At 42.6% G+C, this 139473-nt stretch overlaps 2 protein-coding genes, 1 long non-coding RNA gene and 55 other non-coding genes across 58 annotated transcripts; 57 read left to right on the plus strand and 1 right to left on the minus strand.

Moving 5' to 3' along the window:
- The first annotated feature begins 17425 nt into the window (after window positions 1–17425).
- On the plus strand, window positions 17426–17496 carry trnag-gcc (transfer RNA glycine (anticodon GCC)). Its single transcript has one exon. It is a non-coding gene; the product is annotated as a tRNA-Gly (tRNA).
- A 284-nt stretch (window positions 17497–17780) lies between these two features.
- trnag-gcc (transfer RNA glycine (anticodon GCC)) lies at window positions 17781–17851 on the plus strand. The gene has a single exon. It is a non-coding gene; the product is annotated as a tRNA-Gly (tRNA).
- Window positions 17852–18135: 284 nt separating this feature from the next.
- On the plus strand, window positions 18136–18206 carry trnag-gcc (transfer RNA glycine (anticodon GCC)). The gene has a single exon. It is a non-coding gene; the product is annotated as a tRNA-Gly (tRNA).
- A 1193-nt stretch (window positions 18207–19399) lies between these two features.
- LOC130099799 (uncharacterized) lies at window positions 19400–22493 on the minus strand. The gene is made up of 3 exons (XM_056265605.1): window positions 22346–22493; window positions 20581–21701; window positions 19400–20479 (listed from the first exon to the last, which is right to left on the minus strand). Exons 1-3 carry the CDS (start codon window positions 22483–22485, stop codon window positions 19422–19424), a joined length of 2319 nt encoding a protein of 772 aa, XP_056121580.1. The 5' UTR covers window positions 22486–22493; the 3' UTR covers window positions 19400–19421.
- A 5429-nt stretch (window positions 22494–27922) lies between these two features.
- On the plus strand, window positions 27923–27993 carry trnag-gcc (transfer RNA glycine (anticodon GCC)). The gene has a single exon. It is a non-coding gene; the product is annotated as a tRNA-Gly (tRNA).
- Window positions 27994–29088: 1095 nt separating this feature from the next.
- On the plus strand, window positions 29089–29159 carry trnag-gcc (transfer RNA glycine (anticodon GCC)). Its single transcript has one exon. It is a non-coding gene; the product is annotated as a tRNA-Gly (tRNA).
- Window positions 29160–29787: 628 nt separating this feature from the next.
- On the plus strand, window positions 29788–29858 carry trnag-gcc (transfer RNA glycine (anticodon GCC)). The gene has a single exon. It is a non-coding gene; the product is annotated as a tRNA-Gly (tRNA).
- A 1095-nt stretch (window positions 29859–30953) lies between these two features.
- Window positions 30954–31024, plus strand: trnag-gcc (transfer RNA glycine (anticodon GCC)). The gene has a single exon. It is a non-coding gene; the product is annotated as a tRNA-Gly (tRNA).
- A 284-nt stretch (window positions 31025–31308) lies between these two features.
- trnag-gcc (transfer RNA glycine (anticodon GCC)) lies at window positions 31309–31379 on the plus strand. The gene has a single exon. It is a non-coding gene; the product is annotated as a tRNA-Gly (tRNA).
- Window positions 31380–32317: 938 nt separating this feature from the next.
- On the plus strand, window positions 32318–32388 carry trnag-gcc (transfer RNA glycine (anticodon GCC)). The gene has a single exon. It is a non-coding gene; the product is annotated as a tRNA-Gly (tRNA).
- Window positions 32389–33027: 639 nt separating this feature from the next.
- On the plus strand, window positions 33028–33098 carry trnag-gcc (transfer RNA glycine (anticodon GCC)). Its single transcript has one exon. It is a non-coding gene; the product is annotated as a tRNA-Gly (tRNA).
- Window positions 33099–33382: 284 nt separating this feature from the next.
- trnag-gcc (transfer RNA glycine (anticodon GCC)) lies at window positions 33383–33453 on the plus strand. Its single transcript has one exon. It is a non-coding gene; the product is annotated as a tRNA-Gly (tRNA).
- Window positions 33454–34092: 639 nt separating this feature from the next.
- trnag-gcc (transfer RNA glycine (anticodon GCC)) lies at window positions 34093–34163 on the plus strand. Its single transcript has one exon. It is a non-coding gene; the product is annotated as a tRNA-Gly (tRNA).
- A 284-nt stretch (window positions 34164–34447) lies between these two features.
- Window positions 34448–34518, plus strand: trnag-gcc (transfer RNA glycine (anticodon GCC)). The gene has a single exon. It is a non-coding gene; the product is annotated as a tRNA-Gly (tRNA).
- A 998-nt stretch (window positions 34519–35516) lies between these two features.
- trnag-gcc (transfer RNA glycine (anticodon GCC)) lies at window positions 35517–35587 on the plus strand. Its single transcript has one exon. It is a non-coding gene; the product is annotated as a tRNA-Gly (tRNA).
- A 740-nt stretch (window positions 35588–36327) lies between these two features.
- Window positions 36328–36398, plus strand: trnag-gcc (transfer RNA glycine (anticodon GCC)). The gene has a single exon. It is a non-coding gene; the product is annotated as a tRNA-Gly (tRNA).
- A 284-nt stretch (window positions 36399–36682) lies between these two features.
- trnag-gcc (transfer RNA glycine (anticodon GCC)) lies at window positions 36683–36753 on the plus strand. The gene has a single exon. It is a non-coding gene; the product is annotated as a tRNA-Gly (tRNA).
- Window positions 36754–37691: 938 nt separating this feature from the next.
- trnag-gcc (transfer RNA glycine (anticodon GCC)) lies at window positions 37692–37762 on the plus strand. Its single transcript has one exon. It is a non-coding gene; the product is annotated as a tRNA-Gly (tRNA).
- Window positions 37763–38401: 639 nt separating this feature from the next.
- trnag-gcc (transfer RNA glycine (anticodon GCC)) lies at window positions 38402–38472 on the plus strand. The gene has a single exon. It is a non-coding gene; the product is annotated as a tRNA-Gly (tRNA).
- A 284-nt stretch (window positions 38473–38756) lies between these two features.
- On the plus strand, window positions 38757–38827 carry trnag-gcc (transfer RNA glycine (anticodon GCC)). Its single transcript has one exon. It is a non-coding gene; the product is annotated as a tRNA-Gly (tRNA).
- A 998-nt stretch (window positions 38828–39825) lies between these two features.
- trnag-gcc (transfer RNA glycine (anticodon GCC)) lies at window positions 39826–39896 on the plus strand. The gene has a single exon. It is a non-coding gene; the product is annotated as a tRNA-Gly (tRNA).
- A 740-nt stretch (window positions 39897–40636) lies between these two features.
- On the plus strand, window positions 40637–40707 carry trnag-gcc (transfer RNA glycine (anticodon GCC)). The gene has a single exon. It is a non-coding gene; the product is annotated as a tRNA-Gly (tRNA).
- A 284-nt stretch (window positions 40708–40991) lies between these two features.
- Window positions 40992–41062, plus strand: trnag-gcc (transfer RNA glycine (anticodon GCC)). Its single transcript has one exon. It is a non-coding gene; the product is annotated as a tRNA-Gly (tRNA).
- A 938-nt stretch (window positions 41063–42000) lies between these two features.
- On the plus strand, window positions 42001–42071 carry trnag-gcc (transfer RNA glycine (anticodon GCC)). The gene has a single exon. It is a non-coding gene; the product is annotated as a tRNA-Gly (tRNA).
- Window positions 42072–42355: 284 nt separating this feature from the next.
- trnag-gcc (transfer RNA glycine (anticodon GCC)) lies at window positions 42356–42426 on the plus strand. Its single transcript has one exon. It is a non-coding gene; the product is annotated as a tRNA-Gly (tRNA).
- Window positions 42427–43774: 1348 nt separating this feature from the next.
- On the plus strand, window positions 43775–43845 carry trnag-gcc (transfer RNA glycine (anticodon GCC)). Its single transcript has one exon. It is a non-coding gene; the product is annotated as a tRNA-Gly (tRNA).
- A 1095-nt stretch (window positions 43846–44940) lies between these two features.
- Window positions 44941–45011, plus strand: trnag-gcc (transfer RNA glycine (anticodon GCC)). The gene has a single exon. It is a non-coding gene; the product is annotated as a tRNA-Gly (tRNA).
- A 243-nt stretch (window positions 45012–45254) lies between these two features.
- Window positions 45255–45325, plus strand: trnag-ccc (transfer RNA glycine (anticodon CCC)). Its single transcript has one exon. It is a non-coding gene; the product is annotated as a tRNA-Gly (tRNA).
- Window positions 45326–45594: 269 nt separating this feature from the next.
- Window positions 45595–45665, plus strand: trnag-gcc (transfer RNA glycine (anticodon GCC)). The gene has a single exon. It is a non-coding gene; the product is annotated as a tRNA-Gly (tRNA).
- A 994-nt stretch (window positions 45666–46659) lies between these two features.
- On the plus strand, window positions 46660–46730 carry trnag-gcc (transfer RNA glycine (anticodon GCC)). Its single transcript has one exon. It is a non-coding gene; the product is annotated as a tRNA-Gly (tRNA).
- Window positions 46731–47712: 982 nt separating this feature from the next.
- On the plus strand, window positions 47713–47783 carry trnag-gcc (transfer RNA glycine (anticodon GCC)). Its single transcript has one exon. It is a non-coding gene; the product is annotated as a tRNA-Gly (tRNA).
- A 288-nt stretch (window positions 47784–48071) lies between these two features.
- On the plus strand, window positions 48072–48142 carry trnag-gcc (transfer RNA glycine (anticodon GCC)). The gene has a single exon. It is a non-coding gene; the product is annotated as a tRNA-Gly (tRNA).
- A 288-nt stretch (window positions 48143–48430) lies between these two features.
- trnag-gcc (transfer RNA glycine (anticodon GCC)) lies at window positions 48431–48501 on the plus strand. Its single transcript has one exon. It is a non-coding gene; the product is annotated as a tRNA-Gly (tRNA).
- Window positions 48502–48882: 381 nt separating this feature from the next.
- trnag-gcc (transfer RNA glycine (anticodon GCC)) lies at window positions 48883–48953 on the plus strand. The gene has a single exon. It is a non-coding gene; the product is annotated as a tRNA-Gly (tRNA).
- Window positions 48954–49237: 284 nt separating this feature from the next.
- Window positions 49238–49308, plus strand: trnag-gcc (transfer RNA glycine (anticodon GCC)). Its single transcript has one exon. It is a non-coding gene; the product is annotated as a tRNA-Gly (tRNA).
- Window positions 49309–50641: 1333 nt separating this feature from the next.
- trnag-gcc (transfer RNA glycine (anticodon GCC)) lies at window positions 50642–50712 on the plus strand. Its single transcript has one exon. It is a non-coding gene; the product is annotated as a tRNA-Gly (tRNA).
- A 285-nt stretch (window positions 50713–50997) lies between these two features.
- trnag-gcc (transfer RNA glycine (anticodon GCC)) lies at window positions 50998–51068 on the plus strand. Its single transcript has one exon. It is a non-coding gene; the product is annotated as a tRNA-Gly (tRNA).
- Window positions 51069–51666: 598 nt separating this feature from the next.
- On the plus strand, window positions 51667–51737 carry trnag-gcc (transfer RNA glycine (anticodon GCC)). Its single transcript has one exon. It is a non-coding gene; the product is annotated as a tRNA-Gly (tRNA).
- A 288-nt stretch (window positions 51738–52025) lies between these two features.
- Window positions 52026–52096, plus strand: trnag-gcc (transfer RNA glycine (anticodon GCC)). Its single transcript has one exon. It is a non-coding gene; the product is annotated as a tRNA-Gly (tRNA).
- A 284-nt stretch (window positions 52097–52380) lies between these two features.
- Window positions 52381–52451, plus strand: trnag-gcc (transfer RNA glycine (anticodon GCC)). The gene has a single exon. It is a non-coding gene; the product is annotated as a tRNA-Gly (tRNA).
- Window positions 52452–54127: 1676 nt separating this feature from the next.
- trnag-gcc (transfer RNA glycine (anticodon GCC)) lies at window positions 54128–54198 on the plus strand. The gene has a single exon. It is a non-coding gene; the product is annotated as a tRNA-Gly (tRNA).
- A 285-nt stretch (window positions 54199–54483) lies between these two features.
- On the plus strand, window positions 54484–54554 carry trnag-gcc (transfer RNA glycine (anticodon GCC)). Its single transcript has one exon. It is a non-coding gene; the product is annotated as a tRNA-Gly (tRNA).
- Window positions 54555–55152: 598 nt separating this feature from the next.
- On the plus strand, window positions 55153–55223 carry trnag-gcc (transfer RNA glycine (anticodon GCC)). Its single transcript has one exon. It is a non-coding gene; the product is annotated as a tRNA-Gly (tRNA).
- A 288-nt stretch (window positions 55224–55511) lies between these two features.
- On the plus strand, window positions 55512–55582 carry trnag-gcc (transfer RNA glycine (anticodon GCC)). The gene has a single exon. It is a non-coding gene; the product is annotated as a tRNA-Gly (tRNA).
- A 288-nt stretch (window positions 55583–55870) lies between these two features.
- On the plus strand, window positions 55871–55941 carry trnag-gcc (transfer RNA glycine (anticodon GCC)). Its single transcript has one exon. It is a non-coding gene; the product is annotated as a tRNA-Gly (tRNA).
- Window positions 55942–56322: 381 nt separating this feature from the next.
- Window positions 56323–56393, plus strand: trnag-gcc (transfer RNA glycine (anticodon GCC)). The gene has a single exon. It is a non-coding gene; the product is annotated as a tRNA-Gly (tRNA).
- Window positions 56394–56677: 284 nt separating this feature from the next.
- Window positions 56678–56748, plus strand: trnag-gcc (transfer RNA glycine (anticodon GCC)). The gene has a single exon. It is a non-coding gene; the product is annotated as a tRNA-Gly (tRNA).
- A 284-nt stretch (window positions 56749–57032) lies between these two features.
- On the plus strand, window positions 57033–57103 carry trnag-gcc (transfer RNA glycine (anticodon GCC)). Its single transcript has one exon. It is a non-coding gene; the product is annotated as a tRNA-Gly (tRNA).
- Window positions 57104–57729: 626 nt separating this feature from the next.
- On the plus strand, window positions 57730–57800 carry trnag-gcc (transfer RNA glycine (anticodon GCC)). The gene has a single exon. It is a non-coding gene; the product is annotated as a tRNA-Gly (tRNA).
- A 599-nt stretch (window positions 57801–58399) lies between these two features.
- Window positions 58400–58470, plus strand: trnag-ccc (transfer RNA glycine (anticodon CCC)). The gene has a single exon. It is a non-coding gene; the product is annotated as a tRNA-Gly (tRNA).
- Window positions 58471–58754: 284 nt separating this feature from the next.
- Window positions 58755–58825, plus strand: trnag-gcc (transfer RNA glycine (anticodon GCC)). Its single transcript has one exon. It is a non-coding gene; the product is annotated as a tRNA-Gly (tRNA).
- A 285-nt stretch (window positions 58826–59110) lies between these two features.
- Window positions 59111–59181, plus strand: trnag-gcc (transfer RNA glycine (anticodon GCC)). The gene has a single exon. It is a non-coding gene; the product is annotated as a tRNA-Gly (tRNA).
- A 598-nt stretch (window positions 59182–59779) lies between these two features.
- On the plus strand, window positions 59780–59850 carry trnag-gcc (transfer RNA glycine (anticodon GCC)). The gene has a single exon. It is a non-coding gene; the product is annotated as a tRNA-Gly (tRNA).
- A 599-nt stretch (window positions 59851–60449) lies between these two features.
- trnag-gcc (transfer RNA glycine (anticodon GCC)) lies at window positions 60450–60520 on the plus strand. Its single transcript has one exon. It is a non-coding gene; the product is annotated as a tRNA-Gly (tRNA).
- A 598-nt stretch (window positions 60521–61118) lies between these two features.
- Window positions 61119–61189, plus strand: trnag-gcc (transfer RNA glycine (anticodon GCC)). The gene has a single exon. It is a non-coding gene; the product is annotated as a tRNA-Gly (tRNA).
- A 28960-nt stretch (window positions 61190–90149) lies between these two features.
- On the plus strand, window positions 90150–90220 carry trnag-gcc (transfer RNA glycine (anticodon GCC)). Its single transcript has one exon. It is a non-coding gene; the product is annotated as a tRNA-Gly (tRNA).
- Window positions 90221–96791: 6571 nt separating this feature from the next.
- Window positions 96792–97589, plus strand: LOC130099803 (uncharacterized). The gene is made up of 3 exons (XR_008808460.1): window positions 96792–96827; window positions 97067–97301; window positions 97403–97589. It is a non-coding gene; the product is annotated as an uncharacterized LOC130099803 (long non-coding RNA).
- Window positions 97590–97598: 9 nt separating this feature from the next.
- LOC130099800 (uncharacterized) lies at window positions 97599–99911 on the plus strand. The gene is made up of 8 exons (XM_056265606.1): window positions 97599–97650; window positions 97776–97953; window positions 98054–98130; window positions 98220–98400; window positions 98637–98885; window positions 99011–99182; window positions 99276–99424; window positions 99556–99911. The coding sequence occupies exons 2-8, from the start codon at window positions 97788–97790 to the stop codon at window positions 99723–99725; spliced, it is 1164 nt and encodes a 387-aa protein (XP_056121581.1). The 5' UTR covers window positions 97599–97650; window positions 97776–97787; the 3' UTR covers window positions 99726–99911.
- Window positions 99912–139473: the final 39562 nt, after the last annotated feature.

Below are 139473 nucleotides of genomic sequence, written 5' to 3' on the forward strand. Positions count from 1 at the left end.
ACAAATTCCCATGATCGATCGTTGTTTAAATTAATGATCAATTAATCGATTACTCATTAGCCTTAATAGTGAAATATGCCTCTGCTATGCTGTTAGCATCCACGCTCTCTGCAAACCGTACTGTTTTCGTACTTCGTGTACTTGTCTTGCGTGCTCTTGAAAAGATGTCACATTATTTAACTGAGAGGGGCTTACATATAATCGAGACCTAGTTGAAAGATCAGGTTTGTAAAAGTTTGGGGGTCATTTATGTGTGAAGTTGTGGAGAGCTCTCACACTACGCAGCCATCTTCGTCCTCTGACATAATTTTTATTAACATTTCTACACACCTATTACAACATCTAAAAAGACTGTAATTTAAATTGAAATTTACATAAACAGCCAGTAAAAGTAATAGGCTTATGCCGTTAAATGAACCAGGCAGGGCATCCATCAAGGTCACATTGTTACCTTCATACTCGCAATCACAACTCATTTACAATTCACTGCGGCTGATTAAACAAACATGGTTTTATAGATTCATAATAAAAGACCTTATCCAATGATAACGAAGTGCAATTTGTAATAAAAGCAGACAAGAGAGTTTCTGATAGCTGCATGAAACCACTTTACGCACGCAACCCAGTCGAAAAAAAACCTTAACATTAATAATCAGTTAACTTTATTAAAACTATAGGAATGGAGGTACTTGTAACACATGAAGAGCAAGGTAAAGTTGAAAGCTCCCAGCAGTCTCTGTTGATCAGTAAATAATCAGAAATATCTAATATACGGAGATACTTACTTTTATTTACTACACAAACCTTGAAGTTTCAGACAATATCAGGGCCAACACGTGGCATAGGCAGATGCCTAGGGTGCAAAGTGACAGTGGGCGCCACACAAGAGGCAGGTCCCGTTCTAGATAGTGCCTAAGCACCCTCAAACAAAAGCAAGAGCACCCTCAGGTTAATACTATGTTATTATGCTATTGGAGAAACTGATTTAAAAACGCTCCAGTGTGTATATGTGTGTGTATTTGCTCTGGAGAGCATAAAAGTGTGTTTTTGCTGCATTGAGCAAAGAAGCGGGAGACATTCTGAGATTTCAGTGGCCAATAAGAGGTGTAAGATGCCAGAGTTTGTGTCCAGTGCTGTGTTCTGCACACGCGCGACTCCTCCAATTATAACAAAGCGTAGTTACGATGTAACAAAATATTAATCATGTAGTGTCAACAGCTTTATTGATTAAAATTTAACAACATTCTTTAAGCCTACTCTAGATTACAATATGTTTACGATAATAAAGTTGACATCAACAAAAAACATAATAGATGACAATTCTACGTTGAACTCATTTAAATACATTTAATACATCACCATAACATGTTATTTATGCATGACAGTGCAGTTACCATAGGTTTTATTTTTTGCCATTGGCATTCACCACGTGAAAAAAATGAGTGAAATCATAAGTTTAATGGCACACATTGATATTTGTGTACAATTCTGAAATAACTTTTTTAGAACCTCTTTACTGGCAACACTAACACTGTGGGCCGTTTTAGCTTGTTTTAAACTGCAAGTAAAGTGCAATGTATTTTCTTTAAAATAAATGTAGACTTTTTTTTATAATACGTTATATTGCTACTCGCTTTTACTTGACCGAAACCGCCGAAGTGTCTTCTTTTAAAAGAAACCATGGCTTGGACCCTGTCCCATTTCTCCCCCCTTAAAACTTTCATTTGGTTTTGAGTGCCCTCGACAGTAAAGTCCCCTCGACAAGGGAAGTGTGGGTGAAGATCTTTCCCTATGAAATGGGACACCACTATATGCAAATTACCGTAGCGAACATGCTCACCTACTATTTTCATTCAGGAAAATGCTAGTTATGATCAGGATATTAGTATCCACAATAATATGCTAGAAATCTAATAAAGTAATCAAATGTAAAATAACACAGCATAGTTTATTATAGATAGATTAATAGCTTTTTAAAGCTAAAGTTATTCATTCAAGAGCTGCGAGTAATTTTCTCTTTGCCTTCAGTTGTTTTATTCACATTAATGGTGCAATCATCAGCAGGTTTATTAGACGTTGATACTTTAAGACCGAATGCAGATCTAAATAAAATAAAAACTTTTAACGAAATAAAATTGCACTGTACTTAAAATATTGAGTACAAAAAACTACTGTACTTAATAAAAAAATTTAACACAGGCTGTGTATTAATATTTAACCTATTTACACGTACAATTAAAATATTCTGGCTGACCCCCGTGGGTTTTTCAAGGTGACCGTTATTAAGAACTTATCCCTTTATTGTTTCCATGGTGACGCGTCATTGCTTGACACGTGATACCGCAGCCACAATTGCGCTGAATGACTGACGATCTGCTTTTATTTCCTTTTTATTCTAAATATATAAATTTGTTAGCTATTGTATGAAATATCTGATATTCCGATTGTCAAATATGTGTGGATGTGTTTTGTTTTTTAAACACCTTTATAACGATCGCGTTAAGGCCAATTTATACTTCTGTAGGTGCGGCGTAGCATACGCACATACGTGTACCATACGCCATACCCTGACATGCACCTTCTCAAAAATGTAACTACACGTCGCGACGACGCGGACAGCAAGATCTGTGATTGGTCGGCTTGGTAGCATCTCGTTTCCTCCTACGCATTTCCAGCGTGTTCTTCTGCACCGCCCGTCATTTTTTAAATTCAGAGAAAATTCAGTGAAGAAACATGGAAATGACCAAGTGACCGAGTGATAAGCTCCAACTCCAACATAATCCGCTCTCTTTCAGTCGCCATTGCTTGTAGTAGCCTAAAATCAAAACAGCCGCAACGAATCTAAACACAGTGGAACGTTAAAACCCTCCCCCGCCAACTAGCATTTCAGCCCTGTAACCGCAGAGCAACACAGACATAACGCAGAAGTATAAATCCTCACAACGGCGTCGCCTACGTGCGTAGAATATGATGTACACTCGACGCAGAAGTAGAAATTGGCCATTAGTTGAGATATGCGCCGCCATGTTAGTTTGTGCCAATTTTGTTTGTTTTTGTTTGTGCGATTCAGAGAATCGGATCTGTTGGATTTACAACATGTGAATTCATCCACTTCTCCCGAAATACATTAAAGTAAGTAGCCGGTGAACTGGTAGAAGAATAGAGTGTGTATCTGATATGAATAAAACGTGTTGTCTAATTATAATGGAAATGGTTATTATTGCCGCTTCCATAGACATCAGTGTGTATTTTACAAATTGTAAATGTATTGTTTTTTTTAGTACTTATGTGTATTTAAATGTCTGAAACCTAAAATAAATATTATGTGGTTGAAAACACGGAATAGTTGTGATATATGACAGCTCTGAGCGCGTCCGTCTCTGGCTCAGCGCCAGTCAACTGCGAAAGCACATTTGAATTTAGAAGTTCATCACGTGATGCACTGACCAATCTACTCACACCGGTTTGATCGTACGTGCGAAATTCAGTGATTCCTACTAGTACCACTAGAGGTGTACCACACTTTGAAAACCACTGGTCTAGTTTACTGCACTTTTTTGTCGATTTGTATTTTGTTTCATTCTTGTGTGATTCTTTTTATCCAGATTTGTGTTAGCTGTTGTTTATTATCACCATTTATTTACTTCATACTTAACGCTGAGCACTATTCATATTATAAGCAGGGCCTAAAACTAACGTTTTGCTACACCTGCCAATGGCCGGCGACTTAAGAAAATTTACAGAGCAAAAATTCCTTTTTTTAACAGCCAAGACACAAAAACAGGCCAATCAACATGACACCAACATTTTAGATAGTTGTGTAAATTCACAATCCTCTATTCCGATTCCAATACCACAGCTAAAACTACTAGATTAACTAATATACATATAATAGCCTACATTTTTAAAGACAAGTAAACAGTCAGTAATAAAATAAGAACAAACAATCAAATTACAAGCAAAAGCACCAATAAATAATTGATATAAATGAAATGAAAAAAATAAATAAAGATATTAATGAAATAAACAGCGCTCTTCAGGCAGGTCTAATATTTTTCAAGCACCAAAAAAAAAAAAAAAAGCTAAAAAAAAAAAGAAGCTAAAAACCCCCAAACAAACTAAAGTTGGTTAGTCAAATAAATAACACAGCATAGTATTCTTTTTCAAATTCAAGAGCAGTGTTTTTCTTTTTTTACTGGCCCTTGACAATTTTTTCTTTCTTTTTTTTTCTTTATTTTACCAGGTGATGTCCCATTGAGATATTCAAATCTCTTTTACAAGAGAGCCCTGAGGGCAACAATTAGACAAGTTACACAGAAACAAACAGAACAAAGCAGATTTACAATACATGTAAAACAATTTAAGAATGACATAAAGGGGTCATTGAAAACATGTGCATACTTACAATACTTTATAGTGACGATTATTAAGTCATAAACCTACAGCAAGTGTTTGACAAAACAGGATTATTATTCTTTTTCAGTCTTATAAAACAATAAGATTAATGTATTCAATCATTCAATCAATACATTAGTATTGATGATAAAACAGTGAAATTGGAGCATAACTAATATGGCATGACATTTATTTTTTTTATCTTTTTTCCCCTTGCATACATCATTAATGTTTTTAAAACTTGTGGCTGGTTTGTTTGTTCTGTCTAAATCTGTAAATGTGGTCTTTTGAAAGAAAAAAAAAATCCTGAAAATCAGACCTCTCTCTAAACATTGACTGGAATAAATAACATGTACATAATGTTGATATATTATGCCATTTACGGCAATCTTATATAAAAATCCGTTGTTAATGACCTTCAAACTTTATTGATCATAACATCAATGTGTTTATGCTGCATTATCTGACTAAGCAAAGATAACAAATCTGTCTGCTTTCTTCTTGTTTTATTATATCTGTTATGCAGGTGTGTTGGCAAGGCTTTAATAAAACTCCCCGCAGAGGTCAACTAAAGTTACCTGTAATAAATAAATAAATCATAAGTGATCTGTGAAATAAATGACAATTAAAAAGCACTTATGCAATGCTGACTTGCTATACTTTCCCTTACAAGTTAGATGTTGAATAATTGTATTCATGTTGAGAAAACGACAGAGTTCGTTTGATTTAAATGACTGCAATGTAATTAAAAAGAAATTTTAATTCCAGAAATTCAGCAAAAAGGAGATGATAAAGTGTATTAAAGACAACAAATGTTGCTGGAAATGTGGACCGTCACAATCTCTGCAAACTCCTGAAAGAGTATTGTCCTATCTGTGGTCTTTGTGTGAATGAGAGTAATTTGACTGTAACCTTATGTACTAGATGGTTTAAACCTTTAGTTTATTTTTAGTTTAACCCTTAACTTTTCTTTGTTTTTCTAACCCATTCTAGCAGCCAGCATCAAGTGCCATATATAATTTTAAACAGGAGAACCTAAGGTTTCCATCTAGCTCATCTAAAGTCCCATTTTTACATTTATTTTGTGTTTATTTAATTGATGAAATTAACAGAATTTTAAGAACAAGGGCAGCAAAAAAATGTGTTTTCAGTGTGAACTCAAACAGGACTTGCTGAAGTTTAGATTTTTTTTCTTTAGAAAGTTAGACTTGGTTGTTTTAGACTTCCAGATGAAATTTTGTCTGTATGTAACTGTGACACTGAGGCAGTGTTACGGTCCTTAGGCCGTGCGTGTGTGTGTGTCTGTCCAGGTGTACTGCTGCTTGTTTGGTTTGTCTTCTGCAGGTCCTGTGTGCACCTGCCTCCAGTTGGCAATTAGCTAGTGTGCACACCTGTCCCCAGTTGGTAATCAGCGGGAGCTGGTACAAAGAGCAGAGAACGGGCAGACTGTTGAAGTGGATTCTCTCAGTGCAGACGCGTCTGGAGAAGCAGGCGGAAGTCCGGAAGACACGGCGGTGGCGGTTTGTTTGTATCTCCAAGAGATATTTTCTTTGTTTTTTTCTTTTGTTGTTTGTTTTGGTTTGTTTTGTTTATTTTTATTTGGCGGTTTGGCATAATCTGATTTGTGACTGGGTCTGGATAGTATAATGGAGGAAGATGATGAGAGTGGGGATTGGTTAAAAGGTCAAGAAGATTGGAAAAATCAAGGTTATGTAATCGGTAGAGGGAGAGGAGGAAATTATACTAGGTCTAATGGGGCTGAGGGAATGGGGAAAGGACCATCGAAGAGGAGTATTGAAGATGTATCTGATGAAGTAGGTAGAGATGTGAGAAGGAAGGTAAGTCAGGAAGATGATTTGAAAGTAATCGTTAAATTTAAAGAGGGGCATGATATAAACGAAATTGGTTTGTTTACATTGACGAGTGGATTGAAAAAGGTAGTAGGAGACATAGAAATGGCAAAAGTGTTACGAGATGGCAGATTACTAATTAAATGCAGGAACATTGAGCAAAGAGAGAAGGCTGAGAGATTACAGTCGGTGTGTAAGAAAGAAGTGAGTGAAGTACGAAGGTTTGTAGGTATAAGAACAAAGGGAGTGATCACAGGTATACCGATTGGGGAAAAATTAGACGATCTTAAAAAGAACATTTAAGGGAGGAACTGTAGTGGACATAAAAAGACTTAAAGCAAACCGTAATGGAGAGAAAGTAGATAGCACTACAGTACTTTTGGAGTTCAAGGAGCAAGTGTTGCCAGATAAAGTGATGGTGGGCTATTTGAGTTTCAGGGTGCGGGAGTACATCCCTCCACCAACTCGATGCTATAAATGCCAAAGGTTTGGCCATATAGCAAATGTATGCAAAGGGAAATTAAGATGTGGGAAGTGCGGAGGAGAGCATGAATATGGGAAATGTGGAGAGGGGGTTGAGAGGAGATGTTGTAACTGTGGTGGGGATCATACGGCTGCGTATGGGGGATGTCCTGTAAGCAAAAGGGCAGTGGTGGTACAACAGATACGGACAACAAAAAAAATTACATATGCTGAGGCGGTAAAGGTCGTCAATATGGAAAGGAAAGAGACACAGGAGATAAATGCAACACAAGGTGGTGCTGAATGCAGAAGGCCAAAGGAGGATGTGTTAAGCTCAGAGAAATTGATACTGTTCATTGCGTACGTGGTTAATTGTTCTGATCAAGCTAAAACGAGAACTGAGAAAATAAAAATAATTGTTAAAGCTGCTGCAAAGTTCTTGAATGTGGATAATTTATCGTGGGAAAAAATACAAGCTGATCTTATGCAGGGTGAAACAAATGATCCATCATTAACACCTCTAAGAACTTATTGATTTTACAGTGGAATGCAAGAAGTCTTATAGCAAATGGGCAGGAGTTAAAAGGTTTTATTAATAATTTAGAGGTTAAGCCAGATGTAATTTGCATTCAGGAGACATGGCTTAAACAGTCATTAGATTTTGTTATAAAGGGGTACATAAGTATAAGAAGGGATAGAGTGGAGAAAAGTGGTGGAGGGTGTGCAACATTTGTTAAAAGAGGGATGCAGTTTAGAGAGGTTAAGAAGGGTGTGGATTTAGAATATATTGTAATAGAAATATGGACAGATAGTGGTAGTATGGGTATCATTAATTTTTACAATCCATGCAGACAACTAGAAGATGAGAATCTGGATGAAATGTGGGATAACTTAAATGGTAAAGGTATTTGGTGTGGTGATTTTAATGCGCATAGTACTCTTTGGGGGGATAGGGATGATTCTAATGGAAAAGTTATTGAGGAATATTTGGGTGAGAAGGGGCTAGTATGCTTGAATGATGGATCAGGTACGAGAATAGATATAGCTAGGGGATATGAATCTGCAATAGATCTGACTTTGGTTACAAAGACAGTAGCTGATAAATGTAGCTGGGAAGTATTGAGGGAAAGTAATATAGGCAGTGATCATTTTTTAATTACAATTAAGGTAGGAGTGGAGGTGATAAGAGAGAGTGTAATGAGGGAAGGTAGGTGGATGTTAGAAAGAGCTGATTGGGACACATTTAGAGAGTTGAGTGAATACAGATTGGTAGGTGTAAATAAGGATCAAAGTGTTGAGAATTTATGTAGGGAAATCAGCAGCAGTGTAATAGAAGCAGCAGAAGTAGCTGTACCTAAAACAAAGAATAAAAATGTCATCAAAATTGTTCCTTGGTGGACTAAGGATTGCAGTGAGAGTATAAAGCATAGAAATAGAGCCTTTAGAATTTTGAAAAGATCACACAACTTTCAGAAAATGATTGAATATAAAAGATTGCAAGCAATAGTGAGACAGACAATAAGGAAGGCAAAAAAAATATACTGGGAAAAGTTTTGTGAATCTATTGGTAGAACTACACCAATACAACAAGTGTGGGGTATGATAAAGAAAATGAGGGGTAATGGGAGAGAATATGAATATCCAATAATGTTAGATGATAATAGGATTATTACTAATAGCAGGGACAAGGCTGAAGTTATAGCAAAGACATTAGTAAAGGTACATAGTGAAGCAAATTTAGATCAGATAGAAAGGGAAGGAAGAGAAGCTACTAAACTAAGATATAGTGCTGAGTTGGGTAATGATAAGGAGGAAGGTGGTGTGATGGAGGTTCTATTTACAATGAAGGAACTGAATTGTGCTTTGAAGAAGGTGGGGAAATCTACACCAGGGAATGACAAGGTTTGCTATGCAATGATAGGAAATCTAACTGATAAAAGTAAGGAAGTAATATTGGCTCTTTTTAATAAAATATGGGTAGAAGGGGTAATCCCTTGCACTTGGAAGGAGTCAATTATTATTCCTATTAGGAAACCTGGTAAAGACGCTAAATTGCCTAGTAGTTATAGGCCTATTGCACTGACATCTCAGTTGGGTAAGACCATGGAACGAATGGTAAATGATAGATTAGCATTCTATTTAGAAACTAAAAATGCATTGAGGAATTACCAGAGTGGTTTTAGGAAAGGTAGGGGGACTATGGACCCAACTGTGTTACTTGAAGATGACATCAGAAAAGCTCAGGTAAACAAAGAAACAGTTTTAGCTTTATTTTTTGATATAGAGAAAGCATACGACATGATGTGGAAGGAGGGGCTTCTTATCAAATTATATCAGTTGGGAGTAAAGGGGAGAGTGTTAGTGTGGGTAAAATCCTTTTTATCTGGGAGGAAAATTAGAGTTAAAGTAAATGGGGTTTTGAGTGAAGTGTATGAGGTAGACAATGGTACTCCTCAAGGGAGTATTATTAGCCCATTATTTTTTTCAGTAATGATAAATGAGATATTTATAAATGTAGAAAGGTCTATTGGTGTAGCTTTATTTGCAGATGATGGAGCAATGTGGAAAAGGGGAAGAAATATCAATCACATTGTAAATAAGATACAACAAGCAGTGGATACAGTACACACATGGACAATTGAATGGGGATTTAGGATATCTGTGGAAAAAACTAAGGTCATTTTCTTCACAAGGAAGAAAATAAGTCAGGAGTTTCAGATTCAAATATCAGGTAAGGAATTGGAAAGAGTAGAGAGCTTTAAATATCTAGGTATATGGTTTGACAAAAGATTAACATGGGCAGTTCATATTCAGAAGATGGTAGAAAAGTGTAAAAAGGTATTGAATGTAATGAGGTGTTTGCATGGGGTGGAATGGGGTGCAACTAGGAGTGCTATGCATACAATATATACTGGACTGATTAGATCAGTTTTTGATTATGGGTGTGTTGTATATGGGTCTGCTGCTAAGACAGCTTTAAATAAACTAGACAGAGTGCAGAGTCGAGGTTTAAGATTATGTTGTGGAGCCATGAAGACAACTCCAGTGGCAGCCATCCAAGTAGAGATGGGGGAGTTGCCTTTAGATCTCAGAAGAGACCAGCTTAGCCTGGTTTTTTGGGCAAACCTTAACCTCTTAACCGTCTCCAGAGCGTCGGCGCACTGAAGCGTTTTTTTTTTTTATTTAGTTCAAATATACTATCAGATTTAATGTTATACCTTGACAAACTATACATCATTAAAAAGATATAAGACTCAAGATTCAGTATTTGACCACTATTGTATTCTGAGAAACTTATAGTGACAGTTATGTCTTAATTTGTGTCAGGAGTTATGAAATTAAAAAATGAGTCGTTACCTTTAATATGAATTATGAGCGTCAGCCGGTCTCATTCAGAAAAAAACTCCCGTGCGATCGTCATGACAGCGCTTGACAAAACAACGTCCCTCAGGGCTTTTAGCTCAAACATGTGCAGATTTGGAGAAATATTGATAGATTCTCATAGCTTTACATCAGACTTCTATAGACAGGAATAATATTTATTGAATTTATACCCAAATGCGTCGATGTAATCATTTTGAGCGCTGTTGTATACTCTGTACTGTGTTATCAATTCATCCTGAAAGTGAGGGCGCTGTTTGCACAGTAAAGTCCATATATGGATCACATGAAGAAGAGCCATAATCATGTGACATTCAGGAAGTCCTGCCACAACAAAGCTATCCGAGATCGCTGTAAAGTGCAGATAAAGATGTTTTGAAGACAATAAACATGATTGCAATGATATTTGATTTACCTTTGTTCTTCGAGTCATGTCAGGTATTTTCATAATAATTGATTATATGTATAACGTAATGCTAATCGAGATAGACTTTCAAATTGTGCAGAATACAATAAAATAATATATTTTCTATCTGATTTTTTTATCTGAAGCCAAATCAGATTACAGAAAGTTATTTAAAACACTCGACTTGCGCTATAAAGTAAGTTTGGAGAACAAACATAGTTTTATTCTCATAAATTGTCGTGTATTGATGGTGTGCTAAGCTAACATGCTAGCTAGTACTGAGCACCTGCTACCTTACTTCGGTGTAATTTTTATGATTTTTTTCTAAATAAGAATGCTTACTGAAATGTTTCGTTTTTCAAAAAGGGCATTTGATACAGTTTCACTGTGAAGTGAGAACTTTTATAAAATAAATGAGGGATTGAAACAGTGTGAATTGCTAGTCGTTAGTGATTATAATGCAGACAAAAGAAAAGCATATTTAGAGCAATAAACAGGCTGGAGAGGTGTGAATATGTGCAGGGGAGACTGAGACTGAATGGGGCTCGTTTTTGCAACACAAAACAATAGAGGCAATAGACTGAATAGATGCTTATAAGAAAACAATAAACACCAGTCTAATCAAAATAAAGTCATATGACATGATCTTGAAAAACATTGAACTAAATACAGAGTTTTAGACTTATCATCTTCAGATTTTAAATATAACATGGTTAGACATGTGGCTTTAGCTGCAGTGCATTTCTAGATTGCTACAATGCCAACTTCAATTTTATTTTCATGAAGATGTTTCATAAAAATAAATGTATAATAACTTTACAAAACTTTGAAGCTATTTATAACTATTTTTTTTTCATTATGACAATAATTAATTCTACATTTACAATAAACTTCCAGGTGTCAGCTTTCAAATGAGATCTTACTTGTGCTTTTAGTACAAAGGGTTCATGAACTGTATCTGTTTCAGTTTGGGAATGCCATATCTGGGGATTTTTCAAAAATGGGCTTGAAGCTTAACAGGTTAAAGGTCATAGGGAAGACCATTTGAGTCAATCTACATTGGTAGAGTGTCAAGAGAGACAGAATGGTAGAAAAAGTAGTTTTGGGTGGACTATTGGACAGAAAATAAATGAGATGGAAATAGCCTTGTTGGATATAAGTCCCACAGTAGTATTTTCAAGAGTTCCTTTATGGACTCTTGAAGATCTTTCAGTTGATCTCAGTCTTTTGGAGGAAACTAAGAATGGGGATATAGATAGTAATATGGTGCAGGGGTATTTAGTTGAAAGATATGGGGATAGGATTATAATGTACACAGATGGGTCCAAAAGGGATGGGAGAGTGGGGGTGGCTTTTGTTATTCCAAAATTAAAAGTAGCAACACAAAAAAGAATTAATGATAATTTAGCAGTCTATACAGCAGAACTAATTGCTATTTTAATGGCACTCTCTTGGGCTGTGAGTAACAGGCCAAGAAGTTTAGTAATTGCTTCAGACTCAGCGTCAGCTCTGATGAGTATTCAGAACATAAATTCACAATCTAGACAAGACATTGTTGTAGAAATTGTCCAAATGGCTAGTACATTAATTAAAACTGGAGTCAATGTTGGACTTGTATGGGTTCCTGCCCACAAAGGAGTAATAGGGAATGAGTTGGCTGATAAGTATGCAAAAAAGGCAACAGAAATGGAGTATATAAGTTTAAGCATTAAGTATAGTAAAGAAGAGGTGAAATCAATCATTAAAAGAAAGATAAAGGAGAAGTGGCAAGTGTTGTGGGATAATGGTCAGACTGGTAGGAGACTATATAATATCCAAAAAAGAGTGGGGGTGAGTAGAAGTACTTGCAGAAATACACAGGAGGAGAACATCATTTCAAGAATGAGACTTGGGCATACAGGCTTAAACAGTACATTATTTTTAATGGAAAAACATGCTGATGGGAGGTGTAGTGTATGTAACATACAGGATACCATAGAACATGCTATTGAAGAATGTACTAGATATAGTAATGAGAGACAACAGTTAATCCAGCAGCTAGAAGATGAAGAGATACCTTTGAAAGTAAGAGATATTTTGCTAAGGAATTCGGGAGATTTTTGTTTTGGGTTTTTATTTTTCTTTTTTAGAAGAACAGGTTTAATAAAGATAATTTAAGTGTAGGGAAATAATTTATCCAGACCTACACTCCATTTCAGAAGGTGGCGGTAATGCAACCAGACGTTATTTGCCAACCGCCATAAAAACAAGAAGAAGAAGAAGAAGAAGAAGACTGTTGAAGTGAGAGCGTGGAGAGCGGATGTATCAAGACAGACGGCTTACCAGAGCTGGGTGATACTGTAGTGGCAGTCGTGGAGTCCCTGCAGTAGCGTGTATCAAGCCTCGTGCTGGGGCTTACTCTCTCAGTGGAGGGAGGGTGGTAAATTGTATGGTATTATTTATCCCTTGGTGATTTTGTTCCTGTTATCCTTTTAAGTTGTTGGTGTGATTATCATCAGTTACCTCAACTGGGCGCTTTCCCTTTGTTTTGGCAAGTTGTTTTTTTGTTGTATCTTTGTTAAGACTAACTTGGTTAATTACTATCGTAAATAAACTACTTGCTGATAAACCTGTCTCCTTTGTTCCTTCAACCTGAAATGGTATTATTGTTATTATTATTGTCACCAACCTCCTCCCCTGGACTTTACACTGGAGGTTCGTAACAATTTGGGGGCTCGTCCGGGATTTGAACCCGGGATCTCTCGCACCCCAAGCGAGAATCATACCCCTAGACTGTGCCATCCCAGACCACTGTACTGCGCCACGATATCGACATTGGGGCAGCTGTCCCTATAAAGCAGCATGCATATCGTTGTCCGCTGGCTAAGAGAGAGATGATGAAAGAGGAAGTCGACTACTTGGTGCGAAATGGGTTAGCCAGGCCCAGCTGTAGCCCATGGAGTTCCCCATGTTTACTTACTCCTAAGTCAGATGGTACGCTACGTTTCTGCACAGACTTTCGGAAGGTAAACGCAGTGACAGTCGCAGACTCATTCCCTTTGCCCAGAATGGAGGACTGCATTGATAGTATTGGTCCCGCGGAGTACATCACTAAGTTAGACCTGCTGAAGGGGTACTGGCAGGTGCCATTAACCCCTCGTGCATCGGATATCTCTGCGTTTGTGATAATCACACCAACAACTTAAAAGGATAACAGGAGACAGTCGAATCCATTTGCAGATATTTATTAACAGAGAAGACAAACTGAGAAGAGACAAACACTCAAATCTTGTAAAGGGCAATCCAGAATTGTAGTCAAACAGGCAGTGGTAAGAGGCAGGCAGCAGAGGTTCACAAACGAGTCCAAAATCCAAGTTCAAAAACACGAGAACAAATCAAAGTACTGAGCAACAAGAGAAACAAACTGTGACAGAGGTTTGGTAAAAAAAAAAAAAAGCAAGACTTCACAAAGAACAAAGAGCAGAGCAGTCCAAATAAAGGGGAGCTGAGGGTACACAGGTGATCCTAATGCAATGATGATGAGATAATAAGCAGGGGTGGAAGAAGGGAAGGGAAGTCCTAGGGTGCTTCTCAATATCCCTCCTCGTCTCCTCGCTCCTCCGTCCTCCATCCTATGACCCGGAGACCAATCGAGCTCAGCCATCTTGAAGGACATCTCAATTCTCTAATTGCACCGGGAGGAGGCGAGGACCGAGGAGTGAGGAGGCTTCCAGAGGAGCTATGAGCGAGGATACACAGGTGTACCCTTTGCGGAAGAGTTTTATCGACTAAACATGACGCACGTATCAATTCTCCTCCCCCTTCACATCTGTCACAATCATTTGAATTTATACTTTACTTTTGTAGTTTACATAAACCACACAACTCACATATTTCAACAAGGTATCTTGCTTTATTATTATTTATTATGAATTTCTTAAACAAATTTTAACAACATAAGGGCAGATCCTTTGAGCACTGCTGATGACGCAGTGAAGTGACGCTCGAGTGATCAAGTATTCCAATGTATAAAAAAAGCTTTCATTCAATTCCTCCGTTCTCGTTTTTTTCCCTTGCAGCCTTTCCTCGCGTCCTGCAGGGGGTGGAGCTGAGACGTGAGGAAAGGAAGCGAGGAAAGGAAACGAGGATGCACAAATAAGAAATGAGAAGCACCCCTAGTATGCAGGAGGGAGGGACCTAGTGAACCCTGTTGTGCGTTCCGTGACAGTAACAATCCCTCAGCAAGTTATAGCCATTTATTATAATATTATATCTAGGTGTTTTTGAGTAAAAACAGGTGTATTTCATTTACTGACAGTGTAGATGTGTCCAAATAAGTTCAGGGAGTAAAGTAAATAGAAAGATTGTTATATAACAACAGAACACTGAAGCAAACATTTTTCTTCAGAAAAATATATTATAATTTGAACATTAACAACAAATGCAAACAATGTATCAAGTCTTGTGCAATATAAATACTAACCATACAATACAATATACATACAGAGTGTAAATGAACAAACGGTGCAAACAATCTTCACAAACTACATACAAATAGAGAAATATACTGTGTAAATTAACAAATGGTTAAAAATAAGTAATTCTTTGGGTGTAAATCCCATCGTGGCGTAGTCTGCTAATTGTCTGGGCTTAACCCCTGTTATTTGTATCCCACCTGCCACACCTCTATAGAAGTTACACAGGTGAAGAATGATAATGTTCCTATTTTTATAATGGAAAATCCCCTGAAAGTCCTAATAGATAGCAGCAGAGGAGCACTTATTAGCTCATTGTGCTCAACTTTATAAAATCCTTATAATAACATTACAAATCACATTTTTCAAGGTTAACCACTTTTGTTGTTGTTCATTTTAGGCATGGTTTTGCAATAATATTACATGTTTACAATGAAAACTGAAAATTATGTTTTAAAGGGAAAAGCTTTTTTTAACCTATTTTACCTTAATGTTTGTTAGCACGTTTATTAGAGTTAATATGAAAATGTGCCATTTAAATATAAGTAAATGGAATAAAACCAAAAGTCATCGAAAACCAACATTTATTTAAAATTTTAATGACAGAATAATCTGCAAATAAGGAACTCCCGCACACTATCAATACTTGCAAGTTAATATTAAAAAACTTTTATTAGCAACGTTTCGGTCTCACGAAAAATATCCAATAGATGTAAATAAATATATTTATTCATTTATTCATACAATGTCAGTTGTTTGCATGTATAAAAGTAGCAAAGTCTTTGTGTTAATATATTTTCAAAACTAAATCGCATATTAAATAAGTGTGAATAAAAATGTGAAATTACAGAATATAAAAATGTATTTAAAAAAAACTCAAAATATGAAAAAATAAATCGTTCCTTTTGAATGCATTGAAAAAAAAAAACATTTTAAAAACCAAAAAGAACATATTCAATAAAAACGCATTGTTGTTAAGTAGTACATTAAAGGACAAGTTCGGTAATTTACACTTGAAGCCCTGTTTTAAGATCGTTTCTGATGAAATAGAACGGTTAAGATTGAAATTTGGACACATGTTGCTGTCCCGAGAATTTTCGGTTCCCTTTCGTATGGGAACTCCTACGTCTCGTCGGAGGAGTTTCCAACGAATTGGGATCACGCTAGGGAGACCAATTGCCTTCGAGTGAATTAAAACGAGCCAATAAATATTGGCATGCGGGATTTGCATTCCGCGTCCCGCCTATCAATGCGGGTATAAAAGCGGAAGCGAACGCACATACCATTGCTTTTAGCTTCGGAGCCGAACTAAGTGTCCTCTGAGTGATGAGCTTCAAGATTACATTTTTCTTCACGCTCAACGAGTCTGCTGTTTCCTTGAAGACCTCTCTGTGTTGGTGTGACGGCGCTTCAGCGATCTTCGTGATCTCCCGGTTGCCAGCTGTTGCTGCACGCGATCTGCCTTTTTCAAAAGAGCTGTTGTCACAGCTGGTAATCGGTTGAGTGCACGCAGCGGGCTTGCAGTTTCCCTGCTGTGTTACCGCGTTTGATCCCTGTGTGCTTCAGCACAATAAAGAGAGCGTTTTTCTTTGAAAGAGCAACACGAGTGAAGTTCGCGTCCTTTTCAGGATGACGTTTCACCCGTGTGTTTCTGGATGCGGTCAACTTCTGCCTCCGGCTGATGGTCACGATCGCTGTCTCACGTGCTTGGGCCATGCTGAGGCAGCGCTCATGGATGAGTCATATTCTCACTGCGGGAACATGACCGTCGCGGTGTTGAGACTAAGACTCCGATCTCTCACTAAGACTGCGATTTTTTTTTTTGAGGCAGCGCTCGTGGATGAGTCATGTTCTCACTGCGGGAACATGACCGTCGCGGTGTTGAGACTAAGACTGCGATCCCTCACCAGACGGGGAGTCCCTTTGGAGATTCCCCGATCTAGTTCTTCTTCTGGTTCACTCCAGAAGAAGGCTACTTCGGCTAATCCCACTGGTGGTCTGAGGGTTACAGTGCGGAATGATCTACCGGGTGAAAGACCCCCTCGGACATCCCACTCCTCTTCAGCCGTACCACTGGGGTCTTCGGAGGAGCGCGCTGGGTGATCACGTGTGGCTCCGGTCGTTTCCTTCGGGGCCCCTCCGGAGGACCAGATGTCGATCGCGGCATTGGAGGGAGATGAGTCGGGCTCTGGGAATGACGACTCGGCTGCGTTGCCCCCTTCGGGTGTGGTAACGTTGTCCGAGCCGGACCCGGAGATGACGCTTATGCTCGCCCGGGCGGCCCATCTATTTCGCGACCCATGAAGCATATGAATCTTGTCGTCAATGTGCCGCCTCAAATGATGTGCCTCTCGTTAAAGATGTTTTAACCCAAGATCAATAAGTCTTCCTCATCTTCCATCTATTTCGCGACCCATGAAGCATAACCTGCCTGAATGTACCGATCACACAGTGACGTGTCTTTTGGAAGGTGTAGGGCATTGGTGGTTCAGTGGTAGAATTCTCGCCTGCCACGCGGGAGACCCGGGTCCGATTCCCGGCCAATGCAAAAAGTTCCTTATGGTGTGCCTGAGGTCATGGTCTTCAAAAAAGCTTTGTTATGTAACTTCTGCTAATCCACATTACTGACAGCAATTGCCAGCTCAAGGGCAATAATTTGCCCTCATGAATCTTGTCGTCAATGTGCCGCCTCAAATGATGTGCCTCTCGTTAAAGATGTTTTAACCCAAGATCAATAAATCTTCCTCATCTTCCATCTATTTCGCGACCCATGAAGCATAACCTGCCTGAATGTACCGATCACACAGTGACGTGTCGTTTGGAAGATGTAGAGCATTGGTGGTTCAGTGGTAGAATTCTCGCCTGCCACGCGGGAGACCAGGGTCCGATTCCCGGCCAATGCAAAAAGTTCCTTATGGTGTGCCTGAGGTCATGGTCTTCAAAAAAGCTTTGTTATGTAACTTCTGCTAATCCACATTACTGACAGCAATTGACAGCTCAAGGGCAATAATTTGCCCTCATGAATCTTGTCGGCAATGTGCCGCCTCAAATGATGTGCCTCTCGTTAAAGATGTTTTAACCCAAGATCAATAAATCTTCCTCATCTTCCATCTATTTCGCGACTCATGAAGCATAACCTGCCTGAATGTACCGATCACACAGTGACGTGTCGTTTGGAAGATGTAGAGCATTGGTGGTTCAGTGGTAGAGTTCTTGCCTGCCACGCGGGAGACCCGGGTCCGATTCCCGGCCAATGCAAGAAGTATCTTGTGGTGTGCCTGAGGTCATGGTCTTCAAAAAAGCTTTGTTATGTAACTTCTGCTAATCCACATTACTGACAGCGATTGCCAGCTCAAGGGCAATAATTTGCCCTCATGAATCTTGTCGTCAATGTGCCGGCTCAAATGATGTGCCTCTCGTTAAAGATGTTTTAACCCAAGATCAATAAGTCTTCCTCATCTTTCATCTATTTCGCGACCCATGAAGCATAACCTCCTTCCCTGATTGTACCAATCACACGAGGACGTTCCGTTATGAGGCTGGAGAGCATTGGTGGTTCAGTGGTAGAATTCTCGGTTCCCAAGCGGGGGCCAGCCGCGGATAGTTGTAATACACTGACAGCCAATCATATTGTAGCATTTTGATCCCGCTGTCCATGGTACTGAATTGTATTTTCTTGTCCATGGTACTGAAATGCTTCACTAGTTATTAAGAATTTCAAATGAAAGGCAGGTTAAAATCTACATCCGTTCAGTTTGAAATGTGTATATTAGAGGAAGGCCCAAATTCTAGTATGTAATATCAGTATCATATGTAAAATTATACAGCAAAAATAATTCATAACTCAAGACTGATCCTCTGTTAAATTCAGTACCAAGGACAGTGGGCTAAAATGCTGCAATCTGATTGTGAGTGAATTACAAATAACCTATTTGACCTTTAAAATAATCTGACTAGTGTTATAAGATGAAATCAAGCGAAACAAGTTTTTTACTTAAAATCAATGTTTTATTAAACATATTTAAAACATTCTGTTGAAATTGTTAAAACAACCAAGTATAACTAAGGAATGTATAGCTGCAGCAAAGCAATGGGATGGGGCTAACAATAGGGACTGAAAACAAGCGAGTATATAGGCCTATATAAAAAAAAGTTTATAATGAGTAATAACTATACAGATCCTACCCAAGAAAAAAGAACAAGATTAATTAGATTTATTTACACAAGGAAATAACAACAAAATCAATCACATTAATCAGTACACAATTTACAAATAGTTACAATTTACCAGAATATGATCCGTTTAGATCTCCTGAGGTAGGATGGATGTCATGTTAAGGACAGGACGTGAAGAACAAAAACAATGACAGATTAAAATGTGTATGTATTTGAAAGGAACAGATGGAGCAACAGAATGGTGCAACATGAAAACAACGGATGATTAAAATATGAAATGCATCAAGTTCAGAATTTCTATTTCTTTCTCTCTGCTGCCCATCTCTCCTTTTCCATGACATAGAATGATGAGGCTTGAAATTCCCTCCATGTCATTTCCTGTGCCATGCCTCTGTCTTTATATAAGGCGAGGACTTTAGGTGGGCAGTAAATGTATTTTCCTGCCACTCCTGGAAACCCTGTGTGAATATGTTTGCTGTTTGGGCCCTGCTTTAGCTCTGTGCGACAGAAACGGCACAACCTTCCCTGAGGTTGAGGGTCCGGGAGTTTCCTCTTCTTTTCAGCTTTGTCTTCCACTCTGCGCTTTGTTAATTGCAGTTCACGCTGAAAGAAGTCAGTCTGTGCAAACTCTTCAAAGGCCATTCTAGGATTTGTCAGTCCCTCCATAGAATAGGCTTTAAACACCTTTGTGGAGCAGTAGTGATATCTAACAGGCCCTTGTTGATAAAAGTGATGAATTGATGATCCGTCACTTTGGTAGCGGGATTTTGGCTGCCCACACGCAAGACATTTTTTCGTCTGTCTGGGTTTTTGTTGCTGCTGCTGCTGTTGCTGCTCCTGCTGATGTAGCAATATGTCCTGTACTATTTTCTGTACATTCTCCTGTGTTAGTTGCTTCTCAGATGCTGGCTGTGAGATCGGATCTGCTGGATTCACAATGGCTGGTGGCAGTTCTACAACTGGGACATGGACTGTCTCACTTCCCTCAGTTAAACTTTGCCACAGTTTTTGTGTCTCCAAAAGTTTTTCTGGACTCGTGTTCAGTGATGAACTTGTGTTTAACTGTTTAGCCAGGTGTTTTATGTACTGTGTTATATGGTATTTAGTTGTGGGATGAAGCAGACTGTTTGGATCTGTGGCAGACCGATGGACCATAGCTGCATAGTCTTGATCCACAAGCTTCAACATGTCTTTCTGTCCATGGTAATTGTCTAGGAGGCCGTCTATAGCCTCCTTCATTGATGATGTCCAGCGTTTGTGGTCCAAGACGAACACTCGTCCACCAGTCTTGATTGGTCCAGTGCGGGCACTCCTTGGTGAGGACTGCAAAGGCAGGGGTGGGGTACTAGAGGTTTCTGGAACAAAGAAAAAGTGAATTGTTATTTTACTCATTTTCTGAGATGATGATTTTCAATTCTATTTAAAATGTTGGTCCTGGAAATTAGTATTAACTTACCCATTTTAACTGGAGGTTCCATGCTTCCTTGGGACAACATCTGTACCTTATGGATTGCAGCAGGTTTAATTTGGGGGGACTGGGACACAGGCACAGTAGTGGGTGGTGTTGGGTCAGGGGGGAGAGACACAAGAACAGAAGTATCTTTCTTTTGCACCCTATGTTTGTTCCAATCAAGTTGAACTGGACGGCACTCTGGCTCTCTGTATTCAAGGCCAAACTTCTCTCCCGTGTCCCTGTCAGAGAGGTGCAGTACAGGGTACTTCTCTTTCCCAGTCACTCTCTTTGAAGCAGAGTTTAGCTCAGTTATCAGTACTGGATCAAACACAGGTGGGAGGATTACATCTGGCTGCTTAAGGTCCAGAAGCCTCTTGTAGTTCCACCGTGCCACCCCTGTCATTCCCTGGGCCTGGAACAATTCGCAGGACACATGAGTTCCAGTAATCCACTGGGCCTGGTGGAAATGATACCCCTCCTGTTGTGAGGTCCCTCTGACTGGAATCCATATGGGGACTTTTGCACCTTCACCAGGGACATGATTAAGCTGCAGAGTTCCCCCATACCTGTACAGGATTCCCTCTGTGACCTCAGGGTCACTGAGGCACCCACGGAGAATGTGCACCCTCTGGATACGCCATGTCTTCAGCATCGAAGGTTTGAAGAGAGGTAAGTTGTTTGGGTCTGTGGTTAGGTGGAAATGCAGAAGAACTTTCTCCACTCTGTCGATCAGTTCTGTTGGCTGTGGAATTCTGGTCCTACAGTGCTCTCTGATGTGCTGTTTTGTAGGATTTGATGGCTGAATTCCACAGAACTGATAAGCATCCCTGAGCTTCTGCAGGTCCTCCTGATCCACGACAGAAAAGGCAGCAGAGAGGAGCTGACAAAAGGTGCTGTAGAGGGGATGATGCTCTGAAGTGCACTCCCGTGTGAAACGCCTCATACAGTGAAACAAATCCAACTTGACCACAATGTTGGGGTTGTATTGTGTACGGGATGCACAGGTGTTCTCCAAAGGCCCAGCAGTGGCCTCAGTGATGATAGATTGTGTGGTACTCCAGGCATCCCAGTTGAGGTGCTCTCCGTGGTGAAGGTCAGGGATTTTGAATGGTGCGCAGCAATCCCTGAACACAAGTAGACGGAAATGATTAGAATTACAAAAATTACTCTTTGATAGGGATGTAACGATTCATTTACAATCGGTTGAAAATCGATAAAAATATGTGATGATTTATGTCGGTTGAGATGTTAAACAAATCCTGATACACATTTTAAACAGCAGGGATGTTTACTCTATTTTAATATAATTTGTTGATTTCTATGGCATATTTTTCTAAATGTTTTCTTCTTTTTTTTTAAATCTTGCTAGTGTAATGATACAAATTACACTCACCGGCCACTTTATTAGGTACACCTGTCCAACTGCTCGTTAACACTTAATTTCTAAGCAGCCAATCACATGGCGGCAACTCAGTGCATTTAGGCATGTAGACATGGTCAAGACAATCTCCTGCAGTTCAAACCGAGCATCAGTATGGGGAAGAAAGGTGATTTGAGTGACTTTGAACGTGGCATGATTGTTGGTGCCAGAAGGGCTGGTCTGAGTATTTCAGAAACTGCTAATCTACTGGGATTTTCACGCACAACCATCTCTAGGGTTTACAGAGATTCGTATCGCATCGTGAGTTGAGTGAATCGTTACATCCATACTTTTTAAGAGTCACAAATATCATGTATGTTAGTGATAGTGGAAGGAGATATTTCTCACCTGTCTACCCAGTGGTAATTGGCCTTCTCCACCCCTGCACCATTGTACCTCCTTGCTAACCCCTGGTACATGGGTTCAAGGGACTTCTCTCTCTCAGACTGCACCATCACCCAGGAGGCAATCATCCAATTCTCATTCATAACTGCATAGCTTGACATGGTACCAGATGACAAGGTCACTTTTCGTGACACCTTCCTGGTGTGGTCAGACCGCAAGACCTGTCCAAAAGTGCCCTGCAGGAGCTTAGTGATAGCCGGCTGTTGGCGCCGGTACTCATCAATGAGGCAGTCAGTCAGGTAGTGAGCAGAGACAGAGACTCCACACCACCCATCTGCATCATCGTAGGCTCCAAAAGACTGTGGCATGTTATCCTTCCTCACAAGGTGACCAAGAGTCGTCTGCCCGTAAACCCCAGCCTCAGCATCCCAGACGTTCTGTATGCTGTGAAGATATGCCAGGTGAGCTTGTTCATATTTAAGGTGCATCAGCTCATTCACCTGGTTTGCCATGTCTGAAGGTGACTTGCCAGTGCGCCTCAGCTCGTGAAGCACAGACTTACAAATGGCCTTTTTGTAAGTTAGGAAGGCTGGCAGAATGTTTGTGAACCGTTTTGGCAGTTTCTCCGTCCACTGAGGACTGTCAGCAAACCAGATCCTCTTGCACATCCTGCAGCGGAGACGTGAAGCAAAGATGTAGTATTGTCCACTGGTGCCAACAATCACTCGAGGCCTGCCCACACCGGCTGAGACTATATCTGGCTTTGGACAACCATGAAGACATGGGAGAATACAATTATTTCTCAGTCTCACCATGATGTCACTTTCTGGTTTCCAAATAAAAAATGGATGGAGCTGAAAGAAATTGCGGGATGGGAGCACTGACACAGTGTCAATGAGTTCTGGCTGTGGCGGGAGACGCAATAATGAAAGGGCGTTTCCTGGCTTGAGCAAATGGTGAGACCCAGGCCACAGTCCCAGAGATTGGAGCTCTGTCTTCATCCACATTTTCTGATGATAAGAACAGGTCCAATGGCTTATATCCTGATCTGGTCTCTGTGCCGGTGGGGCAACAAAAGCAGAAGGCCCTGCTGTGGGAACAAGGAAAAACAAAAACATAATTAGTGACTTGTTTTCCATTTATTCCAAACATCTAATAACAAACATGTATTCATTACTTAAATTAGCTTTTTGTTTCTGCCTTACATTAATACATTATTAGCTAACTGTCATTTTTATATGTCAATTTCTGAAACGCATAACCGATAACATCACTTTGAATTGTAAAGAACTAGACGCATGCATTTTCTGTAAAGCTGCTTTGAAACGACATGTATTGTGAAAAGTGCTATGCAAATAAATTTTAATTTAAATTGAACTTAGTATTTTTCACACATTGTATTATCACAGATTGCATAATAAATGAAAACATATTTTGGCCATAGTAACATCTTCAGAGTAGTTGTGAGATAAAAACATCTTACTGTGTGGTGTCTCAGATGTACGAGGGGCTGGTCTGAGTGTCGATGGGGGAACACCAACAGAAGGAACACCTGAGAGAACAAGAATAAAATAGAAAAAGTAGATTAGTGCAATGCCATCAGGGATGGGCAGTATTTCAGATACATGTATTTAAAATACGTATTTGAAATATAAAATACTATTTTGCATTTGAATGTCTTTGAAAAAAGAAATAAAATATATTTTGTATTTAAATACATGTAGGTGTATTATTTTAGTATTTTCAAAATACTGTATTTGTATTTAAATACATTTTCTCCACACAGTATTTGAGATTTTATTTTTATCCATTTCAACTGAGGTATTTTGTGTTTTTATTTTAAATACATTTTTTCATGTATTTATGCCCATCTGTGGATGTCATAACATTTACACTTTTTATTCTTCTCATTATAGACTCCACAATAAAGGACACAGTTGGGCCCAGTAACACTTGAGAAAGGAGTTATGAAAACATCTTACTGTGTGGTGGCTCAGGTGTATGAGGGGAAGAGGAGTTCTCAGAAGGTGGGAGGGTTCCTGAAAAGATCAATGTATGGTTAAGTTAAAACCAATAAACCTGATTGCTTTATATTGCATAATTTATTTATTAACCTAATTACCCTATTTGTTACCACTGCTGTATAGCCTTGAAGAAACTTATAACACCCATATGGGCCAAATAAAATAACACCAAATAAAACTGAATATAAAAAAACACACCTGGTGCTGAGACATTCACCAGAAACTGCAGTTCAGAAGGAAGGGGCACAGGTCTCTTCACTGTAGGCATGGCCGGACCACAAGGAAGGAAAGACAAGCGGATAACAAAACCATTAACCCAGTAAATTATTGAAGTATAACTGATATTACCAAAGTGGATAAGACAATTGATTTATTGGATTAATATGAAAGATGGAGAAACAAATTACACTGCAATTACCATCTACTAGTGACTCGTGCGGTTTCCTTTGAGTGTCAGCAGGTGGCCTGGACAGTGAAGCAGCTGGTTCTAAAATAGACATTATTATGTCAGTTAGAAACATGAAACGATCAGTCTTGGTAAAGACACAGACCACTAAAATCTTACTTCACCTGCTAAGTCTTATAAATTCAAGGGGTACTTCATTCTGATATATTTGAATGGTAATACACTTTATTCTTACACACATTTTTGTATGGATTGATGCTCAATTATAATAATATAAGCCTTTATAAGTCTAAGCAGGGGAAGCAATATGATTTTTCCTACCCTAAATAACATGCTTAAGGAAAAAAATTACTTTGTTACTTACCCTCACCATTGAGGAAATCAATTCATGAACCATATTGGTTGCTATAGGAACATCAGCATGCAAACATAACATTAGTGGAACATGAACATGGCCAGAACATGACCAGAACACACAAAACACACAAAAGAACGGTTAAATTCATGGTTGCGTTTTGAAGAGCAATTCATTGTGGCTCGATCCAACATGTGTGAACTTTTATGAAACCTATTTCAATTCCTGTGGCTTGTCCCGGTACAGCAAATGATGATGATGATGATGATGATGATGATGATGAAGCAGCATCATCTGGCAACACACAAAAAGATTCAATGGTATAGCAGACTCGCATTTAATGACACTGTTTGAGCCAAACTCAATTTTGAATGTTCACTCAGTAGAACGTCTGTACTTACAACACTGAACCAGTTCCTTGGTGGGCGATATACTCAGCATTGCTTTCTCCAGGTCCTCATCATCATCCATCCCTGTGACACAGACAGAAACAATACATTGTAGTGCAATTATTTTGGTTAAAAGCATGTGTTCCATGACTGAGTTGTATTTTGATGTAAATGAATAGGTACAAAAAAAACTAATACATTTTTTGCATACTGAATAAAAAAAACCTACTCATGGGTTCATCAGGTGCACTTGAGGCAAGAACTGGTGGAGAGGGGACAGAGGCTGACTCCTTGTTTCTCAGGTACTGTTGCAGTCTGTACATCTGAGTCCCCGAAAAACACTTAGTCCTCATGATGAAGGCTGCATAGCCATCAGCCCTGCTGTCCCACACCTCCCGCCAGGTGCTCTTGGCACGAGAGCCAAAGCCAACAAGCTGGTCGTCCTCTGAGACTGCTCGAGTTGTGGGCTTTTCCGACTCATAACATAGAAGAGATTTGATTTCTTCAAAGCTCCGGGCATAGCCCACAAAGCTAAACAAGCTGGCCTTACTGTGCCCCTCGTTCATAAACACTCCAGCAGCCTCTTCTTTCTCTGTGTGCTTTATGAGGTAGATTGTGTAGCCTACATCATTTTCCAAAAGCCACCGGAAGGATTTCCCCTTATATTTACCAAACTGCAAGATGTATTCCCCCAGCACCTCTGCCCTGTCTGAGGCATCCCCTCCTCTCTGACGGACCACAGTCAGGGCATTTTGTTTGACTATATCCTCCCTCAGAGGTGCAGACTTGTCCTGCAGAGACGGGTTGTCTTTGAGCAGCTTAGCTGCATCAGTTGGATCCTGACGGAGGTATCCTCGAGGTCCCTTGCGGAAAACAACTTTCATCCTCCCTGGAAAGAAACTGAATTTTTTTTGCATGCTGGCCTGTGACATATGAGGGGAAAAAAAACTATTAGATGTATATATTCAATTTACGTCTTTCATTTTTTTAAAATATTTTTTGTATCGCTGCTTTAGATTTTAGTATACAGAAGCTGCTCTGGGTTAAATTTGACTTATTTAAAGGTCTCCAGAGGGGGTCATATCAAGAAAGGAATCGAAACGTGGAAAGAGTACCTATTAAGGTGCTCTGAACTCTATGCACCCCTCCATTTTAATGGCTTTTTGCATTACTGACATTTGTTTACACTGCCATTTGCACAGCTCTTTTACAAATAGATCAGAATCATTCAGATCTATAAATTTGTAAATATGTTCATATTCTTGTGTTTTATCTGTATTCATTTAATGCCATGTATGTCCTATGTAGGCTACTATGTTCATGCGCAACAGTGGGAAATATATGGATATTGAGATTTTACTACAAAAGAATCTACTAATAATGTAATAGTATGTACTGTACTATTTTTATTGGTAAGAATAGTCATTTTAGTGGTAAAACCATGGATAATTCTCATACGTTCTCACAGGGACAGCGAGTGAACATTTTAACATCTCGTTTTTGAACTATTTAATATATGCAATCTCATAAATATTACAAAAGTTGAAAATAATGGTCAAGCCAACAGATGACTTGTTAAAGATGACAAACAGTTAAGTTAGCAAGCTCATGGAGCATTATATCACGGGGAAAACCAATCTGATACAAATATAACATTTAATTTAACATTTTATCCAAGACTAAACGAAACCATTACACACACAAAAAACGAAACAGAAAAACGAAAATGCAAGGTAGCCTACTAGCATTTGTGTGAATTCGTCATATGAGAAAAGAAAACCAGGCAGGGCATGCTGACGTTTTTGCATAAAGTTTTAACATTACTAGTAAAAGATGAGATAAAATAAAGTATCGTACCTTAGTCAGATGTGTTGAAATATGATGAATGCGGTGAGGTTTCTCTCTCTTCGAGTCGCGATGAAAATGGCTACTTTAAATTTTCCCGGGGCTGCCAAAACACGGAAGAGCGCCAAGAGAGCGTTAGTGGCCGAAATAATATTGCATCCGTAGTGGTTTAGCACTACCATTGAAAATGAATGGGAAACGGTTTAGGGCCGTTTAGCTGAACAATCCACGGCCGCCGCGCGGGAGACCCGGGTCCGATTCCCGGCCAATGCAAGAAGTTCCTTATGGTGTGCCTGAGGTCATGGTCATCAAAAAAGCTTTGTTATGTAACTTCTGCTAATCCACATTACTGACACCGATTGCCACCTCAAGGGCAATAATTTGCCCTCATGAATCTTGTCGTTAATGTGCCGCCTCAAATGATGTGCCTCTCGTTAAAGATGTTTTAACCCAAGATCAATAAGTCTTCCTCATCTTCCATCTATTTCGCGACCCATGAAGCATAACCTCCTTCCCTGAATGTACCAATCACACAAGGACGTGTCGTCATGTGACTATAGAGCATTGGTGGTTCAGTGGTAGAATTCTCGCCTGCCACGTGGGAGACCTGGGTCCGATTCCCGGCCAAGGCAAGAAGTTCCTTATGGTGTGCCTGAGGTCATGGTCTTCAAAAAAGCTTTGTTATGTAACTTCTGCTAATCCACATTACTGACAGCGATTGCCAGCTCAAGGGCAATAATTTGCCCTCATGAATCTTGTCATCAATGTGCCGCCTCAAATGATGTGCCTCTCGTTAAAGATGTTTTAACCCAAGATGAATAAGTCTTCATCATCTTCCATCTATTTCGCGACCCATGAAGCATAAACTCCTTCCCTGAATGTACCAATCACACAAGGACGTGTCGTCATGTGACTGTAGAGCATTGGTGGTTCAGTGGTAGAATTCTTGCCTGCCACGCGGGAGACACGGGTCTGATTCCCGGCCAATGCAAGTAGTTAATTTTGGTGTGCCTGAGGTCATGGTCTTCAAAAAAGCTTTGTTATGTAACTTCTGCTAATCCACATTACTGACAGCGATTGCCAGCTCAAGGGAAATAATTTGCCCTCATGAATCTTGTCGTCAATGTGCCGCCTCAAATGATGTGCCTGACAGTAATGACATTACTGACAGCGATTGCCAGCTCAAGGGCAATAATTTGCCCTCATGAATCTTGTCGTCAATGTGCCGCCTCAAATGATGTGCCTCTCGTTAAAGATGTTTTAACCCAAGATCAATAAATCTTCCTCATTTTCCATCTATTTTTCAACCCATGAAGCATAACCTGCCTGAATGTACCGATCACACAGTGACGTGTCTTTTGGAAGATGTCGAGCATTGATGGTTTAGTGGTAGAATTCTCCCCTGCCACGCAGGAGTCCCGGGTTCGATTCCCGGCCAATGTAAAATGTTCCTTGTGGTGAGCCTGAGGTAATGGTCTTCAAAAAAGCTTTGTTATGTAACTTCTGCTAAGCCACATTACTGACAGCGATTGCCAGCTCAAGGGCAATAATTTGCCCTCATGAATCTTGTCGTCAATGTGCCGCCTCAAATGATGTGCCTCTCATTAAAGATGTTTTAACCCAAGATCAATAAATCTTCCTCATCTTCCATCTATTTCGCGACCCATGAAGCATAACCTACCTGAATGTACCGATCACACAGTGAAGTGTCTTTTGGAAGATGTAGAGCATTGGTGGTTCAGTGGTAGAATTCTCGCCTGCCACGCGGGAGACCCGGGTTCGATTCCCTGCCAATGTAAAATGTTCCTTATGGTGAGCCTGAGGTCATGGTCTTCAAAAATGCTTTGTTATGTAACTTCTGCTAATCCACATTACTGACAGCAATTGCCAGCTCAAGGGCAATAATTTGCCCTCATGAATCTTGTCGTCAATGTGCCGCCTCAAATGATGTGCCTCTCGTTAAAGATGTTTTAACCCAAGATCAATAAGTCTTCCTCATCTTTCATCTATTTCGCGACCCATGAAGCATAACCTCCTTCCCTGATTGTACCAATCACACGAGGACGTGCCGTTATGAGGCTGGAGAGCATTGGTGGTTCAGTGGTACAATTCTCGCTTCCCAAGCGGGAGACCCGGGTCAGATTCCCGGGCAATGCAGGAAGTTAATTATAATGTGCCAGAGGTCATGGTCTTCAAAAAAGCTTTGTTATGTAACTTCTGCTAATCCACATTACTGACAGCGATTGCCAGCTCAAGGCCAATAATTTGCCCTCAATGTGCTGCATCAAATGATGTGCCTCTCGTTAAAGATGTTTTAACTCAAGATCAATAAGTCTTCCTCATCTTTCATCTATTTCGCTACCCATGAAGCATGACCTGCCTGAATGTACCGATCACACAGTGACGTGTCTTTTGGAAGATGTAGAGCATTGGTGGTTCAGTGGTAGAATTCTCGCCTGCCACGCGGGAGACACGGGTCCGATTCCCGGCCAATGCAAAAAGTTCCTTATGGTGTGCCTGAGGTCATGGTCTTCAAAAAAGCTTTGTTATGTAACTTCTGCTAATCCACATTACTGACAGCGATTGCCAGCTCAAGGGCAATAATTTGCCCTCATGAATCTTGTCGTCAATGTGCCGCCTCAAATGATGTGCCTCTCGTTAGAGATGTTTTAACCCAAGATCAATAAGTCTTCCTTATCTTTCATCTATTTCACGACCCATGAAGCAACCTCCTTCCCTGAATGTACCAATCACACGAGGACGTGTCGTTATGAGGCTGTAGAGCATTGATGGTTCAGTGGTAGAATTCTCGCTTCCCAAGCGGGAGACCTGGGTCAGATTCCCGGCCTATGCAGAAAGTTAATAATGATGTGCCAGAGGTCATGGTTTTCAAAAAAGCTTTGTTATGTAACTTCTGCTAATCCACATTACTGACAGCGATTGCCAGCTCAAGGGCAATAATTTGCCCTCATGAATCTTGTCGTCAATGTGCCGCCTCAAATGACGTGCCTCTCGTTAAAGATGTTTTAACCCAAGATCAATGTCTTCCTCATCTTCCATCTATTTCACGACCCATGAAGCATAACCTCCTTCCCTGAATGTACCAATCAAACAAGGAAGTGTCGTCATGTGACTGTAGAGCATTGGTGGTTCAGTGGTAGAATTCTTGCCTGCCACGCGGGAGACCCGGGTCTGATTCCCGGCCATTGCAAGTAGTTAATTTTGGTGTGCCTGAGGTCATGGTCTTCAAAAAAGCTTTGTTATGTAACTTCTGCTAATCCACATTACTGACAGCGATTGCCAGCTCAAGGGCAATAATTTGCCCTCATGAATCTTGTCGTCAATGTGCCGCCTCAAATGATGTGCCTGACAGTAATGACATTACTGACAGCGATTGCCAGCTCAAGGGCAATAATTTGCCCTCATGAATCTTGTCGTCAATGTGCCGCCTCAAATTATGTGCCTCTCGTTAAAGATGTTTTAACCCAAGATCAATAAATCTTCCTCATTTTCCATCTATTTTTCAACCCATGAAGCATAACCTGCCTGAATGTACCGATCACACAGTGACGTGTCTTTTGGAAGATGTAGAGCATTGGTGGTTCAGTGGTAGAATTCTCGCCTGCCACGCAGGAGACCCGGGTTCGATTCCCGGCCAATGTAAAATGTTCCTTATGGTGAGCCTGAGGTAATGGTCTTCAAAAAAGCTTTGTTATGTAACTTCTGCTAAGCCACATTACTGACATCGATTGCCAGCTCAAGGGCAATCATTTGCCCTCATGAATCTTGTCGTCAATGTGCCGCCTCAAATGATGTGCCTCTCATTAAAGATGTTTTAACCCAAGATCAATAAATCTTCCTCATCTTCCATCTATTTCGCGACCCATGAAGCATAACCTGCCTGAATGGACCGATCACACAGTGAAGTGTCTTTTGGAAGATGTAGAGCATTGGTGGTTCAGTGGTAGAATTCTCGCCTGCCACGCGGGAGACCCCGGTCCGATTCCCGGCCAATGCAAAAAGTTCCTTATGGTGTGCCTGAGGTCATGGTCTTCAAAAAAGTTTTGTTATGTAACTTCTGCTAATCCACATTACTGACAGCGATTGCCAGCTCAAGGGCAATAATTTACACTCATGAATCTTGTCGTCAATGTGCCGCCTCAAATGATGTGCCTCTCGTTAAAGATGTTTTAACCCAAGATCAATAAGTCTTCCTCATCTTCCATCTATTTCGGGACCCATGAAGCATAACCTGCCTGAATGTACCGATCACACAGTGAAGTGTCTTTTGGAAGATGTAGAGCATTGGTGGTTCAGTGGTAGAATTCTTGTCTGGCAGGCGGGAGACCGGGGTCCGATTCCCGGCCAATGCAAATAGTTCCTTATGGTGTGCCAGAGGTCATGGTCTTCAAAAAAGCTTTGTTATGTAACTTCTGCCAATCCACATTACTGACAGCGATTGCCAGCTCAAGGGCAATAATTTACCCTCATGAATCTTGTCGTCAATGTGATCAATAAGTCTTCCTTATCTTTCATCTATGTCGCGACCCATGAAGCATAAACTCCTTCCCTGATTGTACCAATCACACGAGGACGTGCCGTTATGAGGCTGGAGAGCATTGGTGGTTCAGTGGTAGAATTCTCGCTTCCCAAGCCGGAGACCCGGGTCCGATTCCCGGCCAAAGCAGGAAGTTAATTATGATGTGCCAGAGGTCATGGTCTTCAAAAAAGCTTTGTTATGTAACTTCTGCTAATCCACATTACTGACAGCGATTGGCAGCTCAAGGGCAATAATTTCCCCTCAATGTGCTGCATCAAATGATGTGCCTCTCGTTAAAGATGTTTTAACTCAAGATCAAAAAGTCTTCCTCATCTTTCATCTATTTCGCTACCCATGAAGCATAACCTCCCTGAATCTACAGATCACACAGTGACGTGTTTTTTTGAAGATGTAGAGCATTGGTGGTTCAGTGGTAGAATTCTCGCCTGCCACGCGGGAGACCCGGGTCCGATTCCCGGCCAATGCAAAAAGTTCCTTATGGTGTGCCTGAGGTCATGGTCTTCAAAAAAGCTTTGTTATGTAACTTCTGCTAATCCACATTACTGACAGCGATTGCCAGCTCAAGGGCAATAATTTGCCCTCATGAATCTTGTCGTCAATGTTCCGCCTCAAATGATGTGCCTCTCGTTAGAGATGTTTTAACCCAAGATCAATAAGTCTTCCTTATCTTTCATCTATTTCACGACCCATGAAGCAACCTCCTTCCCTGAATGTACCAATCACACGAGGACGTGTCGTTTTGAGGCTGTAGAGCATTGATGGTTCAGTGGTAGAATTCTCGCTTCCCAAGCGGGAGACCTGGGTCAGATTCCCGGCCTATGCAGAAAGTTAATAATGATGTGCCAGAGGTCATGGTTTTCAAAAAAGCTTTGTTATGTAACTTCTGCTAATCCACATTACTGACAGCGATTGCCAGCTCAAGGGCAATAATTTGCCCTCATGAATCTTGTCGTCAATGTGCCGCCTCAAATGACGTGCCTCTCGTTAAAGATGTTTTAACCCAAGATCAATGTCTTCCTCATCTTCCATCTATTTCACGACCCATGAACCATAACCTGCCTGAATGTACCGATCACACAGTGACGTGTCGTTTGGAAGATATAGAGCATTTGTGGTTCAGTGGTAGAACTCTCGCCTGCCACTCGGGAGACCCGGGTCCGATTCCCGGCCAATGCAAGAAGTTCCTTATGGTGTGCCTGAGGTCATGGTCATCAAAAAAGCTTTGTTCTGTAACTTCTGCTAATCCACATTACTGACACCGATTGCCACCTCAAGGGCAATAATTTGCCCTCATGAATCTTGTCGTTAATGTGCCGCCTCAAATGATGTGCCTCTCGTTAAAGATGTTTTAACCCAAGATCAATAAATCTTCCTCATCTTCCATCTATTTCACGACCCATGAAGCATAACCTCCCTGAATCTACCGATCACACAGTGACGTGTCTTTTGGAAGATGTAGAGCATTGGTGGTTCAGTGGTAGAATTCTCGCCTGCCACGCGGGAGACCCGGGTCCGATTCCCGGCCAATGCAAGAAGTTCCTTATGGTGTGCTTGAGGTCATGGTCTTCAAAAAAGCTTTGTTATGTAACTTCTGCTAATCCACATTACTGACAGCGATTGCCGGCTCAAGGGCAATAATTTGCCCTCATGAATCTTGTCGTCAATGTTCCGCCTCAAATGATGTGCCTCTCGTTAGAGATGTTTTAACCCAAGATCAAGAAGTCTTCCTTATCTTTCATCTATTTCACGACCTATGAAGCAACCTCCTTCCCTGAATGTACCAATCACACGAGGACGTGTCGTTATGAGGCTGTAGAGCATTGATGGTTCAGTGGTAGAATTCTCGCTTCCCAAGCGGGAGACCTGGGTCAGATTCCCGGCCTATGCAGAAAGTTAATAATGATGTGCCAGAGGTCATGGTTTTCAAAAAAGCTTTGTTATGTAACTTCTGCTAATCCACATTACTGACAGCGATTGCCAGCTCAAGGGCAATAATTTGCCCTCATGAATCTTGTCGTCAATGTGCCGCCTCAAATGACGTGCCTCTCGTTAAAGATGTTTTAACCCAAGATCAATGTCTTCCTCATCTTCCATCTATTTCACGACCAATGAAGCATAACCTGCCTGAATGTACCGATCACACAGTGATGTGTCGTTTGGAAGATGTAGAGCATTTGTGGTTCAGTGGTAGAACTCTCGCCTGCCACTCGGGAGACCCGGGTCCGATTCCCGGCCAATGCAAGAAGTTCCTTATGGTGTGCCTGAGGTCATGGTCATCAAAAAAGCTTTGTTCTGTAACTTCTGCTAATCCACATTACTGACACCGATTGCCACCTCAAGGGCAATAATTTGCCCTCATGAATCTTGTCGTTAATGTGCCGCCTCAAATGATGTGCCTCTCGTTAAAGATGTTTTAACCCAAGATCAATAAATCTTCCTCATCTTCCATCTATTTCACGACCCATGAAGCATAACCTCCCTGAATCTACCGATCACACAGTGACGTGTCTTTTGGAAGATGTAGAGCATTGGTGGTTCAGTGGTAGAATTCTCGCCTGCCACGCGGGAGACCCGGGTCCGATTCCCGGCCAATGCAAGAAGTTCCTTATGGTGTGCTTGAGGTCATGGTCTTCAAAAAAGCTTTGTTATGTAACTTCTGCTAATCCACATTACTGACAGCGATTGCCGGCTCAAGGGCAATAATTTGCCCTCATGAATCTTGTCGTCAATGTTCCGCCTCAAATGATGTGCCTCTCGTTAGAGATGTTTTAACCCAAGATCAAGAAGTCTTCCTTATCTTTCATCTATTTCACGACCTATGAAGCAACCTCCTTCCCTGAATGTACCAATCACACGAGGACGTGTCGTTATGAGGCTGTAGAGCATTGATGGTTCAGTGGTAGAATTCTCGCTTCCCAAGCGGGAGACCTGGGTCAGATTCCCGGCCTATGCAGAAAGTTAATAATGATGTGCCAGAGGTCATGGTTTTCAAAAAAGCTTTGTTATGTAACTTCTGCTAATCCACATTACTGACAGCGATTGCCAGCTCAAGGGCAATAATTTGCCCTCATGAATCTTGTCGTCAATGTGCCGCCTCAAATGACGTGCCTCTCGTTAAAGATGTTTTAACCCAAGATCAATGTCTTCCTCATCTTCCATCTATTTCACGACCAATGAAGCATAACCTGCCTGAATGTACCGATCACACAGTGATGTGTCGTTTGGAAGATGTAGAGCATTTGTGGTTCAGTGGTAGAATTCTCGCCTGCCACTCGGGAGACCCGGGTCCGATTCCCGGCCAATGCAAGAAGTTCCTTATGGTGTGCCTGAGGTCATGGTCATCAAAAAAGCTTTGTTATGTAACTTCTGCTAATCCACATTACTGACACCGATTGCCACCTCAAGGGCAATAATTTGCCCTCATGAATCTTGTCGTTAATGTGCCGCCTCAAATGATGTGCCTCTCGTTAAAGATGTTTTAACCCAAGATCAATAAGTCTTCCTCATCTTCCATCTATTTCGCGACCCATGAAGCATAACCTCCTTCCCTGAATGTACCAATCACACAAGGACGTGTCGTCATGTGACTGTAGAGCATTGGTGGTTCAGTGGTAGAATTCTCGCCTGCCACGTGGGAGACCTGGGTCCGATTCCCGGCCAAGGCAAGAAGTTCCTTATGGTGTGCCTGAGGTCATGGTCTTCAAAAAAGCTTTGTTATGTAACTTCTGCTAATCCACATTACTGACAGCGATTGCCAGCTCAAGGGCAATAATTTGCCCTCATGAATCTTTTCGTCAATGTGCCGCCTCAAATGATGTGCCTCTCGTTAAAGATGTTTTAACCCAAGATGAATAAGTCTTCATCATCTTCCATCTATTTCGCGACCCATGAAGCATAAACTCCTTCCCTGAATGTACCAATCACACAAGGACGTGTCGTCATGTGACTGTAGAGCATTGGTGGTTCATTGGTAGAATTCTTGCCTGCCACGCGGGAGACACGGGTCTGATTCCCGGCCATTGCAAGTAGTTAATTTTGGTGTGCCTGAGGTCATGGTCTTCAAAAAAGCTTTGTTATGTAACTTCTGCTAATCCACATTACTGACAGCGATTGCCAGCTCAAGGGCAATAATTTGCCCTCATGAATCTTGTCGTAAATGTGCCGCCTCAAATGATGTGCCTGACAGTAATGACATTACTGACAGCGATTGCCAGCTCAAGGGCAATAATTTGCCCTCATGAATCTTGTCGTCAATGTGCCGCCTCAAATGATGTGCCTCTCGTTAAAGATGTTTTAACCCAAGATCAATAAATCTTCCTCATTTTCCATCTATTTTTCAACCCATGAAGCATAACCTGCCTGAATGTACCGATCACACAGTGACGTGTCTTTTGGAAGATGTCGAGCATTGATGGTTCAGTGGTAGAATTCTCGCCTGCCACGCAGGAGACCCGGGTTCGATTCCCGGCCAATGTAAAATGTTCCTTATGGTGAGCCTGAGGTAATGGTCTTCAAAAAAGCTTTGTTATGTAACTTCTGCTAAGCCACATTACTGACAGCGATTGCCAGCTCAAGGGCAATAATTTGCCCTCATGAATCTTGTCGTCAATGTGCCGCCTCAAATGATGTGCCTCTCATTAAAGATGTTTTAACCCAAGATCAATAAATCTTCCTCATCTTCCATCTATTTCGCGACCCATGAAGCATAACCTGCCTGAATGGACCGATCACACAGTGAAGTGTCTTTTGGAAGATGTAGAGCATTGGTGGTTCAGTGGTAGAATTCTCGCCTGCCACGCGGGAGACCCCGGTCCGATTCCCGGCCAATGCAAAAAGTTCCTTATGGTGTGCCTGAGGTCATGGTCTTCAAAAAAGTTTTGTTATGTAACTTCTGCTAATCCACATTACTGACAGCGATTGCCAGCTCAAGGGCAATAATTTACACTCATGAATCTTGTCGTCAATGTGCCGCCTCAAATGATGTGCCTCTCGTTAAAGATGTTTTAACCCAAGATCAATAAGTCTTCCTCATCTTCCATCTATTTCGGGACCCATGAAGCATAACCTGCCTGAATGTACCGATCACACAGTGAAGTGTCTTTTGGAAGATGTAGAGCATTGGTGGTTCAGTGGTAGAATTCTTGTCTGGCAGGCGGGAGACCGGGGTCCGATTCCCGGCCAATGCAAAAAGTTCCTTATGGTGTGCCAGAGGTCATGGTCTTCAAAAAAGCTTTGTTATGTAACTTCTGCCAATCCACATTACTGACAGCGATTGCCAGCTCAAGGGCAATAATTTACCCTCATGAATCTTGTCGTCAATGTGATCAATAAGTCTTCCTTATCTTTCATCTATGTCGCGACCCATGAAGCATAAACTCCTTCCCTGATTGTACCAATCACACGAGGACGTGCCGTTATGAGGCTGGAGAGCATTGGTGGTTCAGTGGTAGAATTCTCGCTTCCCAAGCCGGAGACCCGGGTCCGATTCCCGGCCAAAGCAGGAAGTTAATTATGATGTGCCAGAGGTCATGGTCTTCAAAAAAGCTTTGTTATGTAACTTCTGCTAATCCACATTACTGACAGCGATTGGCAGCTCAAGGGCAATAATTTCCCCTCAATGTGCTGCATCAAATGATGTGCCTCTCGTTAAAGATGTTTTAACTCAAGATCAATAAGTCTTCCTCATCTTTCATCTATTTCGCTACCCATGAAGCATAACCTCCCTGAATCTACAGATCACACAGTGACGTGTTTTTTTGAAGATGTAGAGCATTGGTGGTTCAGTGGTAGAATTCTCGCCTGCCACGCGGGAGACCCGGGTCCGATTCCCGGCCAATGCAAAAAGTTCCTTATGGTGTGCCTGAGGTCATGGTCTTCAAAAAAGCTTTGTTATGTAACTTCTGCTAATCCACATTACTGACAGCGATTGCCAGCTCAAGGGCAATAATTTGCCCTCATGAATCTTGTCGTCAATGTTCCGCCTCAAATGATGTGCCTCTCGTTAGAGATGTTTTAACCCAAGATCAATAAGTCTTCCTTATCTTTCATCTATTTCACGACCCATGAAGCAACCTCCTTCCCTGAATGTACCAATCACACGAGGACGTGTCGTTTTGAGGCTGTAGAGCATTGATGGTTCAGTGGTAGAATTCTCGCTTCCCAAGCGGGAGACCTGGGTCAGATTCCCGGCCTATGCAGAAAGTTAATAATGATGTGCCAGAGGTCATGGTTTTCAAAAAAGCTTTGTTATGTAACTTCTGCTAATCCACATTACTGACAGCGATTGCCAGCTCAAGGGCAATAATTTGCCCTCATGAATCTTGTCGTCAATGTGCCGCCTCAAATGACGTGCCTCTCGTTAAAGATGTTTTAACCCAAGATCAATGTCTTCCTCATCTTCCATCTATTTCACGACCCATGAACCATAACCTGCCTGAATGTACCGATCACACAGTGACGTGTCGTTTGGAAGATATAGAGCATTTGTGGTTCAGTGGTAGAACTCTCGCCTGCCACTCGGGAGACCCGGGTCCGATTCCCGGCCAATGCAAGAAGTTCCTTATGGTGTGCCTGAGGTCATGGTCATCAAAAAAGCTTTGTTCTGTAACTTCTGCTAATCCACATTACTGACACCGATTGCCACCTCAAGGGCAATAATTTGCCCTCATGAATCTTGTCGTTAATGTGCCGCCTCAAATGATGTGCCTCTCGTTAAAGATGTTTTAACCCAAGATCAATAAATCTTCCTCATCTTCCATCTATTTCACGACCCATGAAGCATAACCTCCCTGAATCTACCGATCACACAGTGACGTGTCTTTTGGAAGATGTAGAGCATTGGTGGTTCAGTGGTAGAATTCTCGCCTGCCACGCGGGAGACCCGGGTCCGATTCCCGGCCAATGCAAGAAGTTCCTTATGGTGTGCTTGAGGTCATGGTCTTCAAAAAAGCTTTGTTATGTAACTTCTGCTAATCCACATTACTGACAGCGATTGCCGGCTCAAGGGCAATAATTTGCCCTCATGAATCTTGTCGTCAATGTTCCGCCTCAAATGATGTGCCTCTCGTTAGAGATGTTTTAACCCAAGATCAAGAAGTCTTCCTTATCTTTCATCTATTTCACGACCTATGAAGCAACCTCCTTCCCTGAATGTACCAATCACACGAGGACGTGTCGTTATGAGGCTGTAGAGCATTGATGGTTCAGTGGTAGAATTCTCGCTTCCCAAGCGGGAGACCTGGGTCAGATTCCCGGCCTATGCAGAAAGTTAATAATGATGTGCCAGAGGTCATGGTTTTCAAAAAAGCTTTGTTATGTAACTTCTGCTAATCCACATTACTGACAGCGATTGCCAGCTCAAGGGCAATAATTTGCCCTCATGAATCTTGTCGTCAATGTGCCGCCTCAAATGACGTGCCTCTCGTTAAAGATGTTTTAACCCAAGATCAATGTCTTCCTCATCTTCCATCTATTTCACGACCAATGAAGCATAACCTGCCTGAATGTACCGATCACACAGTGATGTGTCGTTTGGAAGATGTAGAGCATTTGTGGTTCAGTGGTAGAATTCTCGCCTGCCACTCGGGAGACCCGGGTCCGATTCCCGGCCAATGCAAGAAGTTCCTTATGGTGTGCCTGAGGTCATGGTCATCAAAAAAGCTTTGTTATGTAACTTCTGCTAATCCACATTACTGACACCGATTGCCACCTCAAGGGCAATAATTTGCCCTCATGAATCTTGTCGTTAATGTGCCGCCTCAAATGATGTGCCTCTCGTTAAAGATGTTTTAACCCAAGATCAATAAGTCTTCCTCATCTTCCATCTATTTCGCGACCCATGAAGCATAACCTCCTTCCCTGAATGTACCAATCACACAAGGACGTGTCGTCATGTGACTGTAGAGCATTGGTGGTTCAGTGGTAGAATTCTCGCCTGCCACGTGGGAGACCTGGGTCCGATTCCCGGCCAAGGCAAGAAGTTCCTTATGGTGTGCCTGAGGTCATGGTCTTCAAAAAAGCTTTGTTATGTAACTTCTGCTAATCCACATTACTGACAGCGATTGCCAGCTCAAGGGCAATAATTTGCCCTCATGAATCTTTTCGTCAATGTGCCGCCTCAAATGATGTGCCTCTCGTTAAAGATGTTTTAACCCAAGATGAATAAGTCTTCATCATCTTCCATCTATTTCGCGACCCATGAAGCATAAACTCCTTCCCTGAATGTACCAATCACACAAGGACGTGTCGTCATGTGACTGTAGAGCATTGGTGGTTCATTGGTAGAATTCTTGCCTGCCACGCGGGAGACACGGGTCTGATTCCCGGCCATTGCAAGTAGTTAATTTTGGTGTGCCTGAGGTCATGGTCTTCAAAAAAGCTTTGTTATGTAACTTCTGCTAATCCACATTACTGACAGCGATTGCCAGCTCAAGGGCAATAATTTGCCCTCATGAATCTTGTCGTAAATGTGCCGCCTCAAATGATGTGCCTGACAGTAATGACATTACTGACAGCGATTGCCAGCTCAAGGGCAATAATTTGCCCTCATGAATCTTGTCGTCAATGTGCCGCCTCAAATGATGTGCCTCTCGTTAAAGATGTTTTAACCCAAGATCAATAAATCTTCCTCATTTTCCATCTATTTTTCAACCCATGAAGCATAACCTGCCTGAATGTACCGATCACACAGTGACGTGTCTTTTGGAAGATGTCGAGCATTGATGGTTCAGTGGTAGAATTCTCGCCTGCCACGCAGGAGACCCGGGTTCGATTCCCGGCCAATGTAAAATGTTCCTTATGGTGAGCCTGAGGTAATGGTCTTCAAAAAAGCTTTGTTATGTAACTTCTGCTAAGCCACATTACTGACAGCGATTGCCAGCTCAAGGGCAATAATTTGCCCTCATGAATCTTGTCGTCAATGTGCCGCCTCAAATGATGTGCCTCTCATTAAAGATGTTTTAACCCAAGATCAATAAATCTTCCTCATCTTCCATCTATTTCGCGACCCATGAAGCATAACCTGCCTGAATGGACCGATCACACAGTGAAGTGTCTTTTGGAAGATGTAGAGCATTGGTGGTTCAGTGGTAGAATTCTCGCCTGCCACGCGGGAGACCCGAGTCCGATTCCCGGCCAATGCAAAGAGTTCCTTATGGTGTGCCTGAGGTCATGGTCTTCAAAAAAGCTTTGTTATGTAACTTCTGCTAATCCACATTACTGACAGCGATTGCCAGCTCAAGGGCAATAATTTACCCTCATGAATCTTGTCGTCAATGTGCCGCCTCAAATGATGTGCCTCTCGTTAAAGATGTTTTAACCCAAGATCAATAAGTCTTCCTCATCTTCCATCTATTTCGGGGCCCATGAAGCATAACCTGCCTGAATGTACCGATCACACAGTGAAGTGTCTTTTGGAAGATGTAGAGCATTGGTGGTTCAGTGGTAGAATTCTTGCCTGCCACGCGGGAGACCGGGGTCTGATTCCCGGCCAATGCAAAAAATTTCTTATGGTGTGCCTGAGGTCATGGTCTTCAAAAAAGCTTTATTATGTAACTTCTGCCAATCCACATTACTGACAGCGAGTGCCAGCTCAAGGACAATAATTTACCCTCATGAATCTTGTCGTCAATGTGATCAATAAGTCTTCCTTATCTTTCATCTATTTCGCGACCCATGAAGCATAAACTCCTTCCCTGATTGTACCAATCACACGAGGACGTGCCGTTATGAGGCTGGAGAGCATTGGTGGTTCAGTGGTAGAATTCTCGCTTCCCAAGCCGGAGACCCGGGTCCGATTACCGGCCAATGCAGGAAGTTAATTATGATGTGCCAGAGGTCATGGTCTTCAAAAAAGCTTTGTTATGTAACTTCTGCTAATCCACATTACTGACAGCGATTGCCAGCTCAAGGGCAATCATTTCCCCTCAATGTGCCGCATCAAATGATGTGCCTCTCGTTAAAGATGTTTTAACTCAAGATCAATAAGTCTTCCTCATCTTCCATCTATTTCGCGACCCATGAAGCATAACCTGCCTGAATGTACCGATCACACAGTGACGTGTCTTTTGGAAGATGTAGAGCATTGATGGTTCAGTGGTAGAATTCTCGCCTGCCACGCGGGAGACCCAGGTCCGATTCCCGGCCAATGCAAAAAGTTCCTTATGGTGTGCCTAAGGTCATGGTCTTCAAAAAAGCTTTGTTATGTAACTTCTGCTAAGCCACATTACTGACAGCGATTGCCAGCTCAAGGGCAATAATTTGCCCTCATGAATCTTGTCGTCAATGTGCCGCCCCAAATAATGTGCCTCTCGTTAAAGATGTTTTAACCCAAGATCAATAAATCTTCCTCATCTTCCATCTATTTCACGACCCATGAAGCATAACCTCCCTGAATCTACCGATCACACAGTGACGTGTCTTTTGGAAGATGTAGAGCATTGGTGGTTCAGTGGTAGAATTCTCGCCTGCCACGCAGGAGACCCGGGTCCGATTCCCGGCCAATGCAAAAAGTTCCTTATGGTGTGCCTGAGGTCATGGTCTTCAAAAAAGCTTTGTTATGTAACTTTTGCCAATCCACATTACTGACAGCGATTGCCAGCTCAAGGGCAATAATTTGCCCTCATGAATCTTGTCGTCAATGTTCCGCCTCAAATCATGTGCCTCTCGTTAGAGATGTTTTAACCCAAGATCAATAAGTCTTCCTTATCTTTCATCTATTTCACGACCCATGAAGCAACCTCCTTCCCTGAATGTACCAATCACACGAGGATGTGTCGTTATGAGGCTGTAGAGCATTGATGGTTCAGTGGTAGAATTCTCGCTTCCCAAGCGGGAGACCTGGGTCAGATTCCCGGCCTATGCAGAAAGTTAATAATGATGTGCCATAGGTCATGGTTTTCAAAAAAGCTTTGTTATGTAACTTCTGCTAATCCACATTACTGACAGCGATTGCCAGCTCAAGGGCAATAATTTGCCCTCATGAATCTTGTCGTCAATGTGCCGCCTCAAATGACGTGCCTCTCGTTAAAGATGTTTTAACCCAAGATCAATGTCTTCCTCATCTTCCATCTATTTCACGACCCATGAAGCATAACCTGCCTGAATGTACCGATCACACAGTGACGTGTCGTTTGGAAGATGTAGAGCATTTGTGGTTCAGTGGTAGAATTCTCGCATGCCACCCGGGTCCGATTCCCGGCCAATGCAAGAAGTTCCTTATGGTGTGCCTGAGGTCATGGTCATCAAAAAAGCTTTGTTATGTAACTTCTGCTAATCCACATTACTGACACCGATTGCCACCTCAAGGGCAATAATTTGCCCTCATGAATCTTGTCGTTAATGTGCCGCCTCAAATGATGTGCCTCTCGTTAAAGATGTTTTAACCCAAGATCAATAAGTCTTCCTCATCTTCCATCTATTTCGCGACCCATGAAGCATAACCTCCTTCCCTGAATGTACCAATCACACAAGGAAGTGTCGTCATGTGACTGTAGAGCATTGGTGGTTCAGTGGTAGAAATCTCGCCTGCCACGTGGGAGACCTGGGTCCGATTCCCGGCCAAGGCAAGAAGTTCCTTATGGTGTGCCTGAGGTCATGGTCTTCAAAAAAGCTTTGTTATGTAACTTCTGCTAATCCACATTACTGACACCGATTGCCACCTCAAGGGCAATAATTTGCCCTCATGAATCTTGTCGTTAATGTGCCGCCTCAAATTATGTGCCTCTCGTTAAAGATGTTTTAACCCAAGATCAATAAGTCTTCCTCATCTTCCATCTATTTCGCGACCCATGAAGCATAACCTCCTTCCCTGAATGTACCAATCACACAAGGACGTGTCGTCATGTGACTGTAGAGCATTGGTGGTTCAGTGGTAGAATTCTCGCCTGCCACGTGGGAGACCTGGGTCCGATTCCCGGCCAAGGCAAGAAGTTCCTTATGGTGTGCCTGAGGTCATGGTCTTCAAAAAAGCTTTGTTATGTAACTTCTGCTAATCCACATTACTGACAGCGATTGCCAGCTCAAGGGCAATAATTTGCCCTCATGAATCTTGTCGTCAATGTGCCGCCTCAAATGATGTGCCTCTCGTTAAAGATGTTTTAACCCAAGATGAATAAGTCTTCATCATCTTCCATCTATTTCGCGACCCATGAAGCATAAACTCCTTCCCTGAATGTACCAATCACACAAGGACGTGTCGTCATGTGACTGTAGAGCATTGGTGGTTCATTGGTAGAATTCTTGCCTGCCACGCGGGAGACACGGGTCTGATTCCCGGCCATTGCAAGTAGTTAATTTTGGTGTGCCTGAGGTCATGGTCTTCAAAAAAGCTTTGTTATGTAACTTCTGCTAATCCACATTACTGACAGCGATTGCCAGCTCAAGGGCAATAATTTGCCCTCATGAATCTTGTCGTAAATGTGCCGCCTCAAATGATGTGCCTGACAGTAATGACATTACTGACAGCGATTGCCAGCTCAAGGGCAATAATTTGCCCTCATGAATCTTGTCGTCAATGTGCCGCCTCAAATGATGTGCCTCTCGTTAAAGATGTTTTAACCCAAGATCAATAAATCTTCCTCATTTTCCATCTATTTTTCAACCCATGAAGCATAACCTGCCTGAATGTACCGATCACACAGTGACGTGTCTTTTGGAAGATGTCGAGCATTGATGGTTCAGTGGTAGAATTCTCGCCTGCCACTCAGGAGACCCGGGTTCGATTCCCGGCCAATGTAAAATGTTCCTTATGGTGAGCCTGAGGTAATGGTCTTCAAAAAAGCTTTGTTATGTAACTTCTGCTAAGCCACATTACTGACAGCGATTGCCAGCTCAAGGGCAATAATTTGCCCTCATGAATCTTGTCGTCAATGTGCCGCCTCAAATGATGTGCCTCTCATTAAAGATGTTTTAACCCAAGATCAATAAATCTTCCTCATCTTCCATCTATTTCGCGACCCATGAAGCATAACCTGCCTGAATGGACCGATCACACAGTGAAGTGTCTTTTGGAAGATGTAGAGCATTGGTGGTTCAGTGGTAGAATTCTCGCCTGCCACGCGGGAGACCCGAGTCCGATTCCCGGCCAATGCAAAAAGTTCCTTATGGTGTGCCTGAGGTCATGGTCTTCAAAAAAGCTTTGTTATGTAACTTCTGCTAATCCACATTACTGACAGCGATTGCCAGCTCAAGGGCAATAATTTACCCTCATGAATCTTGTCGTCAATGTGATCAATAAGTCTTCCTTATCTTTCATCTATTTCGCGACCCATGAAGCATAAACTCCTTCCCTGATTGTACCAATCACACGAGGACGTGCCGTTATGAGGCTGGAGAGCATTGGTGGTTCAGTGGTAGAATTCTCGCTTCCCAAGCCGGAGACCCGGGTCCGATTCCCGGCCAATGCAGGAAGTTAATTATGATGTGCCAGAGGTCATGGTCTTCAAAAAAGCTTTGTTATGTATCTTCTGCTAATCCACATTACTGACAGCGATTGCCAGCTCAAGGGCAATAATTTCCCCTCAATGTGCCGCATCAAATGATGTGCCTGTCGTTAAAGATGTTTTAACTCAAGATCAATAAGTCTTCCTCATCTTTCATCTATTTCGCTACCCATGAAGCATAACCTCCCTGAATCTACAGATCACACAGTGACGTGTTTTTTTGAAGATGTAGAGCATTGGTGGTTCAGTGGTAGAATTCTCGCCTGCCACGCGGGAGACCCGGGTCCGATTCCTGGCCAATGCAAAAAGTTCCTTATGGTGTGCCTGAGGTCATGGTCTTCAAAAAAGCTTTGTTATGTAACTTCTGCTAATCCACATTACTGACAGCGATTGCCAGCTCAAGGGCAATAATTTGCCCTCATGAATCTTGTCGTCAATGTTCCGCCTCAAATGATGTGCCTCTCGTTAGAGATGTTTTAACCCAAGATCAATAAGTCTTCCTTATCTTTCATCTATTTCACGACCCATGAAGCAACCTCCTTCCCTGAATGTACCAATCACACGAGGACGTGTCGTTATGAGGCTGTAGAGCATTGATGGTTTAGTGGTAGAATTCTCGCTTCCCAAGCGGGAAACCTGGGTCAGATTCCCGGCCTATGCAGAAAGTTAATAATGATGTGCCAGAGGTCATGGTTTTCAAAAAAGCTTTGTCATGTAACTTCTGCTAATCCACATTACTGACAGCGATTGCCAGCTCAAGGGCAATAATTTGCCCTCATGAATCTTGTCGTCAATGTGCGGCCTCAAATGACGTGCCTCTCGTTAAAGATGTTTTAACCCAAGATCAATGTCCTCCTCATCTTCCATCTATTTCACGACCCATGAAGCATAACCTGCCTGAATGTACCGATCACACAGTGACGTGTCGTTTGGAAGATGTAGAGCATTTGTGGTTCAGTGGTAGAATTCTCGCCTGCCACTTGGGAGACCCGGGTCCGATTCCCGGCCAATGCAAGAAGTTCCTTATGGTGTGCCTGAGGTCATGGTCATCAAAAAAGCTTTGTTATGTAACTTCTGCTAATCCACATTACTGACACCGATTGCCACCTCAAGGGCAATAATTTGCCCTCATGAATCTTGTCGTTAATGTGCCGCCTCAAATGATGTGCCTCTCGTTAAAGATGTTTTAACCCAAGATCAATAAATCTTCCTCATCTTCCATCTATTTCACGACCCATGAAGCATAACCTCCCTGAATCTACCGATCACACAGTGACGTGTCTTTTGGAAGATGTAGAGCATTGGTGGTTCAGTGGTAGAATTCTCGCCTGCCACGCGGGAGACCCGGGTCCGATTCCCGGCCAATGCAAGAAGTTCTTTATGGTGTGCCTGAGGTCATGGTCTTCAAAAAAGCTTTGTTATGTAACTTCTGCTAATCCACATTACTGACAGCGATTGCCAGCTCAAGGGCAATAATTTGCCCTCATGAATCTTGTCGTCAATGTTCCGCCTCAAATGATGTGCCTCTCGTTAGAGATGTTTTAACCCAAGATCAATAAGTCTTCCTTATCTTTCATCTATTTCACGACCCATGAAGCAACCTCCTTCCCTGAATGTAACAATCACACGAGGACGTGTCGCTATGAGGCTGTAGAGCATTGATGGTTCAGTGGTAGAATTCTCGCTTCCCAAGCGGGAGACCTGGGTCAGATTCCCGGCCTATGCAGAAAGTTACTAATGATGTGCCAGAGGTCATGGTTTTCAAAAAAGCTTTGTTATGTAACTTCTGCTAATCCACATTACTGACGGCGATTGCCAGCTCAAGGGTAATAATTTGCCCTCATGAATCTTGTCGTCAATGTGCCGCCTCAAATGACGTGCCTCTCGTTAAAGATGTTTTAACCCAAGATCAATGTCTTCCTCATCTTCCATCTATTTCACGACCCATGAAGCATAACCTGCCTGAATGTACCGATCACACAGTGACGTGTCGTTTGGAAGATGTAGAGCATTTGTGGTTCAGTGGTAGAATTCTCGCCTGCCACTCGGGAGACCCGGGTCCGATTCCCGGCCAATGCAAGAAGTTCGTTATGGTGTGCCTGAGGTCATGGTCATCAAATGTAACTTCTGCTAATCCACATTACTGACACCGATTGCCACCTCAAGGGCAATAATTTGCCCTCATGAATCTTGTCGTTAATGTGCCGCCTCAAATGATGTGCCTCTCGTTAAAGATGTTTTAACCCAAGATCAATAAATCTTCCTCATCTTCCATCTATTTCACGACCCATGAAGCATAACCTCCCTGAATCTACCGATCACACAGTGACGTGTCTTTTGGAAGATGTAGCGCATTGGTGGTTCAGTGGTAGAATTCTCGCCTGCCACTCGGGAGACTCGGGTCCGATTCCCGGCCAATGCAAGAAGTTCCTTATGGTGTGCCTGAGGTCATGGTCATCAAAAAAGCTTTGTTATGTAACTTCTGCTAATCCACATTACTGACACCGATTGCCACCTCAAGGGCAATAATTTGCCCTCATGCATCTTGTCGTTAATGTGCCGCCTCAAATGATGTGCCTCTCGTTAAAGATGTTTTAACCCAAGATCAATAAGTCTTCCTCATCTTCCATCTATTTCGCGACCCATGAAGCATAACCTCCTTCCCTGAATGTACCAATCACACAAGGAAGTGTCGTCATGTGACTGTAGAGCATTGGTGGTTCAGTGGTAGAATTCTCGCCTGCCACGTGGGAGACCTGGGTCCGATTCCCGGCCAAGGCAAGAAGTTCCTTATGGTGTGCCTGAGGTAATGGTCTTCAAAAAAGCTTTGTTATGTAACTTCTGCTAATCCACATTACTGACAGCAATTGCCAGCTCAAGGGCAATAATTTGCCCTCATGAATCTTGTCGTCAATGTGCCGCCTCAAATGATGTGCCTCTCGTTAAAGATGTTTTAACCCAAGATCAATAAGTCTTCATCATCTTCCATCTATTTCGCGACCCATGAAGCATAAACTCCTTCCCTGAATGTACCAATCACACAAGGACGTGTCGTCATGTGACTGTAGAGCATTGGTGGTTCAGTGGTAGAATTCTTGCCTGCCACGCGGGAGACCCGGGTCTGATTCCCGGCCAATGCAAGTAGTTAATTTTGGTGTGCCTGAGGTCATGGTCTTCAAAAAAGCTTTGTTATGTAACTTCTGCTAATCCACATTACTGACAGCGATTGCCAGCTCAAGGGCAATAATTTGCCCTCATGAATCTTGTCGTCAATGTGCCGCCTCAAATGATGTGCCTGACAGTAATGACATTACTGACAGCGATTGCCAGCTCAAGGGCAATAATTTGCCCTCATGAATCTTGTCGTCAATGTGCCGCCTCAAATGATGTGCCTCTCATTAAAGATGTTTTAACCCAAGATCAATAAATCTTCCTCATCTTCCATCTATTTCGCGACCCATGAAGCATAACCTGCCTGAATGTACCGATCACACAGTGAAGTGTCTTTTGGAAGATGTAGAGCATTGGTGGTTCAGTGGTAGAATTCTCGCCTGCCACGCGGGAGACCCGGGTCCGATTCCCGGCCAATGCAAAAAGTTCCTTATGGTGTGCCTGAGGTCATGGTCTTCAAAAAAGCTTTGTTATGTAACTTCTGCTAATCCACATTACTGACAGCGATTGCCAGCTCAAGGGCAATAATTTACCCTCATGAATCTTGTCGTCAATGTGCCGCCTCAAATGATGTGCCTCTCGTTAAAGATTTTTTAACCCAAGATCAATAAGTCTTCCTCATCTTCCATCTATTTCGGGACCCATGAAGCATAACCTGCCTGAATGTACCGATCACACAGTGAAGTGTCTTTTGGAAGATGTAGAGCATTGGTGGTTCAGTGGTAGAATTCTTGCCTGCCACGGGGGAGACCCGGGTCCGATTCCCGGCCAATGCAAAATGTTCCTTATGGTGTGCCTGAGGTCATGGTCTTCAAAAAAGCTTTGTTATGTAACTTCTGCTTAGCCACATTACTGACAGCGATTGCCAGCTCAAGGGCAATAATTTGCCCTTATGAATCTTGTCGTCAATGTGCCGCCTCAAATGATGTGCCTCTCCTTAAAGATGTTTTAACCCAATATCAATAAATCTTCCTCATTTTCCATCTATTTCGCGACCAATGAAGCATAACCTGCCTGAATGTACCGATCACACAGTGACAAGTCGTTTAAAATATGTAGAGCATTGGTGGTTCAGTGGTAGAATTCTCGCCTGCCACGCGGGAGACCTGGGTCCGATTCCCGGCACATGCAAGAAGTTCCTTATGGTGTGACTGAGGTCATGGTCTTCAAAAAAGCTTTGTTATGCAACTTCTGCTAATCCAAATTACTGACAGCGATTGCCAGCTCAAGGGCAATAATTTGCCCTCATGAATCTTGTCGTCAATGTGCCGCCTCAAATGATGTGCCTCTCGTTAAAGATGTTTTAACTCAAGATCAATAAGTCTTCCTCATCTTCCATCTATTTCGCGACCCATGAAGCATAACCTGCCTGAATGTACCGATCACACAGTGACGTGTCTTTAGGAAGATGTAGAGCATTGATGGTTCAGTGGTAGAAATTCTCGCCTGCCACGCAGGAGACCCGGGTCCGATTCCCGGCCAATGCAAAAAGTTCCTTATGGTGTGCCTGAGGTAATGGTCTTCAAAAAAGCTTTGTTATGTAACTTCTGCTAAGCCACATTACTGACAGCGATTGCCAGCTCAAGGGCAATAATTTGCCGTGAATAATTTGCCGATTCATTTGCCAATGAATCTTGTCGTCAATGTGATCAATAAGTCTTCCTTATCTTTCATCTATTTCGCGACCCATGAAGCATAAACTCCTTCCCTGATTGTACCAATCACACGAGGACGTGCCGTTGTGAGGCTGGAGAGCATTGGTGGTTCAGTGGTCGTGTTCTCGCCTCCCAAGCGGGAGACCCGGGTCCGATTCCCGGCCAATGCAAAAAGTTCCTTATGGTGTGCCTGAGGTCATGGTCTTCAAAAAAGCTTTGTTATGTAACTTCTGCTAATCCACATTACTGACAGCGATTGCCAGCTCAAGGCCAATAATTTGCCCTCATGAATCTTGTCGTCAATGTGCCGCCTCAAATGATGTGCCTCTCGTTAAAGATGTTTTAACTCAAGATCAATAAGTCTTCCTCACCTTCCATCTATTTCGCGACCCATGAAGCATAACCTGCCTGAATGTACTGATCACACAGTGACGTGTCTTTTGGAAGATGTAGAGCATTGGTGGTTCAGTGGTAGAATTCTCGCCTGCCACGCGGTAGACCCGGGTCCGATTCCCGGCCAATGCAAAAAGTTCCTTATGGTGTGCCTGAGGTAATGGTCTTCAAAAAAGCTTTGTTATGTAACTTCTGCTAAGCCACATTACTGACAGCGATTGCCAGCTCAAGGGCAATAATTTGCCCTCATGAATCTTGTCGTCAATGTGTCGCCTCAAATGATGTGCCTCTCGTTAAAGATGTTTTAACCCAAGATCAATAAATCTTCCTCATTTTCCATCTATTTTTGCGACCCATGAAGCATAACCTGCCTGAATGTACTGATCACACAGTGACGTGTCGCTTAGAAGACGTAGAGCATCGGTGGTTCAGTGGTAGAATTCTCGCCTGCCACGCGGGAGACCCGGGTCCGATTGCCGGCCAATGCAAGAAGTTCCTTATGGTGTGACTGAGGTCATGGTCTTCAAAAAAGCTTTGTTATGTAACTTCTGCTAATCCACATTACTGACAGCGATTGCCAGCTCAAGGGCAATAATTTACCCTCATGAATCTTGTCGTCAATGTGATCAATAAGTCTTCCTTATCTTTCATCTATTTCGCGACCCATGAAGCATAAACTCCTTCCCTGATTGTACCAATCACACGAGGACGTGCCGTTATGAGGCTGGAGAGCATTGGTGCTTCAGTGGTAGTATTCTCGCTTCCCAAGCTGGAGACCCGGGTCCGATTCCCGGTCAATGCAAAAAGTTCCTTATGGTTTGCCTGAGGTCATGGTCTTCAAAAAAGCTTTGTTATGTAACTTCTGCTAATCCACATTACTGACAGCGATTGCCAGCTCAAGGACAATAATTTGCCCTCATGAATCTTGTCGTCAATGTGCCGCCTCAAATGATGTGCCTCTCGTTAAAGATGTTTTAACTCAAGATCAATAAGTCTTCCTCATCTTCCATCTATTTCGCGACCCATGAAGCATAACCTGCCTGAATGTACCGATCACACAGTGACGTGTCTTTTGGAAGATGTAGAGCATTGGTGGTTCAGTGGTAGAATTCTCGCCTGCCACGCGGGAGACCAGGGTCCGATTCCAGGCCAATGCATAAAGTTCCTTATGGTGTGCCTGAGGTAATGGTCTTCAAAAAAGCTTTGTTATGTAACTTCTGCTAATCCACATTACTGACAGCGATTGCCACCTCAAGGGCAATAATTTGCCCTCATGAATCTTGTCGTTAATGTGCCGCCTCAAATGATGTGCCTCTCGTTAAAGATGTTTTAACCCAAGATCAATAAGTCTTCCTCATCTTCCATCTATTTCGCGACCCATGAAGCATAACCTCCTTCCCTGAATGTACCAATCACACAAGGAAGTGTCGTCATGTGACTGTAGAGCATTGGTGGTTCAGTGGTAGAATTCTCGCCTGCCACGTGGGAGACCTGGGTCCGATTCCCGGCCAATGCAAAAAGTTCCTTATGGTGTGCCTGAGGTCATGGTCTTCAAAAAAGCTTTGTTATGTAACTTCTGCTAATCCACATTACTGACAGCGATTGCCAGCTCAAGGGCAATAATTTACCCTCATGAATCTTGTCGTCAATGTGCCGCCTCAAATGATGTGCCTCTCGTTAAAGATGTTTTAACCGAAGATCAATAAGTCTTCCTCATCTTCCATCTATTTCGGGACCCATGAAGCATAACCTGCCTGAATGTACCGATCACACAGTGAAGTGTCTTTTGGAAGATGTAGAGCATTGGTGGTTCAGTGGTAGAATTCTTGCCTGCCACGGGGGAGACCCGGGTCCGATTCCCGGCCAATGCAAAATGTTCCTTATGGTGTGCCTGAGGTCATGGTCTTCAAAAAAGCTTTGTTATGTAACTTCTGCTTAGCCACATTACTGACAGCGATTGCCAGCTCAAGGGCAATAATTTGCCCTCATGAATCTTGTCGTCAATGTGCCGCCTCAAATGATGTGCCTCTCGTTAAAGATGTTTTAACCCAAGATCAATAAATCTTCCTCATTTTCCATCTATTTCGCGACCAATGAAGCATAACCTGCCTGAATGTACCGATCACACAGTGACAAGTCGTTTAGAATATGTAGAGCATTGGTGGTTCAGTGGTAGAATTCTCGCCTGCCACGCGGGAGACCTGGGTCCGATTCCCGGCACATGCAAGAAGTTCCTTATGGTGTGACTGAGGTCATGGTCTTCAAAAAAGCTTTGTTATGCAACTTCTGCTAATCCAAATTACTGACAGCGATTGCCAGCTCAAGGGCAATAATTTGCCCTCATGAATCTTGTCGTCAATGTGCCGCCTCAAATGATGTGCCTCTCGTTAAAGATGTTTTAACCCAAGATCAATCTTCCATCTATTTCGCGACCCATGAAGCATAACCTGCCTGAATGTACCGATCACACAGTGACGTGTCGTTTGGAAGATGTAGAGCATTGGTGTTTCAGTGGTAGAATTCTCGCCCTGCCACGCGGGAGACCCGGGTCCGATTCCCGGCCAATGCAAGAAGTTCCTTATGGTGTGACTGAGGTCATGGTCTTCAAAAAAGCTTTGTTATGCAACTTCTGCTAATCCAAATTACTGACAGCGATTGCCAGCTCAAGGGCAATAATTTGCCCTCATGAATCTTGTCGTCAATGTGCCGCCTCAAATGATGTGCCTCTCGTTAAAGATGTTTTAACTCAAGATCAATAAGTCTTCCTCATCTTCCATCTATTTCGCGACCCATGAAGCATAACCTGCCTGAATGTACCGATCACACAGTGACGTGTCTTTAGGAAGATGTAGAGCATTGATGGTTCAGTGGTAGAAATTCTCGCCTGCCACGCAGGAGACCCGGGTCCGATTCCCGGCCAATGCAAAAAGTTCCTTATGGTGTGCCTGAGGTAATGGTCTTCAAAAAAGCTTTGTTATGTAACTTCTGCTAAGCCACATTACTGACAGCGATTGCCAGCTCAAGGGCAATAATTTGCCGTGAATAATTTGCCGATTCATTTGCCAATGAATCTTGTCGTCAATGTGATCAATAAGTCTTCCTTATCTTTCATCTATTTCGCGACCCATGAAGCATAAACTCCTTCCCTGATTGTACCAATCACACGAGGACGTGCCGTTGTGAGGATGGAGAGCATTGGTGGTTCAGTGGTCGTGTTCTCGCCTCCCAAGCGGGAGACCCGGGTCCGATTCCCGGCCAATGCAAAAAGTTCCTTATGGTGTGCCTGAGGTCATGGTCTTCAAAAAAGCTTTGTTATGTAACTTCTGCTAATCCACATTACTGACAGCGATTGCCAGCTCAAGGCCAATAATTTGCCCTCATGAATCTTGTCGTCAATGTGCCGCCTCAAATGATGTGCCTCTCGTTAAAGATGTTTTAACTCAAGATCAATAAGTCTTCCTCACCTTCCATCTATTTCGCGACCCATGAAGCATAACCTGCCTGAATGTACTGATCACACAGTGACGTGTCTTTTGGAAGATGTAGAGCATTGGTGGTTCAGTGGTAGAATTCTCGCCTGCCACGCGGTAGACCCGGGTCCGATTCCCGGCCAATGCAAAAAGTTCCTTATGGTGTGCCTGAGGTAATGGTCTTCAAAAAAGCTTTGTTATGTAACTTCTGCTAAGCCACATTACTGACAGCGATTGCCAGCTCAAGGGCAATAATTTGCCCTCATGAATCTTGTCGTCAATGTGTCGCCTCAAATGATGTGCCTCTCGTTAAAGATGTTTTAACCCAAGATCAATAAATCTTCCTCATTTTCCATCTATTTTTGCGACCCATGAAGCATAACCTGCCTGAATGTACTGATCACACAGTGACGTGTCGCTTAGAAGACGTAGAGCATCGGTGGTTCAGTGGTAGAATTCTCGCCTGCCACGCGGGAGACCCGGGTCCGATTCCCGGCCAATGCAAGAAGTTCCTTATGGTGTGACTGAGGTCATGGTCTTCAAAAAAGCTTTGTTATGTAACTTCTGCTAATCCACATTACTGACAGCGATTGCCAGCTCAAGGGCAATAATTTACCCTCATGAATCTTGTCGTCAATGTGATCAATAAGTCTTCCTTATCTTTCATCTATTTCGCGACCCATGAAGCATAAACTCCTTCCCTGATTGTACCAATCACACGAGGACGTGCCGTTATGAGGCTGGAGAGCATTGGTGCTTCAGTGGTAGTATTCTCGCTTCCCAAGCTGGAGACCCGGGTCCGATTCCCGGTCAATGCAAAAAGTTCCTTATGGTTTGCCTGAGGTCATGGTCTTCAAAAAAGCTTTGTTATGTAACTTCTGCTAATCCACATTACTGACAGCGATTGCCAGCTCAAGGACAATAATTTGCCCTCATGAATCTTGTCGTCAATGTGCCGCCTCAAATGATGTGCCTCTCGTTAAAGATGTTTTAACTCAAGATCAATAAGTCTTCCTCATCTTCCATCTATTTCGCGACCCATGAAGCATAACCTGCCTGAATGTACCGATCACACAGTGACGTGTCTTTTGGAAGATGTAGAGCATTGGTGGTTCAGTGGTAGAATTCTCGCCTGCCACGCGGGAGACCAGGGTCCGATTCCCGGCCAATGCATAAAGTTCCTTATGGTGTGCCTGAGGTAATGGTCTTCAAAAAAGCTTTGTTATGTAACTTCTGCTAATCCACATTACTGACAGCGATTGCCACCTCAAGGGCAATAATTTGCCCTCATGAATCTTGTCGTTAATGTGCCGCCTCAAATGATGTGCCTCTCGTTAAAGATGTTTTAACCCAAGATCAATAAGTCTTCCTCATCTTCCATCTATTTCGCGACCCATGAAGCATAACCTCCTTCCCTGAATGTACCAATCACACAAGGAAGTTTCGTCATGTGACTGTAGAGCATTGGTGGTTCAGTGGTAGAATTCTCGCCTGCCACGTGGGAGACCTGGGTCCGATTCCCGGCCAAGGCAAGAAGTTCCTTATGGTGTGCCTGAGGTCATGGTCTTCAAAAAAGCTTTGTTATGTAACTTCTGCTAATCCACATTAATGACAGCAATTGCCAGCTCAAGGGCAATAATTTGCCCTCATGAATCTTGTCGTCAATGTGCCGCCTCAAATGATGTGCCTCTCGTTAAAGATGTTTTAACCCAAGATCAATAAGTCTTCATCATCTTCCATCTATTTCGCGACCCATGAAGCATAAACTCCTTCCCTGAATGTACCAATCACACAAGGACGTGTCGTCATGTGACTGTAGAGCATTGGTGGTTCAGTGGTAGAATTCTTGCCTGCCACGTGGGAGACCCGGGTCTGATTCCCGGCCAATGCAAGTAGTTAATTTTGGTGTGCCTGAAGTCATGGTCTTCAAAAAAGCTTTGTTATGTAACTTCTGCTAATCCACATTACTGACAGCGATTGCCAGCTCAAGGGCAATAATTTGCCCTCATGAATCTTGTCGTCAATGTGCCGCCTCAAATGATGTGCCTGACAGTAATGACATTACTGACAGCGATTGCCAGCTCAAGGGCAATAATTTGCCCTCATGAATCTTGTCGTCAATGTGCCGCCTCAAATGATGTGCCTCTCATTAAAGATGTTTTAACCCAAGATCAATAAATCTTCCTCATCTTCCATCTATTTCGCGACCCATGAAGCATAACCTGCCTGAATGTACCGATCACACAGTGAAGTGTCTTTTGGAAGATGTAGAGCATTGGTGGTTCAGTGGTAGAATTCTCGCCTGCCACGCGGGAGACCCGGGTCCGATTCCCGGCCAATGCAAAAAGTTCCTTATGGTGTGCCTGAGGTCATGGTCTTCAAAAAAGCTTTGTTATGTAACTTCTACTAATCCACATTACTGACAGCGATTGCCAGCTCAAGGGCAATAATTTACCCTCATGAATCTTGTCGTCAATGTGCCGCCTCAAATGATGTGCCTCTCGTTAAAGATGTTTTAACCGAAGATCAATAAGTCTTCCTCATCTTCCATCTATTTCGGGACCCATGAAGCATAACCTGCCTGAATGTACCGATCACACAGTGAAGTGTCTTTTGGAAGATGTAGAGCATTGGTGGTTCAGTGGTAGAATTCTTGCCTGCCACGGGGGAGACCCGGGTCCGATTCCCGGCCAATGCAAAATGTTCCTTATGGTGTGCCTGAGGTCATGGTCTTCAAAAAAGCTTTGTTATGTAACTTCTGCTTAGCCACATTACTGACAGCGATTGCCAGCTCAAGGGCAATAATTTACCCTCATGAATCTTGTCGTCAATGTGCCGCCTCAAATGATGTGCCTCTCGTTAAAGATGTTTTAACCGAAGATCAATAAGTCTTCCTCATCTTCCATCTATTTCGGGACCCATGAAGCATAACCTGCCTGAATGTACCGATCACACAGTGAAGTGTCTTTTGGAAGATGTAGAGCATTGGTGGTTCAGTGGTAGAATTCTTGCCTGCCACGGGGGAGACCCGGGTCCGATTCCCGGCCAATGCAAAATGTTCCTTATGGTGTGCCTGAGGTCATGGTCTTCAAAAAAGCTTTGTTATGTAACTTCTGCTTAGCCACATTACTGACAGCGATTGCCAGCTCAAGGGCAATAATTTGCCCTCATGAATCTTGTCGTCAATGTGCCGCCTCAAATGATGTGCCTCTCGTTAAAGATGTTTTAACCCAAGATCAATAAATCTTCCTCATTTTCCATCTATTTCGCGACCAATGAAGCATAACCTGCCTGAATGTACCGATCACACAGTGACAAGTCGTTTAGAATATGTAGAGCATTGGTGGTTCAGTGGTAGAATTCTCGCCTGCCACGCGGGAGACCTGGGTCCGATTCCCGGCACATGCAAGAAGTTCCTTATGGTGTGACTGAGGTCATGGTCTTCAAAAAAGCTTTGTTATGCAACTTCTGCTAATCCAAATTACTGACAGCGATTGCCAGCTCAAGGGCAATAATTTGCCCTCATGAATCTTGTCGTCAATGTGCCGCCTCAAATGATGTGCCTCTCGTTAAAGATGTTTTAACCCAAGATCAATCTTCCATCTATTTCGCGACCCATGAAGCATAACCTGCCTGAATGTACCGATCACACAGTGACGTGTCGTTTGGAAGATGTAGAGCATTGGTGTTTCAGTGGTAGAATTCTCGCCTGCCACGCGGGAGACCCGGGTCCGATTCCCGGCCAATGCAAGAAGTTCCTTATGGTGTGACTGAGGTCATGGTCTTCAAAAAAGCTTTGTTGTGCAACTTCTGCTAATCCAAATTACTGACAGCGATTGCCAGCTCAAGGGCAATAATTTGCCCTCATGAATCTTGTCGTCAATGTGCCGCCTCAAATGATGTGCCTCTCGTTAAAGATGTTTTAACTCAAGATCAATAAGTCTTCCTCATCTTCCATCTATTTCGCGACCCATGAAGCATAACCTGCCTGAATGTACCGATCACACAGTGACGTGTCTTTAGGAAGATGTAGAGCATTGATGGTTCAGTGGTAGAAATTCTCGCCTGCCACGCAGGAGACCCGGGTCCGATTCCCGGCCAATGCAAAAAGTTCCTTATGGTGTGCCTGAGGTAATGGTCTTCAAAAAAGCTTTGTTATGTAACTTCTGCTAAGCCACATTACTGACAGCGATTGCCAGCTCAAGGGCAATAATTTGCCCTCATGAATCTTGTCGTCAATGTGATCAATAAGTCTTCCTTATCTTTCATCTATTTCGCGACCCATGAAGCATAAACTCCTTCCCTGATTGTACCAATCACACGAGGACGTGCCGTTGTGAGGCTGGAGAGCATTGGTGGTTCAGTGGTAGTGTTCTCGCTTCCCAAGCGGGAGACCCGGGTCCGATTCCCGGCCAATGCAAAAAGTTCCTTATGGTGTGCCTGAGGTCATGGTCTTCAAAAAAGCTTTGTTATGTAACTTCTGCTAATCCACATTACTGACAGCGATTGCCAGCTCAAGGCCAATAATTTGCCCTCATGAATCTTGTCGTCAATGTGCCGCCTCAAATGATGTGCCTCTCGTTAAAGATGTTTTAACTCAAGATCAATAAGTCTTCCTCACCTTCCATCTATTTCGCGACCCATGAAGCATAACCTGCCTGAATGTACTGATCACACAGTGACGTGTCTTTTGGAAAATGTAGAGCATTGGTGGTTCAGTGGTAGAATCCTCGCCTGCCACGCGGTAGACCCGGGTCCGATTCCCGGCCAATGCAAAAAGTTCCTTATGGTGTGCCTGAGGTAATGGTCTTCAAAAAAGCTTTGTTATGTAACTTCTGCTAAGCCACATTACTGACAGCGATTGCCAGCTCAAGGGCAATAATTTGCCCTCATGAATCTTGTCGTCAATGTGTCGCCTCAAATGATGTGCCTCTCGTTAAAGATGTTTTAACCCAAGATCAATAAATCTTCCTCATTTTCCATCTATTTTTGCGACCCATGAAGCATAACCTGCCTGAATGTACTGATCACACAGTGACGTGTCGCTTAGAAGACGTAGAGCATCGGTGGTTCAGTGGTAGAATTCTCGCCTGCCACGCGGGAGACCCGGGTCCGATTCCCGGCCAATGCAAGAAGTTCCTTATGGTGTGACTGAGGTCATGGTCTTCAAAAAAGCTTTGTTATGTAACTTCTGCTAATCCACATTACTGACAGCGAATGCCAGCTCAAGGGCAATAATTTACCCTCATGAATCTTGTCGTCAATGTGATCAATAAGTCTTCCTTATCTTTCATCGATTTCGCGACCCATGAAGCATAAACTCCTTCCCTGATTGTACCAATCACACGAGGACGTGCCGTTATGAGGCTGGAGAGCATTGGTGCTTCAGTGGTAGTATTCTCGCTTCCCAAGCTGGAGACCCGGGTCCGATTCCCGGTCAATACAAAAAGTTCCTTATGGTTTGCCTGAGGTCATGGTCTTCAAAAAAGCTTTGTTATGTAACTTCTGCTAATCCACATTACTGACAGCGATTGCCAGCTCAAGGGCAATAATTTGCCCTCATGAATCTTGTCGTCAATGTGCCGCCTCAAATGATGTGCCTCTCGTTAAAGATGTTTTAACTCAAGATCAATAAGTCTTCCTCATCTTCCATCTATTTCGCGACCCATGAAGCATAACCTGCCTGAATGTACCGATCACACAGTGACGTGTCTTTTGGAAGATGTAGAGCATTGGTGGTTCAGTGGTAGAATTCTCGCCTGCCACGCGGGAGACCCGGGTCCGATTCCCGGCCAATGCATAAAGTTCCTTATGGTGTGCCTGAGGTAATGGTCTTCAAAAAAGCTTTGTTATGTAACTTCTGCTAAGCCATATTACTGACAGCGATTGCCAGCTCAAGGGCAATAATTTGCCCTCATGAATCTTGTCGTCAATGTGATCAATAAGTCTTCCTTATCTTTCATCTATTTCGCGACCCATGAAGCATAAACTCCTTCCCTGATTGTACCAATCACACGAAGACGTGCCGTTATGAGGCTGGAGAGCATTGGTGGTTCAGTGGTAGTATTCTCGCTTCCCAAGCGGGAGACACGGGTCCGATTCCCGGCCAATGCAAAAAGTTCCTTATGGTGTGCCTGAGGTCATGGTCTTCAAAAAAGCTTTGTTATGTAACTTCTGCTAATCCACATTACTGACAGCGATTGCCAGCTCAAGGGCAATAATTTGCCCTCATGAATCTTGTCGTCAATGTGCTGCCTCAAATGATGTGCCTCTCGTTAAAGATGTTTTAACCCAAGATCAATAAATCTTCCTCATTTTCCATCTATTTTTGCGACCCATGAAGCATAACCTGCCTGAATGTACTGATCACACAGTGACGTGTCGCTTAGAAGATGTAGAGCATCGGTGGTTCAGTGGTAGAATTCTCGCCTGCCACGCGGGAGACCCGGGTCCGATTCCCGGCCAATGCAAGAAGTTCCTTATGGTGTGACTGAGGTCATGGTCTTCAAAAAAGCTTTGTTATGTAACTTCTGCTAATCCACATTACTGACAGCGATTGCCAGCTCAAGGGCAATAATTTACCCTCATGAATCTTGTCGTCAATGTGATCAATAAGTCTTCCTTATCTTTCATCTATTTCGCGACCCATGAAGCATAAACTCCTTCCCTGATTGTACCAATCACACGAGGACGTGCCGTTATGAGGCTGGAGAGCATTGGTGCTTCAGTGGTAGTATTCTCGCTTCCCAAGCTGGAGACCCGGGTCCGATTCCCGGTCAATGCAAAAAGTTCCTTATGGTTTGCCTGAGGTCATGGTCTTCAAAAAAGCTTTGTTATGTAACTTCTGCTAATCCACATTACTGACAGCGATTGCCAGCTCAAGGGCAATGATTTGCCCTCATGAATCTTGTCGTCAATGTGCCGCCTCAAATGATGTGCCTCTCGTTAAAGATGTTTTAACTCAAGATCAATAAGTCTTCCTCATCTTCCATCTATTTCGCGACCCATGAAGCATAACCTGCCTGAATGTACCGATCACACAGTGACGTGTCTTTTGGAAGATGTAGAGCATTGGTGGTTCAGTGGTAGAATTCTCGCCTGCCACGCGGGAGACCCGGGTCTGATTCCCGGCCAATGCATAAAGTTCCTTATGGTGTGCCTGAGGTAATGGTCTTCAAAAAAGCTTTGTTATGTAACTTCTGCTAAGCCATATTACTGACAGCGATTGCCAGCTCAAGGGCAATAATTTGCCCTCATGAATCTTGTCGTCAATGTGATCAATAGGTCTTCCTTATCTTTCATCTATTTCGCGACCCATGAAGCATAAACTCCTTCCCTGATTGTACCAATCACACGAGGACGTGCCGTTATGAGGCTGGAGAGCATTGGTGGTTCAGTGGTAGTATTCTCGCTTCGCAAGCGGGGGCCAGCCGCGGATAGTTGTAATGCACTGACAGCCAATCAGATTGCAGTATTTCCCCCACCGCTGTCCTTGGTATTGAATTTCTTTCCCTGTCCATGGTACTGAAATGCTGCACTAGTTATTCAAAATTTCACATGAAAGGCAGGTTAAAATCTACATCACTTCAGTCTGAAATGTGTATATCCTTTTTTTGTATAGATAGTTGTTTAGAGGAAGGCCCAAATTATATAATATATTATATATATGAGAATTAAGATTTTTTTGACAACTGTAAATGTATAATTTGTTTTGTAGTTTATACCACGTTTAAGGAATGTCATAAATGCTGCTACTTTGAAAATAATAAAATACTACTCCACCAGATTGTCAGTGTGTTTAATTATCATTAATTTTCTCCACAAGGATTTACAATGTACTGGTCAGATGAACTGAATATACTTTGATTCACTTATAAGAGACAGAACTCAGTGTAGAAAAGAATCATCTATATAACTTTTATTTACATGTAAGAAGGGAAAAAGCATGAGACATCTCAATTAAAATGAACAGTTTCACTAACAACAATCAAGTTATGAATGAAAAAAAATGAATGAAACAAAATCTGTTAATCTGATTTGCAACACTGACTTTCTATCTGAAAAACAGACAAACCCAGATAAAAGGCATCAGTCTATTCAAAAAGGCAGGTTGTAAGGATGAAAATAGTGTGCCATAATAAGATAAGTGTTGTAGAAAAAAAAGGAGCATTTAAGGTCAGCCTTCAAATATAACTTTTTACAATGACTAAATTAAAATGACAAGTGTAAGACAAAATAACCAAAACTAACTATTTACATTGGTACATTTTCATATTTACATCTATTCAAAATATATGTGCATCTATACAGAAGCCTAGAAAACCTATAAACCTACAGAACATACACATCTACAATAATTTATTTATAAGTATAAACATTTATTATTTCCTTTCATCCACCCATCTCTGCCTCTCTGGCTCACAGTAAGGAGACTGCTGAAATTCTTTCCAGTTCATCTCCTTGGCCATGCCCTTGTCTCTGTATAGAGAGTACACTTTAGATGGGCAGTAGATGTATTTCCCTGCCACTCCAGGGAAGCCGGTATGGATGTGTGGGCTGTTTGGCTCCTGTTTCAGGTCCATGTGGCAGAATCTGCACCGGCGGCCTGTTTGCTGGGCACCAGCAAAGAGCGAACGACCGATGGATGGTGCCGTTTTTGGGGATGCCGTGCCGGAAAGCGGTGTCCAGCTGGGGGAGAGTGCTGAATCTGGAGCCTGGGCTTGGGCAGTACCACATGTCTGCACAGGAGGCAGAGGCACAAGAGCAGCTGGTTCGTCTCTCTATTGGGTTCTGTGTTTGTCCCAATCCAAAGGAACTGGCTCTGTGTACTCTAGGCCAAACCTCTCTCCGGTGTCTCTGTCAGAGAGATGAAGTGCTGGGTATTTCTCCTGCCCAGTCACCCTCTTTGAGGCAGAATTTAACTCCATCATTAGTGCTGGGTCAAACACAGCAGGGAGGATGACACCTGGCTGCTTAAGGTCCACCAGCCGTTGGTAGTTCCAGCGTGCCGTCCCTGTCATGCCCTGGGCCTGGAACAATTCAGTGGAGACATGAGTCCCAGTGATCCACTGGGCCTGGTGGAAGTGGTACCCCTCCTGCTGTGACGTACCTCTGACGGGGATCCAGATGGGGACTTTGTCGCCTTCACCGGGTAAGTGGTTTAGCTGAAGAGTTCCACCATACCGGTACATTATGCCCTCAGAGAGTTCAGGGTCACTGAGGCAACCGCGGAGAATGTGCACTCTCTGTATGCGCCAAGTCTTCAGCATGGATGGCTTGAAGAGTGGTACACTGTTGGGGTCCATGGCCTGGTGCAGATGCTTCAGGACTTTCTCCACTCTGTCCAGCACCTCTGTGGGTTGTGGTATTTTGGTCCTGCAGTGCTCCCGTATGTGCTGTTTGGTGGGATTGGCTGGATGGATACCACAGAACCTATAGGCATCCTAGAGCCTCTTTAGATCCTCCTGATCCACCACAGAGAAGGCTGCGGAGAGGAGCTGGCAGAAAGTGCTGAACAGAGGGTGATGCTCAGAAGTGCACTCCCGTGAAAAACGCCTCAGGCAGTGGAACAAGTCCAGCTTCACCACAATATTGTGATTGAAATGTGACCGTGAGGCACAGGTGTTCTCCAGCGGTCCAGAGGTGGCCCCAGCAACAATGGAAGGGGTAGTCTTCCAGACATCCCAGTGTAGATGTTCACCAGGGATGCAGTCTGGGATCTTAAATGGAGCACAGCAATCCCTAAATGCAAGGCACAAAGATGTAGATCAATTTAGATTTTTTTTTAAAGAAACTGAATTTGTTTTTAGTAGTGCTGTCAAAATGTAAATAATTTTTACTGTTTGTCATACATTTTAATCAAAGAACAAAACAAAAAGTAAATCACTCACTGCTCTTGACTGAATAATGTTTGTAGCTTTAAAGGATTAATTATTTATTATGAAGGATAAATGTATATTTAATTTATAATTTATGCAGTGAAGGCTGTGAAGTTTTTGATAGTTTTTTTACTTTTTGAATTTCTGTATATATCCTACCTGATATACCTACCTAAACATCATAAAGCACTGTTTACAAGGTTAGATGAGTCATAAACTATGAAAACAATAACTTTTTGTGCTTTATGACAGGGCAAATAAAAATCTGACCTGGTCTGACTGGGCCAATAGAAAAGAAATTAATATATATTGAAAGTGTATTGAAGGCACAGGTAAATGTGGCATTTAATATAATGGGTTTATGTGAAGATTGTTTTAAGTTCACTTAAATTAGAAGTTGTTATATTATTTAAAGCCTTATAATAATATTTTAAAGTTATAGCTTTCAATTATACTGTAATGCTGAATGCATATAGTTACAGTTCTCAAACAAGAAATTTAGTGTAATATTGAAAAAAAACTGTATGTCCACATGTACAGTAATGTTCACATTCAAAAGCATTCCAGTAAAAAGCAAATCAGTTTTTTTCAATTTACTGTTTACCAGCCTCTCTTAGTGAAAGACCGTGGTTGATTACATGGTCAATGATAGTGGCACGAATTTCATCACGAATTTCATCACTGACTGCTGTTCTTGCAGCCCTTGGAATGCCACCACCACACATTCTTACACCTCTACCTTGCCCTCTCCTTGGGCCTGCTCTTCTCCCTGGCCCTGCTCCTCTCACTGCATTTCTCACTGCACCTCTCACTGCACCTGCACCTCTCACTGCACGTCTCACTGCATCTCTCACTGCATTCTCTCACTGCATCTCTCACTGCACCTCTCACTGCATTCTCTCACTGCATTCTCTCACTGCACGTCTCACTGCACCTCTCACTGCATCTCTCACTGCATTTCTCACTGCACCTCTCACTGCACCTGCACCTCTCACTGCACGTCTCACTGCATCTCTCACTGCACCTCTCACTGCACCTCTCACTGCATCTCTCACTGCACCTCTCACTGCATCTCTCACTGCACCTCTCACTGCACCTCTCACTGCACCTCTCACTGCACGTCTCACTGCATCTCTCTGCATTCTCTCACTGCACCTCTCACTGCATTCTCTCACTGCATCTCTCACTGCACGTCTCACTGCACCTCTCACTGCATCTCTCACTGCACGTCTCACTGCACGTCTCACTGCACGTCTCACTGCACGTCTCACTGCACCTCTCACTGCACGTCTCACTGCATCTCTCACTGCACCTCTCACTGCATCTCTCACTGCATCTCTCACTGCACGTCTCACTGCACGTCTCACTGCACGTCTCACTGCATCTCTCACTGCACGTCTCACTGCACCTCTCACTGCATTTCTCACTGCACCTCTCACTGCATCTCTCACTGCACCTCTCACTGCACCTCTCACTGCATCTCTCACTGCACCTCTCACTGCACCTCTCACTGCATCTCTCACTGCACGTCTCACTGCACCTCTCACTGCATTTCTCACTGCACCTCTCACTGCACCTGCACCTCTCACTGCACGTCTCACTGCACGTCTCACTGCACCTCTCACTGCACCTCTCACTGCACCTCTCACTGCATCTCTCACTGCACCTCTCACTGCACCTCTCACTGCACCTCTCACTGCACCTCTCTGCATTCTCTCACTGCACCTCTCACTGCATTCTCTCACTGCATCTCTCACTGCACGTCTCACTGCACCTCTCACTGCATCTCTCACTGCACGTCTCACTGCACCTCTCACTGCACCTCTCACTGCACCTCTCACTGCATCTCTCACTGCATCTCTCACTGCACCTCTCACTGCATCTCTCACTGCATCTCTCACTGCACCTCTCACTGCATCTCTCACTGCATCTCTCACTGCATCTCTCACTGCATCTCTCACTGCACCTCTCACTGCATCTCTCACTGCACGTCTCACTGCATCTCTCACTGCATCTCTCACTGCACCTCTCACTGCATCTCTCACTGCATCTCTCACTGCATCTCTCACTGCACGTCTCACTACATCTCTCACTGGGCCTGCTCTTCTCCCTGGGCCCCTTGCTCTTACTCTTCCTCGTCCAGACCTTACAGTGTTTGTCTTTTTCTGTTCTGTTTCCAAAAACATCACTCTTCAAAGTCCTCCTTTTACTGTATAAGTGCCAATGTAATAGAAAAAAATAACCCCTGCCACCAGGGCCGGCCCGAGGCATAAGCGAACTAAGCGGCTGCTTGGGGCCCCTTGGCCACCAGGGGGCCCCCCAATCGGGTCGAAAAAACGAAAAATATTTTTTTAGATGACTTAAACAAGTGACAAAAATGAATGAATGAATATGAATGAATGAATGAATATTTCGAGACAAGAGAATTCTGATTACATGATCAATATTACCTGCCTACAACTGCCTGCTGCGTCTGCCAGCGTTTAAGTCATGCGCATAATCTACGCGTGCATAGACAATTCGTGCGCAACTGCGTATAGTCACGGTAATGTTAAGCCATGTAACAAAAAAGGACATATCCCTCTGGTGCCGAAAATAGAAAGAAGAAAAGGCCAGAGGAGGAGAAAAAATGAGCAAGATAAAACTATATTTGCATGATTATTTACGGTATGTTTTGTGCAGACCATTCCTATCTACGGCAAGCCCCGAGGGGAAAAATACATTGCATACGCAAATACAACGAGCGCCAGTACATCATTACCGGTATTATAGTAACAGACTTTGTTGGATTCTGTCATGTACAATCCAACCAAGTCTGTTACAATAATAATAAATAAAAAAACTTACAATGTATTGAGACAGTTGAGAAATAATAATATTTTTACAGTTTTCAACAATAATTGTCATTGTTGAACCCTCTTATTATGTTGATTTCTCAGTTTTGTCATTATTTTAGCAAATAAATTATTTGATATGTTTTGAGAGAGTTTGTTTTAAGAAGTTTCAAAGAGTTAGAAAAAGAGTAAAGTAAAAGTTAAAACTTTTTTATTTAAGTATAGGCTATCTATTTTTTATTAAGTATTTATTTTGTATTAATAGGCTACATAACCTCACTGTATTAATTTATAATGTATCATTATTGCGTGATATTTGTGTCAATAATCGTCAAGCACATGTGACTCCTCGTAGTGGGAGGGGGCCCCCAAATCAAATTCTGCTTAGGGCCCCCAAAAGGCTCTGGCCGGCTCTGCCTGCCACTGAGTCTAAGCCAGACTGGAATCAGCTATGGTTGGCCCAATTTACCCAACATAAATCAGCTGTGTGTCAATTATTCAATTGTTTGTTTATTATCAGCTGAGATATTTTGTTTTTGAACTGATATCATTGCTTAATATCATTGATTAATTACAGAAAAAATGTGTGATTAATTTGTTTGTTTTTATCGATTGACAGCACTAGTTATTAGACATGACATTGGCTGTTTGAATGGCAGTGGTGAGATAAAAGATGGCTGTTCTCACCTGTCCATCCAGTGGAAGCCTGCCTTTTCCACTCCAGCGTCGCTGTACCTCTTGGCCATTCCTTGGTACATCGGCTCCAAGGACCTCTCAGTTTCAGACTGAACCATCACCCAGGAAACAATCAGCCAGTTCTCTTCTCATTCATGATAGCATAACTGGACATGACACCAGATGCCAGCGTTACTTTTCTTGCAACTTTCGTGGTGTGGTCTGACCTGAGGACCTGCCCAAAAGTGCCCTGCAGAAGTTTGGTCATGGCTGGCTCTTGACGTCTGAACTCATCTAGTAGACAGTCGGTCAGGTAGAAGCTGGACACGGAGACTCCATGCCAGCCATTTTGGTCACCATAAAGCCCGAAAGCACGTGGCGTGTTCTCCTTCCTCAGAAACTGCCCAATGGTCCTCTGTCTATGTATGCCGGCCTCAGCATCCCTGACGCTTTCTATGGCATGCAGGTATGCCAGGTGAGCTCGCTCTTACTTGAGGTGCATGAGCTTATTCACCTGGTTTGCCATATCGGTTGGTGACTTGCCACTGCGCCTCAGCTCATCCATAACAGACTTGCAAATGGCCTTCTTGTAGGTCAGGAATGCGGGCAGAAGGTTGGTAAACTGCTTGGGCAGCTTCTCAAGCCATCGTGGATTGTCAGCAAACCAGTTCCTCTGACAGGCCTTGCAGCAGAGACGTGAGGACAAGATGTAATACTGGCCACTGGTGCCAACAATCACTCGGGGCCTGCCCACACCTGCAGAGACCACCTGTGGATGAGGACATCCATGCAGACATGGCAGGAGGTAATTGTTCCTCAACCTGACCATGATGTGACTCTCTGGCTTCCAGATGAAAAATGGGTGGAGCTGGAAGAAGTTGGGAGATGGGAGCGCAGCCACAGTATCGACAAGCTCAGGTTGTGGAGGAAGACGCCACAGTGAAATTGTGTTCCCTGGGTTACGTACTGAACGAGACCCAGGCCACAGCCCGAGATCCTGAAGCTCTATCCTCATCCACAGCTTCTGGTGTTGAAAACAGCTCCAGTTGCTCATGTCGTGGTCATGCCCAGGCAGGAGAACAGGAACAGGAATGGGTGGCTGAGGTGAGGGAACTAGTGTCACCGGTGCAGGCCGGGGCGGACTCGTATGACCAGCCGCCCCTGACTCCAGACACCACAGGTACGCAACGGAATGGACCAGACCGAGGCAAAGGTAGATTTCAAGGAATAACAATCTTTATTAAGCACTGTATTTATGGAAGTAAAGAAAAGGATGGTAGCGGTCGCTGGGCCTTCTCCCCGGAGCAGCTTAGCAGATCGAGGGCTCCTTCCCCGGGATGTTACACACTCCACGGCCCCGAAGGTAGATAGACAGGTAAGCACTCTTCTTCCAGTGATAACTGCACACTTCGGAACTCAGAAGGTAAGTAGACAGGTAAGTACTCCTTTTCCAGCGATAGCTGCACACCTTAGACTCTGAAGGAAGATAGTCAGATGAGCACTCCTCTTCCAGCGATAGCCGCACACTTCGGGGCTCAGAAGGTAAGTAGACAGGTAAGCACTCTTCTTCCAGCGATAACTGCACACTTCGGAACTTAGAAGGTAAGTAGACAGGTAAGCACTCTTCTTCCAGCGATAACTGCACACTTCGGGGCTCAGAAGGTAAGTAGACAGGTAAACACTCCTTTTCCAGCGATAGCTGCACACTTCGGGGCTCAGAAGGTAAGTAGACAGGTAAACACTCCTCTTCCAGCGATAGCTGCACACTTCGGGGCTCAGAAGGTAAGTAGACAGGTAAGGATTCTTCACAATACAAAGCATTTTCGTCAGTGCACAGTAATGAGACAGTGGTTTAAAAGCTTCCTTCACCAGCGATGCTGCATACTTCCAGACCCAGACAGTAAGTAGAACAGGTAAGGATCTTCACAGTACAAAGTACTCTCTTCAGTTCACAATAGTGAGACAGTGGTTTAAAAGCTTACTTCACCAGTGATGCTGCATACTTCCAGACTCAGACAGTAAGTAGAACAGGTAAGGATTTTCACAATACAAAGTATTTTCTTCGGTTCACGATAGTGAGACAGTGGTTTAAAAGCTTACTTCACCAGCGATGCTGCATACTTCCAGACTCAGACAGTAAGGAGAACAGGTAAGGATCTTCACAGTACAAAGTACTTTTCAGCTCAGCTGTAGCACTCTAGGCTTCTGATGGAGAACAGATATAGTAACAACTTTCCACAAACGTGTACGCATGGGTTGGGGCCACTTCTCAGCAAAAGCACACCACACTCGTGTTCACTTCAATTACACAGCCATAAATCAATGTGTATCAATAAGGCAAAAGCACTGCAATTCACTCACACGATAAGGCTGTTCAGAGGCCTCAATCTGTTTGTTACACTCGCGTGGGGGACATTAAATCTTCCGTTCCTGCTCAACACACTCTGAAACACATAGCTTCTCCAACAGTCAGATCCACACTCACTGCATCCTCTTCAAGCTGTTTGAATGTTCATAAGATGAAATCAATTCACTTATGTTTCTCCCTCTCTTCACAGTGCAGGTTCAATCGATAACTCAGTCCAGTAGATTTCCCACAGACGATCACTCTGATCCAGCAAACTTCAATGGGCGGCTCCCACGCCCAGACAATTTTCCTGAGGAAGCAAATGTCCAACACTACTCTGAGACCATCAGCTTCAACCCACTTCAACGACCCTCTTGAACGCCCTCTTTGAACACGCTTGAACCACGTTTGAACGATGCTCAACACTCTCTGAAGGGCCCTTTTATGTTTGGCTTGTGAAGCAAGAAGCCTGTGTGAGCGCCGCTCCTCTCTCTCTCACACCTGCAGTGTATTAGCGCTAATCAGTTCGGACCATGGCTGCGTTCGGAATCGCATACTCAATGAGTAGGTACTTAATTTCAATGAGTACTTACTTAACAAGCACTAAAAGAGTAGGTACTTTATAGCCAAATCTCGTTGAGTATGAATGCGATCCGGACATCATCTGCCATGTTGACGTTATCATGTGACCTACTGCGCAACAACTTTAAAGATATGAACGACACGTTTAATTCATCTATCTGTTAATATCTAGATATTGATGAAACTTGCTCATCTTGTGGTATTGTTGAAGAAACAGCTGCCAATTTATTTTGTGAATACATTTAGGGTTGATTTAAGTTGTTAAATTTTAAACCCTACTAATGTGAACCACAGTTTTATCCTTATAACGATTTTTTTGTTTTAAGAAACCCCAAAATCGTCATCTCTTGAATATGTCGTTAATTTCTTTATTTTATACCCAAAAAGTTTCTCCTTTAAGTTTTCCTCTTTTCTTGATGAATTTACCTCTCGTTTCATCCCTCAGACTTATAACAACAAAATTTTTTTTAATGTATTATGAAGAACTATTTAAAGATATTTAGCCTTGTTATTGTTCTTTTTTCCTGTGTATAAAGATCATATTATGATGTACACAAACCAATGATCTTTATGTTTTCTGTTTTGTCATTATGATTGTTCATTGTTAGATACAACCATGGTATCTTTCCATGATCTTTATGTAATAAGTTTATAAGTTTAAATTATATGAGCGACAGGTGCACTAACACTTCATAACATCAGTAACTCGACAGCACAACCTAGAACAGTTTTCCTCGGCGTTTGTAATGTCTGCACAAGGAGACGGGCCGCTGCTCGAAGATCTCCTTTGGAGAAAACTGTTGATTTTATACTCGAAAAATGTAAGTATCGCTCCTTAAAAATGAATATATTACCTCAGAATGAATTGCATTGTTAGCCCACCCCAAAACTTAAACAAAATAATATTAAATACTAAACAATACTTAATTATATTACTTTTTTATATACTAAAAATGACATAATTTAATAAAACAAGCAAAATGTAATTTGTTTTGTCATATGAGTTATGCATGAACAGTGTTGGGGAAGTTACTTTTAAAAAGTAGTGTTTTCTCGTTACTCGTTACTTCTTAAAAAAGTAATCCGTTACTTTACTTAGTTACCCCCTTTGGAAAGTAACTTTTTATGTTACTCGTTACTTTTACGTTACTTTTATGTTGCTTGACTTTGGGCAGAACCCAATATCTGTTCCTAATTATGTGTAGGCCTACATAAAATTCTACCATGAACTCTACTTATTGAAAAACTAGGAAAAAAAAAACTAAAAAAAGAGAGAGAGATTTTTGAGATAGAAAAAAATAAATATATTTATTTAAATAACATTTGAAAAACCTGTATAAACTGAACACCAAAGCACAATATTAACTATTGAACGGTGGTGACGCGTTCATGAAAAATGTCACAAAGAACCGGCAAAAGAAATGATTATGAATATCGAATATCAAATATAGCAAGGAGACATTTCAATTGTTTATTAATAAACAAGTGTTTTCTTTGTCAGTCAGTGTCGGCTGCAAAGATAAAGTTGACGATGCTGACTCGCGATCTTCACAGTAGTGAACGTGCCAGAGAGAAATGCACATTTCATATGGATTACATAAGCAGAGAGTCTGTTTTCTCTCGTTTTGAATAGTTTTGTTTTAAAGTACACATTTCAAGCTTTCTATATATTTCTCAGATCTTTGAGGCAAGTAGCTTGCGCTGAGTTTCGGTTCATTTATGAGACGAGCTCAGTCCACGCGCTGGCACGGAGCTCCTGAGAAATCCTGATTATATTGCCTGCTATATTTACTGCTTATTTATTAAAGACAATTGGTTGATGAAACATTGATTAAAATTAAGATACAATTAATAAAAAACGAAATTCACTTTAAAGAAAGGCTTTCTACAAAAACAAACTTAATGAAGTGGTCAAAATCATGTCTGCCCAGCAAGCAATTTTGCGTCTAATAGACGTCTAATAGCCGTCAAAACACAGCCCAGACGTCTAGGCTAAAACGAGGCTAATTTGGGGCTGTCAGTGAAAATCTAATAGACGTCTAAACATAGCCCAAGAATAGACAGCTATTGAATGACTACATATATACGTCTAATAGACGTCTAACCATAGCCCAATAATAGACTAGTCATCAATTAGACAGCTATTAAACAACTACATATATACGTCTAATAGACAGTCAATATGGGTCTAGGCTAAAACAAGGCTAATTTTGGGCTGTCAGTGAAAATCTAATAGACGTCTAACCATAGCCCAAGAATAGACTAGTCATCAATATACATGTAATAGACAACAAAATGAGGCATAAGGATTCTTTTCACTCAAATACAACAGGTTCTCATAAATGAAAATCCATCCAAACTAATTGAATATAAAGGATTTATTTAGAACAATTATATTAACAACTTAGACAACATTTAAACATAAAAATGAACAAATAAAAAAAATAGGAAAATATGTAAAACAACTTAAGATACTAAAATTTTTAAGAATTAATTGTTAGCCTTATATCCATAACCCCCACCCCCTGCTCTCCCTGGTGCTTGTTTAAAATGACCAGAAATTGCATTTTTTATTTCCCATTCAGTCGCCGAAGGAAAGTTGGTCATCACTGCGTCTGCCAAATGAGAAAAAGAAAAAAATTATTGCTCAAGAAAAGCATTGTTGACAATCATTTTAATTACAGTCATTCACTTTTGCTAGGATGCACACTAGAGCTGCCCAATATAGAGTTAATGGAATATAGATTGAGACTATATAATTGATATCAATAGACAATTTATATCAATATTATTAATAAATTAATATCAATAATTAAATTAAGCCCAAAGTAAATTTCTAATCTTCTGATGCATTATGAACCATCCAGAGCTGACCTCTCAGGTCACCTGGGACAGTAGCCAGCTACTTTTATATCCCCAAAGTCAAAACAAAACATGGAGAAGCAGCATTCAGTTTTTATGCACCATATATCTGAAACAAATTCACTGAAAACTGAATGTATGCTGCATATTTTAATTCTTTTAAATCAAGTTTAAAGACTTTACTGTTTGCCACTGTAACACTTGCTTTTAATGCTACCCAATTAAGGGACCAGACACTTTCTCATTTCAATGAGCCAAGTGTATTTACAACACAGAACAACATACAGTCAGTAACTTGTAATGTACATATAGTCACTCATTTGCAAGGAAAATATCGGACAGTTCAGTCTTTTGTAGCAGTGTCTTTGGTTACTCAAAATTCAGCCTTAAGTGAAGAAGTAAAATGAAACAGTACTTAAGTGCCCTGTTGATGAGGCCACCTCTGAGATTCCAAGTAACTGTCAGTTATGTGAACTGTAGTTTGTGAATCATAGAAGGCACAAAGATGTTGAGGACAAAACGAAGACAGTTAATCCCTTTTTGGCCAATGTCCTATTGGTAGTTGAGCTTCCAGCTCAGCCTTGCACGTTGAACCCTCTGCATCAAACAAACAAATTAACTTAGTGCCACCGTTAACACATTTACTCATCCCATATTTACATAAAGCTTACCCAACATCATATATACAAATTAAGTACCAATAAGAGTACTTACAGTTGAGCTTAAGAACCTCAGGTTCCTCAAATGAGGGGAAAAAAGCAAGACAGCATCAGTGAGAAAGCTTCTCCATGTGGTTAACACATACTTCCTACTCCATACTTCTTCTCTGCCCTTTTTATGCCACTAGGCATCTCACGGGCTAGAGCGCCCCTAGTGACAGGATTAATTAATACACATACTGCAAGCTATTGGGACCCAAAATGTAACTGTAAAACTGTTACACCACTACCTTTTATTAATTAGAAAGGAGAACTATTTTTTTATAATTTCTTTTCATGTTGCTGTTAAGTTTTATGTAAAGTATACTTTGAAAATTTGCATTAAATCAAAACCTATTATTTCTTACTCTAATCTAAAAGCAAAAATATATTGGTCTCTTTAATAATAATACAAATAAAATAGTAATGATAAGTTTCATAGTTACCACCTTGAATTTAGATTCATTTTAGATTAAGGGCACACAGTTGCAATAACACGTGCAGGTAACGTTAACTTGTTGCAGAAAAATAGTAGCCTACTCTGCAATGGTAATGTTAAAATGTCACGGTTTCTACACATTATAACAACTAACTTATTTAAACAATGAACATAACAAAAATAACACGCATACTTACAAGATCGAAGTATACATTTGAAGGTTTTCAGAGTGTCGCTCACTCGTTGCTCTCCGACAGCTGCCCATAGACAGTATAAGAAAGCAGCTGCCTCGTGTAAAATAAAATTGAAAATGGCAGAAATGTTTATTATCGCGAGATCTGGTTAAAGTGATCTAGTCACGCAATGCCGCCAGTAGACCCAGTAGGCATGTCTCAGTAGTGTTTGGATTGTGCCATCTAGCGGTTGAGAAATGCAATTGCATTTGATTTAATTTGAAATGATAGACAGTCATATCGTAGATTGTGTATGAATGTTATGTTTATGTGTGACAGGCAGCAAACATTAAGCTGTGTGAGCGAAAACATTTTTAAGACTAATATTCTTATACTATTTCGCTGGTATGAATCATGGCTATAGCCAAGCCGTAGGTAGACCAGATTGCTTTGATTTCGCCAAGTGGGCTAAAGTAGACCGCATATAGCCCGTCCAATTCGGAGCTAAATCGTGACTACAGATCGACCATGTCGTGAAATGACACATTGAACCTTGCAGATATCATTACAAATGCGAAACATGATGGAATATCAACCATTTAATGCACTGCCTGGCAAAAAACTACAATTACTCAGTTTTGACTAAAAGTGGGCTAATAGCCGGGTCTGAATACGAGCTAAATCGTCGCTACGCACAGCCTACATATATAACATGTAAAATAAAGCAAACCAAACACTTTGTAATCACAGTTGACTTTGCTTACATGATGGAATATCATACATCTCACAAGTTATTTTGGAAAAAAATAAATTTATCCAGATTAAATGTTATTTGGGCTAAAAGTGGGTTACACATAGCCGGACTATATCGGGTCTATATTTAACCGAGACGTTGAAATGACGGCTATTGCTTGCTGGGTGCCCACTCCATTTGTCTCCCGATTGCGCATCTTATGCTCTTACTCATGCTTTTCACTTTTCATATAATCAACATTGATGAAATTAAAAAATAAATTATTTTATTTAAACATAAATATGAAACTAAATCGTTTTCTTTAATGACTAGGCTACAACACGCAGGTCTATACAGAGAAATTTAATATCGGAGCGGGATATGAGCGAACGCCGTCTTACTGTAAGCATGTGGGGGTAGAGGTACGATTTTCGAGCAATCATCGAATATTATTTTGCTTGATATGCCAATCCTTAATATTTGGTGTTTTAAAGCCTGTTTGAGGTCTCTGTGAAAGATTTAAAGCAGTCTTTTAGTGCCGCTTTCAGAGCGGTCAAGTCCGAAGAACTGTTACGTCCATATTGTTTCTTTCCTCATAAATGCGAACACGAAAAATTCAATACAATTAATATTTTATGTTCTGTGGAGAGCCAACCCTTCTTCATCCGGTGGGAGTATTACTTTTGGTTTGCGCAGTGTAATTCACAGAATTGATTGCTCTGCTACCAGCCTCTGTCACGTACCATGTGGAGCTTGTGACTATTGCAAGCGCGCAGCTGAGGAGACAGTGTTGCTGTCAAATCTGTCCATGGGAAAAGTAACGTTGTGCAGAGTAGAAAAAAGGAACTACGTTTCGTTACCAAATTCTCAGTAGTAACGCGTTACACTACTTTTTACCCGAAAAAGTAGTTACGTTACTGTAACGCGTTACTTAGTAACGCGTTACACACAACACTGTGCATGAATACACGTGAACATCTCAATTGTCATTCAAGCAATGAATTAATGCATACATTAAATAATTATATTTTATATAGCCTACTGACAACAATAAGAAACATGTTGGTAAAAGAACAAATAAAAGTAACCATCACACAATAAATAAATGCATATACAATGGGCTCTATGCACGGCGGTATTTCCGGTGAAGGTCAAGGATGCTCGATAACTTCCGCCGATCATAGAGTCCAATGCAATACCGAGAATTTATATTGAATTGTATACTCCATGGTTATACTAAAGAAGCGTTAGTCACAAAAACTGACAAAACAGACACACCTCGTTGTGTTTATGCTTCTTTTTAAAATTATATTAAATAAACATAACTATATATAAAATTACATCTAAACGTATGAAAGTACGTTTCGTTTCAAAGACGGGAGGACAGTAAATTTTGAAGACTCTGCCATAATCCCGTTTTCCTCGGTTTTCCTCCGCTTTAATCTCCCCAACCGGAAACTGACGAGCATCCTTGCGTCAAATGCGGAACTTATGCGTGCATATGGCCTATTCAACAACACATAAAACAAATCTTTATTCAAACTACAAGCATGTATTTACAGGCGCTGAGCCCCACATACTGCCATCTCAACACAGCGGTTCCCATTCTGCGGCTTTACTCTGATGAATTCACCAGAGGTGACCGTGCCTTCGTGCCGGAGCTTGTGCTACGCTTCACAATCTGAGGCAATAAGGGCCGGTGGAGAGATGGAGGGTCTCATCCATGGCACCGTTTCCAGGATTCAGCTCTGGGCTCCTCATCCTCAGTGCTCACACCAGTCTGAATAAAAACGTGTTTAGTTACTTTATAGATTTGTTTATTTACCTTATTTACAGCACATTTGTCTAATGTCAACAGTGTTGACAACAGTGAATTTATTAACGTTATAATAATGCCACACATACATCACTCAGATGTCTTTTTCATTTTGTGATGTGCTCATCTGCAATATGTCAATACTTACAATATTTTCCTTTCAGATGTAAATAGACATTTTAAATAAGCGTGTTTAAGATGTATATGGTTATGTAAATCCACTTTAGAGACGTTACGTGTGCTTAGAGCTCCCCTGTTAGCTAGCTATACAAAACATGTTTTTACAGCAAAATCACAACTATACTATACTGTTGTGGTGGCAATTTAAATGATATTCATTGATCTTTAGTTAAATATAGATGATTCAAAGAATGTCACATGTGTGTCTCTCACTTGTAGTGAGAGAAGATTCTGTTTATGTACCTGGGGAGGTAGAAGGGGGAGACACTCCAGAGAACAGACGAACAAGGACCTCTGACCTAGGTGTCAGAAGGCCATTTGGTGCAGGGGAGCTTAGTGGGCCAACTAGTGACGTCTATGGAAAACTACTGGGAGGAAGGCTCTGGGGGGAAGAAGGCCTTGAAACTAAGATAAAAGCTAGTTCAGTCTGTCTGGGGGTGTGTCACTCTTCTGCACAGGCAGGGACGGACTGGGACTAAAAAACGGCCCTGGACTTTGACTAGGCCCGGCCCAAAGCAATCGGCGCGCGGAAACTCGACAACAACAACAATAACGCCTGCTGCCTGGCATGAGTGTCACAAGACTTTAATTGTGGCTCATAATACTATACCTAGCTAACAGCAAATTATACAATCTATTCCATGCTGTCTTAAAATGAATTTATTACTTAATAATCTTAATTAATTTATGCAGTAATTAATCTTAGCTACTGCACAAATAATAATACCACATCTAAATGAAAATAGGCTACACCATTACAAATGTAACTTCTGTATTCAAAATCTTCAAAGTTTGTAAGCATTAACTGTAACGTTACCAACATTTTTAAAAGTAAAAGCACAACATATTTCTTAATATTAGCTACTGCATGTGGCATTTTACAGCTAAAATGTTGAAGTTTAGCTGTTTTAACTACTGTAATCATTAAAAATGTAGCAAGCTGAATATCACTTCCTAACATCATCCCTAGCAAGTAACTTGCAAAGTAATTTCTGATTAATTCGGTTCGTCAGTAGTAGAGATAAAAGCCCGCCCGCACTTGATTAGTTGGGTCCTTACATGCGCTTCGTGAGGCACACGCGCACACTAGCACACACACGCAAGGTCTCTAGCTCGCTCCCTCTCTCTGCCGTGCGCGCGCTACGCATGCGCACTCTTATTCGCTCTAGATTCCGAGAGATTTTAACTAATTTGCGGGCATCAGTGAGCCGCTATAAATATGCGGGGAACTTCCGGGAGACTTGGGATGTCTCTGACTGCGTGTGTGGCGGGTGGTGGGCCGGTGGGCCGGCCCGCCGGCCGTCCTGGAGTACCGGCCGTTCTGTGATTCTCCAGATCACACAGATGGCCAGTCCGCCCCTGTGCACAGGGTAACAACTGTGTATTAGACTGCTCCTATTCTTGCAAGAATAAATACTTCTATTTTATATAATTTGACTCTGAGTGTCTCTTACGCAGTGATGTTTGTTTGAGATGAATTTTTGCCACAACACTGTCTAACTACTTTACACCTTCAACAGTTAAAACGTTTACTCTATAGTAGTTTAACACATAAGGAACCGTGTTTACTCACATTTGAAAACCCCCGCGTCGCTGATCTCGTTGAGGTTTGATAATGACGTATGCTCTCGCGTGGAGTCCTGGGATAGAAGAGTATCCATCGGTTGAGCACTCAAAAATCGGGCCGGAAGCAGTAAGCCATCCGGGAACTTCTCCCCTACTCTTTTATGAATACTGATGTTTCGAACGTACTCTCTCCTTCACGTACTGTTTTCGCCTACTATATAGTAGGAAAGTAGGCATATTCGAACGCACTTAAGTCCGAATCTCGCGATAATTGGCACGTCACCCAGGTAATTCTCGTCTACTCTTTTATGATTCGTACATACTTTTCGCTCGCCTACTCTTTTTCCTCTACTATATAGTAGGGAAGTATGCGATTCCGAACGCAGCCCATGTTTCTGTCACACCCGGAACCGGAGTGGAAGGTGTCGCACACAATTGCTTCCCTCCAGGAACTCGGCACTCGAGAGAAGGTTCCGCTCACCGAGCGTTTTTGTCACCTGTGACACTAGGATTTAAAAAGAAAAATGGATAGGACAAAAAGAATGTACTGCACTGATTATTATTATAGATTGCATAGTGTGAAAAACAAAATGATTAAAGCAGAGTTAAGACAACATCTTAGTGTCAGGAATTCACAAAATGGAGGGGTTGTTTACATGCTGTTCATTCTTACCATCATCGCCACTGTCCTCAAAGGCAAGCGCTTTGCATGCAGAGGTGCCAGCAGCACTTGTGCGGGGTCCTAAAAAGAAGTGCAGTCTTTATGTTTTGCATTTGTACCGGCTATTAGCATCATGATGTGATGAACTAATTTTGGTTGTGTTTGTGAAAATGATACAGAGTTAGATCTGCTATGCATTTAGTCAAGTCAAGTCACCTTCATTTATACAGCGCTTTTAACAATATGGACTGTTTCAAAGCAGCTTTACAGTGATAATAGGAAATTAAAGTAACAGAGATTGTTTTGGCTTTACAGCAGCTCTAGAATAAAGTTATTGTCCAGCTAAGGTTAGTTTGGATTGATTCACTTCCGTCGCAACAATCATTAGTTATTAACTTAGAGGCCGCTAACATGACACCGTTCTAACAGAAAACCTTTAATGCGATCCGGCCGCTCAATTGCATAAAACAGTGCCTGGTGGCTCTGAGAATTTTTTTAGCGCTTCCGCGTAGCCACGTGAATCGGAATTATCCCGACAACGTTTCATCAGTACAGAGGTAAAGAGAAGAAAGGCAGATCCTGGGCAGATCTGCACATTTAGTAGATGTGTAATTGAGTATCAGTCCTAAACTAAAATGGAAACATACCTAGAGTTAACTCAGGCATCTCTGCTGTTGTCTCCTTTACTAGGAACTCCAGCTCTGCTGGAAGGGGCACATGTGTTTTCCTCTTAAGGCCTGGAGAGGCTGGAGCTACATGAACGTAAATATACCAATTATTATTTTTATGTAACCAAAATTAACTCAACATTTGACTACATGAACCTGATCACAGTGTTTGTACCATCAACTGGTGATGCTTGCAGTTCAGCAGTTGTATCAGGATTTGGTTTGGACAGTGCCTCAGATAAAACTATAACAGACAAAATCATCAGTCATTTCAGAATTCACAATATATGCAAGTGTTGGTGTTAGTAAGAACTCAATGAACAAGCATGCATTCAAGTGTTAGTACCCAACGCTACTTAATTTGTTTTTAATACATCATGAAAACAAAAAGTGCATATTTACCCTCTGTAATAGCACATTTTCTATTAAACAATCATCAAAGCGTAAGAGACAGTCTGAGAATTAAAAATGATTTATTTCTTGCAAGAAAGGTTCAATTGTCCCACAGAGGTAGTCAATGCACAGTCTGCGAGGCAAATGAGACGAAGCATCAGAGGGGGAGAGTAGTTTTATACAGCTTATCTCAAGGTCTGTTCGTCTACCATAGATGGGCTCAAGTTCATTTCTCTCTAGTCAGGAAATAGTAATAATGACCTGAACTTTAAGGTTTGGTCATGCTTTCTCTTACTCTAAAACCGGCCTGTACTCTGACCTTTGGGGTCAAAAGTCCACCCGTCTCTCCCCGTCCGCTCATCTCACCTGCTCGCCTCAATCAGCAGTAGCAGCATTCATTGGTTTGGAAGAGATGGGAATAATTCTGCCATAACAGTCCCCACTTTTTATCATTCACTGATAATTAATCAATCAAACACTTCAAACAATAATAGTAAATAAATGAACCAAGTTTCAAGTTTACATCACACTTATACCTTCATTTCTGATAAACGTATAACTGATCACTCTTCTTCAAACTTGTAAAAAAGAAATAGTTAAAAATGAAATAAGCTTAGGCTGTTTTTGTAGGGATAGGCCCTTAATTTTATAGCAAGCAAAGATAACGGTCTATTATGAGACCGGGCTAGACGAATGATCACTGTCATTTCATCCCCAGCCTAGGCCGGACCCTCAGTCATCTCATCATACACAAGAAATAGTTTATAGCTTAGTAGGAAATACAATATCAATAAAACACTTGATTACTTACAAACACATCATAAAAACACAGAAAGAAAATCCTTCAATTTCATTCCCTGTCCTTGTACGCCATCTCGTGACACGCATGACCGCTGCTTGTAACCTTCTTTAAATCTTTTGCCCTTAATCTTTCTCAGAAAATAAACAAATAGAAGAAAAACAAACAGAACATACATTTAACACAAATCTCACTGTAGCTCCCGCTAACTATATCGTCGCATAATTTTGTTCATCCTTGGGATAGACTGTCATTTTCACCAATTGAACAGACAGCAGGTTTTTTCTCTTGCACTCTGGGTGCAACTCTGCAGATCAGCTTTGTTCTCCCTGCTGATAACGGTGCTTGGTATTTGACCTCAGCGTTTATTGACTTGCAGCTTCCTCCTGTCCCTGCGATGTTGACGGGACTTTTCTGCAATGGCTGGCGTGCACCCACGTAGCTCTTTCTGCGACCTTTACAGCCGTGTGCGTTATCAGAAGCACTTGGAACGGTCCCAGCCACCTTTTCGCTCTCCAGCTTTTCCTCCTTAGATCACGAATCACCACAAAATCTCCAGGCTTGATCTTATGCAGGAATGTGTCTGCTACTCCCCTCTGTGCCGCCTTTACCTGGACAGAAATATTAGACAACACAGAAGACATTTCTTTGCAGTAATTCAACATGTCATTTTCACACATATCAGTTGATGGTAATCTCTGTCTTCCCCCTTCCATTCCCATGAATGGCGGTCTGCCAAACAAAATTTCAAAAGGGCTCAAATTCGGCTTGACCCTCCTTCTCATTCTCATGTACATCAATACGATCGGGAGTGCTTTCACCCATGTGAGTCCAGTTTCCTCGCAGCACTTTGCCAATTTGTTCTTGATTGTTTGATTCTCTCTCTCTACTGCCCCACCTGATGCTGCATGGTAACTTGTGTGTGTTCTCATGTCAATGCCCAAGAATTGCCCCACTTGTGTTATTACCTCATTTACAAAATGTGTGCCATTGTCCGAACTGATTTTTCGTGGTATCCCCCATCTTGGCACAATCTCAGACAGCAGTGCCTTTGCTACGGCTGCCGCGTCTTGCTTTGAGGTTGGGAAAGCTTCGACCCACTTCGACCACATATCCACCATTACCAAGCAGTATTTCTGTTTTCCACACGGGGTCAACTCAATGAAATCCATCATTAGATATTCAAAAGGCCCTGCCGGTGACGGTTGAGAAACCACAGGCATTTTTACTCCCCTTGCTACATTATGTGCAGTGCAAATTACACATCTGTCACAAAAATTTTCAGCAAATGCTGTGAAGCCCTTTGTGAACCACAAATCTTTCATCTGTGTTACCATACTCCCTTTGGAGCCATGGTCCCGCCCATGGCTCCATATAGCATAATGTCTAAAGAAATGTTTAGGAAGACAGGCAAGACCATCAACACTCCTCCACACATTCTCTTTTAGGCTGCACCCAGCCTTTTTCCATAGATTCTTCTCTGCTGCCGTAGCAAAATTCTGCATGCCCTGTAAAGAAGAGGAAATGTCATGGTCGTTAATATCAGATATCAAAGCACAAGTTGCTTCTTTTGTCTCCTCTGCTGCCGCGGCCTTCGCTGTCGCGTCTGCTCTTGCGTTTCCTGCTGATACAGAAGTTTTATCGTTAGAATGCGCTGCGCACTTACATATCGCAACCTTGTCTGGTAACATATCGGCCTCCAAAAGGTCAGATACTAGCGGCGCATTCAATATCGGACGTCCGTCCAACTTCAGGAACTTTCTGTGCTTCCACAAAGCACCAAAATCGTGTGTGACCCCGAACGCATATCTGGAGTCCGTGTAAATAGTTACGCATTTGTTAGCCATAATTTTACACGCTTCTGTTAAAGCAACTAACTCAGCTGCCTGCGCTGAATAGTTTGATGGCAATTTGCCACTTTTGACCACGTCAAATTCGGTAGTTACTGCATAACCCACCTTATTTTGTCCTGTTTGTGGATCTTTTGTCGCTGACCCATCCACAAAGAGGACATTCTCACAATTATCCAGTGGCATGTCTGACAAATCTGGCCTCGGCGTGCACACCTGCTCCAGAGTGGTCAGACAGCAATGGTGCTCCTCACCATCTGTGGCAATGGGGAGAAGCGTTGCGGGATTTAATACGTTACAACGTTTAACGGTTATGTTTGGCATATCCAGCAAAATTGTATGATATCGCAACCACCGCGCCGCAGACAAATGCGACGTTTTCTGCTCTTGCAAAATCATGGATACTGCGTGTGGCACAAACAAGGTCAAATCACTGTACCCCACAAATTCCCTTGAAGCCATCACAGCTTGTTCAGCCGCAGCCACTGCCCTTAAGCAATGTGGAAGACCTGCTGCTACTGGATCGAGTTTCGTTGAGAAATAGCCAACCGGACGCAGTCTGTCTCCATGAGTCTGCAAGAAAACAGAAGTTGAAAACCCATTTTTCTCATCTACCATTTTTATAAAAGGCCGGTCTTGCACCGGCAAACCCAGAGCAGGTGCCAAGGTCAGCTGCATTTTCATGCTAGAAAATGCTTCCTCTGCTTCCTTTGTCCTAGTCAGCTTGTCACATGATTTCAACCCTTTCCCTGCTGTGAGGGCTCGCAAGGGTAGTTCAATGATGGCATAATTGGGGATAAATGTACGACAATAAGCACACATTACCAAAAACGACAACAACTGTTTTACTGTGACTGGCCTTGGAACCGCTCTGATCCCCTGCACTCTCTTCTCAGACAGCGCCTTGCTGTTTGCACTCAGCACATGACCCAGAAAGGTCACTTCCTGCTTGACAAACTGCAGTTTTGACAGGCTGGCTCTGTGTCCCTCTCTCTCGAGATGCTGCAAGAGAGACACAGAATCAGCAACACATGTTTTCTCATCACATGCACAAATCAATAAATCATCCACATATTGGAGCAGGGCTGTTCCTGATGTCAACTTCAAAGGTTCGAGGCTTCGTCTGAGCGCCTCGTTATAAATCGTCGGAGATTCCGCGTAACCTTGGCAAAGACGCGTGAACGTGAAACCTTGTCCGTCAAAGTCAAACGCAAACCAAAACTGACTTTTCGAGTCAACAGGCACGCTAAAGAAGGCATTAGCCAAATCGACCACAGTGAAAAATTTTGCATTCTGCGGAATCTGTGATAATATCGTATACGGGTTAGCAACTCGCACGGCTAGTTGCACTACCGCCGAATTCACTACCTGTAAGTCCTGTACGAAACGCCATGTGTCGGAAGCTGTACTAGATATCTTTTTTACTGGGAAAATTGGGGTGCGCACTGGAGAATCTGGACAAGGAACAATAATTCCTTCCTTCAATAAGGAATCAAACACTGGCTTAATCCCCCGCAACGCCTCTTGCTTTAGAGGATATTGCGTTTGACGTGGCCTGTAATCAGACTTTGCAGTAATCACGACTGGTTCACAACCCCTGATTAACCCAACATCATATTTGTGTTTTGCCCACAATTTAGACGGCACTTCTGCCAATGCACTGTGTATGTCAGTTGCAAAAGTCGCCCCTCCCTTCCCATTCTCCACTGCACATCTCTCAATGGTTTTTACGGTCCTTTCCACACTCACGTTAAAATCACAAACAGTCATAAAACCCCCCACAGTTTCGCTATACTGCACCCCGCCACCTTTCTCTTCCCAATCGGTAGCATTCATGCTCATTCCAACAAAATCACTCACGTCTGCCCATGCTTGCTCTCTGGCCTTGGCCAGAGATAAGCATGGCACAGCTCCTCCAGCGATCAGATACACACTCTGCTGTTTTTCAGTTAGACGAGCTGAAAGCGCACACACATTTTCTGTCCAGAAAATTTTATCGAAGCTAATAGTCTCGTTCTCTTTACGGTCAAACCAAACGGTTTCATACTGTGGTTCTCTGTCAATAACAACATGTGATGTGCAACATAATTTGTCAAAAGCCATACAGTCTGTGTTCTCTGATTTAACTCGGCTCTTTGCCAACTGTAAAATCATTTTTGCCCAATCAAAATCAGTCACCTGCCATTCATAGGCCCACTGTGGGTCAAATTTCAAACAGCACGCCTCAAGATTCTCTTCAATTAAAATCCCTGTTGGCCCTGCTGTCAATGTCAAATTTAATTCACACATCAGGTCTCTTGCCATTAAAGGAGTCGGACAGCCGGTCGAGAAGAGGAACGCATGCTTCAAAATAGTACCTTTCTCCGTCTCACACTCTAATGGCACAGTGAAATTTTCAGTTATCACGTGACCCGATGCTGATGTGCTTTTGTACACAGAATCTGTTAACTCTGGCTTATACGGCAAATCACACGGTCTTATTGTGGAGTGGCTGGCCCCTGAATCCACAAGAAAATTTACAAATGTCCCCTCAATCATCATGGGATATCTAGGCATTTTGGAAAACGCACCGCTTTTATACATTTTCAAACATACCTCAGACAAATCATCACTCAAAATTTCATCATTTACACAAAAGGATTTGCAAGCGTTTTCTTCCTTGCAAAGAGCGGAGAGGTGACACATCAGTGTATGTGTGTGTGTGTGGGTGCTGTGTTAAAAATAAATGTTCACTTCCCTTTACTTGAGACGAAAGCCGGCGGACCTCGTGCTGCCTCTCCCCCTCGCGCTCTCCGCACAGCTGTTGGCTTCAATCCGCCTTTGTTGCTTCAGGGCAGTTTGGAGCCCAGTGTCCATCCTTTTTACACAGTCTACATTTCGTACAATGTCTCATGATGTGATCGTTTGACCCGCACAAAGCACACTTTTTCACGATGGCAGAATCTGGGCTGACTCTGTTCTGATCTGCCTTTTTCTTTGCGTAAAAGTTGTTTCTACCATAATATGGTACCTTCGTCAGCTGCATGTCCTTGCTGGTCTCTTTCAGCTCCGTGCTTTCTTCCGCGTGCTGCGCGTGTGACAGCGCAGTGGAAAGTCTGCCCCGTTTCCAGTCGATGTAACTGAGTTTCACTGCTTTGGAAATGTCTGGCCTCAGGCCAGTCAGGAAACAGCCCAGCAGATGTGATTCCCACGTTGACGGTGTGTTCCCGCGATCAGCTGGTTCCACAAGACCGCTGTGTTGTCGAAAAGCTTCAAACAGTCTCAGATAAAAGTCACCGACCGCTTCGTCCGGTCTCTGCTTGCAACAACTTATCTTTTCCATGTCCACTCGGGAGGGAAATGCCGCTCTTATTGACCGTGCAAGGTCCAGGACAGCTCCCCTGTACCCGGCGTTGCTTCGGTCGTTCCAGTCAGGGTGCGCTCGCCGGTGTTCTTCCACATCATGCCGGCCTGCTACCATCTGCCATTTGCTAGCGCCCATTTTCAGACCCAAGAGTCTTTTCAGTTCGATTATGGTTGGGCTGAATTCCTCGCAGAATGCAATCAATGCTTCCGCAAACCTGTCCCCCGCTTCCTCGGGGTTCGGGAGATTCATCATTTGGTCTTTCAAATCAGCTCCCGTCCACGGCCTGTGAACTAACATCGGTCCGTCCGGACCCGCGACTTTGACCATCGGCGCCGTGAAGCTTCTTGGCTCACTTTTCACCTTTGATCTTGTAACCATCTGTTTCTTGGCTCTGCTCACCCTTCTGACTTTCGGGGTGTCAGATATCGCCCCGTCCTCATCATCCTCTTCGGTGCTTGTTTCCTCTTCAGTGCTTGTTTCAGCGGGTCTTGTTCGTTTAACTTGTTTCGACTTCTTTTCTGGCTTCTTTGCAGGTTTTGCGGCTTTTGCTGGTCTCGCCGCTGTCTCTTTCTCAGACTCCGATTCGTTCTTCTTCGGCTGTTTCGGCGGAGAGCGGTCGAGGTCCTGGTCAAGCTTTAAGGCCGCCAGCTCCCTCTCTGGGTGGTGTGGTGGTGCCACGTATGCCGGCGGAGCTGGTGCCGCAGCTGGTGCACTCGGTGCCGGGTGTACATGTGGGAAAACACAATCACAACCATTCCGTTCATTAATAAGTGTCTGGTGCTCTTGGCCCGGGAACCAAAGCCAACCAGCTGGTCATCTTCCGATGAGGCTGCCGCAACACCCACTTCACTGGCCTCATAGGCGAGAAGAGACTGAATCTCTCCAAAACTAAGAGCATAATTAACAAACGACTGTAGGCTGTCCTTGCCATGCCCCTCAGACATACAGATGCCTGATGCCTCCTCCTTCCGGAGGTTCTTGATGAGATACATAGTGTACCCAACATCATTCTGTAAAAGCCACCTGAAAGACTTCCCTTTATATTTCCCAAACTGCAGGATATAGTCTCCCAAAACCTCCGTCTTGTCTGAGGCATCCCCTCCTCTCTGACGGACCACAGCCAGAGCATTCTGCCGCACAAGGTCCTCCCTCTAGAGGTCTGCACAGGCTTTAAACTGAAGCCCGAACCCGGCCCGTACCCGCGATCATTTAACCCGACCCGACCCGACAATTACATTTACATATTAAGCCCCAACCCGACCTGAACCCGAGGTCCATTCTGTTTCTCACAGCAAATACGCGCGAGAGCGGTAGCACATGCGCAAAACAGTTTTGTGATATAAATGATATGATAAAATAAAATGATATATATATATATCATTATTATATTTGAGAGAGAGAGCCTGACTGTGTGTATGCACATATTGCACATCTGCGCACGCCTACTTTCTCTCTCTCGCGTGCTGGTCACCACAACACAGCAAGCAGGCAAAGCACACGCCACGCAAACTATATATAGCCTATTTAGTTTTTCTTAGTTAAACCCGAACCCGACCCGAACCCGAGGCTGTTCATTAAACATTAACCCGAACCCGACCCGAAACCCGCACATTTTTCGGGACCCGTCGGGCTCGGGTCGGGTAGCAGACCTCTACCTCCCTCATGGCCACAGACTTGTCCTGCTGAGTGGGGTCGTCCTTAATCCGCCTAGCTTCGTTAGACGGCTCCTGGAGGAGAAATCCGAGTGGTCCCTTGCGGAACACAACACAGATTCTCCCTGGGAAGAACATAATTTTCTTCTGCATCTTGATCTACCTTAAAAGAATAAGATAATTTTAGGTTTAATTTACACATTTCTCAATTCTTAGGTCACTTTTGCAAAACTCTTCACACAGTGAGCACAACAGAAATCTATGTGGGCTCAACTGTGGATCATTTATCATTGCGCTGGCACGAAATGCATTCAATGACTACATCTTTCAAATTACATTATTTTCTCACTTTGACGTAATAACATAATACAAAACTGTAAACTGAATAAAAAATTGTTTTTGTCTACTATCAAAGCTATTAGATGAATCTGAACACCTACACAAGCGTTAGTCTTTCAATATCATTACTATCCATTCAAAAGGGAAAACTTAAGGATCATTTTGTACTGTAATGTAAACATCAATAACATAAACTGCAGTGAATTACACATTACACATTAAAGACTCTTTTTGTTTTGTAAAGGAATTGTAAAAAAGAAAACATTGTATAATGCTCCTGATGTTAGTGTGGTTTTTTTTGGTCTGTGTTTTATGATTGACAAAGTGTGTTTGTTGGTTGAAAAACTTTGCTAGTGTTCTGTAAGAATGAGCTAATTTGAGAAATAGGCTAAAGTGTTTTGATAGAAATAGTGCATTTTGAATGTGAAATTAATTGCTGTGCATGTCCCTAGATGAAAGTTGGTTTGGAGAACTGTGTAGAGTTTTGAAAAAATTACAAATATTGAGAAATGGATCACACAAGGTTTGATGAAGGTTTGATTCAATCTTTGATCTCTAAACTTCAGTCACATACTGTAGTTCAAAAGGTCAAGAAGACAATACTTTTTCATACATAAAAAAAAAGTTGTAATGATTTTAATGTTTTTAATGGCATAAAAAAATAATGCTTCAGTCTGAGATTGTATTGATAATTGGTAGTCAAGATTTTGGTTAGTGCAATGTATAATTAATCAGACAGTAAGACAATAGGCCTATCTGTAGGCGAGTTATCAACACATTAAATGTATGCTGTATAGGTTATTTAACGTCACAATATGAAAACCATTCACATAAATCTAAAAAACTATCATGTTCATTCATTATCTAGCTCGTATTCACCCCACCATCTAAAACGAGCGATGCTGAGCTAACTCATCAACATAACCTTGTCAGAAACGGACTGACAAGATTATTTATTTAACGTCATGACATGAAAACTATACACATGAATAATTTAAAAAACTATCATGTTAATGAATTATTCGGCGCTTCATTTCATAACACGTCATCTCTTATCATGCAACCGATGCTGGCTACTGTACCAATGACTGTAAATTTACCCTTTAGTTATAAATTAATCTCAAAAAACATAATAATCTTACCTTTGATAGATGAAAAATCAGTGTGAATGATGGTAGTCGATGTCTCCGCAGAAGTTTGTTTAGAATAAAAGTTTTCAAAAATGCTCTGTAAAAACTTGGAACAGCGCCAAAAGGGCGTAGCGGCCAAAGGTATATTACATCCGTAGTGTTTTAGCACTACCATTGAAAATGAATGGGAAACTGTTTAGGGCCGTTTAGCTGAACAATCCAAGGCCGGCGCGTTGGAGACCCGGGTCTGATTCCCGGCCAATGCAAGAAGCTCCTTATGGTGTGCCTGAGGTCATGGTCTTCAAAAAAGCTTTGCTTTGTCGTCAATGTGCCGCCTCAAATGATGTGCCTCTCGTTAAAGATGTTTTAACCCAAGATCAATAAGTCTTCCTCATCTTCCATCTATTTCGCGACCCATGAAGCATAACCTGCCTGAATCTACCGATCACACAGTGACGTGCCGTTTGGAAGATGTAGAGCATTGGTGGTTCAGTGGTAGAATTCTCGCCTGCCACGCGGGAGACCCGGCTCCGATTCCCGGCCAATGCAAGAAGTTACTTATGGTGTGTCTGAGGTCATGGTCTTCAAAAAAGCTTTGTTATGTAACTTCTGCTAATCCACATTACTGACAGCGATTGCCAGCTCAAGGGCAATAATTTGCCCTCATGAATCTTGTCGTCAATGTGCCGCCTCAAATTATGTGCCTCTCGTTAAAGATGTTTTAACCCAAGATCAACAAGTCTTCCTCTCTTTAGGCCGCCACGTTAGGGAAGGGGTCCGCGGACAGCCTAAAAGGTAGTCCGTGGTAGGAGGTTAGTGGACCGCTGCGCGACGCCCCCTAGATGATTTTTCGGGGCCCGGCCGACCACGCCCGGCCGCGGGGGGGCCCGGCGGGGCGGGCCAGAGGCGTCGCCTCGGGGCCAGGGGCCTCGGGGAGCTTGACAAAATTCAGCCCCCTCGATCGCAATCCGGGCAGCTTCCACAAGGGGGCGACCCCCCTACCGCCTGCAATCGTTTCTGCACGCGCCAAACAGGTTGCGGGCGGGCGTCCACGGAGCTCACGCGCATTCCCCTGACCTCCTTTTCGCGAAATTCCCTGACCACACCCACCGACCACCAAGCACCCGTTCGTCCCACCGACCACCTGTGACCGCCCCCTGACCACGCCCACTGACACAAACAGCCTATTCGTCCCCCTGACTGTGGCCCAGATTAATCTAGATTAATTTCAATATTAATCTAGATTAAAAATTAATCTATGCCCACCTCTAGTTGTCATACTAAATTTTACTGAACATATCACATTATACCAAACTATCTGAAATATACAATCTACAATACGATAACACGCAAGAAAAGGAGAGAAAAAGGGTATGAAATTTGTTAGCTGGAATGCTCGAGACATTAATTCACCGATTAAAAGATCCAAAATATTAAATCACTTTTAAATCACTTTTTTAATCACAAACTAAACGCAGACATGTGTCTGTTGCAAGAAACCCATCTGCTAGAATCTGAACACAAGAACCTTCAAATCTCACAATTCTCACATATCTTCTTTTCGTCTTATAGCTCAAAGAAGAGAGGAGATTATTAATCCAATATTAGACAAATCCAACGCTTCAAATCCGATGAAAACAGCACTCTACAGAAATTATAAAACAATATATGATAGATTTTGGCATAGGCGATGAAACTGGAGACAGAAAAACCCTACAATAAGGGGGGGGGGGGGGGGGGGGGTCTCAGTTACACAGTCTGACAAGAGTTTTAACCCAGTGCTTTGGCCTGCTTTAAAAGACAGGAACTGTATTAGGCCTTGTCTCTTCAATAAGTTTGATTAACATATTTGAAGTGCACAGACAACATAAATTTGTATAATTAGTTTAATAATTAGATGAATATAAATAAAAAAGACCTTGAGATAAATACTGTACTTATGAACAAAATACTTTCTGAGCTGCAAAAGATAACTTCAAATTTCAAAGCGACCTATGACATCTTATGACATGAAATCTATCTAAGTTTAAATGATCTCATGGATGTGGCTGTTGTAGCTGGCTGTACCAGCTGATGCAGTAAATGCAGTCAATTTTTAAATGTGGTGTATTCAGACAACTTTGATATGGTTCTTTTACATTTACCGGGTTTAATTTCATATTGCCCGTCGTGCACAGTTACCCTAAAGGCACCGGGACGGCAGTGCCACCGGCTTGGGCCCGTCATCGCTGCTTGCAGCTATATTTTAATCTTAATTTTGTTCCATTACTTAAATATATAGAAGATGATTTAAAACGTTGGATGAATTTGCCATTATCTCTTATAGGAAGAATCTCTACAATGATAATACATATTTACAATGATACCAATCCAACCCACTAAGAAATGGTTAGACACATTAAATAGCAAGATAAATAAATTGTACTGAAAAAATAAATAAAAATAAGAATAAGCATTACAGAAAAACTAAGATTAGGAGGATTAGGGGCACCCAACTTTCATAATTATTATCTAGCTGCACAATTAGAATATCTCTGCAAATGGATAAACGGCAATCATACCCATAACCCATGGTTAGACTTAGACCAGCAGATTGTAAAAATATTTCATTATCCGACCAACGGATGTAATAAAGGCTCATAAATTATATAATAACATAATTCGTACAACATTATTAGCATAGTGGAAAAGTAATCAAATAACTCATAATCCAATAACACCACACTCCTTCTCTCCTATATGGCATAACCCAGATTTTACCATTTAAGGGATACTCCACCCAAAAATGAAAATTCTGTCATCATTTACTCACCTTCAAGTTGTTGCAAACCTGTATGAGTTTCTTCTGCTGAACACAAAGGAAGATATTTTGAAGAACGATTGGAACTTTGGCACCATTGACTTCCATAGTATTTTTTGTTTCTACTATGGAAGTCAATGGTGCCAAAAAACTATTTGGTTCCAATCGTTCTTCAAAATATCTTCCTTTGTGTTCAGCAGAAGAAAGAAACTCATACAGGGTTGCAACAACTTGAGGGTGAGTAAATGATGACAGAATTTACATTTTTGGGTGGAGTATCCCTTTAATAAATCTTTGCTTGTTAATAAAAAATGGAAAATTGCTGGCATCACACATTTACATCATCTGTTCTTGGATAACAATTTCATCAATTTTTCAGAATTAATAGAAAAAAATTTTTAGGCAAAGATCAGTGTTTTTATGACATACAAATGAATCATGAACTAGAACTAAGATTGGCAACCTTCTTTCTAAAACTCCACCTCTTATTGAGAAAAAAATCAGCAACACAAAAAAATTCTATCCAAATTATACACTATATTAATAAATACAGATACAACGTATTCAATATCTATTAAACACTGGGAAAATGACCTTAACATAATCACAGATGTCAATTTCTGGAAACAAGTCTGCTTAAATACATTTAGTTTAAGCAGAAATACCAACGTACAACTGATCCAATATAAAGTAATACACGGAACACACTTAACCCAACATAAACAGTTTAGAATGGGATTATCAGAATCAAACAAATGCGAACACTGCCATCTCCTCAGCGAGCAAAAAGTCGTCTAGAACACGTCTAAAAGACGTAATTGTTAGACATCCAGAAGACGTCCTTACAGGAGCCAGAATGAAAGTTTTTTATACGTCTTTTCTAAACATTCAACATTCTAAACATACGTTAATTTAAAGACGTGCTACAGACGTAATTGTTAGACATCTAAAGGCAGCCAGAGTAAAAGTTGTATTAGACGTGTTTGTCACAAGGTGACAAATCCAGCCGAACCAATTTACGCTAGGAGTGTGTTACGCTAGAAGACGCTGTGTTCCATGCGGTGTGAAGTCCTCTGCATCTCTTCAGCTTCTGAGTGTTGATCCAGCGCAACAGTGGAGGGATTGAATAGTGGGTGAGTGCTGGCCTTATTGCACGAAGATTTGAGTGTATTGCGGTGCCTGAATTGAAGTGTCACACAGTATTGGACTTGACGTGAAGTTGCAGTGTGTGGATGTACACGTTTATTTAACCGCCAGTACTCTCCAGTTCACGTCCTCGCCCAGTGTTTGCGGAGCAAAGCCCTCAGGTTGAATGTGCATGTTCCATTTCGTCCACCAGGTCCTGTGATATGAGAGAGGAGTGTGATTGTCCTGTTTAACTTGTCTTGTCTATCTAAATAGAACGTTCCTTTGCCACCGCCTTCGTGTGTGCTGCCTGTTCGGAGGAGAGACACACCCCCGCCTTAGTGTTGCCGTGGGAACCACCCAGCCCAGCCGTAAGCCTGAGTCTCCATTATACGAAAGGATCATGTTTGTTCTTGTATCAAATGCTCCGTCTATTTAAGATTCTCCTGCCACTGCCTTCTTGGGTGCTGCCTGGTCGGAGGAGAGACACATCCCAGCCCTAGTGCCTGTGTGGAGCAACCCAGTCCAGCCGTAAGCCGATTCTCCATTATATGAAAGGATCATGTTCGTTCTTGTATCAAAGGCTTTGTCTATTTAAATAGAAGATTCGTCTGCCTCGGCCTTCTTGTGTGCTGCCTGTTCAGAGGAGAGACACATCCCAGCAGCAACGCTGCTTGTTCAGAACCACCCGCTCCAGCCGTAAGTCCTTACTTCACCGAAATCGAATTGAACCTGCAAACTTGTCTCTATCTTGGATTAGAGGGGACCCTTGTCTCTGGCTGGAGCCGTCAAGGGCGGAAAGGCACCCGGAGGACCTCACACCTGCTGCTCAGTAACGCCACGGAGGAGAGCACCCTACACGGAGGAGATCTGCCTACCCGACTACCTACCTGGCCGGCAGCGAGTCCCCCTCCTGGACTCCATCGCCCCTGTGCCGGTCATCTACCGAATAGCTGACGCTTGGGAAAAACTTACCTGCTACCCACCTGTCCTGTGGAGAGAGTCCCCTCCTGGCCCGTGGCCCCGGCCCTGGTCTGCCCGGGTCGCTGCCCGCCTGTGTTACGCCGAAAAGAGTCTACTTACCTGCACGCCGGACGGGCGTTCGACTCCTTCCTCCTCTGTGGCTGCCAGTAACCCGGGCCCTCGCAGTGAACCCCTCGGCCTCCTCCTCCCTGGAAAGAGAGACGAAGCCCGCATTAAGACTTTTAATTCTTGCTTTTATTCAATAAAGATTGTTAATTTTAGAAATTCTTCTTGTCTGCCTGGTCTCTGGTACGCTCCTCGAGGTGGTCCTGGGTTTGAGGGGTGGGCGCAGTCTGGCTTGGCCCCCCCGACCTGTGACATGTTTTCTGTAGTAGAACTGTCTAAGAAGACCGTTAAAGACCCATACTGACATTGAAATCCCAACTGTGCATATTTGCAAGGATGCAACTTTTAAAAATGTTTACTTCAAAACAGTGGCAGTTCTCCCTGAGAAAAACCCAGTTACTCATTGTTAAAGGGCACCTATTATGCAAAATTCACTTTTACATGCTGTTTGAACATAAATGTGTGTTGGCAGTGTGTGAGCAAAACCACCCTAGAATGATAAAAATCCACCCAGTGTTTTTTTACAATCTAAATAATTCATATGCACTCTCTCAGAATGAGCGGTTCTAAGATTCAGCTTTTTGTGACGTAGAACATGGGAAAGGGGTTTGATTGACAGTGTGGTTGAGGCAGACCCCTCCCTCGGTGATCTGATCCTCCATTGTTGTTTTAACGACAGCGAGACCGCTGTTCTGAAGATTTGTGCTGCCTTCTAGAAAATGCCTCCTAAGAAAAATAAGTGTTTTGTTGTGGGCTGTAATACTTCGCATAGTTGTTTGCACTTGCTTCTGACATCAGAGCCACTGAAAACGCAGTGGGTGGATTTTATTTATGAAGGAAATGCGCCTCTTACACTTCCGAAGTACGTTTATGTTTGCTCAAATCATTTTGAGAGTGACTGTTTTTTGAACGGCGGTCAATTCAAAGCAGGTCTTGCTACAAAATTAATCTTCAAGGGTGGATCGTTGCCTAGTGTTCGCGATCCAACAACAATTCCTGAAGAAGTAAGTGTATTTTATGATTTCTGAGGTAACGTTAATAGTCATCGACAACAAATGTTGTTGTCGTCGTCGTATGATTTATGTAATTTAAACCTTTTAAATAACCACAGGTTTTCATATGTTTTTTTAAGATATTGTATTAAAAAGTGTGTATGTTTTCGAAAAAGACATCAAAATTACTATGTTTCTACAAAGGCCAGCACATCGACACGAAGCTGTAGGGATATTGCCGTGCAGACACACACATCACAGCTGTGCAGTGTTGGTACACAACTATCATTGGCCTCGTTTACACTGTCAGTGAAATGTGACCCAATTCCGATTTTTTACTCGTATGCGACACAGATCGGATGTGTTCTATGACAGTGTAAACAGGAAAAAAACGCATGCATTCGGATATTTCGAGATCGGTTTCAGGCCTCGTTCATATGTGGAAATAAATCAGATGTAAATCGGATATGTGCCAATGCGACTGTCATGTAAACAGGCAGATCGGATTTTCCGAGGCATTAGGCTGCGTCTCCGCGGTTTAATGACGAGAGAAACCCAGACGCGCATCTGCGGATGGACGGATGGCCCGATGAAACATTGTGTCGTCGTAGGAGAGGAATGTGGACACACGTTGACACAACATATCAAAGGTTGGCTTGCTCATCCTAAAATTTCGGACCCACTGCTCCTCGTTAAAGCCCGCCACGATCTCATGAAAGTGCGTTTATTGCACGATTTTTTTTTCACGTGGCATTTACGCCAAAAATATAGCTTTATGGCGTTTAATACGCACGTTTACAGTGCGTATCATATGCAAGCAAAAACTATTTTTGGCGTAGGCTATAAATGGCATGAGAAATCAAATTTGTGCTATAGATGGGCTACTCACTTTTATGAGATCGTGTTGTATGTTCCCACCTGTCCTGAGATCTCGCTGCGCTTCGTCCATCTGAGCAAGAAGACCCCTTTAAACATGCGCGATGTTTCAGTCAAGTGTAAACACATGACTCGGATATGGGTCACAATTTAAAGAACGTGTAAACGGACGGTAAAAAAAATCGGATATAGGCAACAAATCAGAATTGGGCATCAAGACCTGCAGTGTAAACGAGGCCAATGAGGACGCTTCAAACACACCACAGGAGTATCAGTATGTTGATGTTTTCTAACTATATTTATATTACATAATATAGAATATAGTACTATAAATTTGTATTAACTAAATGTATTTTTATATGTACATTTCTAAATTCATTTTCTGTAAAGTTCCTTAAATGTATACAATATAACAATATATAAACAATATACAAATACATTTGAATTGAATTGAATACCCAAAAAAAGAGAAAGAGAATATTTGCTGAATCTGTGCTAAATTATACATTTCAGGTGTCCAGACAGAGACAACATTGTCAAATTTTGATTATACCACAAAATTAGTTTCGCATACAGCGGTTGCGTCTTCCACACCCCTCAAGACTTCATCAAAGAGACCTTGTCTGGACCTTGAGGAAGATGAAGATATCCTACAAGAATGCTCTTCAATTGTAACTGCACAAGAGACTGATGTCACATTTAATCCAACAGGGGATGAAACATCGACAACAGAGCAAAAAGACTTGTCGTAAGTTTATATTATAATTTATAATAATGTTTGTTTTAATTTTAGCATTTCTAATTTTTATGTACTACTTATATAAAGTAAAACATTTTTTTTTTTTTTAGATCTCAAGCATCCAGCCCTATTCAGAAAATCTATAAATATATTGTCTATGAGACATGTATCATGGAACTGTTTGAGGTGTGCCCGGTATGTCATAGAAGATGTCATACAAGATCACAAAGGATTGGAACTTTTCTACGTGTTGAACAACTGTGCCACCATTGTCAGTTCACACGGAAATGGAACAGTCAGCCGTCACCTTTCGGCTGCTGTGTATCTCAGTGGTGCTTCATTTGTGACAATTGAAAAGGTATTTGTAACACAAGTAATTAATATCTTTGCAGGTACATGATACTAAACATTTATAATGTATAATTAGTTTGTTTATTCATTTATCAATTTAAAATTGACCAACTATTCTCTATCTTTTGTCAGATATTTGCAGCTATGAAGTTACATCTTTTCAAGTACGACACCTTTCGTCGCCATGCACGAATGTGCATTGAGCCTGCTATTGTTTACAAATGGAGAAACTGGCAGGATGAGATGCTACAGCTGTTAGCTCAAAGGGGAAAGGTCATTGTTGGAGGAGATATGAGGGCTGACTCACCAGGTACATTGTTGGAAAAATTTACATTGTAAAAAAAAAAAATGTCTCGTGTAGACAAGGCGCATTTTGTAATAAGAGATTATGTTTTTTTTTTTTTTTGAAGGGCACTCTGCCAAATATGGCAGTTACACAATGATGGACCTGGAAACAAACACCGTTGTTGATGTACAACTCGTCCAGGTAAATGAGCTGAAACCCTTGATGCAACGTCCTTGAAAACTTGTATACTTAAATTTTAAACGCAATTTTTTTTTTTGATCACTTGTCAGAGTAATGAAGTGGGAGGAAGTTACCACATGGAAAAGGAAGGTTTGACGAGAGGTCTTGACTTTTTGGATACTCGCGGTGTGACTCTGGACTGCATTGTGACTGACCGACATCCGCAAATACAAAAATTCCTCAGGGAACGCAATGTCAACCAATTCTATGATGTCTGGCGCATAGAGAAAGGTAAATAACCTTGTTACAATAATATCAGTTTCAATTTTTTTACAGACTAATAATTGTGTTTAAACTGTTTTAGTGAATGATTATTTGTTTGTCGAACACATACAGTAGAAATGTATATATATTTATATATAGATGTGTATTAACATTACATAAACAACACCATGCCATTAGATGGAATGACACATTGCCCTACTTATGTAAGTGTTGTCTTGTCTGTATGTAATTGCAATCTCCAGGAATTTCAAAGCAGCTGGAAAAAGTGTGCAAGTTGAAGGGTTGTGAGAAAGTACGTGAATGGTTGCATAGTATAAAAAACCACATCTATTGGACTGCAGCATCATCAAGCAGTGGACCTGAAAGAGTTGCCAAATGGACGTCTATGCTAAACCATATTCAAAATAAGCACACACATGAAGACAGCAATTTTCCAGCATGTCTACATGGAACAAGCAGAAGTCGAGGCACAAAAAAGTGGATAGCTGCTGGTATGTAGGCAAAATAAGCAATGTTTACTCTTTTTAAAAAAAATGTATGCAGACCATGTATTTATTCAAAAAAATTTTTTTTTTTAAATACATATCTTACTCTAATAACACTTACAATAATGTAGGAACACTGCCATATCTCAAGTTGGAGAGAGTTCTCTCCAACACCAGAATTTTGAAGGATGTTGGCAAGCTAAGTCCACACTACCAGACTTCTTCTATCGAGGTTTTCCACAGTGTAATACTACGGTTTACACCAAAAAATGTGGTATTTCCATTTCTGGGAATGTTGTGCAGGTAATGTTAATGTTGTTGTTGTTTTTTTACGATTTTAATTATACATACACTGTATGTATGTTGAAAAAGTTTTTTTTTTTTTTTTGCTTACAGTCTATACCTCGCTGCACTACATTACAATGAGAATGCCGGGCGTCCTCAAGCCACAACAGCATCCGGTCTACGGGTGTTCAAAGTGACCTTTCCAAAAGCCAAGAAGGGAGAATACCGGGTCAGAGAAGTAAAGACACAAGCAACCTTCAGTATGTATAAAATTGAGTTTAGTTAACAGAATTAAAACAAATGTCCATATTTTTTGCATTGTTTCTTACAAGGAATTTGAAAAATCAATATTTTATCAATTGAAAAGTAAACAAAATGTTATATTGCACAGGATATGTGGATGACCTGCTGGACCTCATATTTGATAAGGTCTTCGTGGATCCTGCACCATATGTGGATGATGTTTTGAGGATTCCAATACCACCAGCATTGTGTGCAGAGTATGACCGGCCAGAGAAGGAGGAGGCCATCTCTAGTAGGTTATCTCGGTTTAATCAATAGGTGGTCGAAAACCTACATAACTGCCCTGTGCATCAGGAAACTCTCTTCGAATCCTCAGGACCACACAGGCTGGAATCACAACTCGAATTTTTCGTCCAAGGAAACCCCAGCACCAGCTCACAAAACTCCGATAAGCTAAAAATCTGTAACGGCTAACACAAACACACACACACACACACACACACACACACACACACACACACACACACACACACACACACACACACACACACACACACACACACACACACACACACACACACAGGGACATTCTCAAAACAAGGTTCAAGATTTATCATTTGTTGTTTAGAGTTGTAATACTTGCTTTGTAATTGATTATGGTTCAATTATTTTTAAGAGTAATGTCCTTTTATTAAAATTATTTTATTTCTAATCTCATTTGTATATAATATGTCAGTGTCTTTATACATAATGTAAATAAAGGAATAAAAAAGGATATGCAAGTTGTTGTGAAATTATTTGAAGCTATACTATGTTTTTTTCCATTATAATTGCATTTTAATATAAACTTTGAAATAATATATTAAAATTTAAATGATTAGAACTTATTTGAAGAAATAGAATTTTTTTTATTAAATGTGTTAATCAGTTACACTCACTGTTGTATTCCACGAAGTCGTATGGGACCATAGTCAGCCCTGTAAATGTTAAAAGCGTTTTGTAAAGAAAACAAATTGAAACAAACAGGATCCATTCCGGGATGGTCTACCATACATGATGGAGTGACTTAAAGTTGTTTCATCCATCTTGTAACCTTCGATACAACAAATAGCGTTAGACGGTTTTATGTCACGTATTATTTTTTGCAACTATTAAAATGTAAATACATTAATACCTGTTCTATCTCCCTGCAGCATATATTTTCTTGTTCTGTCGCCATCTTCTCACATTTGCCACATAAACACCTGTTCGAGAAGTGAGGTAAACATGACCAATCAGGTCTCTCGCATTAATGTCATTTTATTTGTAGGTAGCAAACGTTATTATCGGTATTTGTGTTTGTGTTTTCAAACATTTGCGTCAACGTTATCACAGTTTGTGTGTGTCTGTGTGTGTGTTGCACAGCGATGACAACGCAATGAGTTCATAAATGTATCAAATAACCATTCCGAGACATCCTGGTCCATTCTCGATCGTGTTTCTTCAGCCGGAGTCTCTTCGTCATCTGGGTCGGACTCTGGTTCAAACATGTATGGCCGAATGCCATACACAATTGCGGGTCTATCACTCTCGGCCATTATGGTTCTACCGACTGTTAATTGCCATAGTTATGCAAGTTACGCCCACATCCAGCGGCAGGGTGGGGATTAGCAGCTCATTTGCATTTAAGGTCGTCTGCCTCAAAACAGCTTGTTTCAAAACAGGCCCCAAAAATGACACATTCAAATGGTTATAATAAATTAACTGGGGGGTATTTTGTGCTGAAACTTCACAAATACATTCTGGGGACACCCAAGACCAATATTACATCTTGTAAAAAGGGCCATAATAGGTGCCCTTTAATGGTTGTCGTGTCATGAAACTGCAGACACACAGACCATAGACCTAAATAAGATTTTAAAGAATATTGATAATATTGATTCAGTATTCAATTGAATAATTGTGTACTGTATATACTAGTCTTGCATTTTTATATCTTATCAATTTAATTGTAATAAACTGCTTACCATTTTCCTGTAAACCAAACTGACCTTTTTTAACAAAGAAGACAAAAAAATGTTGAGGCTGAGGGTCTTGTCCCAAGAATCGGATTGTCATCCATTGTGTGGAAGCATTTTGGGTTCAAGGCAAGTGACACAAAACAAAAACAGGTCATATGCAAAGAGTGCTGTAAAGTTGTGTTGGCGCCACAAAGCAACACAACAAACCTCTTTAATCACTTAAAAACAAAACATAAAGTTCAATATGATGAATATAGGAGGGCCAAGAAATGAGTTGCAAAAACTAATCATCCCAAAACATTAACTCAGGCATCCATCGAAGCAAGCCTCTTTAGTGCATCACCATACACATCCACCTCCCAAAGACAGTGAAATAACAAATGCAGTCGCATTTCATTTGGCCAAAGATGTGCCCAATAAACACAAGTCAAGTCAAGTCAGGTCATCTTCATTTATATAGCGCTTTTAACAATAAATTGTTTCAAAGCAGCTTTACAGAGATAAACATATAATTTAAGGTAACAGATTGTTTTGGCGTTATAGCGGTTCTTGAATAATGTTACTTCCAGCTAAAGTTAACTTTGATTGATTCACCTCCGTCAAAATGATCAGACTTTAAACGCGAACCTGTGATTAACGCTGACGGCGTTCACATGCTCATTCAGAATTCTATAGTTATGTGCTTTTTAAAATATGTGCGCAGGTTTGTAATTCATACAACCCAGCCTAAACAAACTACTTTTCTTGCCTATAAACTTTGATACAGAATTTTGTTTTATTTTATCACTTCGGGGTACGCGAGCCGGAATTCACAGCGCTTTATCTGTAGAGTGGGAAAGGGATCCTCCATAGGGAGAGGATAGTGGATACTTCAGCACTGCATTGTCATCGGGTCCAGGCGAATCTCCTTCGTCAGATCTGGACACGGCCTGGATCCGGCAGGCTGCGGGAAAACCTCGGGATAAACAAAGACACTAATATTAGCGTAGATGCCATTCTTCTTATGATGTAGCGAGTACATCAAGATTTAAGGGAAGTGTTCCCAGTTCCGGCTGACCTAATCTATGCAGCCTAACATTGAATTTATAGAAGTCTATAATGTATTATGTGTATGCTAGGTCAAAGAGATGTGTTTTTAGTCTAGCTTTGAACTGACAGAGTGTGTCTGCTTCCCGGACAATGGTAGGAAGACTGTTCCAAAGTTTTGGTGCCAAATAGGAAAAGGATCTACCGCCAGCAGTCGATTTAGATATTCTAGGTATTATCAACTGGCCGGAGTTTTGAGATCGCAATAGACGTGAAGGACTATAATGCGTTAAGAGCTCGCTCAAGTACTGCGGAGCTAAACCATTTAGTGCTTTGTAGGTAATCAACAATATTTTAAAATTTATACGATGTTTAATAGGGAGCCAATGCAGTGTTGACAGAACCAGGCTAATATGGTCATATTTCCTGGTTCTGGTAAGAACTCGAGCTGCGGCGTTTTGAACTAGCTGTAGTTTGTTTATTAAGCGTGCAGGGCAACCACCCAGTAGAGCATTACAATAATCTAGCCTTGAGGTCATGAACGCATGGACTAATTGTTCCGCATTTCCCAATGAGAGCATATGGCGTAATTTAGATATATTTTTAAGATGGTAAAATGCAGTTTTACAGATACTAGACACGTGGCTTTCAAAAGAAAGGTTGGTATCAAATAGCACACCCAGGTTCCTAACCGACGACGAAGACTTGACAGAGCAGCCATTAAGTGTTAGACAGTATTCTGGGTTATTACGTGTGGAAGTTTTTTGTCCAATAATTAGAATCTCTGTCTTTTCAGAATTTAGTTGTAGGAAATTACTAGTCATCCAATTTTTTATATCAGCTATGCATTCCGTTAATTTTGTGAATTGGTAAGTTTCGTTGGGTTTTGAAGAAATATACAGCTGAGTATCATCGGCATAACAGTGAAAGCTAACTCCATGTTTCCTAATGATATCTCCTAATGGTAGCATGTACAGAGTGAACAGCAGCGGTCCTAGTACTGAGCCTTGTGGTACGCCATACTGAACTTGTGATCGATAAGACATCTCTTCATTTACTGCTACAAACTGATAACGGTCAGTTAAGTATGATTTAAACCATGCTAATGCAATTCCACTAATGCCAACATAGTTTTCTAGTCTATTTAAAAGAATATTGTGGTCAATGGTGTCAAATGCAGCACTAAGATCGAGTAACACTAATAGAGAGATACAACCACGATCAGATGATAAGAGCAAATCATTTGTGACTCTAATGAGAGCGGTCTCAGTGCTATGGTACGGTCTAAATCCGGACTGAAAATCCTCGCAGATATCATTTCTTTCTAGAAAGGAACATAGTTGTGAAGATACTGCTTTTTCTAATATCTTTGACAGAAAAGGCAGATTCGAGATCGGCCTGTAATTGACTAATTCTGTAGGATCAAGTTGTGGTTTTTTAACAAGCGGTTTTATCATAGCCAGTTTAAAGGTTTTTGGTACGTATCCTAGAGACAAAGATGAATTAATGATATTAAGAAGAGGATATATGACCTCTGGAAACATCTCTTTCAGTAGCTTAGTCGGTATAGGATCTAACATACAAGTTGTCGATTTAGATGAATTAACGAGTTTGCAGAATTCTTCCTCTCCTATAGCAACAAATAAATCAAATTTTTCCTCAGGGAGACTACAATGCACTTCCTGATGCGATACTGTGGTAGACGGTTGCATAGTTATAATTTTGTCCCTGATATTATCAATCTTATAAGTGAAGAAGTTCATAAAGTCATCACTGCCGTGTTGCTTTGACACTTCTGAGCTTGAAGCTTTCTTTTTCGTTAGTTTAGCCACTGTTTCAAATAAATACCTAGGATTATGTTTATTTTCTTCTAATAGGTTTGAAAAAATAAGCAGATCTAGCAGCTTTTAAAGCCTCTCTGTAAGCAATTGAGCTCTCTTTCCACGAAATCCGAAATACCTCTAGTTTAGTTTTCTTCCAGTTGCGCTCCATTCTTTTGGCTGCTCTCTTAAGGGCCTGAGTGTGCTCGCTGTACCACGGCGTTGGACTATTTTCTTTAATCTTCTTTAAGCGCAACGGAGCAACTGCGTCTAAAGTGCTGGAAAAGAGAGAGTTAAACGTTTCTGTTGCAATATGGAGTTCTTCTAAGCTATCTGGGATGCTGAGATGATGAAACTGATTAGGAAGATTATTGATAAAGCAATCTTTAGTGGCAGAAGTTATAGGTCTAACGTATTTATAACACGGAGTCGGCTTTGCAGCCTTGGCCAAATGTAATTTACTTGAGACTAGATAATGATCTGAGATGTCATCGCTCTGCTGCAGAATTTCAACAGCATCAACATCTATTCCATGTGATAATATTAGATCTAGAGTATGATTACGACAATGAGTAGGTCCTGACACGTGTTGTCTAACTCCAATTGAGTTTACAATGTCTTTAAATGCCAATCCCAAAGCATCTTTTTCATTATCTACATGTATATTAAAATCACCAACAATTAGTACTTTATCTGCAGCCAATACTAAATCTGATAGAAAGTCCGCAAATTCTTTGATAAAATCTTTATGGTGCCCTGGTGGCCTGTACACAGTAGCCAGCAGAATTCTCAAATGTGATTTATCGTTTACACTATATATTTTTACATTAAGCACCAATACTTCAAACGAAGTATATTTAAAGCTACAGTTCTTAGTGGTTTTGAAAATATTACTATAAATTACAGCAACACCTCCCCCTTTGCCTTTCAGACGAGGTTCATTTTTATAACTGTAATCTTGTGGGGTTGACTCATTTAAAATAATGTAATCGTTTGGTTTTAGCCAGGTTTCTGTCAAACACAGCATATCAAGATTATAATCTGAAATCATATCATTAACTATAAGAGATTTTGAAGTAAGGGATCGAATATTCAGCAACCCAAGCTTTATCATTTGCTCATCTGTATTATATCTGTTTTTTATTTGTTGAACATCAATAAAATTTTTAACCTGACGTTTTTTGGATTTCCAAATTCGGGGAACAGACACAGTCTCTATATGATGATATCTAGGTGAAAGAGGCTCTATGTGATGGGATTTGTCTGACCTTGGTGACGTGAGGCCGCTATAGCAAAAACTGAAATCTAAAAAAAAAAAAAAAAAAACTTATTTCTAGAAAATACATCTTGTTTTTTGCCATGAAAGATAAAAAGTCTTATATAATGCATTGCACACTAGACATTAAATCTTAATATAAGAAAATTGGTCTTCTTCGGTCTTGACAAGTAAATTTTAACTCATTTTGAGGTAGACTTTACTAGAAACAAGTGACAGTTATAAAGTGCAAGTTTTTGTGCATGTTCAATTAGATATTTGTGCTAATTTTAAGAATAATAGTACCCCTACATATTCTAATTTCAAGAATCTTAATTAAGAAAGCTCAAAGATTTATGATTTTGTTTTGTTAGTCATCTCCTGTTCATAGGTTTGTGTCTGTTCAGGTATTTGAAAATTAAATGAAGACAAATTACTTGTGTGAACATAAACACTTGGTCAAAAAGTGGTTTGATTCTGATTTACTAAATTTCATATCAACAAAACCATACAACACTGAATTTCATGTATGTAGAACAATCGTATACACTTACAGATTTTTGTATCCCTGTGGCTGTCAAAACAGACAGCACTTTACATGTGTGCATAGTGCATACTTATACAATCGTTATACAATCTCTTTATACAAGGAATATTCTTGGTTCAAAACAGGTTAAGATCATCGGCAGCATTTGTTGTGTAATGTTGATGAGCACAAAAAAAGGTTAAAAAACTCTTAAAAAAGGTTTGATCAACATTCTACTGTTGATTGAGCTTAGCTTGTATTGAACGTCTCGGGTTACTACTGTAACCATAGTTCCCTGAGAAAGGGAACGAGACGATGCGTCACTTGACGCTTTGGGAACGCCCCCAGCGTGAATGCGTCTGAGCATCAATGTCAACTAGTCCAATGGAAAGAATGAGCGTCACGGGCGGGTGACGTCATGACCAGGAAGGCATAAGAGCACATCCGGTGAAACGCGGCATTAGCTTCAAAAAGTCGAAGCAAGCCGTTCACAGGGATGCAGGAAGTATGGCAGGGTGACGCATCGTCTCGTTCCCTTTCTCAGGGAACTATGGTTACAGTAGTAACCCGAGACGTTCCCTTTCGAGGGAACTCGCGATGCGTCACTTGACGCTTTGGGAACGAGAATACCCAAAACGCCAGAATTCCAAGTACCTGAGTGTCAGTCTGTTGGAACTAAGCACTAAGCACCTGAGAACCTGGGGCAGCATCCAGGTCCAAACTGTAAAACCTGACGAATGTGAGCGGTGAAGACCAGCCTGCCGCATCACAAACGTCTTGGAGAGAAACCCCAAATAACAAGGCTTTAGAGGCCGCCATACCCCTCGTTGAGTGAGCTCTGACCACCAAGGGACACGGATGGTCAGAGTACTCGTATGCAAGTGAAATAGCCTCGACTATCCACTTACTAACCGTCTGTTTAGAAGCAGGAAGACCCTTCTTAGGTGATCCAAAGCAAATAAATAACTGGTCGGACTTCCTCATTGAAGATGTCCGATGAACATAAGTATCCAGTGCTCGCACTGGACACAAGAGGTTCAGCCTTTCCTGGTCCGCAGATGTAAAAGGAGGACAGAAACCTGCAGCACAATAGGCCTCGGAATAATGGTAGGCACCTTTGGAACATATCCATGTTTCGGGTAAGAATGCCTTGGCCATCCCCGGTGCACTCAAGGCAGGTGGGGACCCGAAAGGGCCTGAAGGTCTGACTCTAATAGGGACGAAATAGCTAGCAGAAAATAGTCTTAAAAGAAAGGAAGTTCTCTGAGACCAAATCTAAGGGCTCGAAGGGAGCCCCAGATAGGCCTTCTAGAACTATTGCAAGGTCCCAAGCCAGCACCCTAGTGCAAGTTGCAGGCCTCAGCCTCAAAGTGCCACGAAGGAAACGAGTGATCAGGGGGTCTCGACCCAAAAATGTACTACCCACCAGGGGGTGGAAAGCCGCAATGGCCGCCACGTATACCTTAAGCGTGGAAGGACATAGACCTGATACAAAGCGTTCTTGCAGAAACTCGAATACTGTGTTTACTGAACAGTTAGCCGGATCCCACTGACGCTGGTAACACCAAGAAGTGAAAAACTCTCGAAATAGTGAATATAGTTTCCTCGTAGCGGGAGCTCTGGAGCTTAGAATGGTCTCAACAACCTCGGTTGAGAGACCACTCTCTATGAGTTGGGCCCCCTCAGAGGCCAAACCCACAGTTTCCAAATCCCCTGCCGGGGGTGCAATATTGCATCCCCTGCCTGAGACGGAAGGTCTCTCCTGATCGGGACCTCCAAGGGAGGTCCGTCGAGGAGAAAAATTAGGTCCGCAAACCAAATTCAGCTCGGCCAGGGTGGTGCTACTAAATAGGCTTATTCCATCCTGGCGGAATCACTCCAGAACTCCTGGGAGCAGAGCAACAGGGGGAAATGCGTACAGACGTAGCCTCAGCCACGTCTGCACCATAGCAACCAGCCCCGAGGGGACTGGTTGAGTGAGGGATAACCAGAGTGGACAGTGCGTCGTATACTGAGACGAGAACAAATCCACTTCTGCCTGGCCATAAAACTCCCATATTTGCTCCACCGCCTCGGGGTGGAGTCCCCTGGCCTCAGCCCCTGCCTCGGCAGGGTGTCTGCTCCAATATTCTGGCCCCCCTGGAATATACACTGCCCTCAGACAGCGTAATTTCCTGAGGGACCAAAATAATAGGCCACCAACGTGTTGTCTGTGGGTCAAGAACCAGAGTTTCCACCATATAACCAAGGCGCGGGGATACTGCCGCGTGATCTTGATCGTACGGAGTGGGTTTCCCCTCAGGGAGAACCCTCTGGTCCTGAGCCACCACTGTAAAGGTCTCACGTACAGCAGGTCAAAGGGTATCACATTGAACGCTGCTGCCCTGAGGCCTAACAGTCACTGTTTCAGAACAACACATGATGGCCCCTCAGGTCTGGGAGGAGATGTCTCAACGCATTGAAGACGACCATCATCTCTAGGCAATTCATGTGCCAAGCGAGATGATGACTCCTCCCAAGCCCTGAGCTGAGCGCCCTTCCAATACCGCTCCCCAGCCGGTGAGGGAAGCATCTGTCGAGATAGCAACTCGATGGCAAAGAGCTCCCAACACCGAACCCTGGGTTAAGAACCAGTGTTTCCTCCATATAACCAAGGCACGAAGGCACGGCCGCGTGATCTTGATCATACGAAGTGGGTTTCCCCTCGGGGAGAACCCTCTGGTCCTGCGCCACCACTGCAAAGGTCTCATGTACAGCAGGCCAAAAGGTATCCCTTGGGACGCTACTGCCACAAGACCCAACAGTCTCTCGAACTGTTTTACAGTGCGTGACTGGCCTAGCCTCAGCTCTTTTGTGGCTATTAGGATAGCAGCTACACGAACGGGCGACAGAGTGGCCCGCATCGTCACTGAATCCCATACCACACCAAGGAAAGTGGTTCTCTGTACTGGAGAAAGCACACTCTTCTTGGCATTGAGCCTCAACCCCAACATCTGCATATGAGCGAGAACGACACCTCGGTGCCGAACCGCTAACTGTTCTGATTCCGCTAGAATCAGCCAGTCATCTATGCAATTCAGAATGCGTATACACTGCAGCCTGGCGGGGCCAGAGCTGCGTCTATACACTTCGTGAATGTGCGGGGTGATAGAGCTAGACCGAAAGGAAGTGCCTGATACTGGTGTTCTTTGCCCCAAAGAAAACCTCAGGAACCTCCTGTGCTGAGGGAGGATGGAGATATGGAAGTATACGTCTTTTAGATCTATCGTGACAAACCAGTCCTCGAATCTGATTTGAGTCACGATCTGTTTGAGTGTCAGCATCTTGGACTTGAGTTCCAGCACCAAACACTCCAACAGACGAAGATCTAGTATGTGACGCTGCTCTCCATCCTTTTTTGGAACAATGAGATAACGACTGTAAAGACCCGACGCAATGTCGGGTGAGTACACCTGCTCTATAGCTTTCTTTGCTAACAGGGCCTTTACCCCTTGCTCCATTACCAGAGAGATTACCATTACCCATAGAGATATATTTGGCAGTAGCTTCCGCGCTGCCAGAAAATCTACCAAGGGAACCAGCCCCTCGAGGCTGGCCTCTGGTGTAATAAAGACAGCCAGTTCGGGGACCTGAAACATACTGGCAGGAACCACCCGAACTGACTGTTTTCGAACCCCCCTCAGAGGGCGCGAGTCCGACGCAATGTTGAGTTGACGCTGCGCCAGAAGCTCGCTGGAGAACGCTGCGCCCCGAAGCACCAAGGGTGGCGGGGTTGGCAGAACGGTCCCCTGAGGGCACAGAGATGGAAAGGGCACCGTATAATGAGGTGTACACCATTCCACCCCGGTTGGGGCTGCCCTCACCGGTCTGACGCCGTGGCGCCAGACCTTTTCTTTTGAGCCGCAGCCTTCTCAGCATGAAGAACGGTCCTCGGATCCGGCTTCTGCTTTGAAGGCTTTGGCTGCTGTGTTGTGTATGAGAAACTAGCCGGCTGGAGCTGCTCACGCCCAGCAGCCCCAGTGGGTTGGACATAGCGAGGGAGAGATTCTCTTGTATCTTTCTCCATGATTCCCATCAAATTGAGCCAGAGGTGTCTCTCAGTGACCACATTTCTTTGGCTGCCATCCCTGAGAGATAAATCTGAGGCCCGACGGAGTTCTCAAACCCCATCGGGCCAAACTCCCTCACTTCTGTCCAAATACCACAGCAGGTCAGCCTGATATGCTTGCAGCACTGCTATAGTGTGCAAGCAGGCTCCTGCTAGACCCACTGCCATATATGCTTTTCCCACTAGATTAAAAAATAGTTTTCTTTAATGGTTTAGTGAGAGAAGCCGACGCCTTCAGGGACGATACTGAACCGGGAGACATAGCTCGCAAGTGTCTGTTCTACCCGGGGTATTGCCCCATAGCCATACTCTCTTAACCCCCAAATATCTGAATATACATGAATGTGGGGCTAAAAAATGAGAAAGGCTTTTTCCATGATCTAGACAGCTCGCTGTGCAGATCGGGAAAAATGGAAGGCCCCGTGATGGAGGTGGAAAAATAGAGGGAAGGAAACTCGTTCAATTTATTTTAAGGACGAGGGCCCCCTTATTTCTGCTGGCCATTAAATATTTAATTTATCTACAGCCTTAGTAAACACCTCCACCAGCTTATTATTATATATATATATATATTTTTTTATATACATTCTTTATATATATATACACTTTATTTCATATATAATATATAAACTATCATATATATATATATATAGGCTATATATAATTCTCATACGCTGGGGAAGAGATGGCAAATCCACTTCCCCCATGATTGTGTACAATTTCAATGCCCAGCACATCTACCTCCTCGGAGGTAGAGCACTGAAGCATTGATTTCTCTCCCCGGGCGGAAGAGACCGCAGCGCGGGCTTCCGAGACCGGAGAGAGAGCACTGGATCCCTCGTGGAAAGGGAGGAGATAAGATCCGCGGACCCGTCTCCAACCCCGTAACGAGATCCTATTCGCGATCCACAGGAATGCATTCTCCGCGCTGCCTCGGCAGACGCGTGTCCTGCACCCCGAGGATCGCGAGCCTGGCCACTTTCCTCGAAAAGTGACAGGCGGGAGTGGAGCATGCGAAGCGAAAGCTTCTCACAATGTTGCAATCAGCCCCCTCGGAGGCTGATACCGCATGCTCCACTCCCAAACAAACTACACAAAGCTCGTGTGTGTCCCCACCCGTTAAATAACGCGGGCAGGGAGAAGCACAGAGTTTGTAAAGTTGTTTCGCCATAACTCTTCCCAATAATATCGAACAGACAACAATAAATAGACAGAGACAGAGTAACACAGATCGCTTGCTGAGACACAGAAGCTAATGCCGCGTTTCACCGGATGTGCTCTTATGCCTTCCTGGTCATGACGTCACCCGCCCGTGACGCTCATTCTTTCCATTGGACTAGTTGACATTGATGCTCAGACGCATTCACGCTGGGGGCGTTCCCAAAGCGTCAAGTGACGCATCGCGAGTTCCCTCGAAAGGGAACCAAGAATATTCCAAAACATCACAATGATAAATGAAAGACAAAAAAAAATTATACAGCCAAAATAGTATGTAATTTATAGAACACACCCATAACTTCCTCACACATTTGAGGCTTTATGTAATTCAATTACATCTCCAAGGTAATACTTCATAGGGACATATGTAATGTCCCTGTGACTGAAACTGTAATACGGTGTGAAGTCTACAAGGTTGTCTGCATTTACCAGTTCAGTTGCCTCTGCCAGGTTGGGAACCTCAATTTTATAAGACATGTAGTCTCTGTCAAAACAGACTGTACTGAACATCTGACACTCAAAACAATACAAAGATGAATTTATGACAAATATGTTCCTCACAAGTCCAAATTCAGGTAGGCTACTAGCATTTGCCATACACACAAGTAATGATTTTTCGCGAATGTATTTGTTACCATTCAAAGTAATCCACTTAATAGACACTGCATGGTTTATCTGATCAACTCCAAAGTAGTCCCTTACTTTTCCTGTAAAATATGGCATGTTTTTTACTTCTGATACTGGTCCCAATACACATTCACTGGTAAAAATAGGGTGGTCGGAACTGTTTACATTCTGACAGCATTCAAACATTTGGTTATGCTTAACCCTCTGGGGACCAGAAACGCGCCGGCGCGTTTTGCTCGTTTTTTTTCACATAGCAGAAAAATAGACTTAAAGTACTACCATCATTTCTGTTCATATAGAGTTAAGAAATATGAGAAAATAATCTGTTAAATGTCTACTTTTTTATGTGCCCACATACAATCGAAATAAAATATTGTGCTTTTGTAAAATAAAGAAAATAAACAGGGTGTGCGTTCTGCCTCTCGGTCACCGTGAACTTTTTTTCTGGAGCACGTCTCTAATCTTCAACACAACTCAGCTAATACTATTCACCCAGCCATAAGCAATATATCTTTTAAATCATTTGAGTTTGTACTTTTAAATGATCCGATTCAAAACTAAAATTATTATTCTCCGTTTATGTCATCTATATAAAAAGAGAGACGTGTCAGCCCATCTCATTATCGTTCTCTCAGCTGATTATCTGTGGTAATGTGACACGCCTACGGAGAGCACGCGCTATTCAAACGCAAATATGTGAAGCAACACATTGAGACGCGTTAACGCCCATAAACTCTGAAAACACACATTATTTTTTAGTCAGATTAATCTACTGTCGTCTTGCGCGGCTATATGTGGAACAATCCTGGGACATTTACCACTGGGTTATTTTCACTTCGAGGATGAACAGATTCAGCTGAGAAGTAAGTGTTTTTTGCAAGTGCTTTGTTCTAATCGCGATATAGAATAACGTAGTGTCTGTAAACGGAAAAATAGCATACTGTTAAATGTGAATCATGTTTGTGTCACACAGTTTGTGTGTGTGTGTGTGAATGAATGAATGAACGCACAGATACGCACTGTTACAGACTAAATAACAGACAACATTTCGTTGACTCGTTTTGGATAAAGTTTTTACTCTAAAATAGACATCAAATAAGCTTTTTTAGGAGTTTCTGCTCATATGTTAAATATATAGTATGTTTTGTCAATAAACTAATCAACTAAGATGTTATAGTGTTTGTTCAAGCTATATCAAAATAATGAATCCTCAACTTTGAAATATGTATGATCAAACTAAGACATTTATGGAGAAAGACAATTTTCTTTTCAAGATGTTTCCAACTCTAACTTTGAACTGAAATAAAACCATGTCTATATGGTGAAGGGTGTGTGATAGAAGTGTCCAGACGTATGCACCCTGTATTTTCCTTATAATATCCAAACAATCTAAAAGCCATTCTTTTTTAAATCTCCTCATTCTTTGTGCAAGGCTCCTGTAATGATATGGCCTGATAGCACCTAATAGGGCCATTATGGGAGGGTCTTTGTCTTTCTCAGGTGTGGAATGCCATACATATTAATGAGAGATCAAGCCTCCTGCATAAAGCTTTCTCAAACAAAACACGTCATTAAAAATGTAAAAGACTTTATTGACTTATCTGAATGAGTAGTCAGGATGATTCTCACATAGTTTTGGAGCAAATATTCTAGGCTATGTGATACAATTTTCAAAAGTCTTGTGAAGAAATAATCAATATGTGTTTTGTGGTCTTATTTCAGCAACTTTCATTTTTATTTTTTTCAATAACCACGCATAAACATTATTCTATTAAAAATACAAACATGTACATACATGTTGCTCAGATCTCATGGTAGCCAAGTTTGTGCTATATAGAGTGAATTTACACCTTTGCCATTAACATGTTTATAAATAACTGAAAAAAGCACAAATGTCAGTGCATGTCAAAACATCCCAAGGGCCCCAAAAACACTCTGGTCCCCAGAGGGTTAATCAAGGACTTACAGACATTTTTTAAATTTACTTTTGAAACCCATTTTTAAAAAAAACAATGTTTGGATTCGAATCTCATGCACATGTGACGAAGCATTGGTCCCAACAGTTTAATCTGGGATGGAATATGAATCAAGTAATGTTGTTTAGGTGTAATGTTGTTCTCTGAGAAAAGGTCCTTAAAATGTTTAAGATGCTGTTCAATTAGTACTTTCAACTTGTCAATAGTCTCAAGGCAAATAACAGGTGAAAACAAAATTTGAACTATCTCCAGAAGCTCAAGAATGAATGATAAATAAGCAGTACCTCTAATCACATCCAACAGAAATGGCAATATTTTGAGTAAAACAAGCATTTGACCGGATGATTGTTTCAGTTTGTTGTCATTGGAAGCTAATGTACTATACGCAATAGGGCAAGGCCTATTTTTAGTATCTTGTGGAGAGTATGGGAAACCAATGATATCAGAATTGAAAGCATCTAGGTCCAGTTGTCCCAAAAGAACCAATTGTTTCAACATACACTTAATTTCCAAAGGAGCAATGCCCTCAAGAATGACATGCATTATATCTTGAGGTGTTTGTTGGATTAAATTGAAGGCAGGGAAATCCATTACTTTGCTCCTTCCGTTTATTCCGTATGTAGTTTTAAGGCTGTTCCTGAGATACTCAGTGCTGGCTTTCTCAATGTCACTGCACTGTCGAATATGTCTTTCTAGGGTCCTTTGCTCAAAGTTATCTTCATTAAAAAACATTTGCATGTCCTCAAAAGAACATTCACAATGTCTGCATTTACTGTACGTAAAGCCCACGCCCTCTTTAAATCCACACAACTCATGTTGAGCTAAAGTATCTCCACAAATGATGTTTTATTAACAAAGTTCGGGAGAAGCACGTTCAGATAATTAACACGGGTGGAGACCACTCAGCAATCATGATTAAAACGTGTACATATAGACTCAGCAGTCTCACCTCATTTCTCTGACAGTTTAGCAGCGTTTGGCCCGCAGTACCTTCCTAACACGTCCGAATCGAGCTTTCTGTTCGATAAAGAATCTTTCATCCACAGAATTAGGAATCTTTGCCGCAAACCTCTGGTATTATCTCATGGGCGTCAAGCCAAACAAACGGGTCCTCGCAACCGCGGGCGAAACATTCCCAATCTACTTCTACGTATTTCTTTAAACCGGACCATTTAAAATTCCTGCCATAGAGAAATGGACACGGCAATGCTGCCCTCTTAATGCAAAGGAACGGGCCTTCCTCCAGCGTCAGGCCGCCGCAACAGGCCCTAAGTAAGCCGCGCTGCAGATTCAGTCCCGGCCAGTCCACACTCTCAACATCTGCCGGGTCAATTCCGTGAGTGCTTCGCTCAAAACCTTTTCGTTTTCTGTCCCTGATTTGAACTTCGCATCGCTTCAGTTGTTGAATCACGAGCAAGTCATGCTATCTGGATACACATTTTTGACCGGTGGAACACGTGTATTAAATAGTTTCTGTACAAAGGATCTGCTGTTTATTAACGCAATAGTTCTTATGGTAAACTCACACGTAAACAGTAGGTCTCATATTACGTGCAGATTGCACACAGAATCATTAAGAACCTCTTGTTGACTGTCCTGCAATTTATTTACAAAATCGCTTAGAAACTTAGTTATAGCATAAATGTATTTATTTTTGAGGTAATTTTAAACACAGCTCCACACTATTGTGTTTTCTGATTCAGAACAAATCAGCATGGAATATAATATGACCCATAAATGATGAAAATAAACAGAGAAATAAGAACTTTTTCAAAACGTTTAATTATCGATCCCTCAGCCCCCCGCACAGTTCTGCTGAGTTCGGCATTCCAATTGCACAGGTTAAAACCATGGGTTCAGCCACGTCCATTTGAATTTTGGGCATTAACTTGGATACAGGTGATTTCCAGGCTTCACTGCACAAAACTCATCCACCTTCCAATACAGTCTAAACTGTTCTAAACGCGAACTGCTATCTTCGCAATTTCTCCAGGTAATTTTCTCCACTGCACAGCAGTGATGTCTCCTCTGCTCCCACAGAAGCTCTGTTTCTCTGGCTAATTTTCTCCACTGCCACAGCAGTGATGTCTCCTCTGCTTCCATAGTAGCTCTGTTTCTCTGGCTAATTTTCTCCACTGCCACAGCAGTGATGTCTCCTCTGCTTCCACAGAAGTTCTGTTTCTCTGGCTAATTTTCTCCACTGCCACAGCAGTGATGTCTCCTCTGCTTCCACAGGAGCTCTATTTATCTGGCTAATTTTCTCCTCTGCCACAGCAGTGATGTCTAATCTGCTCCCACAGGAGCTCTATTTCTCTGGCTAATTTTCTCCTCTGCCACAGCAGTGATGTCTAATCTGCTCCCACAGGAGCTCTTTTTCTCTGGCTAATTTTCTCCACTGCCACAGCAGTGATGTCTCCTCTGCTTCCACAGTAGCTCTGTTTCTCTGGCTAATTTTCTCCACTGCCACAGCAGTGATGTCTCCTCTGCTTCCACAGAAGTTCTGTTTCTCTGGCTAATTTTCTCCACTGCCACAGCAGTGATGTCTCCTCTGCTTCCACAGGAGCTCTATTTCTCTGGCTAATTTTCTCCTCTGCCACAGCAGTGATGTCTAATCTGCTCCCACAGGAGCTCTTTTTCTCTGGCTAATTTTCTCCACTGCCACAGCAGTGATGTCTCCTCTGCTTCCACAGGAGCTCTGTTTCTCTGGCTAATTTTCTCCACTGCCACAGCAGTGATGTCTCCTCTGCTTCCACAGGAGCTCTGTTTCTCTGGCTAATTTTCTCCACTGCCACAGCAATGATGTCTACTCTGCTTCCACAGAAGCTCTGTTTTTCTGGCTAATTTTCTCCACTGCCACAGCAGTGATGTCTAATCTGCTTCCATAGAAGCTCTTTTTCTCTGGCTAATTTTCTCCACTGCCACAGCAGTGATGTCTCCTCTGCTTCCACAGAAGCTCTTTTTCTCTGGCTAATTTTCTCCACTGCCACAGCAATGATGTCTACTCTGCTTCCACAGAAGCTCTGTTTCTCTGGCTAATTTTCTCCACTGCCACAGCAGTTTGTGTCCTCTGCTCCCGCAGGAGCTCTTTTTCTCTAGCCAATTTTCTCCACTGCAGCACTGATGTTTCCTCTGGTCCCGCAAGAGCTCTGTTTCTCTGGTTTCACCTGTTTCTTTCTCTGTCCAGCGAGCATTGGTCTCCCAGCGGACATAGCATGCATGTTTCCTCCTTCTCCATCCAGTGAGCATGGTCTCCCAGCAGATGTTGCATGCATCTATTTCTTCTTTCTCTGTCCAGCGAGCATTGGTCCCCCAGCGGACGTAGCATGCATCTATCTCTCCTCTTTTTCCATCCAGCGAGCATTGGTCTCCCAGTGGATGTTCTATGTACTTATGCTGCGTTCTATTATTTATGAGTGTCGGAGTCCGACTAAAAAGACAGACGTTGCCTAGCAACACGCCCCCTCCCTTGGATTTCCCAGCTCGAAAGTCAGACAAACGTGAGGACACAAAGCTAGAATTCTGATACGGAATCGAAGTTGGCCGTGCCCTGCGACTCGCATAATTTGTTTTCGGACCGCTTCAGTTGTTTAAACGACGTTTTTTATCACTCATATTACTGCAATAACTTACTGCGTCCGTGGGTATAGTAATTGGCCTATGTTTTCTCTTTCGTCCAGCGACGCAGTGTGAGAAAATCTCCCGGATGAGTAATCATTTTTCTCTTTCCAATTTCCTCTTTCTGCCCAGCGGGCTTTAGTCCCACAGCGGACGCAGTGAGAACTCTTCCGGTAGAGCACTTATGTTTTCTCTTTCGTCCAGCGACGCAGTGTGAGAAAATCTCCCGGTTGAGTACCCAGTTTCCTCTTTCTGCCCAGCAGGCTTCAGTCCCACAGAGGACACAGTGAGAACTTGTCCAGTAGAGCACTTATGTTTTCTCTTTCGTCCAGCGACGCAGTGTGAGAAAATCTCCCGGATGAGAAATCATTTTTCTCTTTCCAATTTCCTCTTTCTGCCCAGCGGGCTTTAGTCCCACAGCGGACGCAGTGAGAACTCTTCCGGTAGAGCACTTATGTTTTCTCTTTCGTCCAGCGACGCAGTGTGAGAAAATCTCCCGGATGAGAAATCATTTTTCTCTTTCCAAATTCCTCTTTCTGCCCAGCGGGCTTTAGTCCCACAGCGGACGCAGTGAGAACTCTTCCGGTAGAGCACTTATGTTTTCTCTTTTGTCCAGCGACGCAGTGTGAGAAAATCTCCCGGTTGAGTACTCATTTTTCTCTTTCCAATTTCCTCTTTCTGCCCAGCGGGCTTCAGTCCCACAGCGGACGCAGTGAGAACTCTTCCGGTAGAGCACTTATGTTTTCTCTTTCGTCCAGCGACGCAGTGTGAGAAAATCTCCCGGTTGAGTACTCATTTTTTCTCTTTCCCGTTTCCTCTTTTCCAGCAAGCATTTGTCGCAGCGCACGGAGCGAAACTTTCTCGTAAGCTTAGATCGGAAGGGCCACTCCAAGCTACATGGGCCTCTCGGTCTATCGTCCGTGATTTGCGCGAACAGCTCCCATCAAGAAAGGCACAACTCTCCTAATTTGCCATTAAAAATTACAATTTCTCCCTATCCTCAGGTCAGCACCACGGGCCCTCCCGGCCAAGCGCCCAGACCTTTCACGAGATGCCAGCCCGCGAATCTCGGCACTCATTTGGGGGGGTTTTTTAGTCCGGCGGCTGTCCTCTGCTCTCTAGCCTTTTGGGGGGAGTACTCTGGGTTCGGGCCGAATTCCGAGCTCGGAGCCCTCCCCCCGGACAGCACGCCAAATACGCATTATACTTTATTCCCTTTAATTGTATGTAAGTGTGAACTCGTGAAATGATGTTTTGTTAACAAAGTTCGGGAGAAGCACGTTCAGATAATTAACACGGGTGGAGAGCACTCAGCAATCATGAAACATTTTAATCATTAACAAAGTTCGGGAGAAGTACGTTCAGATAATTAACACGGGTGGAGAGCACTCAGCAATTATGATTAAAACGTGTACATATAGACTCAGCAGTCTCACCTCATTTCTCTGACAGTTTAGCAGCGTCCCTCCACCACCCCTTCTCCACTCTTCTAGTCCTAAACCACTTACATACGGGGGGAGTACTCTGGGTTCGGGCCGAATTCCGAGCTCGGAGCCCTCCCCCCGGACAGCACGCCAAATACGCATTATACTTTATTCCCTTTAATTGTATGTAAGTGTGAACTCGTGAAATGGAAACCACTGCTCCATATAGTTCATGTTCACCACTTGCAAGATGAATTTTCACACCATTATATAGCTTTACCAAGTCCTCATGCAATCTTGCCAATATGGCATCAACTCCACATTCTGAGAGTTCACTATGCTTCGCAATGGCAAGAAGGCGGATTCAAGCTAATTTTGACCTGTACTTTGGATTAATGTTTCCCAAAGTGTAGTAAAACATGAGCAATTTATTCTTTGAGGCATGAGACCCAAGGGGATTGCAAATTTCGATTTCATCCGAATAAAGGATTATCTGTAAAGCAGAGGGTCTAGAAGAAAATAAAGGGTGTGACAGCATGAGTTCAGCATCTATGATGTCATAAAAATATCCACCACTGCATTTCTTGGATCCACTATTTATCATGGCAAAGATTTTTGGATGAGACAGTAACTGTTCTAAACTCTTTATCAGGGGTATATAATGGAAACATTTGTTTTTTATGGCGAGATCTCTTCTTTTATCTCTTTTCTGACAACATACTGCCAATCCAACTGAAACCTCTTCTGCTTCCACAAAATTGAATTTTTCTTTTATGACACTGTCCTGTCTATATGATGTTGCAACTGCAGCAAATGGATCTTTAAAGGAGTCAAAGAGTCCCAAAGCTTCTTGCTGAAGTTCACTTCCTGCATGTCTGTGGAATACTGTTTGTGGCTGACTCCTCAAGCTGTTCAGTAACTGAGCTTGATACTCTTGAACCGCTGCCACAACATCATTCACACCGCTCTGAAAAAAAAAGAACATTAATTAGTTGTGGGAGATACACTGAACATTACAACATCACTGAATGAAAACACTGATAGATAATTAATGTGTCTCAGCAACACAGTTCTTTTAACAGTTTTAATAGTGGCCCATACTAATTTTAGAGCTATAATTTATGGGACATTTAGTGAGGTATATTGTATTTATAAAATAAAAAAATAAACAGAAGATGAGTATATATACACACTAGGGTTGGGCCGATGGACGATGTCTGTCAGCCATCACGATGTTTAGCTGGCATCGCATTCATTTTTGTTCAAAATAGAAATCTAGAGTCTTTACTATCACTTTAAAAAAAAAAAAAAACCTGACCCCAAACTTTTGACCGGTACTGTATATTGTTACAAACGATTTCGATTTTAATAAATGTTGTTCTTCAACTTTTTATTCATCCAAAAATACAAAGAAAAAAGTATCACAGGTTATTAAAAAAAAATTAAGCAGCACAATTGTGTCCAACATGGATGATAAATCATCATGTGACACTGAAGACTGGAGAAGGTGGGCCACAGTATGGGCAATATTCAACCACTTGAAAAGAGAGAACTCTAGATAAACTTAATCAATCTTAAAATTCTAACTCGTAAATATATGTTCATCATTTTATTTATGAGTTTCTAGGCTATTTTAAGTCATAAAGTGAGATGGATATGTTGAAATTTAATGAATGGCTTGGGTTGACAGGTTGGATATCTTATGGATTTCAGTCATTGCACTCAGTGGGGCAGTGGGTCTCTGAGCCCTCCCAAGCTCAACAGCGCCCTGCATTTTTTCACACGCGCCTCATTCTCTCACAACTCTTCATGTTCATCATAAGACTGCTTTTATGTTATTAAGATACTCAACAAAACGGGCATTTTGCCATAATTGTGTGTTATTGTAAGTTCAAGCACGAAAGAGAACGTCCTGGTTGCGTATGCAACCCACCGTTCCCTGAAGGAGGGAACGGAGGACGTAGTCGCATCGACTGAAATGGGATCACGCTAGGGAGCCTATTGTCTTCGAGTAATTTAGAACGAGCCAATGCACATTGGCGTGCGAGATATGCATCTCACACTCCGCCCCGCGGCGCGGGTACAAATACGGAAGTAGATGCACGCACCATTGCTTTTCGCTGAGGAGCCGAGCGTAACTCGGAGTCAGCGGTGGTCCAGCGATAGTGGCAAGGGGACTACGTCCTCCGTTCCCTCCTTCAGGGAACGGTGGGTTGCAAACGCAACCAGGACGTTCCCTTTCAGTCGTGAACGTCAGACGTAGTCGACGTCGACTGAAATGGGATCAACCATTGAAAACGCCACTAAAGCTGCCACCTTCCAGTGCCTAGACAAAAGCCTCCTGATCCTCCCGACCTTTTTAGCGGAAGAGGATAGGGCTTAGGCCAGGAAGTCACTGCTGTTCCACAAGACCCACTCAGTTAGACTTGGATAACACTGGGAAAGCGTACCCTGTACATGGAAGGAAGGGACGCTGCGGAAGCCACATCCTGCCCGAAGGGAGGTAACATGTGGAGAATACACATATGAACTGGGCGGAGACCGGGCAGTGCAACATATGGAAGGTCACTGGGGAGGCTCCAGCCTATGACAGGGGGGAGACTCAACCAGCCAATGACAGCAGAGCAGGCTCTGCCGAGGGAAGACACGGGCTCACCGTAGGGAGCCGTACCGTGGAAGAATACACATATGGGATCACCGTAGGGATCACCACATATGGACCCAGCCTAACACAGGTTCCACACTGCTTACGAGTGGTAGGCCTAACACCGGGCGTTCCGCCACGTCTGATGTCGGAGGGGTGCGGAGGAACTCAACAGGGTTCGGATAAGGGAACTCTACTGGAGCAACATGGCGCACGTATCCAGTCCATAGGAGGGGAATGGCGCAGCAAGCCGACACTTCGAACCGGGCTCATGGTGAAACTGGCTTCATATGAAGGGAGCCCACGGGAAGCCGCGGTTCGACTTAGGTGTCGCCCAGCCCCCAACTCTAGAATATCTGTCAGCGAAGCACTCTGTGTCAACGCCTAGGTGGGAGCAACACTCATAAAAGAGGAGCTCACCACGTAAGTGGACATGAGTATCTCGGGATTTTCACCAAGATAAGGCAACCACATTCAGTGGGCCAACCTCGCTTGGAAACAGCCTTCCCTCTCTGCTGACTTCCTTAACAGATAAGAGCTGGTCTGAGGTCCCATGGCTTGCGTTCTGTACACGTATAACCGCGATGAAGCGGACGGACAGAGAAAGCCAGGGCTGGGTCTGCCTCCTCCGGGGCAGTGCTTGCAGGCTCACCACCTGGTCCCAGTTTAAGGGAGAGGTAGGAACCTTGGGCACATATCCAGGCCGGGGTCTCAGCTAATGAGAGTTAGCCGGCCCGAATTCCAGGCACAAGTCATTGACCAAAAGCGAGCAAGTCCCTACCCTCTAGTAGAGACAATGCGAGCAGGAGAACTGTAAAAAACAGATTTTTAACTCACTGCCCGCAGTGGCTCAGGGGTGGTCTCTGCAGTGCAGTAGCACCAGAGATAGGCCCAAGAGGATAAAGAGGGACGCAGGGATGACCCTCGCTCCCTCAGGAACCTGACGATCAGGACGTGCTTCCCATGCTTCTGCATATGATGTTCGTCATCATATTGAGGGTGAAGGAACAGCCTACTCCAACCCAACTTGCAGGAAAGAGAGCACTGAAATGACCGAACGCTCTCAGGATCTCCTCAGGAGAGAAGACTCATTCAATGAATAGGTTCCACTTCTAACTTAGCGAAGCACAACTGCCTTATCTTAAGGGGGTGCTTGCAGAAGTGATGGTCACTACCACATATCCTTGTGGTAACCACCTGAACCTCCACGTCCATTTTTTTTTTTTTTTTTGAACGCGGGTGCCATCATGCCCCATCCCCAAAAAGTATTCAGGGGAAGTCAGGAAGGCTGTCGAGGGAACTAGATCTGGTTGGGCCAATAAGGGGCAACTATCAGACCTGTTCCACTCCTGACTTAGCACAGTAGGTGCAAGCGACCTGCGCACTGCTCAACACTAGATGTGAAAGTCACTGAGCTTCAGGAGCATCTCTGCTCAACACTTGAGTGTGATAAGTTCACTGAGCTCAGGAGCAACTCTGCTCAACACCTAAGTGTGATAATTCACTGAGCTTCAGGAGCATTTCTGCTCAACACCTGAGTGTGATGAAATTCACTGAGTTTCAGGAGCATTTCTGCTCAACACCTGAGTGTGATGAAAATCACTGAACTTGAGCAGCGCCAAGCGATAATGAATCGTATAGTCGCTTTCTTAGAAGGCTCACTGGGGAACGCATTTCTGCGGGGCCCCGGGGTCAGCTGAGAGCTAGTGTCTGTCCAAGGGATGTCTGCTCAGACAGAAACACAACTGGCAGAGGGACGAGTCCGGAGAGGCAACAGATGTAACTGTGCGGCCCCGAAGTGGTCCCTGCCCAGCTGGACCGCCAGGGGATGGAGTCTCCACTCTCCCTGGCCATAGCTGTCGTGAGGCTCGTTGGCGGCACGATTGAGCAGGCCGGAAGAATTTTATAGTGGAAAGAAGCAACCTCAGAAGCTTCTGACTCCAAGGAGGAGGTGACAGGCGAGTTATGACATGCGAGGGAAGCTTAGCGCAACGGTCGCGATGCTGTCTTTTCAAACCAGTACCAGCTAGCTGAGCAGTGGTGGCTCAAAGCGAGGTGAACTGGCAACTCGAGGTAACAAATACCAATGCAGTCGGAGGTCGCCCAGGCCTCCGTTAAAGCATGCCCTTTGTACATGGCTCCTCAGTCAGTGTTAGTGGACCTGAAGGTCTAAACACGGGCTGAGAGTTTGGCGGCAGGCCGGGGTGATCTTTTAATCACACAGGGCGTGCCGCTCTGCCACGGTCACCTCGGGACTCGATCATAAAACTAGTGCTGAAGCGGTCTTCATATGGAGGAAGCCAAGCGACTGCGACTGCCATATGCCCCAGGAGCCTCTGAAAATTCTTTCAGTTGAACCCTTTCTCACTTCTAGCACTAGCCTAACACACTCTTTTGAGAGACGTGTTGGACCGAGTCCCTCTCCTGAACTGAAAAGAGATACTCAGCCCGTGGGCGAGATTAATCTCTCCCAGTTGAGCTGAAGACCCAACTGGCTATGGAGCACTCGAAGGGTAGGACCTGTACGGATACTTCGTACCCTCGACGCCAGACACAGAATGTTCTGTGGAGCGGAGGATAGAAATCTGAGTACTGTCCTTCAGGTCGAACGCCGCAGGCCATCCTTGGGGACGGAGCATTTGAAAATGCAACTCTGTGTTAGTAATTGAACGGAGGCTTTCGAAAAAGGGCCCGTTTCAACTGACACAGGTCCAAGGTGGCCATGACACACCACATATCTAGGGTACAATAAAGAACAGGTTAAAGAAACCGGTCTTCATATCGGCTGAGGAAGAGGCTACATCGCGTCCTTCGCCAGTAGGACTGTGACGTGCGCACACAGGCCAGGAGCAGTGCTCAACACGTAGGTGTGATAATTATCACTAATTCTAGAAGCATTAGCTCAACACCTAGGTGTGAAAAATATCACTGAGCCAGGGCGGAAGCCAAGCGAAATGAATCGCAAGCCGAGTCTGCTGGTAACTCAGGGCCAATGGAGCGGTAGGAAGCACTTTAGGCTTACACACACCATACCAGGGCCCAGAGACCACAGACGTACCCGAGGTGAGGCAGCGTGGTGGAGGACAGGGACCCGGCTCGGAAGGCCCGTGGGCGGCCCGAAGCGGGGTCTGAGTGTGCAGTGCAACACCTACCTGTCTCCACGGGACAGCAGGAGATGCGTGAGAAGGCGGATGACCGGGTCCTCGAACGCGTCGTGCTGCCGGCTGGCGAACAAGAGGGGGCTGAGGGGTGCAAGGCTGTTCCACAGGGTCGCACACCGCCAACCTCGCGCTCTTGGGACCCAGGGACGGAGGAATTCGCTCTTTGACAATTTGGGAACCACTGGACTCCGGGGAGCCAGTAGAGGAACGGTAACCATCTGAAGAGCTCGTCCCCCCAACCCTGGGTGGCCTGTCTCAGGGACGCTTCGTCTGACACTCGCCCCCTGGCTGGGCAGTGCCTGAGACAGACCGGGCGACCTGCCTGCTGCTGGCTCTACGCTGGGGCCTGAGTGAAGGCTGTTGCGGGGGCCCCGCGGAACCGGAGGCAGCGGCAGGGGGACGCCCTCGGCGACGGGCAGGCGGAGGAACTGTCACTGGCGGCGGGTGGAGGCAACAGCAGGCCGCCAGGACAGGGTGTGTCGAAAACCCTCCGTCTGCTCTTGGGCTGTGAAGAGCTGTTGGGTACAGCTCTCCACCGCGTCGCCGAACAGCCCAACCCGGGAAATTGGGGAGTCCAGGGACCGAACCTTGTCCGCATCCGCCATCTCAACCAGGCTGAGCCAATGATGGCGCTCCTGGACCACTAAAGTGGACATCGCTAGACCGACCGACACTCGTGCCCCGTAGGGCGAGGTCAGTGGCAGTGCGGAGCTCACTCATGAGCGCACGATCTAGACTACCCTCGTGCATGTCCATGCAAAGAGGAAGCAGCTTGCCCGCCAGCTTTGTGAGCTCTGACCGTCAAATCTGACGCGAGCTCACAGGCCTGCGAGGGGAGACGAGGATCCCCCGTCCAAAATGCAGCGGCCGTTGGACACAGGTGTGTCGCAAAAGACCGCTCCACTGGAGGGATAGCCTCATAACCCTTCACCGCTCCTCCGTCAAGGGTAGCGAGGGGGGGCAGAACCACTCAGGCAGTTTTCAGCAGTAAAAGGTGCCGTCCACGACCTAGTAAGCTCTTCATGCACTTCAGGAAAGAAGGGTACTGGGGCGGCGGGCTGAGAACCAGCACGGCCTGCCCCGAGATACCAATCATCCAACCGAGACTGAGCAGGACACGGTGGAGGGTTCCACTCGAGCCCGACAGCCTCGGCGGCCCGTTTCAGCATAACTGACAAATCTGGATCCGGCTCGGGCAACGTTATGCTCCCAGAGGAAGACAACGCAGTCGAGTCGTCATCTCCAGAGGCCAGCTCACCCTCCAATGCTGCAATCGGCGTCCTGTCCTCTGGGGGAGCCCCGGGTGAAACGGCTGGCCCACCCATTACAGATGGACCAGCACGCTCCACGGGGGACTCACACGGCTGCGGTGGAAAGGAGGAGTGAGGAGCCCACAGGGAATGGTTACCGGGCGAGACATCCACCACTATCCTCCTATCACCCATCTCACGCAGCACCCGAGGGCGGGGCGTGGTAATGGGGACTCGCGCTTCGCGGACGAAGGCGAGTCTCGATCTCAACACCGCGACAGTCATATTCCCGCAATGGAAACATGAACTGTCCACAAAAGCTGCTTCAGCGTGCTGTAAGCCCAAACACGTGATGCAACAATTGTGACCGTCAAAGAGAGACAGGGAACGACCGCATCCAGAAACGCACGGGCGGAATGACATCTTGAAAAAGACGCAAACGCACCCGTGTTGTTCTTTCAGGAAGTGAAAAACTCTCACCAGTGCCGGAGCACACAGGGGAATGACCGCGGCAACACTGATACAGGAATGGTGCAGCCTGTATCAGTGAAGCACTCACTTTCTTCGCCCTCAAACGGCCGTCAGACAAACAAACACAAACAGAAATTTGGTTGCTGTGACAACAGCAGTTGAGAGCTCGGAAGCTCGCGATCACCGCTGCACTCGCGCTGTAAACACCGACACCAGGAGAGACTTCCAGAAGAAGCACGACACACTCGCTCGTTGTATAACAAGACTCTACAGACCTGAACATGAAGCTCGGCTCCGAAGTGAAAGGCAATGGTGCGTGCATCTACTTCCGTATTTGTACCCGCGCCGCGGGGCGGAGTGTGAGATGCATATCTCGCACGCCAATGTGCATTGGCTCGTTCTAAATTACTCGAAGACAATAGGCTCCCTAGCGTGATCCCATTTCAGTCGACGTCGACTACGTCTGACGTTCACGACTGAAAGGGAACCGTATTCTGGCGTGCTGTCTGTGCGGACGATACTGGCGCTCCTGTTTCTGTGTGTGCGTGTCATAGTTAGGACATTCACAGGCAGACCAATCTTATGCCTTGTCGCACACGAATGGTTTAAAAGCATTTGCATGAATAAAAGCGGGATCATATAGTGTAACACTAGCCAAAGGATGACAAAAATAAACGGATGCTGCGTTAAATGCATAAAATATTTTAACGCGTTAAACTGGACAAAAAATAATTGCATGCGTTAACGTTGACAGCCCAAATTGATTTATTTCATAAAATCGTATCATTTTGCGTAAAATAATCGCATAGGCATGGCATCGCGATTGCAAAATTATAAATCGTGCAGCACTACCCTTAAACGAATTAAAACATTTCTGAGAAACAATATGTCACAGGAACAGCTTAATGCATTGGCAATGATTTAAATTGAAAAGTGCTTAATGTGGTCATCGAAAAATTTGCTAATATTAAGCATCAGCGGGCCAAATTCTTATACAAAAAATAATTCACCATCAAATAAGCGAAAGCATAAATCAATTAATTTAAACGTGCTCTTGTAAATTTCAGGGCTCGCAAAATCGCTAGCCCGACGTCCCGGGGATATTGTGTTTTCCAGTTGGGCTACCAAAATGCATAACCGGCCTGCCCGACGGGCTATCTGAAATAGTGTGATCAAATGCCTCCCTTTATTCACATTATTGACTAGCTATTTTAAAGAAAAATATGACTGTGGATAACACCAGTGAAGCTGCAAACTGCCCATTCTAGGAAAGACACAAAATAAATCTCTCATGGGTCACTATGAATAACCCTTTAAAGTAACAACAGGTAACTTTTCAGCCTTCATAATATATTTCCAAGTCTCTTGTGATGGTACATCGACTTACAATAGGTTGAATGACACGTCTGCCATAGCCTGACGGGGTCTGTAGCGTTTTTAATCGTACTTTTAAACTTCGGGTTTCGGGTAGTAACCGGCGAACAAAGAGAACTACAAAATTCGACTGCTTTACGGCATATACGTCACTTCCACCACCACCCCCACTTCCTTAAAATCGGACTTGCGAGCCAAATGTTATAGTCATGGCCGAAGCACCACAGAAAAACAAGAAAGCAAAGGTTTTATCGGAGCAAAGCAAAAAGAGAAAAAGAGAAAGTGATCGCGTTAAAGGCAGAACGAGGATCAACATTGCAGAGCTGCCAACTCTCACGCATTGGCCGTGAGACACCCGCATTTAATTGGTTTCACACGCTCACACGCCACACCCCCGGTTTCTCACGCTAAATTGTCAACCCGGTCGGTCAAATGCCTGAAAGATGAGTTTATCTATAGATCTACCTGTTGAGCCACTCGTGATCGACAAGTTATACCGCAAATTAGTTCAAATCTCCCGGATTCTAGAGCGAGCGCGCCCGCGAGACAGAGACTGTGCTCCAACGCGCGCGGACGGCAGAGAAAGAAAGCGAGCGAGAGAGAGACCTTGCGTGTGCAGGGAGCATCGAACCCCCCATCGAAAAAAGAATGCCTCTCTCTAACCTCTCTAATTCGCTAGAGTAGTAGCGAATTATCAATCTGGTAGCTAGTAAACGATAATCTATTTTTTTTTTTTTTTTTTTTTTTTTAAGGATTTTCAAATACAAACATCAAAAAACAAAAATGGACAAACAATCAACAAACAAACAAACAAACAAACAAACAAACCCCCGGCGCTGCAAGTTAAATAAAATGTACAATATACAAATGTTTCTGTATTACAGAAAACGTTAGTCAAAACAAAACAAAACAAAACGAGAGAAGCCAAAACCTTCTCAAAATAAAATTATTCAAATTTTCTGTAGGAAGGATTGGAGAGATTCCCAAAGTCTCCTGAATTTGTCCTGTTTGTGGTTGAGGTCATAAGTTAATTTCTCCAAAGGAAGAAAGGCTGACAGCTGGGAAATCCACATAGAAATAGTAGGGACCTGGGGTGTAGACCATTTCAATAGAATACATTTCTTAGCCAGGAATATGAGAGTTGTAATCAAAGGTTTAAAGTCCGAGTCAAGCAGGTCAATAGGAATGTCATTCAGCAGAAAGAGTGAAGGAGATAAAATTAAATGTTTTCCTGTTATCTCCTGTATAGCAGAATGAACCCCCTTCCAGAATGGTTGAATAAGAACACAAGACCAAAAAACATGAAATAAAGTGCCCTTACAAGTCCTGCATTTGAAACAGAGGTCGGAACAGCCAGGAAACATTTTATGCAAACGGACAGGTGTAAAATAAATTCTATGAAAGAATTTAAAATTTTGCTCATGTATGGAAATCGAGGTGCATTTTGGAAAAATACCATCACAAATCCTGGTCCAATTTTCGGGGTCAAACTGAACTCCCAAGTCTCGTTCCCACACCGGCTTCAGAGAATCGTAAACTGAGGAGTCAGAGTAAGCTAGTAAGATATAAAGTCTGGAAATAAGCCCCTTGAATGAATTAACTGACATTATGGTTTCTTCCAATTCCGTTAAATTGAATCGAAATTTGTTTTGCTTTATAAGAGACTCTATAAAGTGCCGAATTTGTAGATATATAAAAAAATCTTCGGGGGGTATACCAAACTCTGTTCTAATTTGTGAAAATGATCTCAGAGTTTCAGAGATAAACATTCCTGAAAAATCGGACAGACCTCTAAAACCCCAATCCAGCAGCCCAATGCTTCTAATCTGAGAGGGAAAGTCCGGGTTCAAAGCCAGGGGGGAGTGAATAGAAACATTTGGAGGAATATTCAAATGTTTTTTCACATCCCTCCAGACTAGCAATGTATTATGGACAATCATATTGTCAGTGAGAGAGTTTAACTGAGTTATGCTATTAATAAAGCACAGGGTGGCAAACTTCTCGGATGGCAAAAAGAAGATTCAAGGTCAATCCATAAAGCGTCCTGCCTTTTCCTAACCCAGCTTATTATCATTTTGATCTGGGCAGCCCAGTAGTAAAGCTGGAAATTAGGTAAGGAGAGACCCCCGAGTTCCCTTGGTTTACAAAGTTTAGTGAAACCAACTCTCTGTTGCTTACCGTTCCAAATAAAACGAGATATGTCAGAGTTCAAAGATTGAAAGAACGAGGTTGCTAGGTAACATGGGAGATTCTGAAAAAAAAAATTTAATAGGGGAAGTATGTTCATCCTGATAACATTAGCTCTCCCGAGAAGGGAAATTGGTAAAGGTGCCCACTTTTCTAAATCTTTTTTAATTTTTTGAGTTAAGGGAGAAAAATTAGTTTCAAACAGATTATTTAAATCGGGAGTGAGGAAAATGCCCAAATATTTAAAGCCTTTTTTAGAAACCTCGAAAGGAAATTGAGTCAGATATTCTTGGGAGTAATTAAACGACATAGAGACAGACTTTACGATATTGACTTTATAGCCTGACACAGAGCTGAACGAAGCCAGGAAATCCAGAACTGCAGAAATGGAGGTCCGCAAATTCTGTAAATATAAAAGGACGTCATCCGCATACAGAGAGATTACGTGTTTTTTCCCTCTGATAGTAATTCCGGATATATCGGGATTGGTCCTGATAGATTCTGCCAAGGGCTCAATAAATAACGTAAACAATAAGGGTGATAAGGGGCATCCCTGTCTGCAACCTCTTCGTACTGGAAAGGCCTCAGACATCAAGCTGTTTGTGTTGACGGAGGAAATAGAGTCTGAGTAAAGAAGCTTTATAACATTAATGAAATTAGAACTTAGTCCAAATTTTTCCAAGACCATAAACAAGAAAGGCCACTCCACGCGGTCAAAAGCCTTTTCGGCATCCAAAGATAGTATCATTGAGGACTTATTTTGAGTACGAAAGTAGTGTATAGCATTAAGAGCACGGCGAACATTATCTGAACCGTATCTGGATTTCACAAATCCTGCTTGATCAGGGTCTATCACCTTTGGAAGAATAGGTTCCAATCTACGGGCTAAAACTTTTGCTAATATCTTATAGTCCACATTAAGCAGACTAATGGGCCTATAAGATGAGCAGTCCAGAGGATTTTTATCTTTTTTTAGAAGTAAACTAATTGAAGCTTGTCTCCACGAAGGGGGGACTTCACCCTTCCAGATACCATTTATCGCAGGCATAAGAATCGGATGAATATTAGGCCAGAATTTTTTGAAAAATTCCAATGGAAAACCATCTGGAACATTTCCCGTTCGGCATGGACTGAATTGCTGACCAAACCTCCTCTACTGAGAACGGGGCACTTAAATTAATACGATCGTCTTCGGAGCATGCCGGTAGTGTGATATTACTTAAAAAGGCAGCGATGTTAGAATCTGTCGCTTTTGATTCAGAACTGTAAAGAGATTTATAGAATTCCTTGAAAGTACTGTTTATGGTTAAAGGGTCACTCGAAGAGATACCACTTATATTTCGTATCATATTAATTGACCGGTCATTATTCAGATTTTTTAATTGGTATGCCAATAACCGACTAGATTTATTGCCAAATTCGTAATACTTTTGTTTAGTGAAGAGCAGAAGCTTCTGAATATGAGAGGTATGATCCATATTTAGCTTAGTTCTTGCATTCACCAAGGCTTTTAAGTTCGAGACAGTAGGAAAATGCTTATGTATTTGTTCCAATCTAGTTACCTCATTTTCAAGATTTTTCCTGTTACTGTCTTTGACTCTCTTAAGGTGGGAAGTGTAGGAAATTAGGTGACCGCGTAGAGTGGCTTTGGCTGCATCCCAGATCATGGCAGAAGACACTGGAGAATTTCTATTGTCCAGCCAGTATTGAGACAAACTGTCTGAGACGAAAGCAGAGAAGGGATCGCTATTTAAAAGGGATGTATTAAACCTCCAATTGGAGGTTCTAGGGATACTGAATGCAGGGTCAATTTGCAAGCGTACAGCAGCGTGATCTGATAAGACAATAGGGTCAATATGACAAGACTGGACTGCATGCAGAAAATTTTTAGGAAGAAAAAAATAGTCAAGCCTGGAATATGAATTGTGAGGGTGAGAATAAAATGTATAATCCTTCACCTTAGGATTTAGTTGACGCCATATATCTACTAAACCAGAATCCGAACATAAATTGTTGAGCGCCTTAGATGATTTAGGGTTTGACACATTTGCAGATGAGGATTTATCTAGAGAAGCATCCATTATACAATTAAAGTCTCCGGCTAGAAAACCTAAGCCTTTGCAATGGTAAGTAAACAATAAAATCATCTGAGATATAAAGTTAGGGGAGTCTACATTTGGAGCATAAACGTTGAGGATAGTTATATGGTGATTGAGAATGGAGCCCGTAACCAAGATAAATCTCCCGTCAGGATCCGATTCTTTATGTTCTAAAATAAAAGGTAGATTTTTATTAAAAAGAATGGCTACCCCTCTTTTGTTCTGTGAATAAGAGGAAGAATAAACTTGGCCCACCCAGTCTCTCCTCAGCTTTGAGTGTTCAATGTCGGATAATTTTGTTTCCTGAAGCAGTACTATGTCAGGTTTTTGTTTTTTCAAATGAGTTAAGATTTTTTTCCTCTTAATTACATGACCAATCCCTTGAACGTTCCATGTGACAAGTTTAAGTGAACCAGCCATAAAGCGTGTGAATTAATCGCGTAGATAAAACGAAAATGTTAGGCACCGTAATACGGCAGAGAGCTGGCCCACTACAACAGACAAATAAGACATAGAAAAACAACTTGCAACGCACGCCCGCCCACACTCTGTCCCCAAACGACAGAGTAAAATCCCCCAAAAATAAGTCAACAAACAACATAGTAATCAAATACAAAACCAAACTTAATTCAAAGACCACCATAACAGTTCGGACGCCAGAGACAACGGCCAAACCAAGGGAAGTGTATAAGTAACATTATATGAACCCAAAGAGAAACAACAGTCACGTGGGAATAAAATGAAAGCTATAATATAAACAGGGAGCTATATTTGAAATAAAATCAAAGCGTACTGGTTGTTACCTCATCAATGAGGTTAGCTCTGTTAAATATTATCAGGAGAAAGTCAAAAGTAATGGCACAAGGACTCACTATATCAAGACATTATTCTTGCGTTCCTCCCGAACAAAAGAAGATTAAATATCTCAAGTTAGAGTTTCCAAGAAGGTGGCGGCCGCTTCGGGGGTATCGAAAAGACGAATCTGCCCGTTGTGAAGACAGCGGAGCCGCGCCGGGTAAGCGAAGCCACGATACAAGTTACGACGGGCCATCAGCTTTCCAACGGAATCAAACTCGCGACGTTTGCGCAGGACCTCCACCGACAGGTCGGAGTAAAACCGTAATCTGGATCCACTGTAGAGGATGTCACGCTTCTGCAGAGCTGCCCTGAGAACCGCTTCTTTCTGAGAGTATCGGAGAAATCGTACTAGGATACTTCTTGGCGGCTTGCTTGCGTCCGGACTGGGGACCAGAGCACGATGAGCACGTTCAATCTCCAGAGAAGGAAAGTCAGCAGGTAGGCCGACTAAAACTGGAATATTCGTTTGGAGAAAGTCCACGAGTGAAGTGGAACCCTCCGCCTTCTCCGGGAGATTGACAATTTTTTAATTCTTTCGACGACCACGGTTCTCTAGGTCGTCAACCTTCAGCTGTAGGGTATCCATTATCTTTTGCATAGCTGTTAATCGACCGTCGTGGTTATCGCAAACATCCTCCGCAGTAGAGATCCGAGTCTCGGCTTCATCCATTCGCGTTTCCAGATCTGTTGCCCGGTTGGATAGATTTGAGATAGAGAGTTCGACCGATCCGATGGATGTTTTTATGTCACCCAAAGTACTGTCTATCGTGTCCAAACGAGATTCAACAGATTCATCCATGTTGTTGACACACGAGGCTACTGATTGGATTTCCGTCAGAATCTGATCCATTGTTGCCGTGCCGATAGCTCCCACAGGGCTAGTTTCGCCATGTTGATCCTCAGCAGACGAACTCGCGGTTGGTTGAGTCTTCGCTTTCTTCCTCCCGATAGACGGGCCGGGCGATGAAAATATAGGAAATTCTTTGTCGCGAGGAGGTTTAGGCATACTTGAGATAAAAGAGTAACTAAGTAAAATGACGTTTGTTTGGAAAAAGGGGAATATAATCCGTGGTTTAGCAAGGAGCGAGGTCTCAAGCGTCCATCCTGCAGCGGGTCACGTTATTCTAGTTTTTGATGGTTAGCTATCGCTAGTATTCTCGTTCTGATTTGAACTTTGCAATCGATGAAATGCAAATAGCAAATGTTTGACCTAAAAAGTGTAGTCTACTCAACATGTACAAAGAAAGGAGGAAGATTATTAATAAAATCATATTTTAGGATACCTAACATGTCTGTGATATTTGTTTATTTGTCTTGCCTCAAGCTATAATGCAAATCGATTTGTAAAATTTGCAGATTCATTTATGGTAGCTTGATATTATAATATTGACGATATATGGTTATTATCAACCACTCAAACATTGCATTGAAGTATCATATAGATTCAGTTAAACGGTAACCAATAGACTAGGCTACTATAATGACGCTGGCTTGTAAACGCGATCATTTGTCGTTATAAAAAAAATAAAACACATGAAATTATATTCATATGACATGCTGAAATATATGCCACTGTACCTGGGATGAAGACATTTCACACACGCGGGAACACCTGCATGTGACCTCCTCCTACAGTGTTCAGGGCTATCATGGTTGTCAACAAATGCACGTGCATGTAGGATGACAGTTTACGACAGTAGTAGAGGACAATACTGTTTCCCAACTGTAGGGGGAGCCCGAGAGCAAAAAACTACCTGTTGTTACTTTAACAGTCGCAACCATTACTGTAAACCTTTATTTTTGCGTGATGCTGCACGGACGCACGCCGGTAGGTGTCAGTATAAGTGTAACACTGGCCAGAGCAAGATTCTCATCTGTGGAGCCATTTGTCAATCAATCATATTAATCATATTGATTGACTTAATCAGATATACCCGTAGCCTAGCCTGGGAAAACCCAGACAACTTCCGGCAAATTTAGATTTGCTCTGCAAGTAAGTCTGGCAAAGAGCTCATTCAAGCCCATTTCTAATCCGTTGAAATCGAGGCACCAATCAGAAACGTTGTGGCGGGCTTTACACGATGACGACAGCACAGGGACAGTGAAGCAGATTTTGTACATTACAAAGATGGATGCCGCCGTGGAACATCACTCGTTCGAATGGTTCGAATCAGCTATCGCGTCTGTTTTAAGCGATTTGAACGTTTCCTTTTTGTTAAAACCCGAGCAAAGAACAACAATCGGAGATGTTTCTCCGTCGCTCTGCATACGTACGTCATCTCCTTCATTGCTCTGATTGGTTTTAGGTCTATCCAGTTGCGCATAGAGGCATTTGAGCGACGTCCGTTGGTGACGCCCCTCTGGAAATGATTTGTCTATGAAGCTTTGCCAGACCATAACTCAGTTACTACTGAGAATGGTCTGGTTTTAACCAGGCTACCGGTAGGGTTGGGCATCGAGAACCGGTTTCAACTTGTAACCGTTTAAAAAATAACGATGCCATTGAAATCGTTTAGAACATTTGTTTTCGATTCCGATCATCGGTTCCAAACGGGCAAGTTTTGGTCCATAGTGGCCACTGGATTTCTGGAAGTGCTTGCGGCGCCCGCTTGTTCTGTTGCAGCCATGGAGCACGGTAGGGATGTGACAGTGAGGATATTTTCCCACCGGTTAATCGATGTGTGACAACACCGGTATCATCGGCGGAGGCTTTTACATCGCTATTTTTAAAGGCAAACGTAAAATGCACACGTTTGCACAGGCATGCATAACGGTGCGGTCAGGCGGAGCAACACTGTTTTGTTACTGTGCCCTGAATTGGTGCTAATTTGAAAAATAAACTATTTTTTTTACATCGCTTATAAAAAGCCGGTGCGGCAGTGTGCACTTCACAGATTAACGTCGGTGGATTTGAACTTGGCTTTAACTGAGGCAATCTTTCACGACACATCAGAGAGCCACAAAACGTTAGGCCTATTGTTTAATTTTCTTTGACCAAATTTGAAAGTTGAGACTTTATTTCATATTAAATATTACCTGCTAGGCCCTGTATGTCAGCGTCCTCTATTTTTCACTGGTTGAATCCGAAATCGCCCTCTAAACCCTCATTCACTAAATTAGGCCTATTCCCTAAGTTAGTCCACTAATACTCTTCACTAAAGGAGTGAATGAAAACGAGTGAGCGAATTCAGACAGTCGTTGAGCGTTCATAAGCTGTACGCACAAAACAGACATTTTGGCATAATTTGTGTGTGTTATGGTTTGTTCAAGCCCGAAAGTGAACTCGATACTGACCCGCGTCTTTTCTGTGGGTTGTGTGTGTGTAATAGTCAAGTCAAGTCAAATATATTTATATGGCGCTTTTCACAATACAAATTGTATCAAAGCTACTTCACAGTAATAGACAGGACTTAACGGATACTGAAATTGCGTTAAATATTTAAAGGCACACCGTGAACCTTTTGACCTAAAGAGTTGACGCATACGAGTTATTTTAAATGAATCCTCAGGCCAATATACAGCGCTTGACACTATCAATGGAACGAGCGGGGCTGCCCTCTTGAAATACCGCCTATGTAAGTTTGGAGAAGACCATTGGCCAGGTCATGTGACCTGGAGAATGCCTGGAGAACGTTTCGCTTTACGGCCGTCACGTGACCACAGGCTCTGTCTGCACACACAGGCCGTTTCTCAATACCAAGTACGCAAACTTCGGACTTGCATCCTTGGTGGTTCGGACTTGCCAAGTTCGACTCAGGAGAATGAACTCCAGAGGACGAGAGGTGCGAGTCCGGTTATTCTGCAAATGGAACAGCGCGTTCTTGATCGCGTCACTCAGCACGCTCTGGCTACTCCGGTTATCTCTTTATGTATATTTTAGGCAACAATAAAACACCACTCTGCCTCTTTTAATTTAAAAAAATCTTAAACATATTAAAGGCCACACAAATCTGGTTCAGGCAACGCGTACATTGATTATCTTCACTGCATACATTTATAACAACACGAAATATAAAACACAACCCTGCTTCTTTTTTTGTTTTCATTTTAAAAATATGAAACATTATTGATCATTAAAACTGACATTTAAAAAACAGAATGGGTTGTGTCATTTTATTATACATAAATATGTAAAGTGAAGAGAATGTAGCCTATAGTAATTTTTTATTTATTTTTTATATTCTATATATTATAAAATATCTAAAATAAAATATTTTATATTTAATAGTCTCTTTTTGTTAAATGTCAGTTTTAATGATCAATAATATACAGTATAAAAGTAAGTAGCCTAAAAGGTATAAGAAGCTATATAATGAGAAATAAAGCAAACAGTTCAGTCAAACATAAGTCATCTTTCTAATAGGCTACAAAGTTAAAGTTAAATAGCCTAAATATATAAAGTTATGAAACTTCACTTTGCCCTCAGGCAAAACGTTTTGCAATGAAACAAACTATAGATTAATGAGACCAAAGGGTGTAAACTGCGCGCGACTGCTCATTGCTTGCTTGTGACGGACAGTAGACTGTAAAAGACAGTAATCAGTTTTGAGCGCCACATTTATAATAAATATGGAAGAGATTCACACTGTGCTGCAGTTGTTTGAGATGTATTGGTTTACTAACCAGGTAATTAACAAAACGGCAGAAAAGAGACGAGCACTGATACTAAAGCGTGTTCAGAAAGCTCGTAATGCTAACGTTAGATCTAAAATTAGACAGCGTATGTTATCAGCTATTGCGGACATTGACCATGAGAAGGCTGGGACGAACGCGCAGAAAATTTCTCTTACGCATATACGCTTAATAAAGCCTGAATATCGTCGTCGGTCCAGCTGCCTTTTTTTTTTTTTTATTAAATTCCATATTTGCAGACAGGCAACTCTTACTGCATGGAACTTCATTACTGCATGAAGCCACGAACTGCAATAGATTTTAAAAATCCCGGTTAAAAAATGCTGCGCGGAGTTATTCAATCATAATGCGGCGTGAACACAACCAATCAGCATGTTCAGCGCACAAGCCCCACCCGCGAAAGTTCCTGAACTTTGAAAAAGTACTACCTCGCGAGCAGGGACTTTCGGAGGGGGAAATATCTACCCGGAACTTAATTTAGACCCTGGTTCCTGCGGTACGATCAGTGCAATTGGATCCGCATGTCATTGTACATGATCCGATGTCTTAAAGTGAACGTTGTGTAATAAACCACAGATTAGAATAGATTAGAAAAATAGATTAGAATTCACTGCTCGTTAATAGCTTTAATAAGGATTCATTATAATTAATTCATACAAATAAATATGTCTGCTGCTTGAAAGAATAAAGAATGATGTATGCAAGTAGTTATAAATAATGCATGTATCATTCATTGAAAAGAAGACTATTCTACTTTGGGAATAGTGGTTGTATTTAATTTTTAAATATTTTTTAAGTCACAGTACTTAAATCTGTATATTGCATGTTCAAACTTTAAAATCATTCATATTAACTGGTTAATAGATGTTTTCTCTATTACAGTATAATTAGGGTTTGTAAATTTTAGAGAAATTCTAAATTAATGCATAATTGAACTAAACCCATTATATTTTAGTCATCTGAACTGTTTTAGTTTTATTCTAGCTTTAGTCGACGACATACAATAAGATTTTAGTCAACTAAATCTAGATAGGGGTTGCATAAAGGACAAAAGCTTAGGCCGTGCCACAGGGGCCTATATGTATTGTAAGCATGTTACAACCTTCATTGGAATATAAATGTACATAAGCTTGACAAGAAAATTAGTGTACCCAGGGCAGGCTTAGTAACAAAAACCCTTGTAGCCTATGGTTCTTGTCTATATACTCTAAACATTAGTTCAGTTTCAGTTCAGTTTCATTTATTTGTCATTCAAACATGTTAGACATGAAGGAACGAAATTCGTTTCCCAGGTCCAGCAGCGTAATACAGAAAAAATGGCAATTTAAAATTCTAAGATAGACCCTATATAAAACGTATAAAATAAATCTCTATGAACATTAAAATAGCCTTAACCTTATAACAAAATCAAAAACCATAGACCATAATTAACCCATAACATCACAAAGTGCCTTGTGCAGTAGCAGCAATGAGCGAGCAGAGGGCAGGAGGAGCCCTAAACTAAGGAGTTCATAAGCCTCACTGCCTCTGGAAAGAAGCTGCACAATAGCCTTGTAGATCTTGCTTTAAGGCTGCGCAGCCTTCTGCCAGAGGGGAGTGTGGTAAACAGTTTATTCGCTGGGTGAGTGGAGTCCTTCATGATGTCCAATGCCCTGCTTCTGCGGACATAGATGTCGTCTAGGGAAGGAAGGCTGTCATTTGTTGTTATTTTCCTAGCAGACTTAACTACTCGCTACAGCGCCTAGTGCTGTCAAATTGAATGATTCATCAAAGTGATTAATCAAAAAATAAAAAT

Source organism: Rhinichthys klamathensis, unplaced genomic scaffold, assembly GCF_029890125.1.
Source record: "Rhinichthys klamathensis goyatoka isolate OS25496 unplaced genomic scaffold, OSU_Roscu_1.1 h1tg000236l_1, whole genome shotgun sequence".
NCBI classification, from domain to species: Eukaryota; Metazoa; Chordata; class Actinopteri; order Cypriniformes; family Leuciscidae; genus Rhinichthys; species Rhinichthys klamathensis.

What these genes read in the sequence shown, in the direction of transcription:
- LOC130099799 (XM_056265605.1), bottom strand. Translation starts at nt 22,485, where the DNA reads ATGAATGAGAATTGGATGATTGCCTCCTGGGTGATGGTGCAGTCTGAG. An exon ending in AATTACCACTGGGTAGACAG is followed by an intron (nt 21,702 to 22,345) that starts GTGAGAAATATC and finishes ACTTGTGTTCAG; the next exon opens with GGATTGCTGCGCACCATTCA. An exon ending in GGAACCTCCAGTTAAAATGG is followed by an intron (nt 20,480 to 20,580) that starts GTAAGTTAATAC and finishes TCTTTGTTCCAG; the next exon opens with AAACCTCTAGTACCCCACCC.
- LOC130099800 (XM_056265606.1), top strand. Translation starts at nt 97,788, where the DNA reads ATGAAGTTACATCTTTTCAAGTACGACACCTTTCGTCGCCATGCACGA. An exon ending in TATGAGGGCTGACTCACCAG is followed by an intron (nt 97,954 to 98,053) that starts GTACATTGTTGG and finishes TTTTTTTTGAAG; the next exon opens with GGCACTCTGCCAAATATGGC. An exon ending in AAAGACACAAGCAACCTTCA is followed by an intron (nt 99,425 to 99,555) that starts GTATGTATAAAA and finishes TATATTGCACAG; the next exon opens with GATATGTGGATGACCTGCTG.